General features: G+C 45.2%; 2 protein-coding genes across 2 annotated transcripts; both read right to left on the bottom strand.

Annotated features, from left to right (window-relative positions):
• Positions 1 to 31,953: 31,953 nt before the first annotated feature.
• DHRS13 (dehydrogenase/reductase 13) lies at positions 31,954 to 69,921 on the bottom strand. The gene is made up of 5 exons (XM_069761208.1): positions 69,732 to 69,921; positions 37,639 to 37,757; positions 33,117 to 33,240; positions 32,615 to 32,926; positions 31,954 to 32,233 (listed from the first exon to the last, which is right to left on the bottom strand). The coding sequence occupies exons 1-5, from the start codon at positions 69,859 to 69,861 to the stop codon at positions 31,971 to 31,973; spliced, it is 948 nt and encodes a 315-aa protein (XP_069617309.1). The 5' UTR covers positions 69,862 to 69,921; the 3' UTR covers positions 31,954 to 31,970.
• A 4,747-nt stretch (positions 69,922 to 74,668) lies between these two features.
• PHF12 (PHD finger protein 12) lies at positions 74,669 to 125,501 on the bottom strand. The gene is made up of 15 exons (XM_069761207.1): positions 125,089 to 125,501; positions 122,724 to 122,905; positions 100,047 to 100,119; positions 99,245 to 99,629; positions 98,985 to 99,105; positions 97,796 to 97,928; positions 97,369 to 97,533; positions 97,003 to 97,161; positions 95,903 to 96,647; positions 82,482 to 82,610; positions 82,238 to 82,381; positions 78,544 to 78,645; positions 78,102 to 78,184; positions 76,911 to 77,049; positions 74,669 to 75,898 (listed from the first exon to the last, which is right to left on the bottom strand). The coding sequence occupies exons 1-15, from the start codon at positions 125,140 to 125,142 to the stop codon at positions 75,558 to 75,560; spliced, it is 2,955 nt and encodes a 984-aa protein (XP_069617308.1). The 5' UTR covers positions 125,143 to 125,501; the 3' UTR covers positions 74,669 to 75,557.
• Between the last annotated feature and the right edge of the window lie 18,678 nt (positions 125,502 to 144,179).

The following is a 144,179-nucleotide window of genomic DNA, read 5'->3' as shown; positions in this document are numbered from 1 at the left end:
AACCATTTACCAGTGGTTTTGGCACTGTGAGCAGGTGCCAGGTCGTGCTGAAAAATGAAATCTTCATCTCCATAAAGCATTTCAGCCGATGGAAGCATGAAGTGCTCCAAAATCTCCTGATAGCTAGCTGCATTGACCCTGCCCTTGATGAAACACAGTGGACCAACACCAGCAGCTGACATGGCACCCCACACCATCACTGACTGTGGGTACTTGACACTGGACTTCAGGCATTTTGGCATTTCCTTCTCCCCAGTCTTCCTCCAGACTCTGGCACCTTGATTTCCGAATGACATGCAAAATTTGCTTTCATCAGAAAAAAGTACTTGGGACCACTTAGCAACAGTCCAGTGCTGCTTCTCTGTAGCTCAAAAGTGGCTTTACCTGGGGAATGCGGCACCTGTAGCCCATTTCCTGCACACGCCTGTGCACGGTGGCTCTGGATGTTTCCACACCAGACTCAGTCCACTGCTTCCTCAGGTTCCCCAAGGTCTGGAATCGGTCCTTCTCCACAATCTTCCTCAGGGTCCGGTCTCCTCTTCTCGTTGTACAGCGTTTTCTGCCACATTGTTTCATTTACCACAGACTTACTATTGAGGTGCCTTGATACAGCACTCTGGGAACAGCCTATTTGTTGAGAAATTTCTTTCTGGGTCTTACCCTCTTGCTTGAGGGTGTCAATGATGGCCTTCTTGACATCTGTCAGGTCGCTAGTCTTACCCATGATGGGGGTTTTGAGTAATGAACCAGGCAGGGAGTTTATAAAAGCCTCAGGTATCTTTTGCATGTGTTTAGAGTTAATTAGTTGATTCAGAAGATTAGGGTAATAGGTCGTTTAGAGAACCTTTTCTTGATATGCTAATTTATTGAGACAGGTTTTTTGGGTTATCAGGAGTTGTATGCCAAAATCATCAGTATTAAAACAATAAAAGACCTGACAAATTTCAGTTGGTGGATAATGAATCTATAATATATGAAAGTTTAATTGTAATCATTACATTATGGTAAATAATGAAATTTAACACTATATGCTAATTTTTTGAGAAGGACCTGTATATATATATATATATATATATATATATATGTCAGTGAGACACATATATGTATGCATATATATACATATATTAATATTTCATGCAGCGCTAGATAGGAGAAAATATTCTGAAAAGTTCCCACGCTCGAGTTCATATGAGGACATCCAGCAGAGGGCGCATCACCGCAACTCGAGGTAACTACAGGTCATTCACCTACATTCCATTCATTCACTGGGTTTTTACAGGCAGGGGCGGCTGCATTAGTTAAAATTATGTAAAATTAGTTAACCCTTTCAGATGGATTTACAGCGTGGGACGAGACTGATAGTCAGAAGGTATGGAATATTGTTATTTGTTTTGTTTACACTTGTTTCAGGTGACAAGGGTCTTCAGGTAGATTACCAGTATAATAAAATATTACAACAACCTGTGTATTTATTTCATTAAAATACTTTGTATTAATGTGTGTTTTTTTAACCATTTCATGCTATTGGATTAATAATGGATAGGTGTCATAATTGACGCCTCTCCATTATTAATCTGGCTTAATGTCACCTTACAATAGCGAGGTGACATTAACCCTTCATTACCCCATATCCCACCGCTACACGGGAATGGGAAGAGAGTGACAAAGTGCCAGAATAGGCGCATCTTCCAGATGTGCCTTTTCTGGGGTGGCTGGGGGCAGATGTTTTTAGCCGGGGGAAGGGGGGGGGGGGCAATAACCATGGACCCTCTCCAGGCTATTAATATCTGCCCTCAGTCACTGGCTTTACCATTCTGGCGGAGTAAATTGCGCGGGAGCCCACGCCAATTTTTTCCGCGATTTAACCCTTTCATTTAATAGCTAGCGCCCAAATTTTGCACATACACACTACTAACATTAGTAGTGTGGAATATGCAAAAAAAAAAAAGGGGATATGAGAGGTTTTACTGTATGTAAACCATGTCTCATATCATGTCGGGTTTGTGAAGGAGACAGGAAAAGCCGGCAATTATTACCGGCTTTTAAGCTATCTAGCGCTGTGTGATATATTAATAAATATATATATATATATATATATATATATATATATATATGTGTGTCTCACTGACATATATATTATATATATACACTGTATATATATATATATATATATATATATATAGACATTATATATGTTTTTACGATTATTTGAGCCCATGGATCCATTGTATGTCCGTATTGCAAGCCTGCGAGAAAATCTCGCAGTATGGATGCCATATGGATTACATACGGAGGATGCCATGCGCAAAATACGCTGCCACACCCTGCCTACGGATGACATACGGATCACTATTTTGGGGACTTTTCTGCGTATTACGGCCGTAAATAACGGACCGTATTTTTATACGCTGAGTGTGACGCCGGCCTTAGGCTGGGGTAATTAGAGGTGACCTCATTTCATTATGATTGGTATGAGCTATCCTAATATCTGTCTGGGGAAGACATCTCCTTATAATAATGTGGGTGTGGGATATTACCGCTTTTATAAGAGATTTCTGTAGTGCGCAGGCGCAAATCCGGACGCCATCCTTTATATGGTACTGACCGCTGTGGCAGTGCTTGTGTGCGGTCCTCTCTGTATGGCCGCACCCATGTGGCAACGCGCACGCGCGGTCTGGGATGCAGAACTGTGTACTACGCATGCGTGATTTGGTGAGCATTACCGCAAGGTAGTAAGCGCTACCAGTGCACCTGCACTTGGTGGAATACGGTGATGTTGACTGCGCATGCTCGAAAGTAAGCGCTATGAGAAGCTCCATCCTTTATATGGTAATGACCGTTGTGGCAGTGCGCATGCGCGTTTTGGGACGTTGTCTTCTCTGCATGACCGCCCCCATGTGGGAACACGCATGCGTGATTTGGGGAGCATCACCGCTAGGAAGCAGACGCTACCAGAGCGATTGCGCTTGGTGGAATACTGTGCTGGTGACTGCGCATGCTCCGAGGTAAGCGCTAGGAGGAGGGGCAACAAATGTACCTCTAGCGTTTCTGATTTTCTTTGACATGCGCCGTTTTGAATCTGGGACAAGGAGATAGGGTATGTTACATCTTCGTGCACTCCCTCTCACACATGTGGGTTGCAGTAATCCGCACCCTTTTTTAAACCCCAGCCTTTTGCTATACTGCACACCTGCAACCAGGATGTCATGACCGCCGTATGCTGCATCCTCTGGCACCGGCTTTTTCCATTAGCCTGCTGACGAACTGTCATCATGGAAGGGAAACGCGTTGAGGCGTCTATGTATCATGTGGACTCCAGATAAGATTTCATTTTTTGTTCAATGTGGCTTACTGCATTTGGTTGACATTTTGTACTTGTTGGGCATTGTGCAATAAGGGAGAGCTGCAATATTTAATCATCTGCTTTCTATGGGGGAACACCTCTTGGTTTGATAAGCCGCAATATTGTTCTATGGCATGACCTAAAGGGTTTTCTTTGGAGACCAATATGACATTTCACTAGTGTAATAATCCATATAGTGATTGATATCTGTCTATATCTTAAAGGGACACTGTCACCTGAATTTGGAGGGAACAATCTTCAGCCATGGAGGCGGGGTTTTTGGGTGTTTGATTCACCCTTTCCTTACCCGCTGGCTGCATGCTGGCTGCAATATTGGATTGAAGTTCATTCTCGGTCCCCCATAGTACATGCCTGCGCAATGCAAGATTATCTTGTGCAGGCATGTACTACGGAGGACAGAGAATGAACTTCAATCCAATATTGCAGCCAGCATAGAGCCAGCGGGTAAGGAAAGGGTGAATCAAAAACCCCAAAACCTCGCCTCCATGGCTGAAGATTGTTCCCTCCAAATTCAGGTGACAGTGTCCCTTTAATGAGGTCTTATTTTGTGTATCCCTATTGGTGTAGTATTCAGGCTTAAACTCCCTTTTGGTTTTCCCTAAGGTGTTTGTCTCCCACTTGGACCCCAGATAAGAGCACGCTGTGTTTTGGAGGTTGTGCAATAGTGGAGAGTTGCAGTATTTAATGATTTATCTTCTTTGGGGGAACATCTTCTGGTTTTGTCGGCCATAGTATTGTCTTTTGGCATGACTTAAAGAGTTGTTTTATTTTTTCCTCTGAAGATGGATATGACACTACATCAGTAGAGGAATTTACTGCTAGCTTTCTTAATATTGTTCTGTGTGAGATACCCCTACGGGATTTTTTGCATGTAACCTCTCTTGAACATTTCAATTTGAAATTATACTGTCCTTTGCACTCTTTCCCCCTTTTTCTCTACACACGTGGTTCCCTCACCACCTTTATTTTTGCGAGGTGAGAGGGTAAATGTGCAGGGTTTTTGAAGGGTCAGCCGATGGGAGCGGGGGCGCCACTGGCGTTTAGTTGTAGGGTGCCAACCTCCGCTGTCAGGCAGGGATAGTGTTATTAGGGTTGTGTAAGGGCCAGTTAGTTTAGGCCTTTTTAGGTATCATTTTTTCACCCTAGCCTGTGTTTGCTTATTGAATTTCCATTTTTAGTCATGTTTGTTAAAAGTGTATCGTATTTGGCTCCTTCTTATTAAGCAGGTTGTCTGCTTTTATAGGTCAAGGTATCACCCCCTTTAGTATACTCTCTACCTTCCTTTCCTTTTCCTTCACGGCACGCTTTATTTTTGAACCGGGTTATTTGTGTCTATTGACTGCATTGTTTCTAGGGTTCAATAGTGTGTATCTAGGGTGAGCCGTCGATGAGTGGGGGCGCCATTTTGCGTACAAGATAGGGTGCCAACCTCCGCTGACAGGAAGGGTTCATTAGGGAGTAATAGGGTGGATTAGGAGCCTGCGTTATTGTGTTTTTGGATGTGGGTTTGTGGTAAATTGTCAAAAGTTTTTATTAGTCAATAATAAAGTTATATTTTTAGGTATTAGGGTTTTTTTCTGTTACAGTATTTATGGGGGCACCCTGCTGTCATTTACAGGGACCCCCTGCTTTAATGTATAGAGGGCACCATGCTATCATTTATAGGAGTGCCCTGCTGTCATATACAGTGGGGCAAAAAAGTATTTAGTCAGTCAGCAATAGTGCAAGTTCCACCACTTAAAAAGATGAGAGGCGTCTGTAATTTACATCATAGGTAGACCTCAACTATGAGAGACAAACTGAGAAAAAAAATCCAGAAAATCACATTGTCTGTTTTTTTAACAATTTATTTGCATATTATGGTGGAAAATAAGTATTTGGTCAGAAACAAACAATCAAGATTTCTGGCTCTCACAGACCTGTAACTTCTTCTTTAAGAGTCTCCTCTTTCCTCCACTCATTACCTGTAGTAATGGCATCTGTTTAAACTTGTTATCAGTATAAAAAGACACCTGTGCACACCCTCAAACAGTCTGACTCCAAACTCCACTATGGTGAAGACCAAAGAGCTGTCAAAGGACACCAGAAACAAAATTGTAGCCCTGAACCAGGCTGGGAAGACTGAATCTGCAATAGCCAACCAGCTTGGAGTGAAGAAATCAACAGTGGGAGCAATAATTAGAAAATGGAAGACATACAAGACCACTGATAATCTCCCTCGATCTGGGGCTCCACGCAAAATCCCACCCCGTGGGGTCAGAATGATCACAAGAACGGTGAGCAAAAATCCCAGAACCACGCGGGGGGACCTAGTGAATGAACTGCAGAGAGCTGGGACCAATGTAACAAGGCCTACCATAAGTAACACACTACGCCACCATGGACTCAGATCCTGCAGTGCCAGACGTGTCCCACTGCTTAAGCCAGTACATGTCCGGGTCCGTCTGAAGTTTGCTAGAGGGCATTTGGATGATCCAGAGGAGTTTTGGGAGAATGTCCTATGGTCTGATGAAACCAAACTGGAACTGTTTGGTAGAAACACAACTTGTCGTGTTTGGAGGAAAAAGAATACTGAGTTGCATCCATCAAACACCATACCTACTGTAAAGCATGGTGATGGAAACATCATGCTTTGGGGCTGTTTCTCTGCAAAGGGGCCAGGACGACTGATCCGGGTACATGAAAGAATGAATGGAGCCATGTATCGTGAGATTTTGAGTGCAAACCTCCTTCCATCAGCAAGGGCATTGAAGATGAAACGTGGCTGGGTCTTTCAACATGACAATGATCCAAAGCACACTGCCAGGGCAACGAAGGAGTGGCTTCGTAAGAAGCATTTCAAGGTCCTGGAGTGGCCTAGCCAGTCTCCAGATCTCAACCCTATAGAAAACCTTTGGAGGGAGTTGAAAGTCCGTGTTGCCAAGCGAAAAGCCAAAAACATCACTGCTCTAGAGGAGATCTGCATGGATGAATGGGCCAACATACCAACAACAGTGTGTGGCAACCTTGTGAAGACTTACAGAAAACGTTTGACCTCTGTCATTGCCAACAAAGGATATATTACAAAGTATTGAGATGAAATTTTGTTTCTGACCAAATACTTATTTTCCACCACATTATGCAAATAAATTGTTAAAAAAACAGACAATGTGATTTTCTGGATTTTTTTTTCTCAGTTTGTCTCCCATAGTTGAGGTCTACCTATGATGTAAATTACAGACGCCTTTCATCTTTTTAAGTGGTGGAACTTGCACTATTGCTGACTGACTAAATACTTTTTTGCCCCACTGTATATCATTTATGGAGGCACCCTGCTGTCAATTATAGGGGTGATCTGCTGCCACTGTGTTATAGGGTTGCCCTGGTGTCATTTTTGGGAGCCCCCTGCTGTCAATTATAGGGTTGCCATGGTGTCATCTATGGTGGCACCATGCTACCGCTGTCAGTTATAGGAGTGCACTGCTGCTGCTGGCGGTTGTATGAGCGCCCTGCTTCTGCTGTCATTTAAAGGGGCGCCCTGCTGCCACTTTTGTTTATAGGGGCACTCTGTTTCCGTTGTCATTTATAAGAGTGCCGATGCACTGCTGCCAGTTATAAGGGCGTCATGCTGCCGCTGTCTGTAATAGGGGTGCCCAGCTACAGCTGTCAGTTATAGGGGTGCCCAGCTGCCGGAGTCATTTATAGGGCACCCTGTTGTCACTTTTGTTTATAGGGGTGCCCTGCTGCTGCTGTCATTTATAGGGGTGAAAAAAGTAGTTTCTGATAAGCCAGAATTAGTATCAAAATAGAAAAAAACAAAAACAACTAATCTAAACAATAACTTTATTTCAAAACTATTAGATTAAAACAAGCACGACATCCCAACTCCTTATGGTAGGAGTGGGTCTATAAAAAGCCCGGTTTTGGTGGGAGAAGGGCAAAGGTACAGGGAGCAAAAAATGGGATAAAAAATCCTATATATCCCTAATATCTGCTTCCTGCCTATCTGCGGAGGTTGGCACCCTCTTGGACGCAATATGGCGCCCCCGCTCCTCGTCGACTGGCCCTAAATACCCTACAAGTCCCTTAATGTGATGATATCTTGATAGAGCATACCGACAATCCACACACCAAATACCAGGTAGTAAATCACCAACGTAAAAGCCCAGCCGGGCTGGTCTGACCGTACAGAGCCCTACAGCCTATAATACTCCGCTGATAGCTATGGCTAGTATGCCCTAGAGAGTCCCTAACAAAGAGACCCTGCCTGTCAGCGGAGGTTGGCACCCTCTTGAACGCAAATGGCGCCCCCGCTCCTCGGCAGCTGACCCTCACTGTGTCCCTACACACGTAGGTAGATACTATACACGGGGGGTGCCTGAGGGACTAAAACGGTGACCCGTGACTCTGAACCCTTCTAGCTTCGGATAGACCATACAAAATACACACAACAACACACACAAGCTGATATAAGCAACACTATATTGAATATCTTGTTGCAAAGACAATATGTACATGAGTAAAGATATTATTTATTCTAATAATCTTGCAAAAGATGATATACCCAAATACCAATGGCTGAAAAACTACAGGGTATTTCTAAGGTGCTTCAAGCGGGGTGACTGATAAACATAACACCCCCACCATCTGAGGAAATACAGATAGACCAAGATACACTATCCTCAATGTTGAAGCCGAAACTTAGTATCCCAAAAAGCACTCATGTTCAATACATGTCAATAAAGCATCTATAATTGGTGAAATTTACAAAAAATAAAATTAGAAAACCCGATCCACTTATCTGCGGTCAGGTTTCGCCTCTACGCGTTTCCCCCCCATGATGTGGTTCCTCAGGAGGCATATGGGAAATTAGACTTCCGTGTGTTTAAGTCACATCAGAGATGAATGCTGTGCCCGGTTGTAGGTGCAGGGAGTACACCGGCCAAAAACACCCCCCTTAAATAGTCCCCGCCTTTAGAATGAAAAATGTAGGGGCTATAAATCATACATACATACCGCTGTTTATATCGACCCATCACTATAATAGCATAAGGAGCCCCATGTTAGCTGTGTACACTCTCTGCCGCCATTGCTGCGTGGCCCTTCAGCAATATCTCACAGCGCGTGCGCCGCTCCCAGGCACTAGAGGTAAAAATGCCCGGAATGTGACTGCGCATGCGCATGGCCGCCATTTTCCTATGTATCGTCTCACACAGAAGAGAGACCACGCAGGCACCCGGCTGCCATTTTACTGTGTACCACCTCGAAATTGGAGCCCCACATAAACTGTGAACACCCTCTGGCGCCATTGCTATGCGGCCCCTCCATTATCCAGCAGCCCGTGCGCCGTGCCCAGGCACTGAGTTAGAAGCGCCCGGGACGCGACTGCGCATGCGTACGGCCACCACTTTCCCATACGTCATCTCACACAGGGGAGGGACTGCGCAGGAGCTCGGCCGCCATTTTACTGTGTACCACCTCAAACCAAGGGGAGACTGCGCAGGAGCTATAAGCCTAAAACCCTGACATAAGTCAAGCGTCATACTTACAACGCTGAACTTTGCTCCTGCGCCACTAACATTAGTCGTAAACCCCATTAATCTCTCCAAAAAGTGGTATTCTATAATATACTACACATGGGCTCCTACATAGAATTAGTATCAAAAGGCATATTCATTATAATTGGGCAAACCTAATGCAGAATAGTTCTACACAGATTTATTATCGCAGAATTTAATCTCCAAAATCAGAGAAACACGTGATAGTACGTGATTCAGACAGCGTACGCTACACCCACAACAAACTAATCCTACATCACTGATATACCGATAAATTGGGGTGCACATAAATGACGGATAAGCAAAACACCCCCTAATGTTTAAATAAATTTTGCTGCACACCATCTAATAGGCCTGCAGTCCTGTAAAGTTAATACCAGGGAAGAAACGGGAGCAAAAAACAGAACTGACGTAAACAATTCACACAAAGCAACCATAGGTTAACCGCTCATTCAGTCCTCCAGGGACCACAGGACTGCAGGCCTTTTAGATAGTGTGCAGTAAAATTTATTTAAACATTAGGGGGTGTTTTGCTTATCCGTCATTTATGTGCACCCCAATTTATCGGTATATCAGTGATGTAGGATTAGTTTGTTGTGGGTGTAGCGTACGCTGTCTGAATCACGTACTATCACGTGTTTCTCTGATTTTGGAGATTAAATTCTGCGATAATAAATCGGTGTAGAACTATTCTGCATTAGGTTTGCCCAATTATAATGAACTAGCTATTGAACCTGTTCTACGCCCGGGTGGCGAGCATTTATATTGGTATATGGTCTCCATCCTGGTATGTGCTGCTCCATCCTGCGTCCCCATCCTGGTATGTGCTGCTCCATCCTGCGTCCCCATCCTGTCATGTGCTGCTCCATCCTGCGTCCCCATCCTGTCATGCGCTGCTCCATCCTGCGTCCCCATCCTGTCATGTGCTGCTCCATCCTGCGTCCCCATCCTGTCATGCGCTGCTCCATCCTGCGTCCCCATCCTGTCATGTGCTGCTCCATCCTGCGTCCCCATCCTGTCATGCGCTGCTCCCATCCTGCGTCCCCATCCTGTCATGCGCTGCTCCCATCCTGCGTCCCCATCCTGTGATGCGCTGCTCCCATCCTGTGATGCGCTGCTCCCATCCTGCGTCCCCATCCTGTCATGTGCTGCTCCATCCTGCGTCCCCATCCTGTCATACGCTGCTCCATCCTGCGTCCCCATCCTGTCATGTGCTGCTCCATCCTGCGTCCCCATCCTGTCATGTGCTGCTCCATCCTGTGTCCCCATCCTGTCATGTGCTGCTCCCATCCTGCGTCCCCATCCTGTCATGCGCTGCTCCATCCTGCGTACCCATCCGGTCATGCGCTGCTCCCATCCTGCATCCCCATCCTGTCATGTGCTGCTCCATCCTGCGCCTCCATTCTGTCATGTGCTGCTCCCATCCTGCGTCCCCATCCTGTCATGCGCTGCTCCATCCTGCGTCCCCATCCTGTGATGCGCTGCTCCCATCCTGTGATGCGCTGCTCCCATCCTGCGTCCCCATCCTGTCATGTGCTGCTCCATCCTGCGTCCCCATCCTGTCATGTGCTGCTCCCATCCTGCGTCCCCATCCTGTCATGTGCTGCTCCATCCTGCTCCCCATCCTGTCATGTGCTGCTCCATCCTGCGTCCCCATCGTCATGTGCTGCTCCATCCTGCGTCCCCATCCTGTCATGTGCTGCTCCATCCTGCGTCCCCATCCTGTCATGCGCTGCTCCCATCCTGCGTCCCCATCCTGTCATGCGCTGCTCCCATCCTGCGTCCCCATCCTGTGATGCGCTGCTCCCATCCTGTGATGCGCTGCTCCCATCCTGCGTCCCCATCCTGTCATGTGCTGCTCCATCCTGCGTCCCCATCCTGTCATATGCTGCTCCATCCTGCGTCCCCATTCTGTCATGTGCTGCTCCATCCTGCGTCCCCATCCTGTCATACGCTGCTCCATCCTGCGTCCCCATCCTGTCATGTGCTGCTCCATCCTGCGTCCCCATCCTGTCATGTGCTGCTCCATCCTGCGTCCCCATCCTGTCATGTGCTGCTCCCATCCTGCGTCCCCATCCTGTCATGCGCTGCTCCATCCTGCTTACCCATCCGGTCATGCGCTGCTCCCATCCTGCGTCCCCATCCTGTCATGTGCTGCTCCATCCTGCGCCTCCATTCTGTCATGTGCTGCTCCCATCCTGCGTCCCCATCCTATCATGCGCTGCTCCATCCTGCGTCCCCATCCTGTCATGCGCTGCTCCCATCCTGTGATGCGCTGCTCCCATCCTGTGTCCCCATCCTGTCATGTGCTGCTCCATCCTGCGTCCCCATCCTGTCATGTGCTTCTCCCATCCTGCGTCCCCATCCTGTCATGTGCTGCTCCATCCTGCGCCCCCATCCTGTCATGTGCTGCTCCATCCTGCGTCCCCATCCTGTCATGTGCTGCTCCATCCTGCGTCCCCATCCTGTCATGCGCTGCTCCATCCTGCGTCCCCATCCTGTCATGTGCTGCTCCATCCTGCGTCCCCATCCTGTCATGCGCTGCTCCCATCCTGCGTCCCCATCCTGTCATGCGCTGCTCCCATCCTGCGTCCCCATCCTGTGATGCGCTGCTCCCATCCTGTGATGCGCTGCTTCCATCCTGCGTCCCCATCCTGTCATGTGCTGCTCCATCCTGCGTCCCCATCCTGTCATGTGCTGCTCCATCCTGCGTCCCCATCCTGTCATACGCTGCTCCATCCTGCGTCCCCATCCTGTCATGTGCTGCTCCATCCTGCGTCCCCTGTCATGATCCCAATGGCAGGGGATCACAAAAGGACAAGCACAAAAACAAAACAAGCTCTAGGGTGATGGAACCTGAGCTGACCGCGATCCTGAACCTAAACACACAACTAGCAGTAGCCGGGGAACGTGCCTACGATGATTCCTAGACGTCTCGTGCCAGCCGAAGGATTAACTTCCCCTATAAGAAGAAACACAGACCTCACTTGCCTCCAGAGAAACACCCCACAGAAATAGCAGCCCCCCACATGTAATAACGGTGAAATGAGAGGAAAGCACATACGTAGTTATGAAAATAGAATCAGCAAAAATGAGGCCCGCTAACGCTAGATAGCAGAGGATACAAAAGTGAACTGCGCGGTCAGCGAAAAACCCTTCAAAAAACCATCCTGAAATTACTTGAACTCATGTGCCAACTCATGGAACATGAGGAGTAATTTCAGCCCACTAGAGCAACCAGCAGCAAGGAATCACATCTCTGCAAGCTGGACTAAGACAAAAATTAAGCAAAACGTGGAACAGGAAAATCAAAACTTAGCTTGTCCTGAAGATAACAGACGCAGGGAGCAGAGGTAAAAAGACACGCTGATTACATTGATAGCCGGCGAGGAAATGACAAAAAAGCCAGGTTAAATAGGAAACTCCCATAACCTGATGGAACAGGTGGACACCAGAGACCGCAGAGAACACAAGTCACCCAGTACCATCAGTAACCACCAGAGGGAGCCCAAAAACAGAACTCACAACAGTACCCCCCCTTGAGGAGGGGTCACCGAACCCTCACGAGAACCACCAGGGCGACCAGGATGAGCCCTATGAAAAGCACGGACCAAATCGGCAGCATGAACATCAGAGGCAATCACCCAAGAATTATCCTCCTGACCATAACCCTTCCACTTGACCAAATACTGGAGTTTCCGTCTGGAAACACGAGAATCCAAGATCTTCTCCACAACATACTCCAATTCACCCTCCACCAGCACCGGAGCAGGAGGCTCAAGCGAAGGAACGACAGGTACCTCATACTTCCGCAACAACGACCGATGGAACACATTATGAATAGCAAACGATGCCGGGAGATCCAAACGAAACGACACAGGGTTAAGAATTTCCAAGATCCTATAGGGACCGATGAACCGAGGCTTGAACTTAGGAGAAGAGACCTTCATAGGAACAAAACGAGAAGACAACCACACCAAGTCCCCAACAAGAAGTCGAGGACCCACGCGGCGACGGCGATTAGCAAACTGCTGAGCCCTCTCCTGGGACAACTTCAAATTGTCCACCACATGACTCCAAATCCGATGCAACCTATCCACCACCATGTCCACTCCAGGACAATCAGAAGGCTCCACCTGACCAGAGGAAAAACGAGGATGAAACTCCGAATTACAAAAGAAAGGAGACACCAAGGTAGCAGAACTAGCCCGATTATTAAGGGCAAACTCGGCAAGCGGCAAAAAGGAAACCCAGTCATCTTGATCAGCAGAAACAAAACACCTTAAATAAGTTTCTAAAGTCTGATTAGTTCGTTCCGTCTGGCCATTCGTCTGAGGATGGAATGCAGACGAAAAGGACAAATCAATGCCCATCTTAGCACAGAACGTCCGCCAAAATCTAGACACAAACTGGGATCCCCTGTCAGAAACGATGTTCTCCGGAATGCCATGCAGACGGACCACGTTTTGAAAAAACAGAGGGACCAAATCAGAGGAGGAAGGTAACTTAGGCAAGGGTACCAGATGAACCATCTTAGAAAAGCGGTCACACACAACCCATATGACGGACATTTTTTGAGAGACAGGGAGATCCGAAATAAAGTCCATGGAAATGTGCGTCCAAGGCCTCTTCAGGATAGGCAAAGGTAACAACAATCCACTGGCCCGAGAACAGCAAGGCTTAGCCCGAGCGCAAACTCCACAAGACTGCACGAAAGAACGCACATCCCTCGACAAGGAAGGCCACCAAAAAGACCTGGCCACCAAGTCTCTAGTACCAAATATTCCAGGATGACCTGCCAACACAGAAGAATGGACCTCGGAGATGACTCTACTGGTCCAATTATCCGGAACAAACAGTCTTTCCGGCGGACAACGATCAGGTTTATCCGCCTGAAACTCCTGCAAAGCACGTCGCAAGTCTGGGGAGACAGCCGACAAAATCACCCCATCCCTAAGGATACCAGTGGGCTCAGAATTTCCAGGGGAGTCAGGCACAAAACTCCTAGAAAGAGCATCCGCCTTCACATTCTTTGAACCTGGCAGGTATGAAACCACAAAATTGAAACGGGAGAAAAACAGTGACCAACGAGCCTGTCTAGGATTCAGACGCTTGGCAGACTCAAGGTACATCAGATTTTTGTGATCAGTCAAGACCACCACACGATGTCTAGCACCCTCAAGCCAATGATGCCACTCCTCAAATGCCCACTTCATGGCCAAAAGCTCCCGATTACCAACATCATAATTCCGTTCAGCGGGCGAAAATTTTCTAGAAAAGAACGCACATGGCTTCATCACTGAGCCATCGGAGCTTCTCTGTGACAAAACCGCCCCCGCTCCGATCTCGGAAGCATCGACCTCAACCTGAAAAGGAAGCGACGTATCTGGCTGACGCAACACAGGAGCAGAAGAAAACCGGCGCTTAAGTTCCTGAAAGGCCTCCACAGCCGCAGGAGACCAATCAGTAACATCAGCACCCTTCTTAGTCAAATCCGTCAAAGGCTTAACAACACTAGAAAAATTAGTTATGAAGCGACGATAAAAATTAGCAAAGCCCAAGAACTTCTGTAGACTCTTAAGAGATGTAGGCTGCGTCCAGTCACAAATAGCCTGAACCTTGACGGGATCCATCTCAATAGTAGAAGGAGAAAAAATATACCCCAAAAAAGAAATCTTCTGGACTCCAAAGAGACATTTAGAACCCTTTACAAACAAAGAATTGGCCCGCAGGACCTGAAACACCTTCCTGACCTGCTGAACATGAGACTCCCAGTCATCAGAAAAAAACAAAACATCATCCAAATACACGATAATAAATTTATCCAGACATTCACGGAAAATATCGTGCATAAAAGACTGGAAGACAGAAGGAGCATTAGAAAGTCCAAAAGGCATCACCAAATACTCGAAATGGCCCTCAGGCGTATTAAATGCGGTTTTCCACTCATCACCCTGCCTTATCCGCACAAGATTATACGCACCCCGAAGATCAATCTTAGTGAACCATTTAGCCCCCTTAATGCGAGCGAACAAATCAGTCAACAATGGCAAAGGATACTGATATTTGACTGTAATCTTATTCAAAAGACGATAATCTATGCAAGGCCTCAAGGAACCATCTTTTTTGGCCACAAAAAAAAACCTGCTCCCAAAGGGGACGAAGATGGACGGATATGTCCCTTTTCCAAGGACTCCTTAACATAATTCCGCATAGCAGTATGCTCTGGCACTGACAGATTGAACAAACGACCTTTGGGGAATTTACTGCCGGGAATCAAATCTATAGCACAATCGCAATCCCTGTGAGGAGGAAGCGAACTGAGCTTAGGCTCCTCAAAAACCTCCCGATAATCAGACAAAAATACCGGAACCTCAGAAGGAGTAGATGAAGCGATAGAAATCGGAGATGCATCATCATGAACCCCCTGACATCCCCAGCTTAACACAGACATTGTTTTCCAGTCCAGGACTGGGTTATGAGTTTGTAACCATGGCAGACCAAGCACTAAGACATCATGTAAATTATACAGTACCAGGAAGCGAATCACCTCCTGATGAACGGGAGTCATACGCATGGTCACTTGTGTCCAGTACTGAGGTTTATTCATAGCCAAAGGTGTAGAGTCAATTCCTTTCAAAGGAATAGGAACTTCCAGAGGCTCCAGACTAAACCCACAGCGATTGGCAAATGACCAATCCATAAGACTCAGGGCAGCGCCTGAATCTACATAGGCATCGACGGAAATGGATGATAATGAACAAATCAGCGTCACAGACAGAATGAACTTAGACTGTAAAGTACCAATGGCAACAGACTTATCAACTTTTTTGTGCGTTTAGAGCATGCTGATATAACATGAGCTGAATCACCACAATAAAAACACAATCCTTTTTTCCGCCTATAATTTTGCCGTTCACTTCTGGACAGAATTCTATCACATTGCATTATCTCAGGTGCCTGTTCAGAAGACACCGCCAAATGGTGCACAGGTTTGCGCTCCCGTAAACGCCGATCAATCTGAATAGCCATAGTCATGGACTCATTCAGACCTGTAGGCGCCGGGAACCCCACCATAACATCTTTAATGGCCTCAGAAAGGCCATCTCTGAATTTTGCAGCCAGAGCGCACTCATTCCACTGAGTAAGCACCGACCACTTCCGAAATTTCTGACAATATATTTCTGCTTCATCTTGCCCCTGAGAGAGAGCCAATAAAGCTTTTTCAGCCTGAATCTCTAGGTTAGGTTCCTCATAGAGCAAACCCAATGCCAGAAAAAACGCATCCACACTGAGCAACGCAGGATCCCCTGGTGCCAATGCGAATGCCCAATTCTGAGGGTCACCCCGCAGGAAAGATATAACAATCTTGACCTGCTGAGCAGGGTCTCCAGAGGAGCGAGATTTCAAGGAAAGAAACAACTTGCAATTGTTCCTAAAATTCAGAAAACTAGATCTATCTCCAGAAAAAAACTCTGGGACAGGAATTCTAGGTTCAGACATAGGCGTATGTACAACAAAATCTTGTACATTTTGAACCTTAGCAGCAAGATTATTCAGGCTGGAAGCCAAACTCTGGACGTCCATGATAAACAGCTGAGGTCAGAGCCATTCAAGGATTAAGAGGAGGAAAGAAGCAGTCAAGCTGCAATTAAGGCTAGGCAGCAAACACTGAGGAAAAAACTTCCTCAGACTACTTTTCCTCCTACTTCAGTCAAAACGATGGCCAATTTTTTCGGGCCGGCTATACTGTCATGATCCCAATGGCAGGGGATCACAAAAGGACAAGCACAAAAACAAAACAAGCTCTAGGGTGATGGAACCTGAGCTGACCGCGATCCTGAACCTAAACACACAACTAGCAGTAGCCGGGGAACGTGCCTACGATGATTCCTAGACGTCTCGCGCCAGCCGAAGGATTAACTTCCCCTATAAGAAGAAACACAGACCTCACTTGCCTCCAGAGAAACACCCCACAGAAATAGCAGCCCCCCACATGTAATAACGGTGAAATGAGAGGAAAGCACATACGTAGTTATGAAAATAGAATCAGCAAAAATGAGGCCCGCTAACGCTAGATAGCAGAGGATACAAAAGTGAACTGCGCGGTCAGCGAAAAACCCTTCAAAAAACCATCCTGAAATTACTTGAACTCATGTGCCAACTCATGGAACATGAGGAGTAATTTCAGCCCACTAGAGCAACCAGCAGCAAGGAATCACATCTCTGCAAGCTGGACTAAGACAAAAATTAAGCAAAACGTGGAACAGGAAAATCAAAACTTAGCTTGTCCTGAAGATAACAGACGCAGGGAGCAGAGGTAAAAAGACACGCTGATTACATTGATAGCCGGCGAGGAAATGGCAAAAAAGCCAGGTTAAATAGGAAACTCCCATAACCTGATGGAACAGGTGGACACCAGAGACCGCAGAGAACACAAGTCACCCAGTACCATCAGTAACCACCAGAGGGAGCCCAAAAACAGAACTCACAACAGTCCCCATCCTGTCATGTGCTGCTCCATCCTGCGTCCCCATCCTGTCATGTGCTGCTCCCATCCTGCGTCCCCATCCTGTCATGCGCTGCTCCATCCTGCGTCCCCATCCGGTCATGCGCTGCTCCCATCCTGCGTCCCCATCCTGTCATGTGCTGCTCCATCCTGCACCTCCATTCTGTCATGTGCTGCTCCCATCCTACGTCCCCATCCTGTCATGCGCTGCTCCATCCTGCGTCCCCATCCTGTCATGCGCTGCTCCCATCCTGTGATGCGCTGCTCCCATCCTGCGTCCCCATCCTGTCATGTGCTGCTCCATCCTGCGTCCCCATCCTGTCATGTGCTGCTCCCATCCTGCGTCCCCATCCTGTCATGTGCTGCTCCATCCTGCGCCCCCATCCTGTCATGTGCTGCTCCATCCTGCGTCCCCATCCTGTCATGTGCTGCTCCATCCTGCGTCCCCATCCTGTCATGTGCTGCTCCCATCCTGCATCCCCATCCTGTCATGCGCTGCTCCATCCTGCGTCCCCATCCTGTCATGCGCTGCTCCCATCCTGCGTCCCCATCCTGTCATGCGCTGCTCCCATCCTGCGTCCCCATCCGGTCATGCGCTGCACCCATCCTGCGTCCCCATCCTTATGTGCTGCTCCATCCTGCGTCCCCATCCTGTCATGTGCTGCTCCATCCTGCGTCCCCATCCTGTCATGTGCTGCTCCATCCTGCGTCCCCATCCTGTCATGTGCTGCTCCATCCTGCGTCCCCATCCTGTCATGTGCTGCTCCATCCTGCGTCCCCATCCTGTTATGTGCTGCTCCCATCCTGCGTCCCCATCCTTATGTGCTGCTCCATCCTGCGTCCCCATCCTGTCATGTGCTGCTCCATCCTGCGTCCCCATCCTTTCATGTGCTGCTCCATCCTGCGTCCCCATCCTGTTATGTGCTGCTCCCATCCTGCGTCCCCATCCTTATGTGCTGCTCCATCCTGCGTCCCCATCCTGTCATGTGCTGCTCCATCCTGCGTCCCCATCCTTTCATGTGCTGCTCCCATCCTGCGTCCCCATCCTTATGTGCTGCTCCAATCCTGCGTCCCCATCCTTATGTGCTGCTCCATCTTGCGTCCCCATCCTTATGTGCTGCTCCATCCTGCGTCCCCATCCTTATGTGCTGCTCCATCCTGCGTCCCCATCCTTATGTGCTGCTCCATCCAGCGTCCCCATCCTTATGTGCAGCTCCATCCTGCGTCCCCATCCTTATATGCTGCTCCATCCTGCGTCCCCATCCTTATGTGCTGCTCCATCCTGCGTCCCCATCCTTATGTGGTGCTCCATCCTGCGTCCCCATCCTTATGTGCTGCTCCATCCAGCGTCCCCATCCTTATGTGCTGCTCCATCCTGCGTCCCCATCCTTATGTGCTGCTCCATCCTGCGTCCCCATCCTTATGTGCTGCTGCATCCTGCATCCCCATACTGCCTCTGACCCGCTCGGCACCGAGTGCTGGGGGGCCTTAGCAGTCGGGGACACCGGCGCGCTGTGGGGGTCAGGTGCCGGTATAGCCGCCAGCTCAGGCCCCCCAGCACTTCCTATACTCACCTGTCTGTCCCGTTCCAGCGCTGGGCGCCGCCATCTTCCCGGTCTCCTGGCCGGGACTGTTCAGTCAGAGGGCGGCGCCGGCGCGCATTAAGCGCGTCACCACGCCCTCTGAACTGAAGGTCACAGACCGAAGACCGGGAAGATGGCGGCGCTCAGCGATGGAACGGGGACAGGTGAATATAGCCGATACTCACCCTCCTGGTGGTCCCTGCTTCTCTGTTGGAGATCGCGGTGTGTGTTCAGTGTGAACGCACACCGCGATCTCCCGGGAGCGTCACTCTGTGAGGCCCAGACTGCGCCGGCGCTTGCGCCAGTGCAGTCTATAAAGGCTTCGGACAGAGTGACGCTCCCAGCGTTATATTATAGATATGCCTTTTGATACTAATTCTATGTAGGAGCCCATGTGTAGTATATTATTGAATACCACTTTTTGGAGAGATTAATGGGGTTTACGACTAATGTTAGTGGTGCAGGAGCAAAGTTCAGCGTTGTAAGTATGACGCTTGACTTATGTCAGGGTTTTAGGCTTATAGCTCCTGCGCAGTCTCCCCTTGGTTTGAGGTGGTACACAGTAAAATGGCGGCCGGGCTCCTGCGCAGTCCCTCCCCTGTGTGAGATGACGTATGGGAAAGTGGCGGCCGTACGCATGCGCAGTCGCGTCCCGGGCGCTTCTAACTCAGTGCCTGGGCACAGCGCACGGGCTGCTGGATAATGGAGGGGCCGCATAGCAATGGCGCCAGAGGGTGTTCACAGTTTATGTGGGGCTCCAATTTCGAGGTGGTACACAGTAAAATGGCGGCCGGGTGCCTGCGTGGTCTCTCTTCTGTGTGAGACGATACATAGGAAAATGGCGGCCATGCGCATGCGCAGTCACATTCCGGCATTTTTACCAATAGTGCCTGGGAGCGGCGCACGCGCTGTGAGATAACGCTGAAGGGCCACGCAGCAATGGCGGCAGAGAGTGTACACAGCTAACATGGGGCTCCTTATGCTATTATAGTGATGGGTCGATATAAACAGCGGTATGTATGTATGTATGATTTATAGCCCCTACATTTTTCATTCTAAAGGCGGGGACTATTTAAGGGGGGTGTTTTTGGCCGGTGTACTCCCTGCACCTACAACCGGGCACAGCATTCATCTCTGATGTGACTTAAGCACACGGAAGTCTAATTTCCCATATGCCTCCTGAGGAACCACATCATGGGGGGGAAACGCGTAGAGGCGAAACCTGACCGCAGATAAGTGGATCGGGTTTTCTAATTTTATTTTTTGTAAATTTCACCAATTATAGATGCTTTATTGACATATATTGAACATGAGTGCTTTTTGGGATACTAAGTTTCGGCTTCAACACTGAGGATAGTGTATCTTGGTCTATCTGTATTTCCTCAGATGGTGGGGGTGTTATGTTTATCAGTCACCCCGCTTGAAGCACCTTAGAAATACCCTGTCGTTTTTCAGCCATTGGTATTTGGGTATATCATCTTTTGCAAGATTATTAGAATAAATAATATCTTTACTCATGTACATATTGTCTTTGCAACAAGATATTCAATATAGTGTTGCTTATATCAGCTTGTGTGTGTTGTTGTGTGTATTTTGTATGGTCTGTCCGAAGCTAGAAGGGTTCAGAGTCACGGGTCACCGTTTTAGTCCCTCAGGCACCCCCCGTGTATAGTATCTACCTACGTGTGTAGGGACACAGTGAGGGTCAGCAGGGTCAGCTGCCGAGGAGCGGGGGCGCCATTTGCGTTCAAGAGGGTGCCAACCTCCGCTGACAGGCAGGGTCTCTTTGTTAGGGACTCTCTAGGGCATACTAGCCATAGCTATCAGCGGAGTATTATAGGCTGTAGGGCTCTGTACGGTCAGACCAGCCCGGCTGGGCTTTTACGTTGGTGATTTACTACCTGGTATTTGGTGTGTGTGGATTGTCGGTATGCTCTATCAAGATATCATCACATTAAGGGACTTGTAGGGTATTTAGGGCCAGTCGACGAGGAGCGGGGGCGCCATATTGCGTCCAGGAGGGTGCCAACCTCCGCAGATAGGCAGGAAGCAGATATTAGGGATATATAGGATTTTTTATCCCATTTTTTGCTCCCTGTACCTTTGCCCTTCTCCCACCAAAACCGGGCTTTTTATAGACCCACTCCTACCATAAGGAGTTGGGATGTCGTGCTTGTTTTAATCTAATAGTTTTGAAATAAAGTTATTGTTTAGATTAGTTGTTTTTGGTTTCTTCCATTTATAAGGGTGCCCTGCTGTTAATTATAGGGGCACCCTGCTGCCACTTTCTGCTATAGGGGCGCTCTGCTGTCAGTTATAGAGGTGCTCTGCTGCCGCTGTTATAGGGGCGCTCTGCTGTCACTTTTGGTTATAGGGACGCATCGCTTCTGCCGTTTTTGAGGGACGTGCTGCTGTCATGGTTTTAGGGGCACCCTGCTGTCGATTATAGGGGCACCTTACTGCCGCTGTCTGTTATAGGGGCACCTTACTGCCGCTGTCTGTTATAGGGGCGCCTTACTGCCGCTGTCAGTTATAGGGGCGCCTTACTACCTCTGTCTTATGGGAGCGCCTTACTGCCGCTGTCGGTCATGGGGGCGCTCTGGAGTACAGAGATGGAAGTGCACAGCTCAGTATATTTTAGCAGCCGTTCTCGAATGCTGCAGCTCAGCTTTCATTGAAGTGCGTGTGATCGGCGCGGTTAACGGCAGCTGCACACCATGGAGCTGTGGAGTTGCAGCCATGTACACTGCACTCCCGATGGTCGGGTATCAGGTATCGGCTGACTGTGATCTGATGTTGATGACCTGCGCTCTTCCTTGTAGAGGGGCGCTCCGAGGCACCAAGCTATTTGCATTGTCTTTTCACCCATAGAAAGCAATGAGAAAGTGAAAAAACTATTTTCGCAGCATTTTTTGTGAATAAAAGTAACTTTTTTTTTTTAAATAAAGAGAACACCACTGGTAGTTTACCAATAATTTTTTGTTTTAATGGATAACAAATACCTTTTATACAAAATTTAGCTACTAAGAAATGCATGTAATTTATTTCTTACACCTGACATCCATTAGCATGATATGATCATGTAGTTAGTAGCCTCTACAGCTCTGCCTGTACATAATGGTTGCACAAAAAAAAAAAAACAGCTGTTTGTAGTTTCTACACACAAAATTTATCTAAAATATTACTAAATATTCTAAATAATTTATTTAATGACAACATTTCTGAAATCGGTATAACATTAGGACTCGGAGTAGATGGTAATAATTGGTGGAGCGAATCATTGGGAAATCCTATGGAAATAAACTTATGGAATTCTATTTGCGATGCCTTGGTGTGGATCCTGTCCTCACGTCTATGCCTGCCATCTTGGGTCACCTCTGCCATTGCGATGTTTTAGATGGAAGCCCCATCGGAGCCACCTTGTGCCGCCCAAACACAATGTGAACACAGCCTTTGATATATCGTGGCAATTTGTGCTATTGTTTTCTTGGCCTCAAATTAAAAGTAGAAAATCAATTTGGTTGAAATTTGGTGTCCTTTCTGCTCCTCTTGTTTGCTGGTTACGCTGGTCCTGACTGCAGATTACAATATATATGTATATGACAAGGTCACGTCTCTATGTGATCTGACTACGTGATTTAAGGCCCCGTCACACATAGCGAGATCGCTAGCGAGATCGCTGCTGAGTCACAAGTTTTGTGACGCAACGGCGATCTCAGTAGCGATCTCGCTATGTGTGACACGTAGCAGCGATCAGGCCCCTGCTGTGAGATCGCTGGTCATGTCGGAATGGCCTGGGCCATTTTTTGATCGTTGAGGTCCCGCTGACATCGCTGAATCGGCGTGCGTGACGCCGATTCAGCGATGTCTTCGCTGGTAACCAGGGTAAACATCGGGTTACTAAGCGCAGGGCCGCGCTTAGTAACCCGATGTTTACCCTGGTTACCATCGTTAAAGTAAAAAAAACAAACGCTACATACTTACCTACCGCTGTCTGTCCCCGGCGCTCTGCTTCTCTGGTCTGGCTGTGAGCGGCGGGCAGCCGGAAAGCAGAGCGGTGATGTCACTGCTCTGCTTTCCGGCCGCTGTGCTCACAGCCAGAGCAGAGAAGCCCAGCGCTGGGGACCGACAGCGGTAGGTAAGTATGTAGCGTTTGTTTTTTTTACTTTAACGATGGTAACCAGGGTAAACATCGGGTTACTAAGCGCGGCCCTGCGCTTAGTAACCCGATGTTTACCCTGGTTACCGGGGACCTCGGGATCGTTGGTCGCTGGAGAGCTGTCTGTGTGACAGCTCTCCAGCGACCAAACAGCGACGCTGCAGCGATCCGGATCGTTGTCGGTATCGCTGCAGCGTCACTAAAGTGTGACGGTACCTTAAAGGCCCCTTCACATTAAGCGACGCTGCAGCGATACCGACAACGATCCGGATCGCTGCAGCGTCGCTGTTTGGTCGCTGGAGAGCTGTCACACAGACCGCTCTCCAGCGACCAACGATGCCGGTAACCAGGGTAAACATCGGGTTACTAAGCACAGGGCCGCGCTTAGTAACCCGATGTTTACCCTGGTTACCATCCTAAAAGTAAAAAAAACAAACAGTACATACTTACCTAACGCTGTCTGTCCTCCAGCGCTGTGCTCTGCACTCCTCCTGTACTGGCTGTGAGCACAGTGGCCGGAAAGCAGAGCGGTGACGTCACCGCTCTGCTTTCCGGCTGACCGACGCTCACAGCCAGTACAGGAGGAGTGCAGAGCACAGCGCTGCAGGACAGACAGCGTTAGGTAAGTATGTAGTGTTTGTTTTTTTTACTTTTAGGATGGTAACCAGGGTAAACATCGGGTTACTAAGCGCGGCCCTGCGCTTAGTTACCCGATGTTTACCCTGGTTACCAGTGAAGACATCGCTGGATCGGTGTCACACACGCCGATCCAGCGATGTCAGCAGGAGTCCAGCGACGAAATAAAGTTCTGGACTTTCTTCAGCGACCAACGATCTCCCAGCAGGGGCCTGATCGTTGGTCGCTGTCACACATAACGATTTTATTAACGATATCGTTGCTATGTCACAAAAAGCAACGATATCGTTAACAATATCGTTATGTGTGAAAGTACCTTAAGTCTCAAGGGTCAGCCAGCCATTCATTTATCACTTTTACAAGGGGGAGATTTGTATTTGAAGTCTGGAGTGCAATCTTGGCTGGAAGAGATTGCGAGTACTATGACATTTTAGCAGAGCCCCTGAGGTACCAAAACAGCACAGATACCAATAAAGTAAACCCATTTTTTTTTAAACTATTCCCTGGGGAATTCACCGTTTCCAACAAACTGTTCCTTTAGTCCCAATTTTTTTTTTTTTTTCCAAAGCGGTAATAGGGGAAAACAGAAAGCAAATTTTGTTATTCAAATCTCTCCCAAACACGGCATTACCCCATATGTGGCTGGAAAACGACTGCTTGGGCACATTGTAAGGCTCAGAAGGGAAGAAGCGCCATTTTGGAGTGCAATTTTGTCTGGAATTTTTTTGCATTTGCAGAGCCCCTGCGATTCCAATATAGTGAAAATCTTCCAAAATTTACCCCATTTTGGATTTCGCACCCCTCCATTAATTAATATAGAAGTGAACATTTTAAGCCCACAAATGCTTCATGGTTTTTAGAACGTTGAAACTGAAAAAATTAGCCCAAATTTGTTAATTTGCACAAATGGTTAAAAAAACAAAACAAAACAAAAAAAACCTGTGAAAAGTGTAACAATTTCTTCTGCGTACACCAATAGGCCATATGTGCTCATAACCTACTCTTTGGGCTCACGGCAAAGATCAAAAGCGGAGGATAGTAATTTTGAGGTGCAGATTTTGCTGGATTGGGGTGTGGGTGTAATCTCACATGAGCAGAACTCTCCGTACATGGACCCATTTTACAAACTACACCCCTCCATAAATTCAGCTAGGAGTGCAGCGAGTGTGTTGACACGACCGGCGTTTCACAGTATTGATACCATCAGGCCGTGACAATCACAAATGATAATATTTTAGCAGAAAACCTATCTTAGCCTCTGAGTTTTCATTTTACGGACCCCACAATATGTTTCACAGTTTCTCCTGAATTTAGCAGAACCCATGTCATCTGAAACTACTATTTTGGCCCAGCTGCTTGGAAGGGAAGGAGCGCCATTTGACTTTGGAGCACAGATTTTGCTGGAATAGTTTGCAGGCGTCATTTGCAGAATTCCAAATATGCCCACACAGCAGAACTTCCCTCCCTACTCCCCAACCCACAAGTGTCCCCATTTTGGAAGTGATATCCTTCTGGGAATTCATCCAGTGACTATTTGACCCCACAAGTCTTCTCCAGAAATAAGCACGAGTTGTTATTGCAGAGTGTAATTTGCAAATCTGCCAGCTTAGTGCCCAATACATTGTGCCCGGCTTCTGCTTTTGGAGGCATATACCCATGAAATAGTGCTCTCCCCACAACAGTAATGCCATATATAACTATGGTTTAGGCACACTGTGGGGCTCAGGAAAGGGAACCAGTCACCAGGTTTGGCCGACTTAAGATACGGCCACCGCCTTCCTGGGCTTCTACTGTATACAGCATTCTATAATGCTGTAGATAAGCCCCCGATCCGACCTGAAAGATAGAAATATATGTTTTATTATACTCACCGGGGGCGGTCCGGTCCAGCGCTTCCCATCTTCCTGCGATGCCGCCCTCCTGTGGCTTCATGGCTCCCGACATCGCGCTCTGGTGCAGTCGTACTTATCTGCACTGTTGAGGGCAGAGCAAAGTACTGCAGTGTGCAGGTGTCGGGAAGGGTCAGAGGTCCAGCGCCTGCGCAGATAAGTACGCCTGCGCAGGAGTGCGGCGATCATAAGGTGGGAGGAGCCGGACCCGGACACCCATAGGATCTCCCCTGGGTGAGTATAATAAGACTTATATTTCTCATCTTTCAGGTTGGATCGGGGGCTTATATACAGCATTATAGAATGCTTTAGATAAGCCCTGAAAGGCAGTGGCTATATCATATATCGGCCAAATCTGGTGACAGGTTCCCTTTAAGGACCCGGGGTCATTGCATATTTTTTCTGGAGCCGTTATTCTTCCAGTAATGTCAATGTGGAAACGCCCTATTTTTTAATCAACAGACTATGGACCTGAGCAAGGGCTTGTTTTTTTGTGGAATGAGTTGGAGTTTAAGTTTTTATTGGTAACATTTTGGGATCAGTTAACTTTTTCTGTTATTTGATTAAATTAAAAAAAAAACTGCGTTTTGCAGTGTTTAGTTTTTTTATGGTGTTTATCAAATGGCTTAAATAATAAAATTTGACAGTTTTATAGATCAGCACGTTCCAGGGATAACAAATATGTGCATTTTTTTTCCTTTATTTTTACATCACAAAGCATTTCTAGTGGTAAAACATTTTTCCTTTATTTTATGTAACTTTTTTATTTTAATTTTTTTACTTGGTCCCTCTATGGAACTTCAGTTTTCATTGGTCTGATCGCTGGTGTAATACCCTCTGATTGCCAAGCTAACCGACTGCACCGCATGATTGACTATAGCATCTAAAGGGTTATACAGCCTGGAATGGTTGTGGCTGTGGCTGCAGTAGACCGGCTGTCAGTAAAGGGGTAATCCCATCTCCAAGATCTTGTCCCAATATGTAGTAGGTGTAATAATAATATAAGCAAATACCTCCAATTAAAAAAAGTAGTATAGTTCTTCTGATTCACTAGGTCGCTATGTGCAGGCATTGCAGTAGTTTAGGTATCCATGGTTATGACAACTACAAACTGTTTATATGAGTGGTCATAACCATGTATACCTAAACTACTGCAATGCCTGCACATGACATAAATAACATAGTGAATCAGAAGAACTATACTACATTTCTAATTGGAGATATTTGCTAATATTATTATTACACCTACTACATATTGAGATAGGATCTTGGAGATGGGAATAGCCCTTTAAACCAAACTCCCGTATTAATTTCACTTTGATGAGAAATGACATAACGGTGGCTGCGTGTATATAAGTGGAATTTTGACAATATGCTAGGTGTCTACTTTCAGAAAATATCTCTTATTATCTCTTATTTAGTAATTTAGGTGTTATTTACACACATCAAAATTGTCCTGACTACCAGAGGTGTAAAATGTTGAAAAACCCCTGGCAGGAAAAGAATTAGTGCAGATCGTAGGTCATTTTCTGACGATATATTCCTTGTAACTGACAAAAAGATCCAAAAGATGAATAAAGCTTGGGAAGGAATGGTCTGGCAGATGGGTAGGTTAAAGTAGGAATGGTCAAACAAATGGGTAGACAAAAGAAGGAGTGGTCTGGCAGATGGGCAGGTTAATGTAGGAGCGGTCAAGCAAATGGGTAGACAAAAGAAGGAGTGGTCTCGCAGATGGGTAGGTTAAAGAAGGAGTGGTCAAGCAAATGGGTAGGCTAAAGAAGGAGTGGTCTGGCAGATAGGCGCATCCTCAATACTTTCTTATTTGTCATCCTTATTAGACCTAACTAATCACCACGATGGTTAAAAGCAAAGACTCCAATCACCTTAAATGAGGTGGCCACTTTTATAACATGTGAATATGCAGTTTTTCTGTTGGAGGAGACTCACTGACAGGTCGGGTCACGTTCTCCTGTGGACAGGAGAGCTGTGAAGTGTGTAAGGATAGCCAAATGACAACCTGGAATAACATTATTATATATTTTAAGCATCACAATATCATGTCACCAACATTTGTTAAAATAAAAGTACAAACTTTTAAAAATCATTATAGCTTACTTAAAGTTCTGCTGTGTCATAAGAGCATCATTATGAATCCTTGTTGCGTCCATTTCATTTTTTCCTCTGTATTTAAAAACTGAAGGAGGGGACATGTCTAAACCTTTAGTACAAAAGTCTGCCTTCTGTGTGTCGTCTGTTTTAGGCCGGGATCACATTTGCGAGTGCAATGAGAGTCTATCGCCTCAATACCCGTCACTGCCGCCGGCACTCGGGACCGGAGCGTTCAGCTCCATGTATTTCTATGCAGCCGTATGCTGAGGTCCCGAGTGCCGGCGACAGTGTCGGGTATTGAGGTGACAGTTTCTAGCATTGAACTCGCAAGTGTGACCCCGGTAGTCTTTAATGGCGGAGTCTGATCTGCAAAACAGATGAGAATAGGAGCTGCTCAGAGCACCACGGCCTGGACTCACGAATCAATTTTTAAAAAGGATACGTTAATGGATGAACCTAGCACAGCTGAGGAAAACGATTCACAAGACCCCGGATCCAATGGCGAACACCCACTTTTCTCATTTTTTTAGGTTACTATGTGCATATATTCTACACGCCAGCCTTGATCCAGAGTCTGCTGGCGTAAGATGTGGAGAACATTGGCGCACCTTTCTGCTGCATCTGAAAACGTCCTCCACTCCTGGAGTACACAAGAGGATAAATAATAGGGAATCTTTAGGGCTTTGCTCCCTTCCTGCTAAGCTTCACCTGCTTTCCAAAAAGTTGCCCAACCACCTTGCGTAAAAACCACCCAAAGTCACCATGTTTGCGCAAAATGTGTTTTGAACACCAGCTACGTAAATCGTTCCCTTTCCAGCTCCTGGCTGAAGAATGACAGAAAATGCTACAGACTAACATTGAAAGCACAAGTATATCTAAGCTTTGTGCTGTTTTTAGTTTTCATTTTAATATTTAGCATTTTTTATAAGTTAAGTCAATAGAATACGATTCTGCGGTAACAGAGTAGTAGTCAACAACGTCACAGATTTCCCGATTATTTTCTCACTATTAATCATAACTTTTTTTTTCTATTTTTAGGTTTTATATAGGAAAGAAATAGAAATAAACAACATTGTCCTGGTAGAGATATAAAATGCTAGTTGGGTTAGATCATTTTAAGTTGGTTTCACAAGTCCGCCACTCATGGTCCGGATACAGACTGATGTACGGACAAGCCGTGAAAAAAAACAAAAAACAGCCTCATAGGCAAATATCAGGCTGCTGAGTTTGGGTCACGAGACCATGGGCCTGGTTAGTCGAGGCAAGTGCCACATATAAAATTACATAGGTCCCCACTCGCCAATTAATTGCATAGATTCAGTAATGGTGCCCATACACCTTAGATAGCCGTTGGCCAACAACTCTCTCTTCCAACCCCCCTCATATACACTGATACAGCCAGAGCACTGGAATTGTTCATTAATTGAAATAATAGAAGGAATACATAGCAAGCAGATAAAATATTACAGTATATAATGTATTTAGTCTAATAAAGAATTCAATGAACGAACAGAACCAGTTCCTGAAGATAAAGTGGCACTCGCGTCCATAAAAAAATAAAATCAATAATTCATTACTTTTCCATTAAAAAAAAGGCTCATTTGCTCCCTTTTTAATGGAAAAACAATGAACTATTAAGTTTTTATGGATGGCGAGTACCATTTTATCTTCACACTTGGATTTTCATTACATGTGCCTACATTAAGTAGAGCACCATGAGATCTGGATATATTCTGTGTCCTATTAATCACTGTATTCCCTTGATTCTGATTGGTCCAAGCAATTTTTTATTTGCTACACATAGCATTTTTATGTCTCTGGATCCTGTGGGTGCATGTTATCGACCTGTCTTGTATACCTATCCTGTCTGACCTCTCTGCTCCTTGGCTTTATACTCTGATCCTGTGCTGCCTGCCCTGACCCTGGATTCTCTGACCATGTATTTGGCTTTGTCCTCTTGTATCTTGTAACTGTATCCCTGACCTTCCGATAAGCTGCTGCATACCCGGGGACTGCCCTGGAGTGGCACCCGCTGACTACCTCCGGCCAAACCTATCCTTACTATCTGGGGCTGTAGTGAATATCAGGTAGTCACTTAGTTAACCCCTCCAGGGTAATCCTAGCCTGTGGCGCAGTGGGGCCACACCCATCCGCATTACATATTTTTTTTGGCATAAAAGATTTAACGGACTCTTAAAAGTTAAAAATTGTTACAAACCAGTTCAGTGGTCAGAGACTTGGTCGAGGTAAGGAGGCTGAGACACGACCACCAAAAAAAAAACCCACAGTTCTGGCATTTTTAATTTTTTTCTCATTACGCAATTCAGCGATCGGGTTAATTCTTTTATATTAAAAGATCGGGAGATTCTGAATGCGATACCAAATATGTGTATATTTGATTTATTTTTTTATTCTGAATGGGGCAATTTGAACTTTTTCTTTTAAATATTTTTGAAAACTTTTTTTTTTTTTTTTATTTTGGCATGCTTCAATATTCTCCATGGGAAACTAGAAGCTGTCATAACCTGATCGGCTCTGCTACATACAGGCGATAATCAGAGGCGCCTGTATGTAGCAGAATTGCTGACTTGCTATGAGTGCAGACCACCGGGCAGCACTCATAGCAATCCGACATTGACAATCAGAGGTCTGCAGGAGACCTTCCAACGCCATTGCTGGAAGCACACGTTAAATCCCGCTGTCAGAGTTTGACAGCGGAATTTAAAAGGGTTAATAGCCATGGGTGATCTCGATTCCACAAGCGGCTGTTCCGAGCACATGTCAGCTGTCAGCGCCGGAGCCCACATCAAAGCGGGAGATACAACATGCGCAGTACTAGTACGGCAATTGTTGTGAAGGGGTTAGTAATACCATCCCATAGCAGTACCCACCTCCACCTTGCTGGTGTCTGAGTAAAAGTGGAGGTCGGTGCCAGTTACTGATCCAGCCATAGGCTCATCCGTCTGGTCGGTTAGGGGCTTACTCTAGTCTCATCAGCCCATAAAACCTTTTAAAATCTGTCTTCAGATATTTCTTTTCCCAGTCTTGACGTTTCCACTTCTGTGTCTTGCTCAGTGGTGGTCGGGTCTTGGCCTTCCTTACCTCGGTCGTGTCTCGGAGCACTGAACACGTTGTACTTCTGGGCCTCCAGGGAGGTTACAGTTCTGGAATATGAAAGCACTGGAGGATAACGGCTTCCTGGTCGCTTCTCGTTTGATTCTTCTCATATCTTTGGCGTCGTTTTTTCTCAACACATTTTCTTCTCGATCCTGGTGACTATTTTGATGGTTCTGTGATCACTCCCCAATATCAATTTCAAGAGTGCTGCTCTCTATAACACTTAACAATTTAGGACTCTTCAGTATCCGTTAAATCTTTTTGGTCCATTGTGCCTGAGGAAAACAAGTTTCCTAATAATTCTGCACACCTTGATAAAGGGTGTTGTGTCCTTAGGCCTCACTCTCCTCATTACACAAATACATATCACATGATCTGCTTCATCCAATAAGCATTCAAGTTTATAGAGGACGGAGTTGGAAAATCTGCATAAAAATTACCATATGATCAAAATACTCACTGCCTAATAATTGTGCACTTGGTGTAGTTAACGACTCTTACAATCATTTTTATAAATCACTAACATTTTGCCGATGACCTGCAGCACGGACCGCCTGAACTCTGTGCTCTGGGCTGCAGCAAACCAGGCAGTCTCTCTTACTGCTAGGCTGCTGTCTTCACTATGGGACTGTCATAACATCTTATAGCGCTCGCCCTGAAAGTGGTAGCGACACGTCACAAGCAGCCTAGTCTAGTGCAGCCCACAGCTCAGGGTTTGGGTGGTCCGTGCTGCAGTTATCAACAAAAACATGTAATAGAATCCTGCACTATAATAGTTTTCTAGTGACAGGAGACATACGCTTTAACGAAAGACAATTGCAAAACTGATTTTTAGCCCCAATTTAAAAAAAAAAAAAAAAAAAAAGATCCGACCTCGAAAAGGGAGAGCTACAGGAACGGTCGAGCAGCCGTGCTACACGGTTTCCATACCTCCACATGAAAGGCTGGGAATAACCCTTTAAATCTAATGTGTAGCGACCTTACATCACGCCCCTAAATGGCAGGAACATGTATAGATTTAGGAGGAGATAAGTTGTGCCCTGAGATTAATGGAAGTGTGGGAACATTTATTTGAGTAACCCAAGGAGATCTTCGCTAACTTCCCACAGTTTCTTGGCCACTGCATCATCCCGAGCATGTGGTTTGACCTGTTGAACCTGGCAATTGGCAAAGTAGCGCCCACTGTACATTTCGATTCCCTCTTGGACAGCACAGTAAATAGAAGTTTGAGCTCCCTCCATAGGGTTCTTGAGCAGGAGCCAAGCAATGGGGTAAATTGGTAGCATAAGCCATTGTGGCAAGTTGCGTCCTAAATGAGTGCGCACCACACCTGCAAGAAGGAAAGAGATTAATGTCCAAGGCATAAAATAAGACTTCAGTAAAGTCATCACTATCTGAAACCCTGTGGCCATTGATTTTATTATGGAGTCATATGCTTCATTACTCCCATTATCATCCCATATTATGTTCTCCCCTAACACCATTGCTTGTAGGAAATAAAATCTCCAAAAGGTAACGTAGAGCAAAGAGTATGTAGCAGTGCCTACAGGATATATACTTTGGACATTCTATGCTAGACTTTGTAAGCGGTAAAGCAATGGATCATTCTTGGATTTTACATTTTAGAAGAGCATACCATAAAGCCACCATTGGCTTGTCGTGGACGGTCAGCCCTATTTCCGCTAAAGAACACCGCTCAGGCGGCACTTACCCGGGTGAACGGAGTAACAAGTGACATCAGTGCCCTGTAATCGGTTGGCCAACTCTCGAGCGAACAGAATATTGGCGAGTTTACTGTCACAATACGCCTGGATAATTTCCATCCATGATTCTCCAGATGGATTTAGGTTCTTGAAGTCAATTCTTCCCCTGCTATGAGCACTGGAGGCAAGAACCACGATACGGCTGGGGCTACACTGCTTGAGACGATCCAAAAGCAAATGAGTCAACAGAAAATGACCCAAGTGATTGACGCCAAAGACCAAATTGAAGCCGTCTTCAGTCTTGCCTTTACCTTCAATGCCTAAAGTGAAGAAAATGGTCATTGATGAAATCCATAAATATTGTCATATCTGGACCTTTGGGGCCATTTCTCAGCTTTTCAGGTAAATGAGCACATTACACCTATATATATTTACATGGGTGTTAGACACTACGACCAAGGCACCTAGTACAGGTCAAGATGGAGAGTTCCATGGATTCTGATGGCTCACCCGCATTGTTTATTAGTATGTCCAGACGAGGTTCACTGCTCAGGAACGTCTTGCAAAATGACCTAATTGATGCAATGGAGGCCAGATCCAGCTTCATGAACAGCACCTGATTGTTGCCAGATAGCTGGAGAAACAAATAAATACACAGGATATCAGAAAGGATCACATCTAAACCTTTAGGCCGGCGTCACACTTGCGAGTTTTACGGACGTAAAAGCGCAGAAACTACGTCCGTAAAACTCGCAAAAAATACGGCACAATTATTCTCTATGCCCCTGCTCCTATCAGCCGTATTTTACTGATCAGTATTATACGGCTTTCTACGGCCATAGAAAATCGCAGCATGCTGCGTTTGTCACCGTATTGCGCAAATAAAACGTCAATGAAAGTCTATGGAAGTCCCAAAAATACGGATTACACACGGACCAGCAGTGTGACTTGCGAGGAATACGCAGCGGTGTTAGAGAGAAAAGCCGGTAATTCAATTACCGGCTTTTGCTTTCTCCTTCCTAAACCCGACATGATATGAGACCTGGTTTACATACAGTAAACCATCTCATATCACCATTTTTTTTTTGCATATTCCACACTACTAATGTTAGTAGTGTGTATATGCAAAATTTGGCCGTTCTAGCTATTAAAATAAAGGGTTAAATGGCGGAAAAAATTGGCGTGGGCTCCCGCACAATTTTCTCCGCCAGAGTAGTAAAGCCAGTGACTGAGGGCAGATATTAATAGCCTGGAGAGGGTCCATGGTTATTGGCCCCCCCTGGCTAAAAACATCTGCCCCCAGCCACCCCAGAAAAGGCACATCTGGAAGATGCGCCTATTCTGGCACTTGGCCACTCTCTTCCCATTCCCGTGTAGCGGTGGGATATGGGGTAATGAAGGGTTAATGTCACCTTGCTATTGTAAGGTGACATTAAGCCAAATTAATAATGGAGAGGCTCACATTGCTTGCTTTCCCCACAAGAGCAGGTGATGTCGCTTCATGTGTTGACATCAATTTGTGCCAGGATATCCAAGACTTATTTTCTTACTGCAGAGCGTGCAGTCTGCAATAGATTGGTCCTCCGGCAACATGGAAGAGAGTTCCCACACCAGACATACCCGCACATACAAATTTTGCATATACACACTACTAACATTAGTAGTGTGGAATATGCAAAAAAAATGGTGATATGAGATGGTCTACTGTATGTAAACCATGTCTCATATCATGTCGGGTTTAGGAAGGAGAAAGCAAAAGCCGGTAATTGAATTACCGGCTTTCTGCTATCTCGCGCTGTATGAAGTAATAATATATATACATATATGTGTCTACTGATAGATTATATATATATATATATATATATATATATATATATATATATATATATATATATATATATATATATATATATATATATATATATATATATATATATACATACAGACAGTATATATGTTTTTTTTTTTTTTTTTAACACATGGATCCCTTGTATAGCCGTATGTCGGTTTTGCAAGCCTGCGATAAAAACACGCAGTACGGATGCCATACGGATTACATACGGAGGATGCCATGCGCAAAAAACGCTGAAACACCCTGCCTACGGAGGAGCTACGGACCACTATTTTCGGGACTTTTCAGCGTATTACGGCCATAATATACGGACCGTATTTTCATACGCTGAGTGTGAGGCCGGCCTAAGGCTGGGGCTACATGGAAATGTTGGCTGCAACACACGTCACATAGCCAAAGATCGCTGGGTGTTGCTGCTAAATCGCAGGAAAATCCAAGGGAATAGGGTAATTGCACGGTACCATGGCAAGCAATGCACAAAATACATTAAACCAATTGGATTTATTCAAACCTGCAGGTGATGGTTGCAGTACTGTTTGGCTCCCAGAGACCCTATTCACTTGCATTACGTTGCGTTGTAGCAGCTCCATATAGCAATCTGTGGTCGTATGATCTGTGTAGCAGCCAAAGTCGCTGCGCAGCTACAGTCTAATATATCACATATTCCCTAATATGCCAAATGTCCAAAATACGATCGGGGACCAAATGAAGTATGAATGCGGCTTATTTCGTCACCGCGTTTCAAGGCATTCAAACCTCTGCTGTGCAGGAGCCTCTGCACCCGGACCAGACAGCAGGAAGCATCTATTCTTGGGTCTCTGACATTTTCTGTCTTGACAAATTTTGTTTGTTTCTTTCTGTGCCAAACAGGGAGTCCAGACCACAGGAACCAGAGTCAGGGTTTGATTTCTGGTGTGATCACTCTCTAACCATGTGATTTAGTGATGGAAAAGAACATTACAACAGCCTTTTATGTTCCCAGTCCTTGGCCTGGGCCCAATTCTGTGCAAGTCTGGGGAAACTTTACCGGTCGAAACACAAAATATCATAATTTCCTCATTTAAAAAAAAAAAAAAAAAATAGAATTTGGTTAAAGAAAATTGCGGTCATGAAAGGCAAAGCATATTCGTTTGAAAAAATGTTCTCCTTATCTACCCAGCCCTGTGCACGAACCCAATCCTATGTAGGGTCCTTCCAACAATCCAACAACATAAGGAAGAGAGACGGGGAGCAGAACAGAAAGCAGCAAGTAGATGAGCATGATGGTTGGGATGATAACTATGACCAGGCGCTACTTGAAGAAGCAGCTTGGCTACCAGAAACACCATCAAGAGGAGGACATCTTGAGCCCCGCTCACATTGCTTGCTTTCCCCACAAGAGCAGGTGATGTCGCTTCATGTGTTGACATCAATTTGTGCCAGGATATCCAAGACTTATTTTCTTACTGCAGAGCGTGCAGTCTGCAATAGATTGGTCCTCCGGCAACATGGAAGAGAGTTCCCACACCAGACATACCCACACATAAGATTCGCGACCACCAATTTTTGAGCCTCTGCCACCAACAGCAGTCAAGGCATCAACGTGGCTTTCTGGATTTAGCTATTGTTAAGATATAGGGCTCCTTCCTCTGTAATTCTAGCGACATATTATTTATCAGGTCTGTCTGTTAGTTGGCACTGCTGGTCTGTTCCGTCTTTGATGCACCTTACATTCTTCTAGGACTTGTTATATATATTTATACAATAAAATATTATTTTTATCCTAGTTACTCCATATTCTCCTGTATTTAATGTATATTTGGAGTTGGTTATTTCCCTTTGGGATTCATTGCACATCTCTGTGCAATTTGTTCTGCAATTAGTATGAAACCTGTTTTTTTTTTGTTTCCAGATCTCATTATAAAATCAATAGGGTCTGCCATGCACGGCCGGAGTCCATTGTGTGATGGATTTGGTAATGTGTTGTGGCTTCCATTATACGATGCAGATGTGAACAAAGCCTTTTATGCGATTCCAGTCTGCTACTAATGGTCAAACATACTGTTATACTGAAAGGGGTTATCAGGACTTTCAATATGTATTAACTGTCCACAGGATAGGTCATCAATATCAGATTGATGTCGGTCGAACACCCGTTGCCTCCACAATCAGCTCTTATTTGCTCCGGCGGTGGCCGGACGAAAACATTTTGAATGGAGCTGCTTAGCACAGCTCTGGCCAAAGTGTAGCAGCCTCTGCTGGCTACTGCAGAACAGCTTCTATTAGAAAGAATCGGCAGCACAAGCCAGCAGAGGCCGCTCAACAGATCCGTTCAAAGTGTTTACATCCAGCTGCCAGTGTAACGACTACGGATCAGTGGTAGCGCAAAGTATCAGATTTACACAGATAATGATGACCTCTCCGTATGCCCAGACAACACCATTAAGGTCTCATTCATAAGTCCATCTTTTATTGTGTGTGCTTGATAATAATAATCTTTATTTTTATATAGCGCTAACATATTCCGCAGCGCTTTACAGTTTTGCACACATTATCATCACTGTCCCTGATGGGGCTCACAATCTAGAATCGGAGGAAACCCATGCAAACACAGGGAGAACATACAAACTCTTTGCAGATGTTGTCCTTGGTGGGATTTGAACCCAGGACTCCAGTGCTGAAAGGCTGCTGTGCTAACCACTGCACCACCGTGCTGGTTGATCCAATTTTCATCCATTTTTGGACTGTCTGTTCATTTTTACCATCCACATGGCACCTTTTCTCTTGTATGCAAGAATTTTTTTTTGCCCCCTCAAGCTACTCCTGCTCACTAAACTACCGAAAAATGGACAGCACGCAGATGTCATATGGATGCAATCTCAGTGCTATCCATTATTTTAACTGGTTCATTAACTTGTATGGAAGACCTTGATCTGCAAATTTAAAAAAACAAACAAACGGATACAGACTGTTTTGCTGCGTGCATAGACCTTTTTAATTACAGGGTAGGTAATAGTTTACTGCAGAACCAGGCAGCTGTATTTTTTTAGGGGTTTGGTAAAGTTGGGTGACAACCCCAGTTGATATCAATGCATTTTTAAATAAAAAAAAAAATAGATTAAGAAATTCTAACAATATAATGGCTCAACAGAAATAATAAACATCAAAAATGTCTACAAATCGGTGGCATTTATTGCTTACTGTCCGTATGTCGTACGCAGCGGCTTCTCCAGTCTCTTTCACACGACATGCCAAAATCACCCGAGCTCCGCGCTTGGCCATGTCTAGTGCTGTCATTTTGCCAATTCCAGTACTTGCCCCTGTACATACAAATGTAACATGGAGTCAGTAACTTTACATTTATGAATGTGTCACACACAATGACAGATGTCCAACAATGTATGCACTGATTCATCATCATTTCCATTTTTTTTAAGTCACTTTCCTTTTGTCCTTTGTATTAGTTCCTGGTTTTGGCACCAAATTTATCAAAATGGCGCACACAATTCAAGAATTTGAATGCCCCCCCCCCCCCCCCATCTTAAGCTTATTTTGCGACTTATCACCAAGATACTGACGTACTCAAAGATACACCGGCGGTGGTGATGGTGGGTCACTGGAGTGAAGATGGGCTGAATTCTGCTGCTAAAAAGACAATTGATGAATCAGGCGAAAACATTTGGAATCACTAAACTATGCCCACAAAGCAAAAAAATAAAATAAAACGATCAAGCAAAAAGTTCAAAACAGAGTAATGAATTGGGTGCAAACAACAAAAGGTGAACATGTAAGGGGGTGGACTAAAGTCATGAAATATTTTATGTATATTTAATGTTTATTTATGTTCATTGTAGGATTTTCTATATGCTTTTAAATTTTGTAATGTATGGCTTCTAGCGTGGTACCCTAGTTGGCCCACTAAATGGGGGTGGAGTGATACTTAGCCTGTAAATCGTTAAGTGGGAAGAGCTAACGGCCGTTAACCAGGGAAACATCTGGAATTTGAATCAGTTGAGCGGGAGCGCCCTGACAGGGCAGCTAGCTCCGTAACATTGAAGATAAGAGCCCAGTCATACAGTGTTCTGGGTCAGGGCCTCATCAGGGAGTAACACCAGGAGAAGAGCTGACAGTGCAGAAAGTGGGTCTGAATTTGCCATAAGATTAAGCAGTACTCAGGTCACTCAGAATTTGGCGGCTTGTTACGTGGGTGGATGTACTCGAGACCGGGGCGAAACGGCTTAGAGGTTCCCCTACTGAAGCAGGACTGAGCGGAGATGATGATGAGAGACCGGAGAACCCCGTCCGTCTCGGTAGAGAGCTTAGCGACAGAGAAGTTAAGACAGTGACAGAGGAGAAATTGCCTAATATCCACCCTGATGCGGATGATGGAAAGGATATGTATGCGCTGTGTACCAGAAGCAGTAAAGTTAACAGTTCAAGTGTTGAACTGGATTGTAACAGTTTATTCTTCATCGTCTGAGGAGTATGTGCAGCGCAGTGCAGAAGGTCCTGAGAGGAAGCTGGAGAACGTGACAGGTAGTAACGGAATGGAGACCTGTGACCTGCAAGAGACTTTTACCTCGGCCACGACTGCCACCCTGGTGATCCCACACAAACACACACAAAACTAGACAAAAAAAACAGGAGCAAAGGCGATAATGAATAGATGCTCATAATGGGCTCATATAACGTCTGAGTACATTACATAAATGGAGAACAACACAAATCTAAATTATTTTCTTAAAGGTTCTTTAAGGATCTCCGATGGCCAAATGCCACTGCAATCTAGCAATGTGATGACTATGATACCAATACATCAAGCTTGTCTGGCAGTCACAATCTCGTCTCTGTGTACGCAGGCTCACCTTCACCTAATAACCCTGGGCGGAGGGTTGACATTCCGCACACCCTTGACCCGCTAACTTTTAGGTCTAGTGTTACAAATTACAGCTCTGTTCAATATAAGAGATGAAACTGAAGCATAATACCAGGTAACCCGCAGATAACCAGTTGATTGGCCGGGCGGCTGAACGACAGACTTCCACCAATCTAAAATTGATAGTCTATCCTAAGAGTAGGCTTTCAATCTTAAAACCCTGACAAACCCTAAAGGTACCGTCACACTGAACGATATCGCTAGTGATCCGTGACGTTGCAGCGTCCTGGATAGTGATATCGTTCAGTTTGACAGGCAGCAGCGATCTGGATCCTGCTGTGCCATCGTTGGTCGGAGCAGAAAGTCCAGCACTTTATTTCGTCTCTGGATCTCCCACAGACATCGCTGAATCGGCGTGTGTGACGCCGATTCAGCGATATCTTCACTGGTAACCAGGGTAACCATCGGGTTACTAAGCGCAGGGCCGCGCTTAGTAACCCGATGTTTACCCTGGTTACCAGCGTAAACGTAAAAAAAACCAAACACTACATACTCACATTCCGGTGTCTGTCCCCCGGCGCTGTGCTTTCCTGCACTGGCTGTGAGCGCCGGCCAGCCGTAAAGCACAGCGGTGACGTCACCGCTCTGCTTTACGGCTGGCCGGCGCTGACAGTGCAGGAAAGCAGAACGCCGAGGGACGCGACAGACACCGGAATGTATTTTTTTTTTTTTTTTTTTTTACGTTTACGCTGGTAACCAGGGTAAACATCGGGTCACTAAGCGCAGCCCGATGTTTACCCTGGTTACCAGGGGACCGGCATCATTGGTCGCTGGAGAGCTGTCTGTGTGACAGCTCTCCAGCGACCAAACAGCGACGCTGCAGCGATCGGCATCGTTGTCTAGATCGCTGCAGCGTCGCTTAATGTGACGGTACCTTAAGACCTAACAGACAAAGTAAAAGGGGGCAGAGGAACTACTGAAATAAACAAATTAAACAAACAATGCTTCCTAATCTATTCCTAGGATGCTCAGAACGGCGCAACACCAGATAATTTATCGTATGAATTTGGTATTCAGACCTGATAAAGTTTGAAGAAGATCACTAGGTCTAAAGTGGCCAGTTTGTTTTTTTGGTGGTTGTATTCCCGCTGCTCGCCTGATCGCTCCATTTTTTTCCTTTTATAAAATTATCCCACTTGGCCATACTCTCAATCTCTGACAGCGGGCATTTAAAGGGAACCTGTCACCCCCCCAGGGCGTTTTTAAGTAAAAGAGCCACCTTCAGCAGCACTAAGGCTGAATTCTGTGAAGGTGGCTCTTAGGTTTAGCATCCCTAGGAATGCTGAAATATTCACTTTTTAAATTGCCCGCCATACCTCTATTGTGTCCAGGAGGTATGTTTTCTCCCCCGTGTCAACCGCCCCAGAGCCGTCAATCATCCCCGTGTTCTCCGTGCGTCGCCTCCTCGTGACGTCACCGGCGCCTTCGTGTAGCCAAGACTCTAGATCCCGCCCCGCAATGTGTTATGATGTATTCACAGTGCGGGGCTGGGAATCTGGCGCCTGCACAGTGGAGCGGGTCACCGTGCTCCATTGAAGATAGTGCCGAAGTCTTGCGAGATTTGTGAAGTCACTGCGCGGCAGGATCTGGGGCCTCCGCTGTGCGCAAGAGCGATATCCTGGAGTTCCTGGGCAGCGCGTACGGCGCATGCCCGAGAAATAATTGCAGAGGGCAGGCGTCGGGCACGTATTTTGTACGCAGGAGGCGGCTCCCGGGGGGCACAGGGGGATGATTGACGGCTCTGAGGCGGTTGACACGGGGGAGAAAACATCTCCGGGACACAATAGAGGTATGGTGGGCAATTTATAAAAGTGAATATTTCAGCATTCCTAGGGATGCTAAACATAAGAGCCACCTTCACAGAATGCAGCCTGAGTGCTGCTGAAGGTGGCCCTTTTACTTAAAAATGCCCTGGGGGGGTGACAGGTTGCCTTTAATATGCTCCGAAAGGGGGTGCGTCATTCCACGTGATCGCGGGGCACCGAGTTGCTATGACAGCCGAAGGCCTACTGAAGACCCCTGTGCCTGTCATTACAATACTCCTGCGAAAGCCAGCATTTAGCTGGTGTTCATAGGAGATGGTGATTTTCTCCATACATAGCAGTGCGGATTTCCTGCTATGCACAGTATAAGTGATCAGACAATCACATCTTGAAGTCCCCTAAGGGGACCAATAAATACAGTGTAAACAAAAAAACTATGATCGCCCACCTTTTACCTCATTAAGGGTATGTGTACACGTTGCAGATCCGCAGTATTTTTTGCAGTGCAGAAACGCTGCAGATCAACAAGTGATTTACAGTACAATGTAAATCAATGAGAAAAAAAAATGCTGTGCTGATGGTGTGGAAAATTCCGTGCAGAAACGCTGCGGATTAAAAGAAGTAGCATGTCACTTCTTTTTTGCGGATCTGCAGCGTTTTTGTACCCATTCCATTATAGAAATCCACAGAGGTAAAAAACGCAAGAAATCCGCAGCAAATCCACACAAAAAACACGACAAATCTGCACCTGCGTTTTCTGCCAAGAGATACAGAATCCGCACTAAAAATTCCTTAAGCTAATCCGCAACGTGGGCACATAAAAACATTAACATGACATAAAAACAACAATACTACTACTACTAATAATAATAATATTAATAAAGATAAAAATACATATTTAGCATTGGTATGTCCGTAAAAGTCAGAAAAAAAATAAGTAGTAAATTATTCCAATTGTTAAACGGCGTAATGAGAAAATACAATCAAAAGGCTGGAGTTACATTTTTTTTGGCTGCAGCAACATAAAAATAGCATGCAATAAGAGGCGATAAAAACATCATACCACATCATAGAGGGGTCCCCATGCTGTTTGTTTGTTTTTTTCTTATTTAAATAATTTAAAAATAATTGTGTGTGATCCCCCCTCATTTTTGACAACCAGCCTTGCTAAAGCTCACAGCTGGGGGCTGGCATCCTCAGCCTGGTGAGGGGCCATTGATATAGGGCCCCCCAGCTGACCAAAAAAGGCACATCTATTAGATGCGCCAATTCTTGCGCTTTGCCCGACTCTTCCCACTTGCCCTGTAGCGGTGGACAAGTGGGGTTCATATTTGTGGGGTTGTTGTCACCTTTGTATTGCCCCCAGCTGGTTATAGAAAATACAGGGGAACCCATGCATTTTTTTTTAACTGTATTTATTTATAGCGCAGGCGGCGGGTGATAAATACTTCCATCAGCGGCTCCTGCTGTCACTTATTAGCAGCAGCAGGTGTAGGCTGATGGGAGTAATAGTCCCATCAGCTGCCGCCTGCTCTCATTGTTAGGCCGGGATCACACATACGCAAGATACAGCCGAGTCCCGTAGGTGAAAACCAAGCTCTGGCGCCGGCACTCCGGAGTGGAGTGTGCAGCTCCATGTATTACTGTGCGGCCGCACGCTCCGCTCCGGAGTGCCGGCGCCAGAGCTGGGTTTTCACCTGCGAGACTCAGCCGTATCTCGCGTATGTGTGATCCCGGTCTTATCAACTTGAATTGAACTCAACATTCTCACCTGCTCGCCCTGATCACCACCAGATCAGGGGAGAATGATGGGAGCTGTTCGCAGCACCCGGTGTTGGGAAACCGCTTACTGTACTGCTGCTTCTCAGGGGCCGGGACGTGTCACACGGATGACATCCCAGTGTGTGGACGTTTTGCGACCCATACTGCTGGTAAAAAATGGACACTTCCACATATGGGTCACACAGTCCGTAGAAACACACGCACATGTGCACAGCTTCTAGGTTTCAATGTGTCAACGTGTTTCAGTGTCTGGGACAGGTGAAAACTGTCAAACACACTGGAGTCACATATTTTTGGTCATTGTACAGTGCCTTGCGAAAGTATTCGGCCCCCTGGAACTTGTCAACCTTTTCCCACATATCATGCTACAAACAAAGATACCAAATGTAAATTCTTGGTGAAGAATCAACAAGTGGAGCACAATTTTGAAGTTGAACTAAATTTATTGGTTATTTTAAATTTTTGCAGAAAATCAAAAACTGAAAAGTGGGGCGTGCAATATTATTCGGCCCCTGTACTTTCAGTGCAGCAAACTCACTCCAGAAGTTCATTGTGGATCTCTGAATGATCCAATGTTGTCCTAAATGCCTAATGATGATAAATATAATCCACCCGTGTGTAATCAAGTCTCCGTATAAATGCACCTGCTCTGTGATAGTCTCAGGGTTCTGTTTGAAGCACAGAGAGCATCATGAAGAACAAAGAACACAACAGGCAGGTCCGTTATACTGGTGTGGAGAAGTTTAAAGCCGGATTTGGATACAAAATGATTTCCAAAACTTTAAACATCCCAAGGAGCACTGTGCAAGCAATCACATTGAAATGGAAGGAGTATCATACCACTGCAAATCTACCAAGACCCAGCCGTCCCTCTAAACTCTCATCTCAAACGAGGAGAAGACTGATCAAAGATGCAGCCAAGAGGCCCATGATCACTCTAGATGAGCTGCAGAGATCTACAGCTGAGGTGGGACAGTCTGTCCATAGGACAACAATCAGTCGTACACTGCACAAATCTGGCCTTTATGGAAGAGTAGCAAGAAGAAAGCCATTTCTCAAAGATATCCATAAAAAGTGTTGTTTAAAGTCTGCAACAAGCCACCTGGGAGACACAAACATATGGAAGAGGTGATAATAACATACCAGAACTGATCATAAAGAACCATGTTAAACAGGAATTCTCCTAAACAACAATAGAGAGCATACGAAAAAAACCCATGGAGTTTGAAATTTCCCAATAATAAAGTAATGAATGCCTAAGCAATTAACTGCAAAAATATAACAATCTTTATTATTTATATAGCAAGGCACAAAAATGTATAAAAAAATTCCATAACGTATACAACATTGATACCACAACTATTGGACAGGTCTAATAGCGGATGATGCAAAGAATCTGGCGTGGCAGGCTATCCATAACATTAGAGCGTTCCCAGTACCCACGCATATATATAAATAAAGGGGGGAAAACCTCAAGGAATAAACCTATGAAGCTGGGTAGAGGCCATGCACGGCTCATCAGTGTATGAATAAGCCACAATGCTACAAATAAGGTGCAGAAAGTGCATGTAAACAGATCATAACACGCGTTTCGCCGCTGCTTCCTCAGGGGGCAGTGTGTTATTGTACCATATAGACCGGCTTAAATATCCCCCCAAGACTGAAAAGCACCAATACAAAAGGAAGGGGAGTGGTTAGCACTGGGCGCGTCTGTGAGCGCATGAGGGCGGGAGCGGCCTCCGCCCGACGTCACATACAGCGTCAACAAGCAGGAGGTACTGGGAAGGTTCCCATAGTAACCGCTATCAAGCCGCTTCATAGAGACGCCGGAGGAGATGCGGGCCGAGGCAAGCTCCCGCGCGCATGCGCTACCCGGGCAACCAGGCAACAGACAAGTGGAAAAATGAAGCAGGTGGGTGGAGCTAATGCAGCAAGTACAAATGCATATATAGAAGCCGCAGGAGTAATGACGATGTGTGAAAATCATAATAAAAAATTAAATATCAAAATAAACAATAATGCAAATTAAACAATAATATTCAAAAATACAGCAAAAAACATTAGTAAAGAAAGAAGCAAAATAATGAAAAACAAAACACAGGCACGTAAACCAACGTGTATACAGAGCCACCACCACAATAAACTGCCAAGTAGCCACATAAAATTAAAAAAATGTTTTTTTAAGTACATAAATAACTAATCCATGGGGCATGGATCATGACGTCCTGATAATCTGTCGTGATCCAACAGATCCTGTCGAAATTTCACCCATGGAGGAGATGTGGGCCAACATGCAGAACCTGATCCACAAGGCATCAGTCACACGAGGGATATGAAGTAGTATCCAAAAGCCAGAATATCAAATAGAGCGTCCACTAGCAATAAACATAAAAAACACAAAAACACACAGAATTAAAAGCAAATTAAAAACATACAGACTCCAAGGGCACGCCATCAGCGCTGACAAAAATGGAACCAATATTTTTGAAGAAGACACACACGGTTAAAGAAATGGCGAAAAGCTAACTTTTTCATTCAACCCGGATGGGGCAACTGTGTCGAGTGTAACAATCCAACGACACTCCACCTGCGCCAGCCTGCGTTTAAGATCACCTCCACGGATACCACCATGTATCCGATAAATACCTCGGATCAAAAGTAAGTCCGGGTCGCAGGCATGGCACAAGCGGAAATGCCGAGGGATCGTTTTGAGAGATTCCAAATCAATAGTGACAGCAGCAGCAGCCTTGATATCCCTAACATGTTCTCTAGTCCGCACACGCAACTCCCTAGATGTAAGCCCAATGTATATTAGGCCGTAGGGGCATGTGGCGTAATAGATAAAGCTGCTGCTGCATGAAATGTATTCCCTGATCTTGTAACTCCTTTTGCCATCGGATGAACAAAAATCAACCTTGTCTCGGTTTCCCTGTGTAGAATGGAAGAGAAGGGGTAGACACATGGTGACTTCTCACAAGGAGGTCCCTCAGGTTTTTGCTACGCCTTGCTGTCATCAACGGTCTCTCAGGAAGCAACCTACCCAACACAGGTTCAGTCTTAAGAATGGACCAATGTCTATGGAGAATATTTCGAATAGTATGCCATCTCTTGTTATAGGTCGAGATGAATCTAATTTGGTTGGATTCACCCCTATCGCCCTTGGAGCCTGACAGCAGATCACCACGAACGGACGCCTTGGCCCTCAAATAGCCCCTCTTAATGCACCGTTTGCTATATCCACGCTCATGGAAGCGATCACGAAGGTCCAGCGGCTGTGCCTCAAAACGCTTGTCCGAAGAACATAAGCGCCTGATTCGCAGGAACTGGCCTATCGGAATCGCCCTGACCGTGGAAGGGGTATGAGCTGACGAGGCATGTAGAAAGGCATTTACGGAAGTTTCCTTCCTAAATACATCAGTTTGAATAACAATCATGGTCAACAACAATCTGGATGTCCAAAAAATCAATTTGTTGAGCACTATATTTAAATGTCAGGTTAATATTGTACTCATTATTATTCAATATTGAGAAAAAATTAATCAGATCAGTCTCAGGACCTTGTCAAATGATCAGGTCATCAATGTAACAGTACCAACCGATGACCTAGGTGGTGGCGCATGCGCCATCCCCGAAAACCTCCCTCTCCCAAAACCCAAGAAAGAGGTTGGCGTAGGATGGCGCACACACCGCGCCCATTGCGGTACCGCGTTGCTGCAAAAAGAAATGATCCTTAAAAGTAAAGAAGTTCTTTGTCAAAATAAATTTTAGCAACTCCAAAATTAGTTGTTGCAGTGAGACACCCAGATTGCTTGTCCCCAGAAAAAACTCGACCGCTCTTACCCAGTGATGATGGGCGATGCAGGTGTAGAGGGACTCCACGTCCGCCGTGATTAACCTTTCTTCTCACGTGTTATCTGATATACAGCGTGAGGTCCTGTGCTTGGGTTTAACCTTTGTACCTCATAATAATTTTGATTTTTTTCACCACAGTAAAGGACCTATTTTTATTTACAAGCAAGTTGATTTTAAAAAAACTGCACTCTAAGAAGCCAACCCATCTGGACCTTGATGGATACAGCACAATACAGAGCCCTGTGTCATTCCCTTCAAGAAGAAATGGGATGAGAGACTTGAGGCAAATCCCACCAAGATGTATCATGGACAATTGAAGGAGTTAGTAATGGAGGCTTTCAACAAGAAACTGATAGATGCCAATGAGATGGAATTTTTGGTACCCGTACATCCTGTGGTGTCGACTTTTTACTGTCTACCAAAAATACATAAAGGCACCAATCCCCTAAAAGGAAGAGCTATAGTCTCGGGGATTGGTAGCCTTACACAAAATTTAGGATTGTACGTGGACCGTATTCTGAGACCCTTTGTAGTTTCCCTGAGTTCCTACACCCGTGACATGGCAGACCTTCTTTTGAAACTTGAAAGTGTGGTGCTTGATACAGATATGTTGTTATGTTCCATTGACGTGGAGGCGCTTTATTCCTCTATCCCACACAACAAAGGTATTATGGCTGTGGATTACTTCCTGAATACAAGAGAGCTGCAATTTTGCCAACATAACGAGTTTGTGTTAAAGGCTCTGGAATTTTGTCAGACAAAAAACTATTTTGTTTTTGATGGTACTTACTTCCACCATCTCAGGGGTACTGCGATGGGGAGCCCTTGTGCCCCCTTGTATGCAAATTTGCTCCTGGGCTGGTGGGAGGAGAACATCATCTTTGGTGAAACATCGTCGACTGAAGATAGCATCGTCATGTGGCTGGGGTACATAGACGATGTTTTTGTCATCTGGAGGGGCAGTGAAGAGAATTTTGTTTCCTTTGTAGCAGGTCTTAATCATAACGAATTGGGTTTACATTTTACCTACGAGATGGACCGAATCAGATTGCCATTTTTGGATGTCCTGCTTGAGAAAGGTAGTGATGGCCAATTGACTACCAGTACATACAGAAAGCCGACAGTCTAATTCCCTCCTGCGGTGGGAGTTGAATCATCCAGCTCCACTTAGGAGAGGCATCCCCAAAGGGCAGTACCTCCGAGTCCGAAGAAACTGCTCTGAGCCTTCTGCATATCGAAAACAGGCGGATGACCTTAGAGCACGTTTCCTAGAACGGAGGTATCCGGACAAGATTCTTAAAGAAGCTTATAGCATGTCCTTAACCAAACAGAGGAAAGGTCTTCTGATACCTACCCCAAAAGAGGAAGGTAATCAATGTGTGAGACTAATCACCAAATATACCAATAGGGCAACAGATTTAAGAGAAATTCTAAAAAAGCACTGGCCTATCCTTCAGATGAATAGTGATTTGAGGGAAGTCCTGACTCCGGCCCCACAAATTACTTTCAGAAAGGGCCGTTCTATAAAAGACAGAATGGTTCACAGCCATTTTACCTCCCCCCTCCCTTAAGCGAACTCCACTTAGTTGGGTGAAAGAGTGAAAGGTTGTTATAAATGTGGCAGTTGCAAATACTGTGGGGCATTATGCCAAGGAAAACCTTCCACATTAACCATTTCATAAACTGCAAGACAAAAGGTGTGATCTACAAAATGACATGTGAATGTGGAGTATATTGGAAAAACAAGTAGAGAGTTGAAAAGGAGGGTGGGAGAGCACCACAGAGACACAATCAGAGGTAGAGATACCCCGGTGGCAAACCATATCAACAGGGTACACCAAGGTAACCTTAAGGTTGTAAAATTCATGGGGATAGATAGGGTATACCAGCCACAAAGAGGTGGAGACTGGGATAGGAACATCTTGCAAAGGGAAAGCAAATGGATATTTCTACTACAAACTACAACACCACATGGTCTTAACGACCAACTGAGCTTTTCTTCCTTCCTATAGAAGTAGGGCGCACCAGGGCATATTTTTGCTAGGGACAGCTGCCGTCGAGTGGGGGCGCCACTGCGCAGGACTAGGGTGCCAACCTCCGCGTGAGGTAGGGATCAGGATAGGAAGGGCCTAATAGGGAACTTTGTAGTTTCACCCCATGTCTATCATTTTCTTAACAGAGGGTCTGCCGTGTCACTCTTTATAGTATATATCCTTTCTATTCTGGGTTTTGGTGAGGTTTGATATCCTCTGGTGGGTCCTATGTCTATGAGGGTATTAAGATTTTGGATATTTTGATTTACCTGTACATACCTATTTTGGGCTTTAGGGTAATTTTTACCCGTCCTATGGTAGAGGGAGGTAGTATTGTGGGAACGGTTCACCGTTACTGGTTTACCGTGAATGTGCGCATCATCTCTAAGTAATACGGTACGCACACTCCTCTGCAGAATGGTGATCTCGGAATGAGCACACAAGCCAGAAATGACGTTACGCCACAGGGTCAGAGCATCCCGGTTGCTAGGGGGAATGTGCGCGTCATCATTTGGTGCATGCGCTTTGACAGACCGAAAGTCTAATGCTGGTCTTCTGGTTACACAAAGCCGGTCACATGAATGCGCGCCACCGCCGAGTGTACGCGCTCTTACGGACTGGAAGTAAAAACCACAGCGTCCGGAAGTACGTGATTATGAATGCCGGCGGTTATCAGTTAAAAGGGCTGACATTAAGTACGCCAGCGATTGCTCACCATCATGAAATACATGCCGTAATCCCCTGAGGAGTCTGCTCAGGATGAAACGCGTTCGGAAGCATTCTATAAACAGGACACGCTAATGCGGATGTTTGTGAGAGCCGCAAGAAAGTCCGGTTAAACTCAACCCTGCATGAAGAAGACTGTGATAACTGTTGTGAATTCTGTGGCAGAGCTCCCTCCTGTGGTCACAAGTGGTACTTCGGCTGATTCTCTCTGTGAGCTTCCGTTGGTGGAGGAAAGTGGTACTGCGGCTTCTGAGTTTCCTTCCTCAGGTGATGTAGTGAAGTCGTTAGGTGCTGCTCTATTTAACTCCACCTAGTGCTTTGATCCTGGCCTCCAGTCAATGTTCTAGTATTGGACCTGTTTCCTTCTGGATCGTTCCTGTGGCCTGCTGCTCTGCATAGCTAAGTTCCTCTTTGCTATTTGTTTTCTGTTTTTTTCTGTCCAGCTTGTCAATTTGTTTTTTCCTGCTTGCTGGAAGCTCTGGGACACAGAGGGTGTACCTCCGTGCCGTTAGTTCGGTACGGAGGGTCTTTTTGCCCCCTTTGCGTGGTTTTTGTAGGGTTGTGTTGACCGCAAAGTTACCTTTCCTATCCTCGCTCTGTTCAGAAAGTTGGGCCTCACTTTGCTAAATCTATTTCATCCCTACGTTTGTCTTTTCATTTTAATTCACAGTCATTATATGTGGGGGCTGCCTTTTCCTTTGGGGTATTTCTCTGAGGCAAGGTAGGCTTATTTTCTATCTTCAGGCTAGCTAGTTTCTCAGGCCGTGCCGAGTTGCATAGGCAGCGTTAGGCGCAATCCACGGCTGCCTCTAGTGTTGTTGGAGAGGAATAGGGATTGCGGTCAACAGAGTTCCCACGTCTCAGAGCTCGTTCTCGTTTTTTGGGTTATTGCCAGGTCACTGTATGTGTGCTGACCTCTATGTCCATTGTGGTACTGAATTACCATTCACAACGGTACTGGAGGCCAGAAGTACTAATGATTCTTAATAGAGGGAAAAAAGTTCTGAGACCATTTTTTTTTTCTCTGCACTGTGTTTTGCCTTTTTTTTCCCCTAGACATTTGGGTGGTTCAGGACACAGGTGTGGACATGGATATTCAGGGTCTGTGCTCTTCAATGGATAATCTCATTATAAATGTACAAAAGATTCAAGATTTGGTGGTTCAGAAGCCTATGTTAGAACCAAGAATTCCTATTCCTGATTTGTTTTATGGTGATAGAGCCAAGTTTATGAATTTCAAAAATAATTGCAAACTGTTTCTGGCCTTGAAACCTCGCTCCTCTGGTGATCCAGTTCAACAAGTGAGAATTGTTATTTCTTTTTTGCGTGGCGATCCTCAGGACTGGGCATTTTCCCTTGCGCCAGGAGATCCTGCATTAAGTAATATTGATGCGTTTTTTCTGGCGCTCGGATTGCTGTACGATGAGCCTAATTCAGTGGATCAGGCAGAGAAGAATTTGCTGGCTCTGTGTCAGGGTCAGGATGAGATAGAGGTATATTGTCAGAAATTTAGAAAGTGGTCTGTATTCACTCAGTGGAATGAAGGTGCGCTCGCGGCTATTTTCAGAAGAGGTCTCTCTGAAGCCCTTAAGGATGTCATGGTGGGATTTCCTATGCCTGCTGGTCTGAATGAGTCTATGTCTTTGGCCATTCAGATCGGTTGACGCTTGCGCGAGCGTTAATCTTTGCACCATTTGGCGGTATTACCTGAGCTTAAACCTGAACCTATGCAGTGCGATAGGACTTTGACCAGAGTGGAACGGCAAGAACACAGATGTCTGAATGGGCTGTGTTTCTACTGTGGTGATTCCACTCATGCTATCTCTGATTGTCCTAAGCGCACTAAGCGGTTCGCTAAGTCTGCCACCATTGGTACGGTACAGTCAAAATTTCTTCTGTCCGTTACCTTGATCTGCTCTTTGTCATCGTATTCTGTCATGGCATTTGTGGACTCAGGCGCTGCTCTGAATTTGATGGACTTGGAGTATGCTAGGCGTTGTGGGTTTTTCTTGGAGCCCTTGCAGTGTCCTATTCCATTGAGAGGAATTGATGCTACGCCTTTGGCCAAGAATAAGCCTCAGTACTGGACCCAGCTGACCATGTGCATGGCTCCTGCACATCAGGAGGTTATTCGCTTTCTGGTGTTGCATAATCTGCATGATGTGGTCGTGTTGGGGTTGCCATGGCTACAAATCCATAATCCAGTATTAGATTGGAAATCCATGTCTGTGTCCAGCTGGGGTTGTCAGGGGGTACATGGTGATGTCCCATTTCTGACTATTTCGTCATCCACCCCTTCTGAGGTTCCTGAGTTCTTGTCTGATTACCGGGATTTATTTGATGAGCCCAAGTCCGATACCCTACCTCCGCATAGGGATTGTGATTGTGCTATCGATTTGATTCCTGGTAGTAAATTCCCAAAAGGTCGACTGTTTAATTTATCTGTGCCTGAGCACGCCGCTATGCGGAGTTATGTGAAGGAGTCTTTGGAGAAGGGGCATATTCGCCCGTCATCGTCGCCATTAGGAGCAGGGTTCTTTTTTGTAGCCAAGAAGGATGGTTCATTGAGACCTTGTATAGATTACCGCCTTCTAAATAAGATTACGGTTAAATTTCAGTACCCCTTGCCATTGTTATCTGATTTATTTGCTCGGATTAAGGGGGCTAGTTGGTTCACCAAGATAGATCTTCGTGGTGCGTATAATCTTGTGCGTATTAAGCGAGGCGATGAATGGAAAACTGCATTTAATACGCCCGAGGGCCATTTTGAGTATCTAGTAATGCCATTCGGACTTGCCAATGCTCCATCAGTGTTTCAGTCCTTTATGCATGACATCTTCCGAGAGTACCTGGATAAATTCCTGATTGTGTACTTGGATGACATTTTGATCTTCTCGGATGATTGGGAGTCTCATGTGAAGCAGGTCAGAATGGTGTTTCAGGTCCTGCGTGCTAATTCTTTGTTTGTGAAGGGATCAAAGTGTCTCTTTGGTGTTCAGAAGGTTTCATTTTTGGGGTTCATCTTTTCCCCTTCTACTATCGAGATGGACCATGTTAAGGTCCAAGCCATCGATAATTGGACTCAGCCGACATCTCTGAAAAGTCTGCAAAAGTTCCTGGGCTTTGCTAATTTTTATCGTCGCTTCATCTGCAATTTTTCTAGTATTGCTAAACCATTGACCGATTTGACCAAGAAAGGTGCTGATGTGGTCAATTGGTCTTCTGCTGCTGTGGAAGCTTTTTAAGAGTTGAAGCGTCGTTTTTCTTCTGCCCCTGTGTTGTGTCAACCAGATGTTTCGCTTCCGTTCCAGGTCGAGGTTGATGCTTCTGAGATTAGAGCAGGGGCTGTTTTGTCGCAGAGAAGTTCTGATTGCTCGGTGATGAAACCATGCGCCTTCTTTTCCAGGAAGTTTTCGCCTGCTGAGCGAAATTATGATGTGGGCAATCGGGAGTTGCTGGCCATGAAGTGGGCATTCAAGGAGTGGCGTCATTGGCTTGAAGGAGCTAAGCATCGCGTGGTGGTCTTGACTGATCATAAGAACTTGACTTATCTCGAGTCCGCCAAGCGGTTGAATCCTAGACAAGCTCGTTGGTCGTTGTTTTTTGCCCGTTTTGACTTTGTGATTTCATACCTTCCGGGCTCTAAAAATGTGAAGGCGGATGCTCTGTCTAGGAGTTTTGTGCCCGACTCTCCGGGTGTATCTGAGCTGGCGGGTATCCTCAAGGAAGGAGTAATTGTGTCTGCCATCTCCCCTGATTTGCGGCGGGTGCTGCAAAAATTTCAGGCTAATAAACCTGATCGTTGCCCAGCGGAGAAACTGTTTGTCCCTGATAGGTGGACCAATAAAGTTATCTCTGAGGTTCATTGTTCGGTGTTGGCTGGTCATCCTGGAATTTTTGGTACCAGAGAGTTAGTGGCTAGATCCTTTTGGTGGCCATCTCTGTCGCGGGATGTGCGTACTTTTGTGCAGTCCTGTGGGATTTGTGCTCGGGCTAAGCCCTGCTGTTCTCGTGCCAGTGGGTTGCTTTTGCCCTTGCCGGTCCCGAAGAGGCCTTGGACACATATCTCTATGGATTTTATTTCAGATCTTCCCGTCTCTCAAAAGATGTCGGTCATTTGGGTGGTCTGTGATCGCTTCTCTAAGATGGTCCATTTGGTACCCTTGTCTAAATTGCCTTCCTCCTCTGATTTGGTGCCATTGTTTTTCCAGCATGTGGTTCGTTTACATGGCATTCCAGAGAATATCGTTTCTGACAGAGGTTCCCAGTTTGTTTCGAGGTTTTGGCGAGCCTCTTGTGGTAGGATGGGCATTGACTTGTCTTTTTCCTCGGCTTTCCATCCTCAGACTAATGGCCAGACCGAACGAACCAATCGGACCTTGGAAACATATCTGAGATGCTTTGTTTCTGCTGATCAGGATGACTGGGTGTCCTTTTTGCCTTTGGCTGAGTTCGCCCTTAATAATCGGGCCAGCTCGGCTACCTTGGTTTCACCGTTTTTCTGCAACTCTGGGTTCCATCCTCGTTTCTCTTCAGGGCAGGTTGAGTCTTCGGACTGTCCTGGTGTGGATACTGTGGTGGACAGGTTGCAGCAGATTTTGACTCATGTAGTGGACAATTTGACTTTGTCCCAGGAGAAGGCTCAACGTTTCGCTAATCGCAGACGCTGTGTGGGTCCCCGACTTCGGGTTGGGGACTTGGTTTGGTTATCTTCTCGTCATATTCCTATGAAGGTTTCCTCTCCTAAGTTTAAACCTCGTTTTATTGGTCCTTATAGGATTTCTGAGGTTCTTAATCCTGTGTCTTTTCGTTTGACCCTTCCAGATTCTTTTTCCATCCATAACGTATTCCATAGGTCATTGTTGCGGAGATACGTGGCACCTATGGTTCCATCTGTTGATCCTCCTGCCCCGGTTTTGGTGGAGGGGGAGTTGGAGTATATTGTGGAGAAGATTTTGGATTCTCGTGTTTCAAGACGGAAACTCCAGTATCTGGTTAAGTGGAAGGGTTATGCTCAGGAAGATAATTCCTGGGTCTTTGCCTCTGATGTCCATGCTCCCGATCTTGTTCGTGCCTTTCATATGGCTCATCCTGGTCGTCCTGGGAGCTCTGGTGAGGGTTCGGTGACCCCTCCTCAAGGGGGGGGTACTGTTGTGAATTCTGTGGCAGAGCTCCCTCCTGTGGTCACAAGTGGTACTTCGGCTGATTCTCTCTGTGAGCTTCCGTTGGTGGAGGAAAGTGGTACTGCGGCTTCTGAGTTTCCTTCCTCAGGTGATGTAGTGAAGTCGTTAGGTGCTGCTCTATTTAACTCCACCTAGTGCTTTGATCCTGGCCTCCAGTCAATGTTCTAGTATTGGACCTGTTTCCTTCTGGATCGTTCCTGTGGCCTGCTGCTCTGCATAGCTAAGTTCCTCTTTGCTATTTATTTTCTGTTTTTTTTCTGTCCAGCTTGTCAATTTGTTTTTTCCTGCTTGCTGGAAGCTCTGGGACGCAGAGGGTGTACCTCCGTGCCGTTAGTTCGGTATGGAGGGTCTTTTTGCCCCCTTTGCGTGGTTTTTGTAGGGTTTTGTGTTGACCGCAAAGTTACCTTTCCTATCCTCGCTCTGTTCAGAAAGTTGAGCCTCACTTTGCTAAATCTATTTCATCCCTACGTTTGTCTTTTCATTTTAATTCACAGTCATTATATGTGGGGGCTGCCTTTTCCTTTGGGGTATTTCTCTGAGGCAAGGTAGGCTTATTTTCTATCTTCAGGCTAGCTAGTTTCTCAGGCCGTGCCGAGTTGCATAGGCAGCGTTAGGCGCAATCCACAGCTGCCTCTAGTGTTGTTGGAGAGGATTAGGGATTGCGGTCAACAGAGTTCCCACGTCTCAGAGCTCGTTCTCGTTTTTTGGGTTATTGCCAGGTCACTGTATGTGTGCTGACCTCTATGTCCATTGTGGTACTGAATTACCATTCACAACAGAGAACTATCAGTATAAGCAGATGAGTATATAAAATGGTTGGATTTAATATTAAACCCCACTAAGTGGCCGCTGTGGACATATACCATGAGATGTTTCCCGTAGTGGAAAACGGTATAGTTGTTTAGCCACTTGTTGGGAGGTTTCCAGTCTTTCCAGGACATATGTTTTTAAGGTCCTGTGTCTTTATGTATATTCAGCATATCGCATTAAAATAGTGCCGTACAAAAGGTCTACCATTGGTGTAAACTACACCCAATACAGAGGGGTTCTGTGAGAGATATCCCCCAATAAACCTATTACTGTAGAGTGTGTGGCAGGTTATCACTGCTAATCAATTGACTATATCCTTAGGGGGAGACCCCCTCTGTTTTGGCAGGGTGGATTCCACCTGAGCCGGGTTTCTCTATATCTGTCTGAATAGAGACCATTATTGGTTCTTTATGGTAATCTGAGGCAGTAAGGCATTTTATGGTTTGCTTATCTTTGTGTTTTTGTTATTGTCTGCACTAGCACCTTGTTGGCACTGTATGTCCACACTTTTTTTTTAATAAGAAATATAGTAAAAGCTACGTTTTAATGTTTCTTTGTTCTTCAAAAACCTGCTGATGCGGGTACTTTAGTCTATCGGTTTTTGACGTATGCGTCTAACTGTAGGGCACAAGTCTTAAAAATGCCATTTTTGTTGAATCAGCCTTTATGTGGACATTTTTTGGTGAAATTTGTATCAGAATTCTGCTGCAAAACGCGTTTTCCCCCAACGTTTAGTAAATCTTTAGTAGAACTTAGAGTTGAGCGAATATGTTCGGGTTCGGTCGCCGACTTTGATTTTGCCATATTCGGGCCCTATTGGTTCCCTATTCGTGATGAATTTCTGTTTGAAGATCGGCAACGAATATATTCGTTCATTTCTACTCCCATTGACTCCAATGCCGTTTTGGTGTGTTCGCTTAACATTGCAAAAGCAATATTCGCCAGCGATTGTAATCAGAACCGAATATCGAAAAATTTGCTCAACTCTATAGAACTCCCCCAATGTTTCCTTACCATATACAGAAGTTTGTTCTGTTATTATCATTAATAATACCACCATGAACTGTTACTTGCATGATACAGCTTGATTTGATAGCACAACATACTATTGTAGTCCCCATGAATAGATAAAAGGATGTCAAGCCATTGTGTGGTGCCATTTATTGAGAAGATAGCTTGTTGCAATGAGATACTGTATGGGCAATATGGCAAGGTGGAGTAGGCTTGCACAACACAAGTAGGTGCCTTTGTGACTCTGGCAGGAGATCACAGCTCTCTGGCAAGGGTCTGTTTGATTTCTGTGTTCCACAGATAACACGGTCAAGGAGCATTTTGTAAATCAATTGGTGTTGGTGAATATTTAACCCCCCGGCCAACTCCCGCTTTTCCTCATCCTCAAGCCAGGCTTGTTCAATATGTGGCTACTTGGCAGTTTATTGTGGTGGTGGCTCTGTATACACGTTGGTTTATGTGCTTGTGTTTTTTGTTTTTCATTATTTTGCTTCTTTCTTTACTAATGTTTTTGCTGTATTTTTGAATATTATTGTTTATTTAATTTGCATTATTGTTTATTTTGATATTTAGTTTTTTATTATGATTTTCACGCATCGTCATTACTCCTGCGGCTTCTATATATGCATTTGTACTTGCCGCATTAGCTCCACCCACCTGCTCCATTTTTTCACTTGTCTGTTGCCTGGTTGCCCTGGCCGCGGGTAGCGCATGCGCGCGGGAGCTTGCCTCGGCCCGCGTCTCCCCTGGCGTCTCTATGAAGCGGCTTGATAGCGGTTACTATGGGAACCTTCCCAGTACCTCCTGCTTCTTGACGCTGGATGTGACGTTGGGCGGCGGCCGTTCCCGCCCTCATATGGATAGCCTGCCACGCCAGATTCTTTGCATCATCCGCTATTAGACCTGTCCAATAGTTGTGGTATCAATGTTGTATACGTTATGGAATTTTTTTATACATTTTTGTGCCTTGCTATATAAATAATAAAGATTGTTATATTTTTGCAGCTAATTGCTTAGGCATTCATTACTTTATTCTTACTAATTATTATTGGGGAATTTTAAACTCCATGGTTTTTTTTTTCGTATGCTCTCTATTGTTGTTTAGGAGTATTCCGGTTTAACATGGTCCTTTATGATCAGTTCTGGTATGTTATTATAAGTATGTACTGTGTATTTTCACAGCAACCCCTCTGGGACAGATGGACTTTCAGGCACGGGACGTGGCTGACTAAATTGGATCAGGTCTTTTGTGATGATGCATCTCCAACTTTTAATTCAGACTCTGGGGACATTGGCGGTCTCATTGTCAGACTCAGGGACCTTTTGAATAAGCGCACACGGTGGTGGTGGAACAAGTCATTTTTGGAACGATATGTTGAAAAGGGCCTTATTCCCAGGGGCCTGAGGGTCCAAGTTTTTCCCTCGTTTAATATGGATAATGAGGAATTCAAACATAAATGGGAGCAGACTGCTAATATCTGTTCCAAGAGTTTTATGCAGTTGCTCATTCAATCTAATGAGAGAGTATGATTAAGGAGATGGAGGAGGAGATTTGTGGGATTCAGGAGACATTGGCTAAACAGATGACAGCAGAAGCCATGACTAAACTCAATGCTGATCTTGATGTGGATTTTCTTAAATGGGAAAAGGATATTTTTCAGGCTAAAAGCAACAAGAATCAGAAGGACCTTGGTGACTATAAGAATCATCGGGTCTACAAATGACGCAGATCTGGGCAAGGTAATCGGAGGGTGTTACCCTCCCAAACCCGATCCAATTCATTCTCTTCGGCCTCATCTGTGGATGAAGATTTAATGTTGGGTGCAGGTGCTGGTTCACAGTGGAATGAAAGACTCAGACCTGTGAGGGCTACCAATATGATGTACAACAGATCTAAAACTAAGCACAGGACTACTCCCCCACAACCAATGGATAAGAAAAATAATAAAAATAATCTGGAGGTAATTAACCTTTCTTCTCACGTGTTATCTGATATACAGCGTGAGGTCCTGTGCTTGGGTTTAACCTTTGTGCCTAATAATAATTTTGATTTTTTTCACCACAGTAAAGGACCTATTTTTATTTACAAGGAAGTTGATTTTTAAAAAAACTGCACTCTAAGAATCCAACCCATCTGGACCTTGATACTAGGGCTGAACAGGAGGCTTTACGTATTCTTGAGGAGTTGGCAGGAGAGACCTCTGATATATCCACAGGTAATTTCCCAAGATCTATCCTTCCTAGATCCACCATGTTCCCCCCACTGTCTCTGTGTCCCCAAGTGGAAATTTTTTGCAGGCTTGTCATGCAGGAGCTCAGGACAATTCCCACTGGGAGAGTAAATGATAACCTGGCGCACAATCAGAGACAAGCATTGGCAGAGTTACGGGCACTACGTGATGTGGTTTTCAAGCCCGCTGACAAGAGGGGGAATGTGGTGGTGTCGCTTATTAAAATGTATGAACGAGAGGCCTTTAGACAGCTTAGGGATAAGGAGGCCTACTCCACACTCACTTATAATCCGATGTCACGATTTCAGAGTGAATTGCTTTGCGTCTTGGAATCAGCGCTCTCTCAGGGAGTTATTACTAAGAAAATCTTTGATGGTCCTTTTGTTCAGTCTCCGGTGACCCCGACGCTGTATCTTCTACCAAAGATACATAAGGATCCGTTGGTTCCTCTTGGTCGTCAGATTGTCTCTGGGGTGTGAGGGCTTTGTGATCCTGTTTGTAGATTTATAGATCCTTATTTGCATCCTTTGGTAGAAACACTCCCCTCCCACGTCAGGGACACTATTGACGTCCTACGTAGATTGGATGGCCTTACCCTGGAGCCTGGCATGCTGTTGGTCATGGCGGACGTGGAGTCCCTCTACACCTGCATCGCCCATCATCACGGGGTAAGAGCGGTCGAGTTTTTTCTGGGGACAAGCAATCTGGATGTCTCACTGCAACAACTAATTTTGGAGTTGCTAAAATGTATTTTGACAAAGAACTTTACTTTTAAGGATCGTTTCTTTTTGCAGCAACGCGGTACCGCAATGGGTGCGGCGTGTGCGCCATCCTACGCTAACCTCTTTCTTAGGTTTTGGGAGAGGGAGGTTTTCGGGGATGGTGCATGCGCCACCACCCAGGTCATCGGTTGGTACTGTTACATTGATGACCTTCTGATCATTTGGCAAGGTCCTGACACTGATCTGATTAATTTTTTCTCAATATTGAATAATAATGAGTACAATATTAACCTGACATTTAAATATAGTGCTCAACAAATTGATTTTTTGGACATCCAGATTGTTGTTGACCATGATTATGTTCAAACTGATGTATTTAGGAAGGAAACTTCCGTAAATGCCTTTCTACACGCCTCGTCAGCTCATACCCCTTCCACAGTCAGGGCGATTCCGATAGGCCAGTTGCTGCGAATCAGGCGCTTATGTTCTTTGGACAAGCGTTTTGAGGCACAGGCGCTGGACCTTCGTGATTGCTTCCATGAGCGTGGATATAGCAAACGGTGCATTAAGAGGGGCTATTTGAGGGCCAAGGCGTCCGTTCGTGGTCATCTGCTGTCAGGCTCCAGGGGCGATAGGGGTGAATCCAACCAAATTAGATTCATCTCGACCTATAACAAGAGATGGCATACTATTCGAAATATTCTCAATAGACATTGGTCCATTCTTAAGACTGAACCTGTGTTGGGTAGGTTGCTTTCTGAGAGACCGTTGATGACAGCAAGGCGTAGCAAAAACCTGAGGGACCTACTTGTGAGAAGTCACCATGTGTCTACTCTTTCTCTTCCATTCTACACAGGGAAACCGAGACAAGGTTGTTTTCCGTGTGGGTCATGTTTAGCCTGCCGCAACATTATTCGTGCCACGGATTTTTGTTCATCCGATGGCAAAAGGAGTTACAAGATCAGGGAATACATTTCATGCAGCAGCAGCTTTGTTATCTATTACGCCACATGCCCGTGTGGCCTAATATACATTGGGCTTACATCTAGGGAGTTGCATGTGCGGACTAGAGAACATGTTAGGGATATCAAGGCTGCTGCTGCTGTCACTACTGATTTGGAATCTCTCAAAACGATCCCTCGGCATTTCCGCTTGTGCCATGCCTGCGACCCGGACTTACTTTTGATCCGAGGTATTGATCGGATACATGGTGGTATCCGTGGAGGTGATCTTAAACGCAGGCTGGCGCAGGTGGAGTGTCGTTGGATTGTTACTCTCGACACAGTTGCCCCATCCGGGTTGAATGAAAAAGTTAGCTTTTCGCCATTTCTTTAACCGTGTGTGTCTTCTTCAAAAATATTGGTTCCATTTTTGTCAGCGCTGATGGCGTGCCCTTGGAGTCTGTATGTTTTTAATTTGCTTTTAATTCTGTGTGTTTTTGTGTTTTTTATGTTTATTGCTAGTGGACGCTCTATTTGATATTCCGGCTTTTGGATACTACTTCATATCCCTCGTGTGACTGATGCCTTGTGGATCAGGTTCTGCATGTTGGCCCACATCTCCTCCATGGGTGAAATTTCGACAGGATCTGTTGGATCACGACAGATTATCAGGACGTCATGATCCATGCCCCATGGATTAGTTATTTATGTACTTTAAAAAAATGTTTTTTATTTTATGTGGCTACTTGGCAGTTTATTGTGGTGGTGGCTCTGTATACACGTTGGTTTACGTGCTTGTGTTTTTTGTTTTTCATTATTTTGCTTCTTTCTTTACTAATGTTTTTTTGCTGTATTTTTTAATATGATTGTTTATTTAATTTGCATTATTGTTTATTTTGATATTTCATTTTTTATTATGATTTTCACGCATTGTTATTACTTCTGCGGCTTTTATGTATGCATTTGTACTTGCCGCATTAGCTCCACCCACCTGCTCCATTTTTCCACTTGTTTGTTGCCTGGTTGCCCTGGCCGCGGGTAGCGCATGCGCGCAGGAGCTTGCCTCGGCCTGCGTCTCCTCCGGCGTCTCTATGAAGCGGCTTGATAGCGGTTACTATGGGAACTTTCCCAGTACCTCCTGCTTCTTGACGCTGGATGTGACGTCGGGCGGTGGCCGCTCCCGCCCTCATGCGCCCACAGACGCGCCCAGTGCTAACCACTCCCCTTCCTTTTGTATTGGTGCTTTTCAGTCTTGGGGGGATATTTAAGCCGGTCTATATGGTACAATAACACACTGCCCCCTGAGGAAGCAGCGGCGAAACGCGCGTTATGATCTGTTTACATGCACTTTCTGCACTTTATTTGTAGCTTTGTGGCTTATTCATACACTGATGAGCCGTGCATGGCCTCTACCCAGCTTCATAGGTTTATTCCTTGAGGTTTCCCCCCCTTTATTTATATATATGCGTGGGTACTGGGAACGCTCTAATGTTATGGATAGCCTGCCACGCCAAATTCTTTGCATCATCCGCTATTAGACCTGTCCAATAGTTGTGGTATCAATGTAATGTTGTATACGTTATGGAATTTTTTTATACATTTTTGTGCCTTGCTATATAAATAATAAAGATTGTTATATTTTTGCAGCTAATTGCTTAGGCATTCATTACTTTATTCTTACTAATTATTATTGGGGAATTTCAAACTCCATGGTTTTTTTTCCATATGCTCTCTATGTGGAAGAAGGTGCTCTGGTCAGATGAAACCAAAATCGATCTTTTTGGCAACAATGCCAAACGATATGTTTGGCGTAAAGGCAACACAGCTCATCAACCTGAACACACCATCCCCACTGTCAAACATGGTGGTGGCAGCATCATGGTTTGGGCCTGCTTTTCTTCAGCAGGGACAGGGAAGATAGCTAAAATTGATGGGAAGATGGATGGAGCCAAATACAAGACCATTCTTGAAGTAAACCTGTTGGAGTCTGCAAAAGACCTGAGACTGGAATGGAGATTTGTCTTCCAACAAGACAATGATCCCAAACAAAGCAAAATCTACAATGGAATGGTTCACAAATCAACGTATCCAGGTGTTAGAATGGCCAAGTCAAAGTCCAGACCTCAATCCAATCGAGAATCTGTGGAAAGAGCTGAAGACTGCTGTTCACAAACGATCTCCATCAAACCTCACTGAGCTCGAGCTGTTTGCCAAGGAAGAATAAGCAAGAATTTCAGTCTCTCGATGTACAAAACCGATAGAGACATACCCCAAGCGACTTGCAGCTGTAATCGCAGCAAAAGGTGGTGCAACAAAGTATTAAGCCAAAGGGGCTGAATAATATTGCATGCCCCACTTTTCAGTTTTTAAATTTCCACAAAAATGAAAAATACCCAATAAATTTCGTTCAACTTCACAATTGTATTCCACTTCTTGTTGATTCTTCACCAAAAATTTACATTTGGTATCTTTATGTTTGAAGCATGATATGTGGGAAAAGGTTGAAAAGTTCAAGGGGGCCGAATACTTTTGCCAGGCACTGTAGGCATACGTTTTCTGATGATTCATAAATTTCAACTTTTTAAAAAGTTGTACTATTGTGCTCGTGTTATTTTTTCTTGTGTTATTTTTGCATAGCATACATCTTTTTGGGCTATAAAAAATTAAAAACAAGTTAACATACTAAAATAAAGAGCATCGCTGATTTTTTGCAAAATTCATGAACTAGGTGCATCATTTTGAAGAATTTGGTGCAAAAAAAAAAAAAAAGTGTCAATGAAAACCACAAGAACGCGAGTTAAAAACAAACAAACAAAAAAAAAAAAAAAACCAGAAGTCCCACGAAGCAGAAAATGTAAGGATGTTGTTCCAGGAGTTGCCTTTTTTGCCACATTTTGGAAAAACAACAAAAATGAAAAAAAAAAATGTCTAATGAAAATGGTCAACTTTATGAATATGTCCCTGTCTCATAGAATATAAATAAACCAGCCAAGAACTGGGTGTTTTACCGGATATTTTGAGCCAATCACCTGCAATGCTCAGCAATAGGTATAGTATAAGGCCACGTTCACACGCTCAGTATTTGGTCAGTATTGTTCCACTCCTGGTTTTGGCTTTCAAATACGGATGTAAAAAATTCAAGCACCCAACATGTGCACGTGGCCTAAAGGTACCTTCACACTGAGCGATTTTAGAACGATAACGATAGTGATCCGTGACGTTGCAGCGTCCTGGATAGCGATATCGTTGTGTTTGACACGCAGCAGCGATCAGGATCCTGCTGTGAGATCACTGGTCAGAGCTAGAAGGCCAGAACTTTATTTCGTCGCTGGATCACCCGCTGACATCGCTGAATTGGCGCGTGTGACGCCGATTCAGCGATGTCTTCACTTGTAACCAGGGTAAACATCGGACGGCACCGCTGTGCTTTACGGCCGGCGCTCACAGTCAGTGCGGCAAGCTGAAGGCGGGGGACGCGACAGACACCGGAATGTAAGTAAGTATGTAGTGTTTGTTTTTTTTAGGTAACCAGGGTAAATATCGGGTTACTAAGCGCGGCCCTGCGCTTAGTAACCCGATGTTTACCCTGGTTACCCGGGGACCTCGGCATCGTTGGTCGCTGGAGAGCTGTCTGTGTGACAGCTCTCCAGCGACCACACAGCGACGCTGCAGCAATCGGCATCGTTGTCTATATCGCTGCAGCGTCGCTTAATGTGATGGTACCCTAAAAAGGCCAGAGAGTCCACAAGAGTATGGCTTTCTCTCTGCTCCTGGGTGGGTAAAGCATTTTTTTGTTTGGGGAATCTGTGCACTAGGCCCAGCTCTCGTGAGTCACGATTTGTGCTACCAGTTAGCGGCCAGCTGGCCTAGAAATATTTTTTGTATACTTTTGTATTTTTTCTTTTGTCAATTTTCTATGTGGAATCAATAAAACTGGTTGCTGCCAGTGCATCAATCTTTCCTGGTGTGAACTGTGCCTTGGGGAGTGCCAGAAGAAAGTTGTGGAATTCTGGTAATCACAGGATGAATAGACATGTTACTGACATGCAAAAAGTTTCAAAACATCTCAATATATTCAGTATAGAGTATTAGCGCCACATGCTAAAATCACAGCACTTACACGGCTTGGCTGCCATCGTTGAGGTTACTAACAGTTGAGTGAAGGATGTTCGGCAACACTGAATGCACGTGGGCAAATCCTCAAGATCCACTGCTGGCAGCGCCTTTGCAATTGCCAACCAACGACGTCCAATATGTGCTCGATGGGAGACAAGTCTTGAGATAAATACCGAAATAGGAGCACATGACTTGGTGTTGTCTTGTTGAAAAATGTCTCCAGGGACACTGTCACATTACCTCGTGAAGTATTCTTCATGGCACTACCCATGTGGTCTACAAACCAATCTCCAGATATAATATCATCCAAGACAAAAGTTGGACTCATTGCTGAAGAGGACAGACCTCCATTCCAGCTTCCATTGCTGTCTTCTCTGCTCCATAGCATTTAAGACCAGTGACAAAGTCGGTGGAATACCTGAGGCTGGACATCTGGCTCGTAACCCAATGTCATGCAGATGTCTTCTGATGGTTTGTGTAGACACTGAGGTCTTACATTTTTTATGTGATGTCGAATTTCACTTGCAGTACAGAATGGATCACTATGCACCATTCTTTGAATCTGAAAATACAAGGAAGCCTTACGGAGAGAACGTCACACTGGTCCTGCTCCTGAAAGGAAGGGTGGGACGATGTGCTTTACAGACCCCTCTAATCTTCTTTACCCATACACCAACAGCTCAGCGTTCATATTGATATGGTCAGGAGAAATGGTTGTACCAATGGGTCCAGAAGTGTTGCAAGAGCTATTTTTTTTCTACCTGACCATGACAGAGCTCACGATTCTTGTGTTATTATAAGCTTCCTGCATGGTTTAGGCGTCCTATCATGGCGTGCAGGGTCTCTGGACGTCATTGGTAGGCAATTTCAAAAGGCGCTGCCAGCAACGAATCTTGATAATTTGCAAAAGAGCATTCAGCGTGACGGAACATTCTTTAGACAACCATTAATAACCTCACCGATAGCACACAAGGTGCGTGCGAGTGTATATTTCTGTGAAAGGCACTCAAACTCGATACTAAATAAATTGAAAAATTTGGAAAACATGGTTTCCAAATTTTTCATCATTTCCATATCAGTAGCAGGTCTATCCATCCTGTGATTCCATAATGCCACAAATTTTTCTTCTTGATGTTACAATTTCAGTGTTGAAACATGTATGATAAATACAGTGCCTTGTAAAATATGCAAATTTTGGGTGTATCCAGCACAGCTTTTATCCCTGCACCGCCCCAGGACAACAACATCAATGAACTGTATTTCAAGGCTTTTCTACAAACTGCAAATGCCTTGAAAAAGTAGTCATACCCTGTAAAAAAATGTTCACGTTACACCCACAAATTTAAAAATATTATACTGGGAAAAAAAATATAAATCTGAAAATAGTGACTATTCAGCCCCCTATAGTCTGATACCGCTAAATAAAATCCTGAGTGACCAATTACCTCTAGAAGACACACAATTAGTGAATTGAGTCCACCTGTGCGTAATTTATTCTCAGTATAACTGCAGCTGTTCTGTGAAGGACTCACAAGTTTGTTTGGGAAGATTAAAGATCAAACAGAATTATGAAAACCATAGAGCACACCAGACAGGTCAGGGATAAAGGTGTGGAGAAGAATAAAGTGGAGTTAAAGTTTTTGTTTTTTCTTTTACAGCCCAAGCTCTGAACATCTCACAGAGCACTGTTCAATGCATCATCCAAAAATAGGAGTATGGCACAACCGAAAACCTACCAAGACATGGCCGTCCACCTAAACTGACATCCCATTGGACAGTGCGCAATACCTTTTCTTTTTATTGCATCGCACTTGTCCAATTTGATATGCTAGTGTGAGCGAACTCTTAGTTGTAAACGCCACAAATCTGGCCTTTCTAGAAGAGTGGCAAGAAGAAAGCCAGTTTTGAAAGCAAGCCATAAGAAATCCTGTTTGGACTGGCCACATGCATGCTGGCCACAATATTGGGTTGAAGTTCATGCTGCGTCCTCCGTAGTACACGCCTGCGCAAGGCAATATTGCCTTGCGCAGGCGTGTACTACGGAGGACACAGCATGGACTTCAACCCAATATTGCGGCCAGCATGCAGCCAGCGGGTAAGGAAAGGGTGAATCGAACAACCGAAAACCCCGCCCACATGACTGCAAACCTGTCCCGCCAAATTCAGGTGACAGGTTCCCTTTAAAGAGGTTGTTCTTCAAGAATGGAAAAATATAGATGTGCTATTAATCTTCAACTTCTACATTCCATGCCTAGAAGACTTTGTGCCGTCCTTAAAAATCATGGAGGTCTTAAAAAATACCAGATATAGTACTTTTTGATGTGGGGTGTACTCATTTTAGCACCAAATAACTTGAGTAAAACTGAAGATTGTAATAAAAGTTATATTAGTAACCTTGTTCTCATGTTTATGGGTTCCATGAAACTCAATCTTGTAAAAAATGTAGGAACCCGTTCTTGTGATCAGTGAGATATTAATGAAAATCAAACTTTTCAAAGCGAGTGTAAATAAAGATCTATAATATTTCAGATTATGGGCCATCGATGTGATCGCACACTTATAATATACTGGCCTCTGACCACGAGGTAACGGTCTGCCTTAAGCACGGAGTCTTCAGTGCTTTCTGTGGTCCACAGTGTGACCGGCTGTAAACATTGGGGGCATTGAACGGTTATCAGCACCTGCAATCCATATTGTTTGTTGGAAAAATCCAATATTCCACAGACTGAGAAGCTGCAGGGTTCACACTATGGTTTATTGGCATACAAAGGTCATCGATAACAGGATCAGAAAATGCTGACACCGTCACCAGGTGCACATGGCTGTGTGCTCTGTGGAAAGGTGACCGCACTATAACCAATGTTATTCACTGTGGCAGCGCAGATGAGACATTTTCAATTTTATTGTTTAATGGATCTACCCCCACTATTACAGGGGCTCTCCCAGCGAGTCATGCCACCCGCAAACCACAACAGTACACTCTGCACTATAATCTGGCGCTCCTTCCCTTCTGAGCTTTACATTGTGCCTGAAAAGTATTACATGTAGGGTATCAGTGTACTCCGGAGAAATTGCACAACAAATTTTGGAGTTCATTTTCTCCAATTATCCTTATGAAAATAAAAAATGTGTTTTTTTTTTTTTTTATCTTCACGGCTCTACATCATAAACTTAAGTGAAGCACCTGGGGGCTCAAGGTGTTCACCACATATAGGTAAATTCCTTGAGGGGTCTGGTTTCCACTGTTTAGGGTACATCATGGGCTCTTCAAACGCATCATGGTGTTCACTCTCAATTCCATTAATTTTCACGTTCAAAAAGTCAAATGGAGGCCTGCCATGCACCAAAACAGTAGTTTCCCCCCCCCACATGGTATCAGCATACTCAAATGTCTCTGCATCTGACCCCCTGATGTCTCTACATCGGATTCCCCTACCTCTCTGCATCTGACTCCACTACGTCTCTGCATCCAATTCCTCTATGTCTCTACATTTGACCCCCCTACCTCTCTGCATCTGATCCCCAAATATCTCTACATCGGACTCCCCTACTCTGCATCTGATCCCTCTACATCTCTGAATCTGACCCCCGATGTCTCTGCATCTGATCCCCCCGACCTCTCTGCATCTGATTCCTCTACATCTCTGAATCTGACCCCCGATGTCTCTGCATCTGATGCCCCCGACCTCTCTGCATCTGATTCCTCTACATCTCTGAATCTGACCCCGATGTCTCTGCATCTGATCCCCCCGACCTCTCTGCATCTGATTCCTCTACATCTCTGAATCTGACCCCCGATGTCTCTGCATCTGATCCCCCCGACCTCTCTGCATCTGATTCCTCTACATCTCTGAATCTGACCCCGATGTCTCTGCATCTGATCCCCCCGACCTCTCTGCATCTGATTCCTCTACATCTCTGAATCTGACCCCCGATATCTCTGCATCTGATCCCCCCGACCTCTCTGCATCTGATTCCTCTACATCTCTGAATCTGACCCCGATGTCTCTGCATCTGATTCCTCTACATCTCTGCATCTGATCCCTCTACATCTCTGAATCTGACCCCGATGTCTCTGCATCTGATTCCTCTACATCTCTGCATCTGATCCCTCTACATCTCTGAATCTGACCCCCGATATCTCTGCATCTGATCCCCCCGACCTCTCTGCATCTGATTCCTCTACATCTCTGAATCTGACCCCGATGTCTCTGCATCTGATTCCTCTACATCTCTGCATCTGATCCCTCTACATCTCTGAATCTGACCCCGATATCTCTGCATCTGACCCCCCTCCCTCTCTGAATCTGCCCCCTAATATCTCTACATCGGACCCCCCTCCCTCTCTGCATCTGATTCCTCTACATCTCTGAATCTGACCCCCGATGTCTCTGCATCTGATCCCCCCGACCTCTCTGCATCTGATCACTCTACATCTCTGAATCTGACCCCCGATGTCTCTACATCTGATCCCCCCGACCTCTCTGCATCCGATCCCTCTACATCTCTGAATCTGACCCCCGATGTCTCTGCATCTGATCCCCCCGACCTCTCTGCATCTGATCACTCTACATCTCTGAATCTGACCCCCGATGTCTCTACATCGGACCCCCCTCCCTCTCTGCATCTGATCCCTCTACATCTCTGCATCTGACCCCCGATGTCTCTGCATCTGATCCCCCCGACCTCTCTGCATCTGATCCCTCTACATCTCTGCATCTGACCCCCGATGTCTCTACATCTGATCCCCCTACGTCTCTGCATCTGATCCCCCAATATCTCTACATCGGACCCCCCTCCCTCTCTGAATCTGACCCCCGATGTCTCTACATCGGACCCCCCTCCCTCTCTGAATCTGACCCCCGATGTCTCTACATCGGACCCCCCTCCCTCTCTGAATCTGACCCCCGATGTCTCTACATCGGACCCCCCTCCCTCTCTGAATCTGACCCCCGATGTCTCTACATCGGACCCCCCTCCCTCTCTGAATCTGACCCCCAATGTCTCTACATCGGACCCCCCTCCCTCTCTGAATCTGACCCCCAATATCTCTACATCGGACCCCCCTCCCTCTCTGAATCTGACCCCCGATGTCTCTACATCGGACCCCCCCACCTCTCTGCATCTGCCAGATAGAAGCCCAGACGCGCCGATGTGGAGGAGGGCGATGTGCGCAGGGGCCGCTCACCTGTCACTATGACGGTCTTCCCCGCCAGGCTGCTGTCACTCCCGCACTGCCGGCCTTTGATGAAGTTGTAGTAGATGAGGACATAGAGCGCGATCCCGAAGAGGAGCAGCAGCAGCAGCGCCGCGGCCATGTCTGTGCTCTGCGTCCTGTCACTGACTGACTGCCCAGCACAAGGCGCGACTATCCTATTCCTCCGCCCGCCCCGCTGTCATTATGTAACTGCGCTCCCCTGCACGACCCATTATCAGCGGCTGCTTCCTGCGGACGGCGGCCTGAGCGGGACACACTTCTGCCGCCTGCGGCTTTCATGGGCTTCGCCCCCGTGTGTTCTGATCCCGTCTCAGGGTGCGAGATTCCCAGAACGATCATCTGATCCGTCATTTATAGTCACTCTGCTCCATCTAGGAGTGTAAGCTGCAGATAATGATACCCACACCGGTGCATTTATTATAGAATTTTATATATAATCATTTTTTTTCTACTTATTGATATGTGTATAGATATATACTGTAGAGGATTTCCTTAGAATGGACAGAAATGAGAGATCAGCCCAGACATCGCTGCCATCTGTAGAATGGAAACCTGGAATCATTCCCAGCAATCACGATCAGTTTTATTTTTTGTTAGATGATATCAGCTGCTGTACTCGCCACACAAAAAAATAAAATAAATAATAATAAAATACTTAATTCTTTCCGATGGAATTCATTTCAGACTATCCGCCGTGTAATCAAGGGGCCTTTAAAATGAATCTTTCCCACTAATCCACGGATTCTACTCAGCTCCTGCTCAATGACATGCGGACCACAAACATGAATCTTTCATGTTACAAGTTCCTTTAAATATTACATTTATCTACCAGATAAAAAAAAAAATTAAACCAATGTTTAATTAGTTACGTTACAGCGCCCTCTGGTGGTGCTTGTGTGAAGTGCAAGTCAGATGACATGGTACTGAGAAGGGACATAATGTGGCACCATAAGGACATTCACACCACTGTAAATCCACACATTTGATGGAACCGGTCTCACAAGCTTTCTTTTGGTTTTTTTTTATTTAAAGAAACAATTAGCCATTAAAGTCTACTAGGCTGTTAGGAGCGAAAGTCACAAGGATGCAATCTGCTTCTAATGTACGTTTTTTTTCTTTGTGGGTGCAAAAATGGAGCCATTGAACAGATATCCAGACACAGGAGGAATTTAGGAAATTAGTTCAATTAAAACCAGAGAGTGGCCAATCATGTAAAACAAAAAAAACCACTAGAAATTCCTAAAAACCAAATTCAAAAGTTGGAAAAGATTATTGCTCTCTGAAAAGTATGGTGATCTGGGAAACTTACGTCCCAGCAGCGGCGCCAAAATTATCTGTTCCTCAGTGATTTCTTTTTATAAGATTTAAATATAACTTTTTTTTTTTAAATAAAAGTTAAAATACAATGGCCGCTCAATAAGCCATAAAATGATGGTCCTAATGTTTCTCTTTTAAGCAGATCTGACCTAGAGAATATATAGGGTTACTATGATTATGCTGATTTTATTATATCCCTCAGTAGGTGGCGCTAGAGCTCTTAGTCCTCTTCCTCTCTGAAAAGACAATTTGCATATTTAATTTCCCAGAGGATCATGCATGGCTCAGGCTATGTGCACACGTTGCGGATTTTGCTGCGGATTGGCCGCTGCGGATTCACAGCAGTTTTCCATGTGTTGTACAGTACCATGTAAACCTATGGAAAACAAAATCCGCAGTGCAGATGCTGCGGAAAATACCGCACGGATACGTAGCATTGTTTATTCCGCAGCATGTCAATTCTTTGTGCGGATTCCGCAGCGGTTTACACCTGCTCCATAATAGGAATCCGCAGGTGTAAAACCGCAGGTGGAGTCCGCACAAAAAACTGCATAAAATCCACAGGTAAAACGCAGTGCTTTTTACCTGTGGATTTCTCAAAACAGGAGCGGAAAAATCGGCAGTGGTTCCATCTACGTGTGCACATACCCTTATAAGTCTCCTCACTCATGCCAGGCCTGGCTTGTCTCTCTGCACAAGGAGAAGCGTTACCCCTTAGACCACATTCTATCCCGCTACATGTGGGTGGTGACATTCAGAAAGCGCTTTTGATTACCGCCTTTTTTTACACGGCTGCTATTCCGCCTGTAATAAGTGCTGACCAACAATATAGGGAGCGGATTCCCTTACTATATACAAAGAGCGTTGGTTTCAGTCTCTTTATATCGCAATGACGGGGCCCATATGGGTGTGTGTGATCATCAGGACCGCCCTGATTATTATAGATATACATTTTATGACCATAAAACATGAATTAAAAAAAAAAAAACTATTTGGTTTAATGTTTACAGGGTTTGCACTGGTCAATCGGGTAGTAATGTTTATAAAAAGAGGGTGATGGGGGTAATCCAGCCACATAAGGGGTTAATGATGGTCATACACAGATCGTCCTGCAGGTTTTGTGGAGATTGTATAAAATATGGACAGTGGGAATGAGAGTGCTGGGTGTTATCTGAGCATGCTCGTTTTTCTTCACGTTGCCGAAGCTGCATGTCCCGCGGAAGTTCGACAGCCACAACACATGCGGGGATTGCCTAACAAACAGGGAATCCCTGCATGTGTTGCAGCGGTCATCAGCAGCGGCGACTCAAACATTGTTGTTTTTTTTTAAGCACGCCGAAAATACTCGATTAGGACATGAACGCTCCTCACTAGTCAGCGCCTGTCTCCTCCTCTGAATGCTTATCAGAACAAATCTCCTGCAGCCGCTTATTCTCAGAGAACAGGCTCGTTCACATGATCGGATTTTTGGTCTGAAAAAAAAAAAAAAAACATCCAGAACTCAAAGCAATGTTATTCAATGAATGAGCCAGCCAGTCAAGACTGATCATTTTCGCTGACCAATTTTTTTTTTTAAATAAAATTGCAGCCTGCATGAGTTTCTTACGTAAATCAGATGAAATTTTGCAACATGGAGACTAAGTGGTCTTCTAAATGATTAATAATTACCATAAAACAATAGACGTCATCTGTGTACAAAGTGGAAAAAATAAATAAAGTAGTCCCTTTGTTTTTTTTTTTAATAAGAACCTCCCCCTAATGAGACATAGGTGTGGAGCTGACCATCACTGCCATCATCTGTACTCCTAATTCGTAGGTTCTGATATTAAGGCATGTGAAGGAAAAGAGATTGAAAAAAAAAAAAGCAGGGGTTAGTTAGGGAGCCATTCACATGGAAAGGTTTTTATCTGCGCTGTCTGGGTTTTTGGGTTTGTTACATAAATATATAGTCTAACTTTAGGAAGTACAACATCTTTTGTAAGCTTCCCCTGTCCTTTGTAATGTTATTAAACGGACCACACATAGAGGCCATCCATCAACATGGACGTGATCAGAAAGCATACCGGCAGCACGGATGTCTGAATAAGGGTACGTTCACATTTGCGGTTTGCGCCGCAGCGTCGCCGCCGCAACAAAACGCATGCGTCGTGCGGCCCTATCTTTAACATTGGGGCCGCATGTGCATGCGTTGTGTTGCGTTTTGTTGCGTTTTACGCCGCATGCGGCGTTAGGGCGCACCTGCCTGGGCGCGTCAAACGCAACATGTTGCATTTTTCGGGCGGCGCCGACCTTTTCAAAAACGCATGCGTCGTGCGGCCCTATCTTTTAACATTGGCGCCGCATGGGCCGCATGTGCATGCGTTTTGCTGCGTTTTTGTTTGCGTTGTGCGTTGCGGCGACGACGCTGCGGCGCACAACGCAAATGTGAACTTAGACTAAGGCCTTACTGCAAATGTGAAAATCGTACCGCAGGTCTGTGTCCGCAGTGCAGCTAGTAGGCAGGAGACGTCTACAAATCTCACACATTACAACATCTTACAGTTTTTGCAATATGACAAACATTTGGAGGGAAAATACCGCAATAAAAGGGGTTGTCTACTTCTCCAACACCCCCTTCTGAACCCCTGCTTCCTCCAATAAAATAACATCCAGGGATCACGTGACATTATTAGTGATGAGCGAGTGTACTCGGGTTTTCCAGAGCACGCTCGGGTGGTCTCTGAGTATTTGTGACTGCTCAGAGATTTAGTTTTTGTTGACGCAGCTGCATGATTTACAGCTACTAGCCAGCCTGAGCACATGTGGGGGTTGTCTGGTTGCTAGGGAATCCCCACATGTATTCAGGCTGTCTAGCAGCCGCATAAGAACGATATCTCCTAGCAGTCACAAATACTTGGAGACCACCCGAGCGTGCTCTGGAAAACCCGAGCAACGAGTATATTCGCTCATCACTAATTGTTATGTCAAGCGATTCTCGCTGGCTTCACTCTCCTCTGCTTCAGAAAAAGTAAGTGAGAGAACAGCAGAACTCACTTCCTCCAAATTACATCCATAAGAGTGAAGGCAGCGCTGATTGGCCATAAGTGTTATTATTTTACCGGGGAATACATAGGGATTCAGAAGGGGTGGTCCGACTACTAGACAATCCTTATAATTGTGGGAGCTAAGCCAAAAGGTGGTCTTCCCGTTAAAGCAATTCTTAAAACAGGCTGACACTGGTTAAAAATCTAACTAATGATACTCCCCTGCACAGATCATCCAAAACTTCAATGGTCCCTGCTTGTCTGCACTTCCTCGTCCTTTCCTAGCCACACTGAAATGGACAGCAATGCCCCCTGTGCCAATCGCCGGTGCCCACCGCAGTGACCTGCCTGAGCCCCTGATTGACTAATTGGTCATTTCCAGCCATTTCAGTGTGTTTAGGAAGGAAGCAGTACATGACTTGTGGTGAATTGCTCAGAGTAGTAATATCTTTTTTTTTTTTTTTTATCGCAGCCATTGGCGGCGGGTTTCTGCCTAGTGAAGATAAGCCTCTGCCCCAGTTATCACTCCCAACGATCGGAACTTATGAAAAGATTTTACACTCAAGCTCAGAAAGAATCAACTTTTTATATATACAGAATACAGGAAAAAAGGTTTGTAAAATCTAAAACGATACAATTATATTTACATTGAATCTAGCTCATCCAATCTCCTCAAAGAGAAGTGGCAGTATTACATTAAAAATAAAAAATAAAAATAAAAAAAAAGGGGGACAAACAAGTATACAACAAAAACGTTTGTTACAACAGACAGGAGCCGAAAGGCATTATCACACGCAGCACTGTATACATTAAAAAAAAATATATATAAAAAAAAAAAAATCCAGGGCAAAAAGGGCAGCCATCTGTTGTATATGTACAAAACGCCGAATGCTGTACTCGCTGTCGCAATGAGGAGGCTTTATTAGAGCGGTGGTCAGACCGAGGGCGGACGCTTGTACGCAGTTACATGTAACAAAATTAATCCTGTATTAATGGAAAATCTGAAATGCTCTATAAAAGTGTCACTGGCACAAAAACAGGGATGAGCTTGTGGTGTCATTTATTCATTTACAATGGCATGAAAAGAAAAATAAAATAAATCCTAAATTCAGTTTTTCGGGTCTCCAAATGTTGCAATCTTGTCCTGGGGTAAACTCGCTACAGGGAGAAGGGCTTTCTGAGTCTTAGAATAAAAAAAAATAGATATTTATATATATTTATAATATATGAAATGTATGATAGAAATATATGTGCAAATGCCCCTAAAATGAGCAGAGGAAAAAAGAAAAAAAAAAAGAAAAAAAAAAAAAAGGTGAAGCTTCTTCATATCATGCAAATGTGCAAACTCGTTCTGGCCAAAAGAGTTTCCGAGAGGCCGCTGGACATGTTTGCTCTGCCGAATAGGTTGAATTTCAGGAAGAGTTCGTTGTCTTGTAAGAGTTCTAGTGTTTGGCTCCTAAGGAACAGAGTTGGATCGTAAAACGGGCACCTGGTGGGGCGACTTCAGAGAGATCTTGTCTTCCAAGTCCAGGTCTTGTGCTAGGGCTTCACTCTCGCCCTTGGGCTGCCTTGTTGCAAACTCTGTTATGGAGAACAGAAACTGAATGCAGCCCAGCTTAATGTAGCTTCCATGGTGTAAGAGCGCGGTGCCTTCCCAGCCGGCGCCGCTTCCTCCGATGAGACTAGAGCTGCTGGCTTTGCAGTTACACGGCTGGACGTGGGGACCTTGTGCATGCGAGTTCATGACCGCCTCTTCCTTAACAGGCTCTGGCTCGGGGTTTTGGCTCTTGCGGCACTCTAGGAGGAAAAATAAACAACTGCATTAATGAAAAACTTTAATTAGTCTTCTTCTCAGAGTGCGACATCATGTGAACAAGTAGAAGGACGAGGTAAAATGTGTCCGATACACAGAGGATTTTACCACTGCATTTGTGGATGGAAAATCCACAGCAAATAATTGCACCAAAGTGGATAAGATTTTACCAAATCCCATTCACACGCTGTAGAAAGAAGCCCCTGACTATGCAGATTTTCCATAAGTTCTCCCATCCATGTAAAATATACACAAACCATGGCAAATTTCACCTACATGAGTGACACTTCAAAGTGCTTATAACCAGCTCTTTGTGCTGCTAAAAAAAAAAACTTAAAAGGGCCAGGGTAGTGCAGGAAAGAACCTATACCCCCCTCCCGACAGTATGGGGTCCCCACCAGTCTCCTGGCATCATCAAGCAGGGGTGACCACTGATCAACTGCAACCTTTACATTTCGAGAGGGGGTTTCTCACAAATATCATCTAATACTGCTGGGATCCGCACCGCTGGGCCCCACACTGATAACTAACATAGTGGGGTCTCCCAAGTCCCCTCATGCAGAGGAGTAGCCTTCAGAAGGGGACAATGCTCAGACACGCGGAAACCCCGAGACTTTAGTCTCCTTTTCCTGAGATTGATGGTCCACAGCAATCTTAGGTTTATGACCTGTTATAGACAGATAAATTCTATTGGTGGGGAAAGTCCACGTAATAGGTAGGTTTTGGGGTGTCCATTTTTCTGAGTACAAGAACCTTTAATAAGTGACTAGGGAAGTCTACAAATCGGAGGTATAATGGGAATCCTACAGAAAATGGGGTCATCCTATCATACAAGATAAACCTTCCAAGAAGACACTTGATTTTCACCAGGTTATATATATCATTCAGCGATGGAGGACAGCTATGTGTGCACAAATTTTACTGAAATATGAACACGTTTTCCACCACCTTCTTGAAATTGGGAGAGGGGAACACCACTAACCCCCACCCACTTACTTATAACGTTCTGCACTTTGGCAACAATACTGCTAGGAGGGGTCGGGAGGATCTTCTCGGAAAAGTCGCACGAATACAAGACATTATCCACAGTCGTCCCGTGTTCGCTGTAGTTCAGCAGCTCGTAATGCTTGGTGTTCTGTATGGGGGAGAAGAGGAGACATTTCAGTTTCTTCATTATCAGGAGCAGTAATATTAGTAGAGTAAGGTTCAAGGCCAAAGCCAAGTATGTGGAGTGTGGGAGGAAACAAGAATCCCACATAAATATGGGGAGAACATACAAACGTCAGATGTTCTCCTTGGATGATTAGAAGCAGAGAACCTCAGAGAATCACTGAACGATAATAAGCTGTACAAAGCAGATCCGCCATTGCAGGAGGCTTCGGCCATTTTCTAGTATTCGGCCTGTGCTATGGTCGGGGTGAATGGGATTCTTCACAAGCAAACGACTATTAAACTTGTGATTTCCTGGTGCAGTGACTAGAACGACTTGTCTGCACACAGTGTATGAATAGATGGAACTAATGACTATACGAATTAAAGAGATGATAACCACTTTTTTTTTTTTTTTGCTGCAAAATGGATATTTCCTGGTGACTGGGGTAAATATACACAGATGATCTAGGGGAGCCAAGACTGGGTTCCATCAAAGGTAAAAGGTACAGGCACTAATGAATATTTGGCAACTAATGATGCAAGTGTATACACATTAAAGGGGTTATCTGGGAGTTGTTTTTGGCTAAGGGACTAAGCAACTAGTGGCAGGTAGCTGCTAATTACCTGCCTGTGCGGTGATGATGTGTTCTAGCTTATACAGTGATTCTGCTGCTTTATTTGACCTTTGATCAACTCTTTCTCTTCTACTCTGTTCTGTTGCTGGGGTGTCACTAAGGTCATGCTGACTGACAGCCAGCTGACTGACAGCCAGCTCTCCGCAGATAAGCAGTGAGGAGCCGCCTGACAATCAGCAGAACATGGGCAGTGACACCCCATTGACAGAGCCCAGAGGATGAGGATTGATGTGACATCATAGGACGCAGACTTACCAGCAGGAGAGGTATGTCACTGATTTGAGCCGGGAGAGATCGGCACCAGGCAGCACAAGCAGATGGGTTAGGATCGGCCTGCCACTAATTGTGCAGCCTCATGGCCAACCCCTCCCAAATCCTGGATAATCATACACATACTCACCTCATCGTAAAATATGCAGGCATGCTTCCCAGAAACATAGTTGCAATGCCCATAATTTGTAAGGCACACGTCCATGTCTGCTCCTGCAATGACAGTGGTGACATATGAGGAACATGCTGACGGCCCTGGAGCTAAGTAATAGCACAGATCACAAGTTTACTTATGCAAGCTCAACTATAATGTAAGATCAGCTTTTGCAGTAAAAAAAAAACAAAAAGGGAGGAAACAAAAAAAACGCTTTATCAACTTAATTGAAGTCAATGAAAAAGCAAAGAAAGATAATAAAAGCATTTTGTAGCAGGCATGTGACACTGTGGTATAACCATCTCCACGGTCTGACCTGTCACATATATTGGTTACCCAAGAAAACGTCCGAGAAGATTACAAGGGTTCAGTTATTTCCAAAAATAGTTTGGAGACTGAAGCAATGTTGTAAACTGACCTGTGCCAATATAAAGAGTCCGGTAGCACATATTGACGGGAGCCCCTGTACCCATCATCAGGGGGTAAAACACGGCCCGGGCCTGCACATCTCTTCTCTGGGCTGTGTAAAGGCAAAACCATAAGACACAGTTATCACATCTGCAGAAAACAAAAGGTCTATTCACAGTATTACCCATTAGTGTAAGATAAAGATATTACATTGGAAAGATTTGTATCTCCGGTCTCCTATCTCCTCGTCCCTGTAGGCCCGGATCGAAAATGGCCGCAGGGCTCCTTCCGGGTCCTGCAGGGAGGTGGCTTCCAAGCGCCTGCTCAGAGCAGGCGCCGGGAAGCCTCCCTGCAGTGCCTGTGTGATCGCTAGTGTTGAGCATTCCGATACCGCAAGTATCGGGTATCGGCCGATACTTGCGGTATCGGAATTCCGATACCGAGATCCGATATTTTTGTGATATCGGGTATCGGTATCGAATCAATAGGGATGTGTAAAATAAAGAATTAAAATAAAAAATATTGATATGCTCACCTCTCCGGCGGCCCCTGGACTTCACGCTGCTAACCGGGAGGCTTCTTTGTTTAAAAAGCGCGCCTTTCGGACCTGTGAATGACGTCCCGGCTTCTGATTGGTCGCGTGCCGCCCATGTGACCGGCACGCGACCAATCAGAGGCCGCGACGTCATTCGCAGGTCCTCAATTCCTAGAATTAGCAGTTTTGTGAATGAGAATGACGTCGCGGCTTCTGATTGGCCGCGTGCCGGTCACATGGGCGGCACGCGGCCAATCAGAAGCCGCGACGTCATTCTCATTCACAAAACTGCTAATTCTAGGAATTGAGGACCTGCGAATGACGTCGCGGCCTCTGATTGGTCGCGTGCCGGTCACATGGGCGGCACGCGACCAATCAGAAGCCGGGACGTCATTCACAGGTCCGAAAGGCGCGCTTTTTAAACAAAGAAGCCTCCCGGTTAGCAGCATGAAGTCCAGGGGCCGCCGGAGAGGTGAGCATATCAATATTTTTTATTTTAATTCTTTATTTTACACATCCCTATGGATCCCAGGGCCTGAAGGAGAGTTTCCTCTCCTTCAGACCCTGGGAACCATGAGAATACCTTCCGATACTTGATGTCCCATTGACTTGTATTGGTATCGGATATCGGTATCGGCGATATCCGATATTTTTCGGGTATCGGCAGATACTATCCGATACCGATACTTTCAAGTATCGGACGGTATCGCTCAACACTAGTGATCGCTGATCTGACACAGCGTACAGCAAAGTGTCAGATCAGTGATCTGTCACTGTAATGTGATGTCTCCCCCTGGGGCAAAGTAAAAAAAAAAAAAATATTCACGTGTCAAAAAAATAAAATTCCTAAATAAAAAATATATTGCTCCAATAAATACATTTCTTTATCTAAATAAAAAAAACACAATAGAAGTACACACTTAGTATCGCCGCGTTCATAACGACCCGACCTATAAAACTGCCCCACTAGTTGACCCCTTCAGTGAATACCGTAAAAAAAAAAAAAAAAAGGCAAAACACAACGCTTTATTATCATACCGCCAAACAAGAATTGGAATAACACGCGATCAAAAAGACTGATATAAATAACCATGGTACCGCTGAAAATGTCATCTTGTCCCGCAAAAAACGAGCCACCAAACAGAGTCATCAAAGAAAAAATAAAAAAGTTATAGTCCTCAGAATAAAGCGATGCAAAAATAATTTTTTTTTTAATATAAAATAGTTTTTATCGTATAAAAGTGAGGTATCGCTGTAATCGTACTGACCCGAAGAATGCTTTATCAATTTTAGCAAACGCGGAATGGTATAAACACAAAAAAAGAAATTCTTGAATAGCTAGGTTTTGTTCATTCTACCTCACAAAAATCGGAATAAAAAGCGATCAAAAAATGTCACGTGCCCGAAAATGGTACGAATAAAAACTTCAACTTGTCCCACAAAAAACAAGACTTGACATGACTCTGTGGACCAAAATATGGAAAAATTATAGCTCTCAAAATGTGGGGACACAAAAACTATTTTTTGCAATAAAAACGTCTTTTAGTGTGTGACGGCTGCCGATCATAAAAATCTGCTAAAAAACCCGCTATAAAAGTAAATCAAACCCCACTTCATCACCCCCTTAGTTAGGGAAAAATAATAAAATTTTAAAAAATGCATTTATTTCCATTTTTCCATCAGGGTTAGGATTGGGGCTAAAGTTAGGGTTAGGATTACATTTACGGTTGGGATTAGGGTTAGGGGTGTGTTTGGATTAGGGTTTCAGTTATAATTGGGGGGTTTCCACTGTTTAGGCACATCAGGGCTCTCCAAACGCGACATGGCGTCCGATCTCAACTCCAGCCAATTCTGCGTTTAAAAAGTAAAACAGTGCTTCTTCCCTTTCCCTCTCCCGTGCGCCTAAACAGGGGTTTACCCCAACATATGGGTATCAGCGTACTCAGGACAAATTGGTCAACAACTTTTGGGGTCCAATTTCTCTTGTTACCCTTGGGAAAATAAAAATTTGGGGGGCTAAAAAAAAACATTTTTGTGGGGAAAAAAATTAATTTTTATTTTCATGACTCTGCGTTATAAACTGTAGTGAAACACTTGGGGGTTCAAAGTGCTCACCACACATCTAGATAAGTTCCTTAGGGTGTCTACTTTCCAAAATGGTGTCACTTGTAGAGGGTTTCAATGTTTAGGCACATCAGTGGCTCTCCAAACGCAACATGGCGTCCCATCTCAATTCCAGTCAATTTTGCATTGAAAAGTCAAATGGCGCTCCTTCCCTTCCGAGCTCTGCCATGCGCCCAAACAGTGGTTTACCCCTACATATGGGGTATCAGCGTACTCAGGACAAATTGCACAACAACTTTTGAGGTCCAATTTCTCCTGTTACCCTTGGTAAAATAAAATAAATTGGAGCTGAAGTACATTTTTTGTGAAAAAAAGTTAAATGGTCATTTTTTTTTTAAACATTCCAAAAATTCCTGTGAAACACCTGAAGGGTTAATAAACTTCTTGAATGTGGTTTTGAGCACCTTGAGGGGTGCAGTTTTTAGAATGGTGTCACACTTGGGCATTTTCTATCATATAGACCCCTCAGTGACTTCATTTTTTTTTTAGGGACCACATCACATTTGGTGTTGTAAAAATGAGAAATTGCTGGTCAACTTTTAACCCTTATAACTCCCTAACAAAAAAAAAAAATGTTGGTTCCAAAATTGTGCTGATGTAAAGTAGACATGTGGGAAATGTTACTTATTAAGTATTTTGTGTGACATATCTCTGATTTAAGGGCATAAAAATTCAAAGTTGGAAAATTGTGAAATTTTCAAAATTTTCGCCAAATTTCCGTTTTATTCACAAATAAACGCAGGTACTATCAAAGAAATTACCACTAACATGAAGTACAATATGTCATGAGAAAATGTCAAAATCACTGGGATACGTTGAAGCGTTCTAGAGTTATAACCTCATAAATGGACAGTGGTCAAAATTGTAAAACTTGGCCTGGTCATTAACGTGCAAACCACGTAAAGAATATAAGCAGTCTGTATTGTAAAGTCTGGCGATCGTTCCCCTTTAACTCTCTTAATGGTTTCTGCTTGTTTTGTACAAGTCATCATGAATGGACAAGACAAGCAAATCGAAAACAATCGTCAGACAGAACACAACCCACCTTCCACATGATGTCCAAGCGAAGGCGTTGGCGGAGGACGGGTGGCACTTGCTACAGGATGGTCTTTGGAAGAGAAGATCTCTTGGATTCTTTGCATGGCCAAAAACTTTACCAGCTTCTCATCCAGCAAGTTTATCTGGATCTCTGCAATATTACAAAAGTATAAATCCATAATAATGAGTTATAAGAGGAGAATTTAAAACCACAAATAGGAATGAAAAAAACCCTAAGTCCTGTCATTTACCTCCGTCTCCATCCATCAACGATTTTAGAGAGTTTGTAAGCTCTGTCATCGCCGACGAGTTCACTGAATACGGGGCAGAACCAGTTGAGGCCCCATCGATGATTAGCGTACTGGGTTGGACTTTTCCATCTGTAACAAAACAAAGGTCACTATAATAGATAATGTACGAATGTGTATGGTCCTCTCTCTCGTGTCCCAACTTCTGCAATGGAAAGATTGGGGCGACGCATTTGTCAAACTACTGCACACATTGCGTCCGTTTTAACACTATGTACTAAACGTCCGTCGGTACGTCTCTTCGACGCATTACGACGGGACACTGCTGACGGAAGTGTGAAACAAGCATAACCTCTGCACACAAAGTAGGTTTGTGTTGTACAAGTTAAAACCACAAATAAAATGAGAAACAGTGCGCCCGTACGGTATATACCCCCGCCCCTAACGTAATTGCACTATTGCACTAAGTTCTGCCTCGTTTAGACAAAGGTCCGGACAATCTATATTCTAGTATATTTCAGAACCAGGGATACAATGCTTTTAGGAGTTGTCCCCTTTTCAGAAAATCACAGTCCCTCGCCCTCCCCAGGTCCATCGTTGAGTCTCCACTGCTGCTCCTGTCCTGCAAACAATGGGCGGTCAGTCACTTTGCTCACCAGCCCTGTAGATGGATCGCCCCCGCTCAGATATTGGCCGCCTCGCTGTGGGACATTAGAGTGGGTGACTGATTTCGTACTGTACCCAGGGAGGGTGCAGTTTTTTTTTTTTGTTTTTTTTTAAGTGACAGACTGCTTTGGAGAAATCAAGATTCTATAAAAGGATACAACACCTTTTACATTCAATTTAGCACTCAGCCATCATTTAACAATGTGCGATGGCTAAATTGTTCCAAACCACAAGAACTGGTCATCAGCCTGTGCGACGTGCCCCCAATGGGCTGGCAGTCTCATCTTTAGGGGGTATCCTTTATGTCCTAATGCTGGACCATCAGTTGTGCTGCACCACGTATGAGTGATGGCCTTAGCACTTCATCAGGGGTAACCTGCATTTACTATACATACTAAAACTTGTTACTCTCTCCTGATATTTTCAACGTGTTCACGCCACATTGGCGCGGCATAAATGTTACCTACTTGCAGGGGGTGTCTTTATTTAAATGGGCACACCACTAAATGTCTTATAGATGTGGGTCTCTTCTCTGGGACCTGATCTATCTCCAAATGAGGTCCCACGACCATAGCGGGGAGTTAGTCACTGGCACCACATCCAGCCGGAGAAGAGAGTGACCTGCACAAGTCTGCAGCTCTCGCCGTTCACTTCTATAGGAATCACAGAAAGTGTCTTCCCTCGGTACGCTGACTATACGTCCCCATTAGCGGCACATATGTTGGAAACATTTTCTTAATACTGGTGATCGTTTTTATCATTAATTTTTTTGTCAGTTAAAATGGGGCCAAATTAGGACACTGTATAAAGTGGGCCAAAAAAAAGTCTTCATGCAGCAAATCACATACCCCACTGACCAAAGTTAATCAATAGGGGCGTTCAAAGGACAGTTTTTTCACTTGGACCAAACATCTGTGTGGGAAGGGAAAAATTTCAGTCTGCACTAACCTTCCGTATTTTAGATGAGACTCGTCAATTACACATTCTATGGATGCTCAAGAAAAATCAGATCCCATACGCATATGGCTCATCATCACACGAGCATGGAATCACATGGAATAAATAGCGCTATAATAATAATTAGCCCAATCAGCGCTGGCCCCGCCTCTGAATGTATTAGTAATCAAGAGGAAGCGAGCGGCCAACACACGCATGCGCCCGGAGGAGTGACGCCCGCGCTGATTGGGTGCAGGGCTCAGTTGTCACGACCGCACTGCGAGAGTCGACACTGCTGGAACAGAGCCGGCACAGGAGGCGAGAATAAGGATGTTATATAGATTTAAAAAAAAAAAAAAAAATGGACACTGCTATTGTCTCTTACTTCTGGAGGAATATCAAATGACATCTCCATATACTCGTCTGAACCTGGCTCATAATGTCCCTAAGGCCGGAGACACACTAGAGAGGAATACGGACGAGTGCTATGCGAGGAAAAAAATAAAATAAAATCGCACAGCACTCGGACCAATGTTAATCTATGGGGCAGCTCACATCATCCGCTTTTTATCTCGGCCATATTATGCGTGAAAGTAAAATCGCAGCATCCTGCGATTTCCACCATATATCGGCCGAGAATCGTCAATGCAAGTCTATGGGTGTGAGAACAACTCGTACACCACACGGACCATCCGTATACAATGCGACTTTAACATGAGCTTTTATATAGAGAGAACTGCTGCATGTAAAAGCTCGTTAAAATCGCATTGCATAAGGAGGCCACACGCATCACTGTTCGGGAACATTTGTGTCAGGGCTGTGGAGTCGGAGTCAGAGTCGGTAGAAATGTACAGACTCCAGCTTTAAAAAAAAAAAAATGTATTAATATTTCATAATTGAACTTTCATATGAATTTTATAAATGTTACTCAAATATATATGTTCTATCAAACTATGAACAACAGTGATAAGCAGTTCTGCTGGAGATAGAGACATTTCTTAAGGTACTGTGTCACTGAACGATATCGCTAGCGATCCGTGACGTTGCAGCGTCCTGGCTAGCGATATCGTTCAGTTTGACACGCAGCAGCGATCAGGATCCTGCTGTGCCATCGTTGGTCGGGGAAGAAAGTCCAGCACTTTATTTCGTCGCTGGACTCCCTGCAGACATCACTGAATCGGCGTGTGTGACGCCGATTCAGCGATGTCTTCACTGGTAACCAGGGTAAACATCGGGTTACTAAGCGCAGGGCCGCGCTTAGTAACCCGATGTTTACCCTGGTTACCATCGTAAAAGTAAAAAAAACAAACAGTACATACTTACCTTCCGCTGTCTGTCCCCGGCGCTCTGCTTCTCTGCACTGGCTGTCAGCGTCGGCCAGCCGGAAAGCAGAGCGGTGACGTCTCCGCTCTGCTTTCCGGCCGCTGTGCTCACAGTCAGTGCAGGAAAGCACAGCGCCGGGGACAGACAGCGGTAGGTAAGTATATAGTGTTTGTTTTTTTTACTTTTACAATGGTAACCAGGGTAAACATCGGGTTACTAAGCGCGGCCCTGCGCTTAGTAACCCGATGTTTACCCTGGTTACCGGCATCGTTGGTCGCTGAAGATCTGTCTGTGTGACAGCTCTCCAGCGACCAAACAGCGACGCTGCAGCGATCCGGATCGTTGTCTGGATCGCTGCAGCGTCGTTTAGTGTGAAGGTACCTTAAGTGTAATTATCAGCTCAGTGGGGACCCTATTGATAGGCCATAAATATCAAAGTAGTGGACAACCTCTTTTAGAGTAACCTATGAAAAGCGGATTTCAGAACAACTGTAAGGCTATGTGCACACTGTGCCGCAGGTAAAACATGTGGAATTGGCATGCATTTTCCCACTAAACACTAGCGTTTTACAAGCGTAATTAGCTTGCATAATGCAAGAGTTTGACAAGTGTGATCAATAGTAAAAAGATCTAATGTTAAAAATAATAAAAAATATAATAAATTGTGATATTCTCTCCTTACGGCGTCCCCTGCAGTGTTCTTGATGCTCACGTTCCCAGTAATGCATTGCAAGAATGACCTGTGATGACGTAGCGGTCTCACAAGACCGCTACATCATCACTGGTCATTGCCACAAGGCATTATTGGGAACGGGAGCATCCCGAGGAGTGAGAAGGCTGCCGGGGACGCCGGAAGGTGAGAATATCACAATTTATTTTATTTATATATTTTTTTTTAACAATTATATGGTTCCCAGGGCCTGGAATAGAGTTGCCTCTCCTCCACCCTGGGTACCAACCGCACATGATCCGCTTACTTCTCGCATGGTGGGCATAGCCACATGCGGAAAGTAAGCGGATCAATGCATTCCTATGTGTGCGGAATCCCCGCGATTCCGCACAAAGAATGAACATGCTGCTTTTTTTTTCCGGAATGTGATTCCACCGTGGAAAAAAACACATGTGCACAAAAAATGCGGAATGCATTCTAATAGGATGTTTAATGTATGCGTTTTTTCCACGGTTTTATCGTGTTTTTATAGCGAAAAACCGCAAAAAGGAGATTTTTGTGTACTCACCGTAAAATCTTTTTCTCCGAGCCAATCATTGGGGGACACAGGACCATGGGTGCTATGCTGCTTGCCACTAGGAGGACACTCAGTAAACAGAGTTAAGATTGTGAGCCCTCGCGGGCATGGTCCTCTCTCCTCCTGTACCAGTTGTGACTTGTATTGTTCAAGATTATTGTACTTTTATTATGTATACCCCTCACATGTAAAGCGCCATGGAATAAATGGCGCTATAATAATAATAAATAATAATAATAATAATAATAATAACACCTCCTCTGCAGTATACACCCCTTGACTGGCCAGTAACAACTCAGTTCGGTAGTAAAGCAGGAGGAGTAAAACCAAGACAAGGAAACTATGTCCAAAACTGAGGAACAAAATACAACAACAAACAGCCAATAGGCTAACAGGGTGGGTGCTGTGTCCCCCAATGATTGGCTCGGAGAAAAAGATTTTACGGTGAGTACACAAAAATCTCCTTTTCTCCCACGCCTCATTGGGGGACACAGGACCATGGGACGTCCTAAAGCAGTCCCTCGGTGGGGAGCAATTGCACTGCTAAAACTCCATGTACCACTGACTTACCGAGTTACCGCTGTCTGCAGAATGCGCCTGCCAAGGGCAGCGTCTGCCGAAGCCTGGGTATGAATATGATAGTGCTTCGTGAAGGTATGCACACTGGACCAAGTCGCAGCTTTACAAAGCTGTTGTGCGGAAGCCTGGTGCCGAATGGCCCAAGAAGCACCAAACCGACCGACCGAGTCGAATGCGCCTTAATCCCTGCTGGGACAGGGATGCTCCTGACGCGGTAGGATTCCTGAATAGTGGAGCGAATCCACTTGGCTAGAGTGGCCTTTGAGGCAGGTAGACTTTTCCTATGTCCCTCTGGAAGCACGAACAAGACATCCGACTTACGGAAGGGAGCCGTGCGAGATATGTACCGCCGAAGAGCTCTAACCACATCCAGAGTGTGGAGAGCTTTCTCGATATGATGGGTTGGTGCCGGACAGAATGACGGCAAGACAATGTCCTCATTTAGATGAAAGGAGACGACTTTAGGTAGAAAAGAGGGAGAGGTTCTCAAAACTACCTTGTCTGGGTGAAAAATCAGGAAGGGGGGTCGGCAAGAGAGCCGCCAACTCAAACTCTCCTGATTGACGTAATTGCCACGAGAAAGACCACCTTCCATGAAAGGAGGGTGAGAGATGTCCTGCAATGGTTCGAAAGGGGCCTCCTGAAGAACTCCGAGAACCAAGTTGAGATCCCATAACGCCAAAGGCATTCTATAGGGAGGGACCACCTGGGAGACTCCTTGGATGAACTTCTTAACCGGCAGTCTGGAAGCGATCTTTCGTTGGAATAGAACAGACAATGCGGACACTTGTCCCTTTAGCGAGCTTAGGGCAAGGCCTGACTCTAAACCTGATTGGAGAAACTCCAGAATGGACGGAATGGAAAAAAAAACAAAAAGGAGAACGTCCATGGGCATTGCACCATGAAAAGAAGATGCGCCAGGTGCGATGATAAATACGCATGGATACGGGTTTCATGGTAGAAGAAACCCCTGGAGAGAATCCAGCTTGGGCTAAAATCCAGGATTCAACAGCCACGCCGTCAAAGACAGGGCCCCAGAGTTCTGGTGGCAAATCGGGCCCTGTGAGAGAAGATCCGTGCGATCTGGAAGGCGCCAGGGGATGTCAGCGACCATTTGGACGAGTTCCGCGTACCATGCTCGGCGCGGCCAGTCTGGCACGACGAGAACCATCGGTCTCCCTTCTGCTTTGATCTTTTTGATGACTCTCGGGAGCAGAGGAAGAGGCAGAAATATGTATGGCAGCTGGAACCGATGCCAAGACAGGACCAGAGCATCTGCCCCGATAGCGCAAGGATCGCAGGACCACGCAATGAACTGGGGAACCTGGTTGTTGAACCTCGAGGCCATAAGATCCACATCCGGCGTCCCCCAGCAAAGGCAAATCTACTGGAAGACTTCCGGATAGAGGGACCACTCGCCCGAGGCAAGACCTTGGCGACCGAGGAAGTCCGCTTCCCAATTCTCCACGCCCAGTATGTGGATCGCCAAGATGAGCGAGTGATTGGTCTCGGCCAAGCGCAGGATGTGGTAGACTTCGAGCATGGCTGCCCTGCTGTGGGTTCCCCCTTGTCAGTTGAAATACGCCACAGCTGTGGCGTTGTCGGATTGGATTCTGATGGGATGGCCTGCGAGAAGGTAGTGAAAGTTGCGTAAGGCAAGAGTGATCGCTCGAATGTCCAAGATGTTGATTGAGAGATGCGACTCTGTTGTGGACCAACGACCGTGTGGTGATTGAAAACTGCGCCCCAGCCCAAAAGGCTGGCATCGGTGGTCACCACTAACCAGCGCACTGGAAGAAAGGACTTCCCTTGGTTCAGGGAGGACTGCAGCGTCCACCACCTGAGGGTCTGCCTAACCTGTGGGGACAGGCGAAAACGACGGTCGAGGAAAACCGGGCTCCTGTCCCAGGCTAACAGAAGTGCCTGTTGCAAGGGACAAAGATGGAACTGCGCAAACGGAACAGCTTCCATCGACGCAACCATTTTCCCGAGGATGCGCATTGCGAAGCGAATGGAGTGAGAGACTAGGCGGGAGAGCTTGCGTGCTCCCTGTTGCAAGGACAAGACCTTCTTTGGAGGGAGAATGACTAACCCGCGGGAAGAGTCCAAAATCATGCCCAGGAAGCAGATTTGCTGAGCCGGCACTGGAGATGATTTCTCGAAGTTGATCTTCCAACGCAGACGAGAAAGAATCCACGGTGATACTTACAGACTCCTTGCAGGCAGACTGGGACGGACCCTTGATTAATAGGTCGTCCAGATAGGGCAGAACTACCACTCCCCGGGCGTGAAGAATGGCCATGACAGCCGCCATGACCTTCGTGAAGACTCTGGAGGCGGTGGCAAGTCCGAAAGGCAAGGCCACAATCTGGAAGTGTTCTTCTTGGACTGCGAAGCACAGGAACTGCTGATGAGAGGGAAAAATTGGAATATGTAGATAAGCATCCTTGATGTCTATGGATGCAAGGAACTCTCCTTTTTCCAGGGACGCGACAACGGAACGGAGCGAGTCCATCCTGAAGTGTCGGACCCGTACGAACTTGTTCAGCAGTTTGAGGTCCAGTATGGGCCGTAGAGTCCCGTCCTTCTTTGGGACCACGAAGAGATTCGAGTAAAACCCCTCGAACCTTTGGTCTCGAGGGACCAGAGCGATGACACCGTCCCTTTGAAGCACCTGTATGGCCTGAAGAAGATGTGACACCCTTGATTTGGGGGGAGAAGACTGGAAGAAGCGCGGAAGGGGAATGGAAGAAAACTCGATTTTGTATCCGGAAGTCACGAGCTCTCTGACCCACTCGTCGTGAACGACCGAGAGCCAATTTTAACAGAACGAAAGAAGGCGTCCGCCTACTTTGACGGTGTCCGCCGGACAAACCGATGAGTCATTGTGTAGAAGGTTTAAGGGATGCGGATGGCTTAGGGGCAGAAGGTCTTGGTCTGGGTTTCCAGGAACGGTTTGGTCTGTATGAGACCTGGGGATTTCTGTTTTCTCGTCGTCCCGAACCAGGGGAAGAGGAGGACCAACTGGAGTTGTTACGAAAGGACCCGAATCGAAACTGCTGTTGATTCTAAAAAGGCCGGGCAGGTTTTTGCTGGGGAAGAAATTTACTCTTCCCTCCGGTAGCGTCAGAAATGATTTGGTCTAGCTTCTCCCCAAATAAACGGCCCGCTTGGTAAGGCAGAGAAGTCAGCGACTTTTTGGAAGCAGAATCTGCTCCCAATCGCGGAGCCATAAGGCCCTCCTGATGGAAATTGCGTTTGCAGCCACTTGCGCTGCGCAATTAGCCGAATCTATGGAAGCGTTGACTACGAAATATCCGGCTTGAGCTATCTGGTTAGCTAGTCTGGCCGCCTCTGGGGGAAGATTACTGCCATGGACGGTAGAGGTTAATACCTCTGCCCAGGCCACCATTGCCTTAGCCACCCAGGTAGCTGCAAAAGATGGAAGGAGAGCTGCTCCTGAGGCCCCAAAGACTGAGCGAGCTAATCAATTTGACGGTCAGAAGGATTTTTGACTGATGAATCGTCGGACAGGGATAAGACTGTTTTGGATGCAAGTCACGATACAGCAGGATCCACAGAAGGAGAGAGAAGCCACTCCTTCACCAGATCCTTGGAGAAAGGATATTTAACCTCCGTGGCTTTTTGAGCCGTAAAACGCTTCTCCGGGTGTTCCCTGTGTTTTTGGATAATGTCCTGAAACTCAGGGCGATTAGAAAATATCTTTTGGACGCGTTTAGTCTTTTTAAAAGATATGACGTGTTCCTGAGAGGAAACGGATTTGTCGTCCACCACTAGTGTTTTGTTGACTGCCTCAATAAGGGAGTCAAGTGTCTCCTGACCGATAGAGGAGTCTTGGGTTAAAGATTCCTCCGACTCGTATACCAAGTCATGTACGCTGCGACCCTCAGGGGAGCGAGAAGATGAGCTGACAGATGCTGAAGCTCGAGCATAGACAGGAGATGAGGGAAGGGTTCTTTTTCTGGCACCCCGAGAGTCCCGTAGAACAGTATGCCCCATGTGGTCGGACGGCCCCACACCGTCGCCAGATTCCGTCGCAGCCGACAGAGGTGAGTTCTGGCTTAAGGAGGACCCACGGAAAGAGTCCAATGCCTTGACCAAGGACTCCATTGAGCGTGACAAGGACGCGGCCCACTCAGGAGGGTTAGACTCGGCGGGGTCGGTGGAGACATTGGAAGTGGCAGCAGAAGGCGGCTGCGCACAGGCCGGGTCACAGTTGTGGCACAAAGGGGTATTGTGGTCACGTGGCAACGCAGAATTGCAAGTGGCACATGATGTAAAAAACAGTGTGCGTTTTATTGCCCCTTTTTGCGTCCTTAGATTGAGACATATATCCCAATTAAACTGCGATAGCAGGGCTATGGGAGCAGAGAAGGGGTTAAGCTTTTCCCTATGGAGTGAAGCAGCTTACCCACGGTCCTGTGCTGGTGTCCCCGGGGAGGCAGAGAGGGAAGGCAGCGTTTTCGGCTGAATGTTCCCTGCAGAAGTGGAGTCCCAAGATTGCGCCCGAGATTTGCAGGGCACGTCTCGTTCAGAGCGAGAAGCGCCTGAGTAGTGGGCGGGGCTACAACGGTGGGCGGGAATTTTAAGTTGCGGCCTAGTCCGACAATAGAAGCCGGGGACTAAATTTGTGGAGCCGGCCGGCGGAACGTACCGGCGGCTGTGACGCCACGCCTGATGACCGCCGCTAGCATCTAGCCAACGGTATCTCTCCCCAGGGACCAGGACCGCACCTTCCCACGCAGGCAGCGTGAGGAAGGGTATTACTCACCGAGGAGGGGTGCCTGTAGCTCAATCGATCCTCCCTATGTCGGGGGATGGAGAGCGTCTACCGCAATGGACTTACGGTTGTGCCTGCCGCGGGTGACTTGCGGAAATGCCGGCCGCAGGGGACTTACGGCTGCTGTGGGGTCTACGTGACGCCGAGGTGAGGGCATAATTTCGGATGAGCCCGGGGATGCACATAAGAGATACTCTCTATGTGCTCTCCCCCTTACAGGGGGGAGATCGGGACCGTATAGGAACCGTCGCCCTGGTGTAGCTTAGGCGTGCCCCAGTCGTCGCAGGAGAGGAACGGGGAGGTATACTATAACAATAATTTCCACAATTGGATGTATTCAAATAAAATGTTCCTGTGCTGAGATAATCTTATAAATGTGCCCCTGCTGTGTCCTATGTGCTGGCCATGTCTGACCGTGCGGGAACATCTCCTGCCTGTTTTCAAACAATGTTTTACTTCAAATAATCAGCTGTGACCCCGTGCTGTAATGTCTATATACTCTTATGTCCTCCCCTGCCCAGAAGCTGTGCTATGATCAGACCATGTTCCTGTACAGTCAGACACGGCCATTACACAGTACACAGCAGGGACACATAAAATTATCTTAGCAGAGGAACTTTTTTTTTTTCTAAACACATTCAATTGTGGAAATTATTATTACTCCAAGATCTGTTGATGAAACTGAACTTACTTTGTGGGAAAACCCATTTAAGTGATGAGTTTTTGACAGCAGAATTGTTAGACTCTGAATCTGCCGTCAATCTGCCACAATGTATTTGAGTCAGCAAACAATGACAGACAATGAGGGTGGAAGGCATCAACAAGACAACGGACGCTTTGCTGCGCCCACAGCCGATAACTCGTTACTGTGGCCCTCCGGTCTCCTCAGTGCAGTACAGACGCTGGCCATAGACATCAGCAGGAGAAGTCGACGTTCAATCAGAAGTAGAAATGTGCCTCTTTTTATTACAGATAAAGATATAATCTCTGGCTATACACCTTAATGGGTTGTCCTCAAGTGTGAAAGTAATCTTCTATCCCAAGGATAAGAGGTAACTTTCCGATAGCTGGGGGTCCAACCAATGTGGCGCCACCGATCCCGAGAACCGGGGCTTTGAAAAGCTCTGGCTGAAATGAGCGGAGGATGGTCATGCGCACTGCCTCTCCATTCATTCTCAATGGGAGCACTGGATATTGCAGCGCTCCTACTGGAATGAAAAAAGCGGCAGTGGGTGTGACTAACCTCTGCTCCATTCAGACGGGATTCTTCAGAGCCTGACTTATCAGGATCATGGGAGGTCTTAGCTGTCAGACCCTTGCGATTGGAAAGTTTTCCCCACTCTCTTGGATAGATGGATGACTTTTATACTTGAGAACACCCCTTTAATTGACCTTTATCGAAAAAGACAATTATTCCTTCTAGACCCACCTCACTGAACACATGCATGCTCAGCTCCACTGGAGGCTCTCGCAGGGGAGAACTAATTCCACCCCACATCGGACGTTGAGGGAGACCCGGGACAGCCCTATAGAGATTACAGTCGCTGCTCCGGACCTTTATGGCATGCTCAGTTGGCAGAATGATCGTCATCCCTGCACTCTCCTGCCCCCATAGAACACATAGGAGCCTGCCTGTGGTTTGGTTTTTCTCCCAGGACACAATACGATACTGACCCAAGCTGCAGGAAGCATTAACCAGTTCAGGTTAGGGCCATTTTCCACCAATCCTCACCAGGCAAACTTTTGGGTATTATCATACATCATTCCAATAGTCAAATTATTTTTTCAGGATACATGGGCTTCATTTTCATGTCATTTTAGATTTTATTTACTATTTTTTCTGACCCGAAAGGCCCTCTAAACACATTTTAAAAATGGAGCTCTCTTTTTTTGTAGAAATTATATATTGGACTTTTTTTGGTGGAGTGGGGCTAGAAATAGTAATTCAGACTGGCAGTGTCTTTTCAATTTTCTTTTTGTTTTTTACGCTTTCATTTATTTCACACACGGTGCCCCACAAAAAGACCTTTAGGAACATGTTAGCATATAAATAAATTTACTTTATTGATGACTTCCCATATAACTGGGGCTGGTATATTAGCCCCAGAAATTTCAGGCTCCATGGCTAGATGACTGGGGATTCCCAGTATCTGCTGCTCACTCCCTACACACATGACCGCTGGTATACACATAGCTGTATGTGAGCACGATGGAGAAGGCAAACATGTTTATCTACTCTGGGAGAAGTCTGGCTGTGTCTGACAGAAGCCATTCCCTTCCCCTACAATCTTGTGCAAGCTGCTTACATTGCACTGACGTTTTACATCATCAGTGCAGAGTAAAGAGTGGACTAGCCACACGTTTATAGCCTAAGGGTGGGTCTGGAAGTAGTTAATACAAGCTATAATGAGATTGAAAGTCATAAGAGTCAGCCTTCTAAAGAGTACAGAAGAAAACTAAAAACCACATAGAAATAAAAATACATAATGAGGGTGTTCTACAAAGCAATTGGAGTTCATATTTGCCAACTATATAAGTAAAGGCTCAAAGGGAGAGCTTCCAATTCAAGTCCACTTTTTCCCACTGCAGAATCACAACTCAGGAAACCTTTGACACGCTGCACACAAGAGACCTGACCCGGGTCTTCATGCTGCAGTTCCCACAGCGCAGCAGTTCCCACAGCGCAGCAGTTCCCACAGCGCAGCAGTTCCCACAGCGCAGCAGTTCCCACAGCGCAGCAGTTCCCACAGCGCAGCAGTTCCCACAGCGCAGCAGTTCCCACAGCGCAGCAGTTCCCACAGCGCAGCAGATCCCTGAAGATTATTTCCAAAGTATGACTGAGTGCTGTGGACTGTAATTTTTACACAGATCAGCAATGCTTCTGTTAAAATGGGTTTTGAGCAAAATTATTTGCATCACTCAGTGGCCGTGTCAGTGGCTGCTGGAAGAGCTGTGCGAACTTGTCACTACACCTCGGCCATGCTTCATTAGTAAGTCCCAGGACACCATAGGGCCTATGAATAAGAAAGGCGCTCAGGAGGCTGGCAGATAAAGTTCATAGCACTCTGATCCACTGCCACGTTTTGCTCAACTCTAGTTAAAGGGATTGTAAACCTGACTGCATTTTCCGCAAGCCCTGCAGCTCGCCAAAATTCTATCAGCATGAAATGTACACGCCATTAGGAATCAAGGACCGCCGCTGGAACTGACAAGCAGATTTGTGGCCGCACGTAATTTTCCCAGCTAAGCTGCAGCGCTTGCTTACAATTCACTCGGGTAGACAAGCCATTTTAAACCGTATCTGAGTGTTTGGGAATTTCAAGAAGACCTCTTATCACAAACGTTGCCCTTTATAGCAGAAACTATTCTGGTAATATCAAGTCAACTGAATACTCAGAATGGAGTTGGCAGAGAGCTTTGCACTAGTGCCAATGACAATATGGCAGGCCTTCTGCTTGTCTCACTCACACACACAAAAAAGTGCTAACTGTTCAAGAAAAGTAGTCCTGGAGAATCCTTTCCAGAAACGCTGATCATGTAGGAAAATTATGCTTGGCAAGTCTTCAGCTTACGCGGTTTGGCAGCGCACATGTACAGCAGTGCCAGATGCGGATGGCTCTGGCGCAGGAGCCTATGTCCGCTGTAATATACATTCAACATCCATCTAAGAAGACCACAATTAAAGATTACCTAGAAGCCTCCATGTGGTCTGACAGCCCAATGGCCCCTAAGGTGTGCCATGCTTATGTGACCAAGACCTTGCTGTAATCCTACCACCATTTTGAAATTTTCCAACTATGTTCAAAACCTTGTAAATCATTACAAGCATATAAGAGACCCCCAAATGTGGGTGCCGCAACAAGATCACCTACCTGTGGGAGGAGCTGCTACACAAAGCCTGGACGCACTGGAGGCCGCAGAAGCGAGGTCACCGCCAGCTGCCTGTGGAGGTGTAAGTGCCCGGGTGCCAGAGAGTGGTGACCCAACAGGTCTGGAATCGTGCTGACTGAGTGGAGGAGCAGGTTGTGTTTGGGTAGGTTTCCATGACAAAGTGCTAGTAAGCTCAGGACTGGTGCAAGAATTAGGAGGGGTAAGGGCAGGACCTGGAAGCCTCTGGGTGCAGTGCGCAGGTCCCGTCGTTCCTTCACTCTTCGTTACGTGATTTGGGAGAGCAACTGTTGTGGGAGGAGTGCCTGACCGAGGCCTTGCTTGTCTCTGAGAAAGTACAGAAATGCCAGGGCTAGTTGCAGACAGCCTTTGATGGTCATGTAACTGTTCCGTGGGGCTTGGGCTAATATAAGCATGAGGCCCATTAGATTTGGACTCCGATACAGCAGGTCCATTGGAAGTTCCACTGCCGGCTGAGGGATGTGGTTTCGCCACAAAAGCAGCATCATCTTCCAACGCTGTAGACTGACTGCTCGGACACAGTCCTAAAGATGGAGAAAACTGAGGCTTGCCATCAGCGTGCTGGTGAGAGTTGGCCAAGGAACCATCAGGCGATAGGGCTGGTTTCACATCCAACGAGTCGCCGTCCTCTGATCCCCAGCTTGGCATCTGCTTAGCAGACAAGTATTTCAATATGCTGCACTGAAGTGCAACCACACTACGGAGCCACTGAGGAGTCAAAACAAAACCCAAAGAGATGAGGATTAAAACTAGGAAGACATCTCCCACCCGACACCTCGGGGTACAACATTACATGCAGAATGGAAAATGAAGCCATTTGTGGCTTTAAGTGTTCTGGCAATGAAAATTTAGGGCATCATAAAGAGTGTTAGCATCTACCTATATGTGGACAATTACCCCATAGTGACAATTAAAAATAAAACAAGTCCAGAAAGAATAATTATAAAAGAAAATGCTCCCAATATGCAATCCATACTCCAGATTACCAAAGTAACATGAAACATCCTTTTTGCCATTTTTGACCTCGTGATGGGTAGGGAAGTGCAGGGTGGAGGCTACTAACCTCTTGTTGCTCTGCTTGGTTCGCTAAGTGCTCAGAGTGCAGGAGGTGCTTTTGGGACTCATCCGGTACACCATTGCAGATTAGCTCCCCATCACGTATCCCTGCAGGGGGCAGTAACTCTGGAGGGGATTGATACTGGGCCTTGATCGCTTCAGGAACCTGATGAGAAGCATTTAAGAAAATCAGAACCAGAAATTACATTGTAAACCATTTTAAAACCAGCGATCGCCTAGAACACTCAGAAGTGTTGAATCATGTAGAAATCCTTTATCTGTTATGCCACAATATTCCGCCCAATAATCCATAGAAAATAATATTTCCCCTTTAAAATCTTAATCTTTGGGAAATGCTTTTCGTTGTTCGCACCTTGACTGTGTTTTTCTTGGCGGCTGGCAGCAGCCTCCGGGTTGGGGGATATATTTTATGGATGCGGCTCAGAAAGTCCAGCTTTACCGCGTGCTGTGAAATGCCATCCTGGAAGCGGTCAAACACCTGGCATCGATTACTCAGGGTCATACTCTTCTGGTTTAGCTGGAAGACACACAATGGCATTATACTACAGACTAAAATGCTGCATTAAAAAGAAAATATATATAAAAAAAATGAAAATCAGGAAACAATTTTGAAGGCAATTTGAATAAAGAATTGGAAGGGCAAAGACCATGAACCATTTACCTAACAAACCTTAGTTTCGTAGTTATCCAGCATGAAAGGCGCTATTGGGGGCACATACTTTATACAATCTTTCTAAATGGAATACATGGTCACCTGTGTCCAGCAGACAATCACTCACCACGATGTGCTCAATGTGGTTGGGACACATCCAGCGGCCGGTCGGCATGGCAGTAAGAGGGGGGTCTAAGCAGTCCATATGGAACAAGAGCGGGCAGTAGTCACACTGAATAAGTGGTGCCACCCGACAGCTCCTAGCAGGGAAATGACAGAAGGGAATCAGACATGGGAAGCAGCAGCTGGTGTACATATAATTACATAGGACCACATAGTTCCATAATATTGCAGAAAAGCAGCTGTTGGATCAGGGTAGATCCCACTAATCCACAGAACGGTGGAGATTAAGATTACGGTATGTCTGTGCTTGAACCATACAGATGCATAGACCTTAAAAGGGGTGGTCCCAAGTCTAAAGTAATTTTCAATCAAAATCCCTATCCATTTAATGCCATAATCTAAATTATTTTCTAATACACTAATGTGAATTAAACATTCCTTATCCTTCCCTAACTGCTTTTCTATTTTTTTCCACTTTTTGATCATGCGGTTTGAGAATCCCAGTGCATGCTTGGATACTCAAATGAAGCATCATCAGAGGGGCAGAGGCTGTTTTCACTGAAGAAGACCTGCCCCCTTCCGGAAACTAAGTGTCATGACGCAAATGACGTATTCTGACAAGGCGCTCTCCTGCCGGCTCGTTACTGTCAATCTGATCCCACAACAGAGCGTGCACTGTCATTGTGCACATCACACAGCATGCATGGTCTAGCCCAGGCCCTGAAACGAAGCATCACGACGCAGATGGCTTCACTAGTTTTTGCACGGCAGGTATTCTTACAATGCGCTCTCTTGCCAGCTCGTCACTGCTGATCTGATCCCACAACAGAGTGCACGGTCATTGTGCACATTGCATAGCATGCAGGGACTAGACCAGCCACTGAAAGGGAAAAGGCTGTGGCACTGATTGCAGCCTACGCCCCTTGAAGACACTTCGTTGGAGTATCCCAGCACTTGCTGGGATTCTCAATCTAATATTATAAAAAAGGAAGTGAAAAAAAAGCAGTTAGATAGTGTAGTTAGGGAATTTTGCACTCAAGCATATTAGAAAAGAGTTTAGATTATGGCACTATATAGATAGGGATTCAGGATGAAAATGACTTTGGACACTGGACCTTTAAAGGAAGAGACTGTGTGCGGTCTGTCCTCTTAAGCACATCATAAGATCCCAGACCTTTAGTTACGATTCATACCTGCTACAAGTGAAGCAGACTTTAACTGGTAAAGGCACCAAGCCATTGTGATCCAATTCATGCTGTGCTTTCTTCACATTTTTCCCTGTCATTTCTTCTTTCCTACGACGCTTGCTGGTGCCTGCAGAACAATTGGTAGCACACTGTGTAACCAAAAACTGTGCAAGCAACTTCATAGCAAGAAGACATACAAGAAGTGAACAAACAAAGACTGGATATTATGGCACATGCGGCACTTGTGAATGCCCATGGGCGCTGACCTGGAAGTGCGGTGGTGCAGGTAAGTTCATTAGGCAGCTGAAACTGGGTCGGGTTTCGTTCCATGGCTGCAGCAATAAGCAACTGAAATGGTCTCTTGAGTTGAGAATGACTGTACTCAGAATCGACAGGAGGCTCCTCGTCCACATCGATCATGTCCTCATCCATGTCATTTTGTTCAGAGTTGGGCGTATCGGTGCTGACACTAGATGTTGGCGTGCCCGGGCGGCTTACTCTTCTCTCTAACATCCGCGCTTGGGCAAGGGCTCGAAAGCTGCCAGCAGCTCTTTCAGAAAAGTCCATGTCACTGGTCGGTGACACTGTCCTTCTCCCATATCTGTCAAATAAGCCGTTCACTTGCCCAAGCTCCTTCTTACGCTCACGTTTCTGCAAAGACAGAAATCCCGTTACTGAGGTTTGCATGTTGCAGTAAGAATATAACATGGAGATCGCTTTGAGGACTGGAACGTCTATATGCAGAAATCAGTGACATTTAAGAGCCAGTAGATCATCGGGCACTCCAGTCCTATATGGACAAGTATGATTTCTTTCCAGGGAACACTAGGATTTGCAGCCAGATTATACATTGTGCAGGAAGAGGGGTTTTATCTGAAGACGTGGAAGGAAAACAGTCTGGCATTTGTTAGACTAAGTTTGGGCATGCAGCCAATGGCCGCCACTGCACAACACAGCCACTCTCTGAAACCCCTCTGTCCATGCCCGATCCAAACGAGGAAGGAAATCTCAATGCACAAGACCCACCTGCTGCATGCCCAGAAATACAGAAAGCCTATAACACAATACCTTCCTACGTATGGTGCAGCGATGACACATCCACTCTCCAGGGGGCAGCATCTCCTCGCTCAGGGGAGGGTTGCTAAAAGAGAAAAAAAGGGGGGAAAAAAAAACAACAATTAACATCTAAAAGAGTGCACCGTGTATTCCTACACATCACTGATTATTTGCATCATCCATGTGAACTGAAAAAATAATTATGTGACCATTAAGAATATCGGCCAATAATAACATATTAAACAAAAACATATTTCGGATCTGATCTTTCGAAATGCAAATTAAGCCGATCTTTAAAAAGCGTAAAAAGAAAATAAGTGATTGAAATGGCAAAAATCACTATTCCCCCTCACCCCCAGTTGCCAAAAAAATAATACAACTGCAATAGAAAAATACCAAAACAAATCTATCCCAAAATGGTATGAACATCAGCTTGCGTCACAAAAAAAAAAAGAAAGAAATCCCAGCATTTGCACAGCTGCACTGAAGATGAAAACGCGACAATTTTTTTTGTTCATGCACAATTTTTTTTTTTAAATAACTGCAAATTTGTTATTGCCATAATTGTACTGACCTGCAGAAACAATGTCATTTTATACTGTATAACGAAAAATAAACTACCCACCCCAAAATAAAAACAATAGCAGAACTGTGTATTTCTCCCCCCCCACCCCCCACACAATTTTAGGCTGTGTGCACGTTCAGGATTTTTTGCACTTTTTCGCTATAAAAATGCGAAAAAACCCCACATTATGCATCCCATCATTTATAATGCATTATGCAATTTTCGTGCATATGTTGAGTTTTTTTTCCACGAAAAAAAACGCATTGCGGTAAAAAACACAGCATGTTCATTAATTTTGTGGATTTTTTGCGGATTTCCCACTATAGTATTGCATTGGGAACCTCCGGGGAAAAAGAAGCAAAAAAAAAAAAAAAAAAAAGAGAGCAAAAAAACGCATGCGGATTTCTTGCAGAAAATGTCCGCTTTTGTTCAGGAAATTTCTGCAAGAAATCCTGACGTGTGCACATAGCCTTACAGTTCTTGTAATTTTTTTTTCTCTCGTTTTTCTGTACATAGCATGTTAAAATGGATGGTGTTATTCAAAAGTACAACTTGCCCTGCAAAAACATGCCCTCATATGGCTATATTGAATGGAAAAGCAGAAAAGAAAAAAAAAAGTTGTGGCGCTTGGAAGAAAGCGAGGAAAAAACTAAAGTGCAAAAACGAAAAATCGTCGGGTTCTTAAGAGGTTAAAGATTAATTTCAGCTGCAATTCTAATCACCGGCACTCCCTTCTCTGCGCACCAGCGGCTGGACCTCCACATATAAATACACGTATATCTGCGCTCTACAGACAGAAGCTGCACATGTCGGAGGCCGCCACATGACACAATGATTCTTCAGACATTTTTTATCTTACTATGCCAAGAACAATCTTTGGGGTACGTTCACACAGAAACTGTGTGTCGATGAGTTGGAAGTGGATTGTGCTTCCAAAAATCAAAACACCCTGTGAATAAGTGTCCCGTTGCTTCCAATAGTAACACTCAAATTTTGAAGCATGTTCCGGCTTTTTTTTTTTTTCCTTCAAAATTCTCATCCAAATTCTGTGTGTGAACATATCCTGAGAGCTCGGCCAAATGCTGCAGTTGTGACGTCGTTATCAAAGTTGTAGTCACAGATGTGAGGCTTTTTTAACGACAGAATTGCCCAAATTTAGTCAGTCATTCTCAAACAGCAGTTCCCGGCCAGATTACTGCGAGGTAATATCACAGACCACCATACTTCAGGCGAGAGGACGGATTGAGGCCATGTTCACGTCCACATCAGGAGCCACCATCACAGGTCCTGGCATTCTGCACGGCTTTGTTCAGTAATATGCCAGGCCCCATGATGGTCAACATGCATCAATCTCAATTAGAAGAATATGATGATTTTGGTATTTGGGATCTTTTACGCCTACAACGTGAGGTTTTGCAGGGGAGATATTTAGCAATAATGGGAACATCCTACACCTACATCACATTGAATTACTTTTGAACTTACTTTTGATCGCCCGTTATTGCATTTTAATACAATGTCGCGGCGACAAAAAAAACAAAACAACAATTTTGGTGTTTCGCATTTTTTTTTCTCGCTACGCCGTTTAGCGATCAGGTTAATCCTTTTTTTTATTGATAGATCGGGCGATTCTGAACGCAGCGATGCCAAATATGTGTATATTTTATTTTATTTTTATTGTTTTATTTTGAATGGGGCGAAAGGGGGGTGATTTAAACATTTATTTATTTTTTTTAAACTTTTCGGCTCTGCTAAATAGGAGCGATTCATAGATCGCTCCTATGTAGCTGAATTACAGGCTTGCTATGAGCACCGACCACAGGGTGGCGCTCACAGCAAGCCAGCATCAGCAACCATAGAGGTCTCAAGGAGATCTATGGTTACTATGTCGACGCATTGCTGACCCCCGATCATGTGACGCATTTCCGGCCAGAAGCGGTAGTTAAATGCCGCTGTCAGCGTTTGACAGCGGCATTTAACTCGTTAATAGCGGCGGGTGGATCGCGATTCCACTCGCCGCTATTGCGCGCACATGTCAGCTGCTCAAAACAGCTGACATGTCGCGGCTTTGATGTGGGCTCACCGCCGGAGCCCTGCATCAAAGCAGGGGATCTGACCTTGGACGTACTATCCCGTCCGAGGTCAGAAAGGGGTTAATGACCGGGCCAATTTTTACAATTCTGACCACTGTCCCTTTATGAGGTTATAATTCTGGAACGCTTCAGTGTTTCCCACTGATTCTGAGACAGCTTTTTCGTGACATATTGTACTTCATTTGTTAGTAGTAAAATTTCTTCTATATAACCTGCGTTTATTTATGAAAAAAGCGGAAATTTGGCAAACATTAAGAAAATGTAGTAATTTTTGAAACTTTTGATTTGTGTACACTAAAATCAGAGAGTTGTATCACACAAAATAGTTAATAAATAACATTTCCAACATGTCTACTTTACATCAGCACAATTTTGGAAACAATTTTTTTGTTAGGACGTTATAAGGGTTAAAAGTTGACCAGCGATCTCATTTTTCCAACAAAATTTACAAAACCTTTTTTTTTTTTATCAGTAGCTGCTGCATTTCCCACCCTAGGCTTATACTCGAGTGAATACGTTTTCCCAATTTTTTAGTGGTAAAATTAGGGTGGGGTCGGCTTATGCTCGAGTTTATACAGTATACAGTGTGTCCGTAACGTCATGGTACACTTTTGACCAGTCACAGGATCTATTTGTAGTTTACATTTTGGCGCCCTTTCTCTGGCCCAATCATATCAGACCTGTTCATGAAGAGAGATAACAAGAACCAATCAAACAACACAAACTCATTTAAGCTGTTGCTGAGCCCCCAGTCAGATTAACCCCTGATAAACTTAACTCCAATTAATACACTGCCAGGTCTGTGACATCATGCAACCACAAGCTTATGCCAGCTGTGTGGTTTTCCATGACAGTTCAGATGTGGACGGTACAGAGGAAAGTTCAGTGTGTTCTGTGGCTCACTAAATTCGAATCCGTGACCAAAGTGCTACGTGAATATCGGCGCATTGATAACAAAGCTCCACCACATAGGAATAACATTACTTGGTGGGATAAGCAGTTGAAGGAAACCGGCAGTTTGGTGGAGAAACCCCGTTCTGGTAGGCCATCAGTCAGTGACGAGTCTGTAGAGGCTATACGGGATAGCTACCTAAGGAGCCCTAATTAATCTGTGCATGCGTATGCGCGACAATTACACCTAAGCAAGACTACAGTTCATAAGGTGTAAAGAAACGTCTCTGTGTTACAGGGTACAAATTGCAGATGTTGCAACCTATCAAACTGGTGGATAGACCCAAACGTTTAGCGATGAGGTGACCTTCCATATCTGTGGACATGTTCATCGCCATAACATCTGAATATGGGATGCTGAACATCCTCATGCCTAAGTGGAGTACGAACGCAACACCCCTAAAGTGAACATGTGGCCTGATGCATGATAAAGTGATTGCTCCGCAAAAAAAACGGGCTTGTCTGTGACGGCAAACCCGTATCCTGAAATGTTGGAATTGTATGCAGTACCACAATTTCCAGAAGGTGTCATCTGTCAACAGGATGGCGCTCCTCCACCATTGTTTGTGAATTTCTGGATAGAACATTCCCCCAGCTGTGGATAGGCAGGGGTTCTGTCAAGCCATGGCCACCACGATCCTCGGGTCTGACGCCCTTAGACTTTTAGTTTTGGGGTTATGTGAAGCAACGTGTACATTGAACATATCAAAGACATTGATCACTTAAAACAGAGAATCACAGACGTTACTCTTTCTGTTACACCAGACGTCCTTACCCGTGTGTGGCAAGAACTTCACTATCGTTTGGATATGTGTAGGGCAACAAATGGAGCCCACATTGAACTGCACTGAATAGATATGAAACTAGGAGAGATTTTCTTTTATTTGGAGCAGATCTCGCTTTTCTATCGCTTTTTGGTTGCTTTCCAGTGACTGGTCAAAAGTGCACCATGACTTTACGGACACACTGTATATTAATTTCCCACCTATAAGAACATGTAACATATATTCACACTGATAAGAACCTGAACCTTCAGTTCACACGTGACATGTTTTCTGCAGAAGTACATAGTAAAGTGTAAAATCCTGAGTTATTATTCATTTAAGGACGAGAGAATACACACACGCACGTGTGTGCTCTTAAAGCGTGTATTTTGTAACCATGACTACACAGTAAGATTACATAAGGCTAGTAAGACCAAGCAACTATGCGGTTTACTGGTTATTGAAAATCACGTACAGCCCGAAAAATGGAGTTTTGTTTTTTTAAGTTGTAGTTACGGTTAACTAAGGTGGCTGGCCACCTCTGCAGTCAATCAGCTGTTGCTCGTCTCAAACAATTAGAACAGCACTTACAAGCTTTTTGCTATAGTACTGGTAAGCGCTGCCCTGAAGCTGGCATTACTGCTGGATCTGGCCAGCCTCAGTGCATAGAGAAGAGCAAAGTCTGAACCAGGAGTGCCGCCATGCTGTTGGTCCAAACTGTCAATTTTCACGAGTTTACGGACCCCTGGCAAGCAAGAAGATGGCAATTGCTTCTGAAAAGTTAACTTCAGACAAAACTCAAGTTTGCCATGAACCTTAAATGGCTGTTGAGTATTCTTTCAACCCTCCCATAGACAAGCACCCCCAGCTTGACCAGGCGTGCATGTGTTCTCATTGAACAAAGGATTAGGTCTCAGCCAGACGTGGCTTGTGGAAGCTTATCTATAGTGGGGAAAAAATTTGTATGTTGGAATCCAAGTTTTGTGTGCCATCGGGGACGTGTCTGGACACCCCTATACACATGAGTAGGTGGGCCGAAGTCAGACACTCCCACACATACTACATTGTCAGCAGCGTTAATCTAATACCAATGGGTGCGCCAAACACTAGTGTAAAGATCTGAAAGAAGATGCCTGAGGGAGTCTCATAGCCAGAAACGTTAGAGGGATCAGCCACAAGTAATGTAGTAGAAGAGACGTTCCTTTTATTTTCTCCAGAAACAAGTAATAGCTTTCCTAAACATTTATACAGAATCTCTCTAGAAAGGAGGAGCATTACCCAGTCTAGAGGGCTGGATGACGAAGAACTGGAGACAAAGAAAGGAGAAGTCTGGAACATGTCTGTAGACAGGAGAACAAAGCCCGCATACCTCACTTCATTCCAAGAGATCGAGACCAAAGAACAACGTAACCATCATCTCAGGAGTCCGAGCACATACCATCCCCTCAATACTTGCCCATACAAACGCCCTGCACCCTCTTAGCCTGACTGCATAGATGCTGAAGTCCCAAGTTTTATGTAATGAAGGGCAATCGTAAGTACATCCCCCAAACCCATCGGAAATTTGTGTTATGAGAAAAGCTATGTCCAACTCGGCAGTGAAAAATGGTGATAAGGAAAGATCCCAAAGTTTACACAACGGGTGGGATCTGCAGATCGTCACATGAACACGACGTGTGTATCTCCCGGGATGCAATGCCTGCACACCAAACGGCACGTAGGCGGGCGTAATGGGCTGTGCAATATTCTGCAGAAAATCACCAGGAGCATCCGGAGACTTGACAAAGGTTTCCTGTCGCTCGCTGCCATTATGCCCAAAGACTGGAGATGAATGGCAACACCCCAAAAGGTGCTCTCCCTGTAATTCCAAAGCGATTACAAGATCAGCTTCACAACCGTATGAAGATTAACATTTTTTCCTGGTTTAATCTTCTGCAGGTTTCTTAGAAACCGCAATATGGAAAATATTACCAGCTTGTAAACATTTCTCATGGTTATGGTGCAAGCATACAAACAGGCAGACATTCTTCCTAGAGCTCCCGGGAAGACATTACATGCTACCCATGAAGCTGCTCTTTATTTGCCCCAGCTCTATGGAGGGAATACCCATTTATAAGGCATATGGACCTTGCACGTCCGAGACAAGCCCACCACAGCACAGCTCCATTTATAACCTTTTTATCTGGGGTCTTACTGGTGACAGCAAAATGTCCTGGAGGTGGCAATGTCACGAGTAAAGGGCATATAAATCTGATGGTCTTGTGACTGGAGGACGTCCCTGCCCACTAGTAACCAGGGCTGTGGAGTCGGAGCCCATTTTGGTGAAGTCAAAGTCGGTGTCATGAAATTGAGGAGTCAGAGTCCGAGGTTTGGCTTACCAACTCCACAGCCCTGCTAGTAACTATGGACTACATTGCACTTTGCTGTACCTGCTTGTTATATGAACCAATCAGATTCAGGCACATACATCAAATGTATAAATTGGCCCATATTCATCCAACGGTGGGTCTATATCAGACTGGGATACTTTTTTTCTCTGGTACTATTCCAAGTAGAGGCATCCTACATAATATTCCCACAATATAGAGGTTCCGAACAACAGGAGCACATGCCGATACAGTATCATCCATTGAAGATGTACGTCAGGAAAACATCCTCATGTACAGTCTGAAAGACACTGAAAAATATAAAAACAACATGGCCCGACAGTCTACAGGAGAAATCTATCAGAAGATCACATTGATGGAGTCCATCTCAGAACAAAGGGCCCTACACAGTCTGAAGTCTTTGTTTTAAATATAGCTTTCTGTGAATTGAAATCTGACAACAAAGAGCTATTGATCTGAATGACAGGTTGTCTACCATGTTGTCAGACGTCCAAAGCCGAAATCCAAGGAGTCTGAGCTCTATGGAGTCTTCATTCTAGAAATCAGTGCGGGTCCACAGCCCCAGCCTTCACCAACCAGATAGCATCACATGTACCCAAAGACTGTTAATATTGATGGCCTATTCTTCAGGGCGAGAAAACAATGCTGGCCATCCTCACCGATGAGCTGTGATGTGCCCTTTTCATCTACTGTCAGTTTACGATATTATGGCTTTCTACAGCTCAGTCCTATTCAAGCAACTAGAGCCGAACTGTAATACTGAACACAACGACCACAAACTAAACAGCGGTACCTAAAATAAAAGAGCGCAGTGGTGGAAGGTTAGAAAGACCCCCAACATTTTCAGACAGATTACCTATCCTAAGAGAGCACTTACACTGCCTGATCATAGTGAATGAGCTACTTTAGGAATAGTAATTTCCTATTGGTAAGTGTAAGCAGGCAACCGATCACCTGAAGAACAAGCAAAATGCTCATTCATTGGGCAAAATTCATTTTAAAGAATTCCTGAGGGCTGCCCCAGACTGGTGATTTTTCTAGATGCCACCTATTAAAGAGTAATCCTAATGCCCCCTTTAAAGGGTTCAACTTTCTAGCAAAAGTCAAAGCTAAACTTGCAAAAAGTGGGATCCCACAACCTTCCACAATTGCTTTGAAAGAGCAAAATCTCGCTCTCTGCACTAACCCAGCAGTGCCACATGCTTTACTAAGGCCTCTTTCACACATCAGTTTTTTGCCATCAGTTGCAAAACGTCAAATTTTGAAAAAAAAAAAAAAAAAAGAAAAACGGATCCGTCGCTGTCCTTTGTTTGCTCGAATGGAAGCCTATGGGCGCCGGATCCGTCAAATTACAGAATCCTGCGATGGATACCTTTTTTTTTTTTTTTCTTTTAAACTGAGCATGCTCCGGTTTATTTAGCCAGATCCGCTAGTCGGATCCGTCGAAAAAACAAATCCGTCGCATCAGTTTTTCACAATCTGCGACGGATTGTGACTGATGGCAAAAAACTGATGTGTGAAAGGGGCCGAAGCGCTTACTGAATGGCAACTAATGAGGTTACCACTGGGTTAGAGCAGAGAGCGAGATCTTGGCTCTCTCACTGTGAAAGCAATTGTGCAAGGCTATGGGATTCCCCGCTATGCATGCTAGATACCATAAACCAGAATCTTGGCCTAGAAAACTGGGCCTCTTTGGCAAGGTGGGGAACTAATTACTTACAATCACTTTTGCTAATAGGTGATGTTTAGAAAAATCATGTGTATGGGGCTACCCACTTTTTGTAAAGGGCATCTCCAGACAAGTGATTTTTTTTTTTAAAAATAAGTTTGCGTAAAAATCATCGTTCTCAGCAGCACATTGTCCAGTGTAAACAGGCTAAAGGTACCTTCACACTAAACGATATCGCTAGCGATCCGTGACGTTGCAGCGTCCTGGCTAGCGATATCGTTCAGTTTGACACACAGCAGCGATCAGAATCCTGCTGTGATGTCGTTGGTCGGGGCTAGAAGGCCAGAACTTATTTGGTCGCTGGCTCTCCCGCTGACATCGCTGAATCGGCGTGTGTGTGACGCCGATTCAGCGATGTCTTCGCTGGTAACCAGGGTAAACATCGAGTTACTAAGCGCAGGGCTGCGCTTAGTAACCCGATGTTTACCCTGGTTACCATCCTAAAAGTAAAAAAAACAAACGCTCCATACTTACCTTCCGCTGTCTGTCCTCCGGCGCTGTGCTTTCCTGCACTCACTGTGAGCACAGCGGCCGGAAAGCAGAGCGGTGACGTCACCGCTCTGCTTTCCGGCCACTGTGCTCAAAGCCAGTACAGAGAAGCAGAGCGCCGAGGACAGACAGCGGAAGGTAAGTATGAAGCGTTTGTTTTTTTTACTTTTAGGATGGTAACCAGGGTAAACATCGGGTTACTAAGCGCGGCCCTGCGCTTAGTAACCCCATGTTTACCCTGGTTACCGGCATCGTTGGTCGCTGGAGAGCGGTCTGTGTGACAGCTCTCCAGCGACCAAACAGCGACGCTGCAGCGATCCGGATCGTTGTCTGGATCGCTGCAGCGTCGTTTAGTGTGAAGGTACCTTAAGCAAAAGAGAACGATCTATTATGGATTGCTTTGTGCACATATGAAGTGCGGTCCGCCTGTCTAGTATATGACTGCCGATCGGTTTGCAAGCACCAGACTGGTAGTCATCTATCTACTGCCTACACAATGGGGCGTTCTAGAAAGGAGTGAGAAATCACCTGTAACCCTAATTCAGCACGATATCACTGATGGTCACCAGGCTCTCTCACCTGTGGTTAATAAAGTTGCCCTGAGGACAGGAAGTATCTGGTCTCCTATAAACCTTCATTATATAAGCATTGTATCCCCAAGGAATGCGTTTGTCTGCAGAGTCCACTCCCTGTGGTTTGTAGACAAGGAAACTGCATTAACACTTTACATACAAATGCTTCAAGCTCTGCTGAGCGCAGGGGAACATAGGCTCCACTCTCTCAATGTGGCCTTTCAGAAATTCCTACCCAAAAAAGAAGAGCCAGTGTTTGCCATGTGCCCTTTCAAGACTCGGGTGGACAGAATAATGAATAATTAATCCGGCATCCACAGTCCATTGAGTCAGAAAGATTTCTCACATGGGTAAAACCATTACTATAAAGCCCAAAGCAGGGCTGGATGGTTCCTACCAAGGATGTGCCTAGATATTTGTTATTGGTAACTATATTTTATGCGTGGTTTTCAATTAACTTGTTCTGTCAAGGATGGGGTTAAGTTGTTTTGTTGCTTCTCTTGGAATCATCACTTTCTTTAAAAAAATGTTTTCCATCGACATAGCTGTATGAAAGCTTGCTTTAGTTTGTGGGAAAGTTGTTGTTGTTGTTGAGAACACATCCTTCATTTTACCATATACAATGGCTTGCAAAAGTATTCACCCCCTTGGCATTTTAGGTGCACAGTGCCGGGGGACAGACACCGGAATGTAAGTATGAAGTGTTTGGTTTTTTTTACGTTTACGCTGGTAACCAGGGTAAACATCGGGTTACTAAGCGCGACCCTGCGCTTAGTAACCCCATGTTTACCCTGGTTACCAGGGGACTTCGCATCGTTGGTCGCTGGAGAGCTGTCTGTGTGACAGCTCTCCAGCGACCACACAGCGACGCTGCAGCGATCGGGATCGTTGTCTAGATCGCTGCAGCGTCGCTAAATGTGACGGTACCTTTAGAGTGTATCCTCTGGTGAACAATAATCTTCAAGCCTGACCACAATTGGATTAAGGTCTGGGCTGTGATTAGGGCACTCCAAAACATTTACATGTTTCCCCTTAAACCACTCAAGTGTTGCTTTAGCAGTATGCGCTGGGGAATGGTCTTGTTGGAAGGTGAACCTCTGTCCTAAGTCTCAAATCACTGACAAACAGGCTTTTTTTTAAATCAAGAATGTTACTGTATTTCACACTATCTTCCCCTCAACTTGGACCATGTTCCCTGTCCCTGCTGCCTAAAAACATCCCCATAGCATGATGCTGCCACCACCATGTTTCACTGTGGGGATGGTGCTCTTGGGATGATGAGCAGTGTTGGATTGGGGCCAGAAAGAGTTTATATGTTGGTGGCGAAAAAGTTCAATTTTGGTCTCATCTGACCACAGCACTTTCCTCTATACTTTTGGAGGGTCTCCCACGTCTTTCAGAAACTCAAAATGAGCCTTACAATTTGTGTGTGCAAGTAAAAGGTTTTTCTTTCTTACCACTGTTCCACAAAGGCCATCTCTATTGTGGTTGTATGAACAGATACTCCAGTCTCCGCTTGTGAACTCAGCAGCTCTTTTGTCTCTGTGCTGCCTCCCTGATTAATGCCCTCCTTGCCCAGGCTGTCAGTTTAGTTGGGCGGCCCTCTCTCGACAGGTTTGGTGTGGTACCATGTTCTTTCCATTTGATGATAATGGACTCGATGGTGCTCAGTGGGACATCGTGAAGAGATTGGAATATTTTAATAACCCATCCCTGAACATGTAACTTATGAAGGTTATTGCTTGCACCAGAAATTTTTATGGGCTTCATAGCAAAAGGGGTGAATACATATGCACATATCAAGGTTTAATTATTTGATCCCATAAATTAAATTTATGCCTATATTTTTCTCACTTCCCCAACTTAGACTATTTAGTGCTGATCTATCAAGCACAAATTGGATTAGGAAATTATTTAAATGCTGGCTGTAATGTAACAAAATGGGTAAAAACGCCAAGGGAGAGGGTGAATACTTTAGCAAGCCATTGTATTTATTATTTTTTAGAAAGATAAAAAAAAAAAAAAAAAAAAAAGGTCTCTATTGTTTATTGGGTTTGTTTTTTCACAGCGCTGGTAAATTGATTAAAACGTTCACAAATTTGTATAAAACAAAAAAATCAATTTGGTTTGTGTTACCTTTTTAATTTTTCCTCCCCATCGATGGAACTGTATAGGGTCTTGTTTTTTGAGGGGTGAGAATTTGAGCGCTTTTCTTTCCCTGCTCTTGAAGAGGGTGACCATAAAATGCAATTGTTGCGTTTTTAATTTGTTGCTGTATGGGTTAAATATTTTTCTTATTTTGACAGATCTGATTTTTATAGGGACGATGCAGCATGACTCGATGCAGCATGAGTACACTTCCCCTGACAAAGCTGTCTTGAACAGCGATACGCGTTGGGCTCTCCCTCCATTGCCCTTCACTTACTAGCTGCCCAGTTCTTGCTATATTTTGATTCTGTGAGCCTTCTGTCTGGATCACCCTCTAAGCTGCCGCAGCATGTTCCCCTCTTATGCTCAGGACGGGTGACAGCCGTGCTCCTTCTTCCTATTTGGGGTAATTATTTGGCCATATTTGCATGTGCCCTACCCATTACATACCAGGAGGACTATTTGCTGTGGGTAAGCTGCAGCCTGACAGGGTTTTGCCATCGACAGATATATCTTTTGCTGATCAGGACAGGGCGGCTGTTGCCAGTAATTATCTATATGTGCATACTATTTGACTATCTGCCATATTTGATGCATGTTCTCCACTACTATATGGAAATATTGTGTGTTGGGCACACGTATATGGAGGGAGTTTTGCATGTATGGTTTTAACTGTTTTTATATGTTACCAATAAAGCTTGTTTGATTTATTATAACTTCTGGTGGTGTGCATACAGTATAGTGGCTCTCCTTTTCTTGTTTATTAGATGCAGCATGAGTAAGCGCCGGGCTGTAGGACTACAGCCACGATGATTTTACTCAAACTTTCAGAGAAAATTTAGAAAGCCGGGGAAGGGAAGGGAAGGAAAGGAAAAGGAAAGGAAGGAAGAGAAAGAAAGAACTTGCCTGCAATCACACAGCCAGTGTGATCCATACAACACGCAGTTTGGTCAGCAGGAATTGAGAGACAGGTTCCTCTAAATGCCACCATTAGTGATTGACGACAACAACTAGCTTGTTAAACAGATGTGATTGGCGCTAGCACCAATAACACATTGATATGGATAAGAGATGGATGTGCAGTGCCCTGCCACCACCAGAAGACGGGGCAGCTCCGCAATTGAGCATTTCCGGCTGGCAACCGACACCGAGAACAGCTGATCGGCAGGGGTTGCCAGGTGTCGGAACTTGTCCGATCAGACATTGATGACCTATCTCAAAGATAGGTCATCAATGATAAGGTAGCGAATAACCTCTATAATAGGGAGATTATGACACATTCTCTTTGCACCTCTGTGCCATGTAGTCCCATCTCTGGTCAGACACTGTGCTGTATCCATTACCAGATCTAAGTTTTACATACAGGAAGTAGTTGCATTTTGTTTGGCTTAGAATGGTAAAAAAAAGCCCACCTGGTCTCTACACTTCCTGCTCTAGCAATGATGTCTTGGCACACACGTGTGACCACTGCAGGCAATCATGGCTGGGAAGCAGCAGCAGAATGATAGTGGGGGTTGGGCAACTAATGGATGATAAAATTTGCCATTTTTCTTAGGCTTCTTTCACAGTGAAGTGACGTATTGACGGATGTTGTGAAAATAGAGAAAAACGTGTGTAACGCATCCAGTGTAATGATGGGTGCGTCGCACGAGTTCCAGCCTGAATTTAAGGAGGGAGAGGGAGATTTTTTTTCTTCCCTGATTTGGAAAATGGTTCCAGGCATGCTCAGAATGAAAAAACGGCATACTGCGCTGGATTCCAGTGTTTGACGGTCAGCGACGGATCCTGCGCCCATAGGCTTCCATTATAGCCAACAACGGGCAGCGCAGGACCCGTTACTGAGTGATTTTCCGACGTGCAGGAAAAAAAAAATGTTCCTCTGAAAGCTTTCTCCGCACGACGGACCGCTATTTTCCGACAGGGCCATCCGTCACAATCCGTCGCTAATACAAGTCTATAGCGAAAAAACAGAAACATTTGCAGGATCCGGTTTTTTCAAAACTCGACGGATTTCAACGGGAGGAAAAAGACAGAAGTGTGAAAGAGGCCTTAGATGTAAATATTTTCACTTAGCTGAACAACCCCTGTAATTGCATAGTGTGGGTATGTTGTAAAGTGTGTGTATACACAAGTGCTTCTCACAAAATTAGAATATCAAAAAGTTAATTTATTTCAGTTCTTCAATACAAAAAGTGAAATTCATTATATACAGTCATTACAAACAAAGTGATGTTTTTCAAGTGTTTGGTTCTGTTAATGTTGATGATTATGGCTTACAGCCAATGAAAACCCAAAAGTCATTATCTCAGTAAATTAGAATACTTTATAACACCAGCTTTAAAATGATTTTAAAATCAGAAATGTTGGCCTACTGAAATGTATGTTCAGTAAATGCACTCAATACTTGGTCGGGGCTCCTTTTGCATCAATTACTGCATCAATGTGGCACGGAGGCGATCAGCCTGTGGCACTGCTGAGGTGTTATGGAAGCCCAGGTTGCTTTGATAGCAGCCCTCGGCTCATCTGCATTGTTGGGTCTGGTGTCCCATCTTCCTCTGGACAATACCCCATAATGTTAAGGTCAGACAAGTTTGCTGGCCAATCAAGCACCGTGATACTGTTTGTAAACCAGGTTTAGGTACTTTTGGCAGTGTGGACAGGTGCCAAGTTCTGCTGGAGAATTAAATTTCCATCTCCAAAAAGCTTGTCGGCAGAGGGAAGCATGAAGTGCTCTAAAATTCCTGGTAGACGGCTGCGCTGACTTTGGCATTGACAAAACACAGTGGACCTACACCAGCAGATGACATGGCTCCCCAAACCATCACTGATTGTGGAAACACTAGACCTCCAGCAGCTTGGATTGTGACGTCACCGCTGTGCTGTACTTTACGGCCGGCCGGCGCTCACCAGTCAGTGCGGGAAGCTGACGGCGAGGGACATGACCAGACACCGGGAATGTAAGTATATAGTGTTGTTTTTTTTTGTTTGTTTTTTTACATTTACAACGGTAACCAGGGTAAACATCGGGTTACTAAGGGCGGCCCTGCGCTTAGTAACCCGATATTTACCCTGGTTACCAGTGAAGACATTGCTGAATCGGCGTCACACACGCCGATTCAGCGATGTCAGCAGGAGATTCAGCGACAAAATTAAGTGCTGGACTTTCCCCAGCGACCAACGATCTCCCAGCAGGGGCCTGATCGTTGGTCGCTGTCACACATAACGATTTTGTTAACGATATCGTTGCTACGTCACAAAAAGCAACGATATCGTTAACGATATCGTTATGTGTGACGGTACCATAAGGAACTTTTTTAAACGCTTAGGAAGCCTTTGCGGATGTTGTTTGTTAACTATTCTAACTTACTGAGATAATGGCTTTTGGGTTTTCATTGGCTGTAAGCCATAATCATCAACATTAACAGAAATAAACACTTGAAATAAATAGATCACTGTTTGTGATGACTATATAATATACTAGATGGTGGCCCGATTCTAACGCATCGGGTATTCTAATAATAATCTTTATTTTTATATAGCGCTAACATATTCCGCAGCGCTTTACAGGTTGCACACATTATCGTCGCTGTCCCGGTTGGGGCTCACAATCTAAATTCCCAATTCGTATGTCTTTGGAATGTGGGAGGAAACCAGAGAACCCGGAGGAAACCCACGCAAACACGGAGAGAACATACAGACTCTTTGCAGATATTGTCCTTAGTGGGGCTTGAACCCAGGACTCCAGCAAGGCTGCTGTGCTATCCAGTGCGCCACCGTATTCTAGAATATATATATATATGTGTATGTATGTATGTATGTATGTATGTATGTATGTATGTATGTATGTAGCAGCCACATAGCATATAACACAGGCCACGTAGTATAAATAGGAGCCATGTAGTATATAGCAGTCAAATACTACGTGGCCTGTGCTATATACTATGTGGCTGCTATATACATACATATTGTAGAATACCTGATGAGTTAATACAGGCCACGCAATATATAACACACAGCCCATATAGTATCTAAGACTGGCCACGTAGTATATAACACTGGCAACGTAATATATAGCACAGCCCACATAGTATGTAACACTGGCCACGTAGTATTTAACAGTGGCCACGTGGTATATAACACAGCCCACTTAGTATGTAACAGCCCACATAGTATGTAACACTGGCCACATAGTATGTGACACTGGCCACATAGTATATAACACATCCCACATAGTATGTGACACTGGCCACATAGTATATAGCAGTGGCCACGTAGTATATAGCAGCCATGCGGTATCTAACACGGCCCACGTAGTATTTAGCAGTGTGGGCACCATATCCCTGTTAAAAAAAAAAATATTTAAAATAAAAAATAGTTATATACTCACCCTCTGGGATCCAGCGAAGCTGTGGCGATCCGCGCGCGGCTGCCGCCATCTTCCATTCCCAGGATGCATTACGAAATTACCCTGATGACTTAGCGGTTTCGCGAGACCGCGAAGTCTTATGGGTAATTTCGCAATGCATCTCTGGGAACGGAAGCTGGCGGCAGGCTCGAGCGCATCGTCGGATGAATAGCAGGTTTTTTTGCTTTATTATTATTATTATTATTAACATTAGATCTTTTTACTATTGATGCTGCATAGGCAGCATCAATAGTAAAAAGTTGGTCAGACAGGGTTAATAGCGGCGATAACGGAGTGTGTTACCCACGGCATAACGCGGTCCGTTAACGCTGGCATTAACCCTGTGTGAGCGGTGACTGGACAGGAGTATGGAGCGGGCACTGACGGCAGGAGAGTATGGAGCGGGCGCCGGGCACTGACTGGACTGAAGTAGGGAGGGACTAATTCTCGGCCTGACTGTGCCAGTCGCTGATTGGTCGCGGCAGCCAGGACAGGCAGCTGGCGAGACCAATCAGCGACGTGGGATTTCCGAGACAGACAGACAGAAGTACCCCTTAGACAATTATATATATATACTAGATGGCAGCCCGATTCTAAAGAATCGGGAGTCTAGAATCCATATATACTTTATTTATTCAAATGTAAAAATAATACAATTAATAAATAATAGTAAGAAAGAACAAAAAATGGCTGCACTCACCAGCTCTTGACAATTCTTGTTATTTAAGGTACAGTTACACAGGATCCATGCATGCTTATGAGGGGAGGGATGAAAGACATCAGACGACAACTTTGCGTGTTGTGGCAAATGCCACAACAACGGTTCTTTGCTTAAGAACAATGTCAGGTAGTAGGAAAATACCCAGTTAATAATAGGCAATAGTTCTTTGCAGGAATGCAGATATTAATAAATAGGCAGTTTATATTGCAGAGAAATTGCTGGGCAATAATGGACAATGTCCTTATGTGGCAAATAATAGAGCAATATACCCAATGTGGCAAAGAAGAGGTTAATAAACGGCAGTCTCTCAGTATAACAGTCAGTGAATAATAGGCAGTATATGGAGAAAACACCAAACAAAAGTTCAAAATTGGTGTGAAAATGTCACTGAACCACTTCACAACTAAATATATATAGTTTTGGTAAATGGTATTATCATTTTTTTGACGAAATTCGGCAGGAGCTTGAAGAGCAACGTCACTGGGCCCGCCTCCACGCAGTAGAAACTTGCTGTGAGGTAAAAATTCAAAAATCACACCAAAATGGCGGGCGGAGTGTGTCACAGTACGGCACGTTTCTGATTGGTCGCTCGCAGCAGGCGGCAACCAATCAGACACTGGACACTGTTGACGTCACTTAGCTCCGGACATTAGCTCCGGACATTAGCTCCGGACATTAGCTCCGGACATTAGCTCCGGACATTAGCTCCGGACAGGAAGTTGGCACAAATTGCAGGAAGTAGTATTCTAGGCAATTATATATTAGATATATATATAGACAAGTTTCGCTTTCTGTATTGAAGAACCTAAATAAACTACCGTAACTTTTTGCTGATATTCTAATACACATCTACATACATTCTCCGATGCAAGTCAAAATATTGCGGTGTTTTTCTTTTTTAAGTTTGATGTAATAAGCTACTGCTCCCTTCTACTTATTAAAAACATATATAACCATTATAATCTTTGTGGGCAACAGATCTCCATATCAGTGACCCTTGTAGATTGGTACTCACGAGACCTTCAGTATGAGGCCTCATTCACATGTCTGTTTTTTTCACAAATAGAACATGTAGTTAATGTCGGGGTTGTGGAGCCAGTAAGAAAAACCTCCGACTCCCCGGCACGACCTCACTACTGAGCATGTGCATAAAGTTCAGCACAGATTAATCGCAACTAAAAGTTTACTTCATTACTTTCCCATATAAATTGGGTACAGTAATACAGTGCAGGAGGTGCTGTTAATGTTTTAATAATTTGGGAAAGTTCTGAAATGTCCTATAAACGTCTGTTCTGTTCCTGATCTAAGGTTCTCTGCTTTTAGTGGAGATGAATCTGTGCTGCACTTACATGCATGTACATGCTCAGCAGAGAGGCAGTGCTGTGCTGTACGAGTTGTTGGAGTTTTGGCTTAGGCTACGTTCACATTAGCGTTCCGCTAATGTGCGTCGCTGACGCAGCGGCGACGCGCCCCTATGTTTAACATAGGGGACGCGTGCGTTTTTTTGGTAGCGTTTTTCGACACGTGCGCCGTTTCCGACGCTAGCGTCGGACGCAAGAAAATGCAACAAGTTGCATTTTTTGTGCGTCCGATTTTCGTCAAAAAACGACGCACACGTCGCAAAACGCAGCGTTTTTGCGCGCGTTTTTTGTGCGTCGTGCGTTGCGTCGCCGACGCACCGGCGCGCAACGCTAATGTGTACGTAGCCTTACCGACTCCACAGGCCTGGTGCACAACAAATCGCACATTGACCAATATTAGCCTGTGTGCCAGTGCATGGAGCCAGCCACGTCCACAGCTGGCACTCGTCTGAACTTAGCTTCAATGTCTGCCACATTAAAGCGAAGTTCATGCTGGCATTTGTGGTTTCACAGGAGTTGGGGTGCTGCAGGTTGCCGACTCCAGTTCTTATGAATTCCTACAACTGAAAACTCAGATTTTTACCATACTCTCTACAATGAACGATGTGGCATTCATATCAATGTGCCACATTCTGTCTCTGCCATGGCTGGACAATTCTCAGGTGACAGACAGTCAACTAACAGAAATTTGATATAAAGGTCTAATTTTCCATCTATTACTGGTTGAAAAGGGGAATGGTCTTCCTGGCTAATATTACTAATGCCTAACTAATGTAGTATAAATGTCATAAACAAGCTGACGTAGTAGTAATAGTGCAGGTGGCCAACAGAAGCCACGTTATCAGTGTTATATGAAGAGTGTCGTTGCCGATCCTCTGCGTTCTAATCTCCCAACTATACTGACAGCTGCCGAGTGACATTTATGGGGCATCTAACACCTGGCACACAAAGAACATGAAATACATGCAAGGCAAACAGCGCACTGCAGAGGACAAGGCCTTCCCCAGCTAGTCCCAGGGCTCGTAAGGCAGGTAACAATATCCTCCTAGCCCAAATGGTTGGATAATCCGTAGCAAGATATATGTATATGGAAAATTACACCTATGCAAAGTATATGCCAAATTACACACAGGGGTTCTCAGAGAGCAGATGACTACCTTCTATTGATGGAGACATGTAAGTATAAGCACGATGCTATACACTTTGCTTCCCATGGGCATGACATACGGAGCTCCCATGAGCCCAAATAGGACCTATACTAATTCTGAATGTAGTCGCCTCTTGGTAATACATCAGACTCCTGACTCAGCGCTGGCAGGACGGAGCAATGATTAAACTGTAACTCCTATAGAACCACCATATCCTCAGATAACAGGCCGCTGAAATCAGCGCATCGGTGGCACTACTTCATGTTGCGCGCTGATAAGGCCGCGTAAACGTGCCAATAGCAATCAAATAATGGCTGCCTGTGTACACCGTATATGCTGCAATCACACACGTCTGGCTGATTCTTTATTCGGCGATCACCAAGTAATCATTATGCAGTGACTGGAGTGGATCAGTTAGTAATATAGGTATTAGTATAGGGGTTAGATCTGCTCCTCATTGCACAAAAGTAAGCTCAGAGACGTTCTAATAAGCAGGGTGTTACCACTTCTCATTGTTGTTTGCATTAAGTCTATGAACACATCTGTGCTCACAGTGACAGGCTGGAAACCTGTACAGGCCTTGTCCTGCTGGTAGCAATGGCGGTGCACACAGCACAGCGATACATACTGCCTCCCCTGAAGCAGTGTAGCGACCACAGGCTGCAGACAGATGTAGCAAGCCCTTAGCTGGGACCAGCATGAGCTCTGTACAGACTCACGGCCAAAAGAGCTCCTTTACCTTTGCTGTATCTACTTTAAAGAAACCATCTTAGAAAATTATCCTTTGAGGTCCTGCATGTGCAAGTAAAAAAAATTGTATTCATCCAACATATAAAAGCATGCAATAGGAAATTAAAAGAAAAATAAATTGCAACACGCACACTTTCTTCCCTGAAAACTGTACATTCATGCTCAGGGGTTAGCAACTGAAAATTAGGCTGATGAATTCTGGTGGGTCTGGTCAACGGACTAATGAATACAGCGGCCTCCCAGGTTTGCTCAAAAAGAGGACGTTGGATGAGAGGATTGGGCAGCAGCATTTGTACATGTCTGATCCATTGGTTCTCAGGGAACAATGAACCCCAGAAGTGACCGTTTTCCTGAAACCCACCGGGAGAGTTAGGCTACTTTCACATTTCCGTCGGTAGTTGCCGGTCACAAAGCGTCGGCGCGACGTACCGACAGAAGTGTGTCCTTTCACGTTTCCGTCTGCAGTCCCGGGGAGGAAAGAGACAGAGAGAGACATTTCCTGCCGCGCATGCGCAGATGGAAAAACAGGATACAACGCACAGAAAAACATTCTCTTGAACGTTTTTTCCAGACGACGGGCCGCCGAAATCCGACGCAACCAGTGCACGACGGACGAAACGTGTGGCCATACGTCGCGATCCGTCGGTAATACAAGTCTATGGGGAAAAAAAACGTATACTGCGGGCAAATTTGCAGGATGTGTTTTTTTTCCAAAAACGACGCATTGTGACGGATTCTAAACAACGTAAGAGTGAAAGTAGCCTAATGTGTAGAGTGAGTGGCTGCCCGCACCGCTGACATACTCATGAAGCCTGACAACCCCTCTTCCCAACCCAGGATCCGCAGCATCACCCCACTCCAGCTGGTGGCGGCAGGAGTGTGACCCGGATTCCCGTGACCCAGCTCCACTGGTAAGCTAAAATAACAATAACACGGACCCTCATTTGTTTCCCAATTTTCCTCCTCAAAATTTGGGGCGCGTCTTATGGTCTGGTGCGTCTTATAAATACACTGTACTTTGCAGTCTATATGTATTCACACACGCAAACCTACGTGCAAAGAAAAAACAAAATATGGTAAGCAGCGTATGAGCAGGTATCTTTTTTTCAACAGTATTAAATATGTAACTATATTAAAAAAGTTGTATAGGAACCACAAAAAATGGGCACGGGTCACCGTAGGAAAAGAGAAGCATTACTTACCTGTTAAATCTCGCGCCTGCATTAGTTTACTGTACTGCAGTGACGTCATAGCGTCAAGTGACGACTGCAGCAAATGACAGATATCGGCAGAATGCCAATCATGTAGCACATTTACCCCATCATACAGCTGGCAAACACTGACAAATACACAGCTTAGGCACACAGTGACACGGGGGCCATTGTAAGAAAGCATCATGCAGTATACTGCCTCACTGTAGCTTGTCTACTGCACCATGCCACAGCTTTCTGCCTAATATGCCAACTCATACTGGTCCTAAGGAGACTAAATGGACACGATTACTCCTGCCGAGCTACTGAAGCCCTATGGACAGGCTTTTCCCAGCATACATGATTTGTACATAACCTTAAAAAGAAGTGCTGCCATGGGCTTGCATGGAGCCAAGTAAACCATAGTAGAGACTCCCACAGTCCAATAACATACTGATATAATGTGGCATAAACAGGACGTGAAGATAGGCATGTCGCAGAATACATACCGCTCTAAAGTGAACAGGGCCTTATAAAGTTACAGAACATTACACTCTGCTCCGTTTTCAGGGATTTTACACAATTGCACAACACTCATCCATCTACCATGCAGGAAGGCAAAACACAGACGCTTCCCATACGACACTGTGCACAGCGTCATGTAAACCCGTGCAAGTTCCTTCCTGTCTGAGACCAGGCTATAACATGGCGGTCTTATAACATACAGAGCTAAAAAAAAAAAAAAAGGGGTCCGGGCAGCATTTCCCTATGAACGAGTGGCCGTCCATATACAATAGAGGTCGTCCTTGAACGACAAAGCTGGCATCCTTCCCGGCACTACTACACTCGTTTTACCAGGAGATTTATACAGGCCTAATTATATGTTCTCCCAGGGCAACGAGAACAGTGATGTGTCACCAGCTAATAACATTGTAAACTCTGGCCTGGGAAACTTCCACTGATGATAAAGGCTCAAAACATCATCCTCCAGGCAGCAACGTAACAAGAGAAGCAGCTGCCACCGGTGCCCTGGCACTAAACCATACCAATGCCACGACACCGGGCTCATCAGCAATTCGCTGCAATGGGCCCAGACCCAGGACAGCCTCACAGTACTGGGACTGGAGATCAGCAACAGCGCCACCTGTGGGTGACTGCAGGAAGAGCACCGTGTATTGTTTCTACAGAAGCAGTCAAGGAAATACAACTCCCAATATCCATCATCTACAGCACAGACCGTAAGTTCAATGGTAACATTAAAGCAACCAAACAGAATAACCTAAGCAACCCTAGCAGGAAGGCCAAATAATGACAATCCACACTGACACTATCAGGAAGCAATGTTACATGCAATCAGGATCCCTCTCCAAAACCAGGCACATGATGGAAGGACAGGGGTAGCCCATTGCCTCTTACCAGCACTGCAGGTGGAAGGCGGCCGGACAGTGGTCGCAGCACAGCAGGTCCCCTCCTTCCTTGCAGCTATCGCAGCTGTCGTGGTTCGTAGCCCTGCCACTTCTTCTGGGCTCTTTTTCTGGTCTCTTGCTTTTCTTCTCCCCTTCTTCACTCTTGGGTGGTGCCAGCAGAGCTTGGATTTGCTGGTGTAGGCACAGGAGAAGGTGGAAAGCATTAATAACACAGCACATATTTACTGACCTATCATACATTGTGTACAAGGAGGATCATTGTGGTATGAGGCATCTGATGAGCTGGACGCGTCCATTCACTAGGAGGTCCATTATGTGACAGTTCTTATAGCGTGCAGATTTTATATTCTAAACCAGACACACCCCATAATTTTTTATTTTTTTATTTTTTATATAGCGCTAACATATTCCGCAGCGCTTTACAGTTTTGCACACATTATCATCACTGTCCCCGATGGGGCTCACAATCTAGAATTCCTATCAGCATGTCTTTGGAATGTGGGAGGAAACCGGAGTGCCCGGAGGAAACCCACGCAAACACGGAGAGAACATACAAACTCTTTGCAGATGTTGTCCTGGGTGGGATTAGAACCCAGGACCCCAGCGCTGCAAGGCTGCAGAACTAACCACTGCGCCACCGTGCTGCCCATAATAATCAGTGGGACCCCTCCACTTCCATTTATAGCATTAATCCTACTGCTCCGTTTAGGGCAACAATTCCGTGGGTTCATTCTTAAAAATGTAATTCCCAAATGCAGGTGTGAACACAGCCTTAGCCATGTCAGATGCTGCATTTTCTTAGGATACATCCACACGTGGCTGATTTGTTAGAGAAGTCTCCACAACTATTTCATCTGAATGGAGTTTGTAGAAACCCAGATTCTCTCTGCTGAAACACAATTCAGATGTGTGGAAAGGATCCAGTCTGCATAACGGGACAATACCCTAACTGCTCCATTCACCTCCATGGCTGGTGTCTGATATTAAAGCCTAGTCCCGTAGCTGTAATCTCAGAGCCCATGGCTTTCTGTGCACAATAGTGTGACCTGACCGACGTTGTTAGATTATTAGTCCTTTATTTCAATCATTTCCAAACACCCATAGGAAGCAGAAGACTTGATGCAGATGTGAACAGCGCCATAGGCGGGCCGTACACATTAGCTGTCAGCCAAACTATCGAGTCCCCCCCATACAGAGGAGCGCTGGGCTTGGCTCCATGAGAGCCACTGCCAGGATCATTGTACAGCAGCTCCTCTCCAGGGAGAAGGAAAGGATCGGACGACTGAATCCCCACCGCCTGATCCTCGCACCCCCCCAGACAATCTGTCAGGAGATGTGTATGGCCATATCCCCTAGACAGCTGTCAGATGAACGCCAGCTATTCCTGACACCTCCCTACATACACACGCAGGCTTGGCCTTTAATGTATTCTCAATGGGGAAAAATAAGCCACTTGCAGACAAGTCTGGCAGCGGCTGATCACCATGCTCCAGAACAAAGAGATTGGACATATTGAAACCGAGCAGACTGATCTGCTACACCTGCTCCAAGTAAAAGTAAGACCTGGTATGTTCTGCTGACATTCAGGTGATGGATATGGCATCTTAAAGGGGTTGTCCCCTACTAGCCAAACCTTTTCTTAAATGCTATATTACGACATGGAAGATAAAAGTTAAATGACCCTATGGTAACATCCCATAGATGGTCTATTGAGGCTTACAAGGCATTGTTATGCCACAGGAGCCCTGCAGCCAATCAGCAGTCCCTGATGAGCTGCGGTGCTCTCACTTCCTTTGGACAAGCCTGGGATGTCCGGGAGGTGTGAACACTGCAGCCCATTATGACTGCTGATTGTTATGCCATGCAGCCAGTGTCTGTTTATATTTCACCAATGAGGCATATAGCACTTAAGAAGGGGTAGTCTGCGAGGTGGGAAAAGCCTTCTAAAGGCCAGGGCTGCCCACAAGGGATAGACCCATAAGAACTACTGCAACAAGAAAAGGGGGCAGAGTGCCTAATCTCACCAATCAGATTGAAGCTTTCATTTATCAGAAGCTCCAGAGAGAATAAGAAGCAGCAATCTGATTGGTTGTTGTGTGTCTGCCCACTCACACTGCTGGGATAAGTCACCTTCAGGGAGGTAAAGCCTGGAGAAGGCAGCGGTGCCCGCACAGCACACTGCAGGCTGACAACAGCGAGCACTAGCCTGCACCACCGCCAGACACGGCAGTAATGGAGCGGGCCCAGCACTGCGCATGTCCGCCCGATCATGGCGGAGGCCGAGCTGCTGCTGCCGTGTCTGCACCGGGCGCCCGCCCCTCCCTCCACCATGTACCGGCGATGGCGCCGCTTACCTCCATCAGCCCCCCGGACGTGTCCAGGTCGTACACAATGGTTTTGGCCTCCATGGCCGGAGACGGCACAGCCTGGCGCCTGCAGAACGGGCGCTCCGGGAGGAGAGGACACCGAGGCCTCCCCCGGGATCAGATCCTGAAGTAACGGAGCTCCTGGAGGCGGCGGCAGCTCGGGAGGAACAGTCCTGCTCCGGGGATGTGACGAGGCCTACCCAGGGCCTAGCCGACTGCTCGCCGGTCCCTCCTCCTGCGCTGGCTGCGGTCTGCAGGAAGCATCAGGGCTCCGGCCATGTTGGCCCCGTCTTTTCACAGGGGAGAAGGGCAGGCGGCGGGGCTTGTCTGCGGCACACTGTTCCGTGACGGGCTAGCTGTTGCGCTCCACTCCTTCCGCGGTCGCTTACGTGCGTCTCCCCTCCCCCAGCAGCGGCCGCGCACTTGGCGCAAAGTGACTGCGCGGGAGACAATGCTATGCGCATGCGTGGAACAGAGAAAAGAAGGGGGGAGCGTAGAGTCGCTACAGAGCGAGGATAGGAGCAACGGACGTCACGGTGTTCACGCATGCGCAGTGTGCCAGACAGGTTGTGAAGACGGCAGACAACGTCTACGTCACCAACCTCGCGCATGCGCCCAGAGAAAAAGAGCAAGGCGCTTGGAACAACCGCGAGAGGGGCGGGATACCCTGTGACATCAGTGAGTAGCGCATGCGTCCTGCGTTACAAGGTGCACATACACAACCGGGACACAGCAGGGGGCGCGGCGTCAATACTTCTGCGCATGCGCAGAGATAGCGAAGTGGCGTGTACAGCTGCTGTATACACTGTGAAGGGGAGTGCGCGGACGTCACACGCCGTGCGCACTGCTTCACCTTCCCGCAGACATGGAGTCTTTTTGTTTATGTTTTGGCTTTTGTGCGCATGCGCACATGTATGTGACGGGAGGGCGGCCATGTTGGTGCTGGCATGTACGGAACGATGACGTCCTGTGTCCGGGACAATCAGCTCTTTGTAGCGTCTCCTCCCAAATAGAGTGCATCAAATATGGCAGCAATGAGAGAGCGCTGTGGGCTGTGACTTGGCAGCCGGTAATCTTACACAATGCACCACAAGCTCCAGGGCTGCTATTGTGTGCAGGACAGTGTAACACAGCAATGGCGGAGAATTAGCCAGTCATAGGCCGCCAGGTAATATCCAGCCTGACACTGTGGAGGAAGCAGCTGAGAGGAGATTGCTGACTGGCTACAAAGCATCACGTGATGAGTATTGGAGCTTGCTGATTGGCTACAAAGCATCACGTGATGAGTATTGGAGCTTGCTGATTGGCTACAAAGCATCACGTGAGGAGTACTGGCACTTCTTTCTGCCATAGACATTTATGGCTGTGTTCACACTGTGTTATTGGAGACTGGAGGGAGTTGATTATATGTCATAGCTTACAGTTGGCTGTCTGAGCATGCCCAGTGCGTACAAGCTCTTCCCCAGGAAGACGCTAACATGAAACGTGGCTCCAGGTTACCTCTTTTTGCACTTGCCTGACTATATATATGACTATGATATATTTTGTTGCATTTCTTCTGACTTATCCTGCATGTTAGCCAGGCCCAACTCCGGTATAATTAGATTCTGACGTCAGTCTGCATTCATGCCATAATTAAATGCCATTACGCTTTCCACAGCACTGTTCCTTTATAGTATAGCTAGGACTGTCTGCTATTAACTATTTCATCGTATGGTGCCCTGGAGTTCTGTGTCTGCGAAACGCACGTCAGGATTCACTCTCCTTTTTATTTTAATATGTATAGTCAGAGCCAAAAGTATTGGCACCCTTGAAGTTGTTCCAGAAAATAAAGTCTGTCAAATTCTTGCAGCCACACGTTTTGTTACACACATTTTTTTTAGACAAAAAGGCAAATTGGACATAATATCACACAAAGTCCCAAAATGAGTTAGACAAAATGGTGGGTAAACCACTTGGTTTCTATCATATGATGCTCATTCAAACTCACATGTGGCAAGTAACAGATGTGGGCAATGTGAAAATCACACCTAAAACCAGATAAAAATTGGAGAAGTTGACTCAAGCTTTGCATTTGTGTCTGTGTGGGCCAAATTAAAGGGAACCTGTCAGCAGGGTTGTGCACAGTAACCTACACACAGTGTACAAAATTGTGCCATGTTGGCGCCGTTATATTGATTACAATGATACCTTGGTTGATGAAATCCGTTGTGTTGTTTAATCTTTATTTTCATTTTTTAGTTAATTATATGCTCGTGCCCCGGGCGGCCATTGGGGGGGGGGGGTCTCTGTATGTGGTGCTCTGATTAGGTATTCATAATGCAGACTGCTGACAGGTCGCTGATCCCTCACTGACTGCCCCCTAGTTTGCATAATGAATATCTGTAAATACTTTAAAGGGAACCTGTCACCCCCAAAATTGAAGATGAGCTAAGCCCACCGGCATCAGGGGCTTATCTACAGCATTCTGTAATGCTGTAGATAAGCCCCTGATGTATCCTGAAAGGTGAGAAAAAGAGGTTAGATTATACTCACCCAGGGGCGGCCCCGCTGCGGTCCGATGGGCGTCGCGGTCTGGTCTGGGGCCTCCCATATTCTTACGATGACGTCCCCTTGTCTACATCTCCGGCGCAGGCGTACTTTGCCCTGTTGAGGGCAGAGCAAAGTACTGGAAAGAGAAGGAGATCCAGCTCAACGAAATAGTGAAAAATTAAAAAAAAATTAAAACCAAGGTCAACGCGTTTCCGGTGACTAAGCACCCTTAATCATGATTAAGGGTGCTTAGTCACCGGAAACGCGTTGACCTTGGTTTTAATTTTTTTGTATGCTCATGTTTTGTCCTTTCACTATATTTTAAGTGAAATAAATTATGGATTTTTCACTATTTCGTTGAGCTGGATCTCCTTCTCTTTCCTGTTCGTCCACGCCCTGACACAGCGGTTCCGTGCTCCGAGCTCTTGGGAATGTCGGTATGGTGAGCTGGATTTTGTTTTTTCCTGTAGAGCAAAGTACTGCAGTGCGCAGGAGCCGGGAAAGGTCAGAGAGGCCCAGCGCCTGCGCACTGCAGTACTTTGCTCTGCCATCAACAGGGCAGACAACGTACGCCTGCGCCAGAGCCGCAGCGTAAAGACAAGAAGAGGACGTCATCGTAAGAAGTTAGGAGGCCCCGGACCGCGACACCCAACATACCAGGACCGCCCCGGGTGAGTATAATCTAACATCTTTTTCTCATCTTTCAGGATACATTGGGTCTTATCTACAGCATTCCAGAATGCTGTAGATAAGCCCCTGATGCTGGTGGGCTTAGCTGACCTTCCATTTTGGGGGTGACAGGTTCCCTTTAACAAAAAAGAAAAGAACCTTCTGCAGGCAGGTGACAGCCATGGTTCCTGCCCTGCAGCATAATCGCTTGTTTGATGTCCCAACAATACATGTTCTTGATGTTATTCAGCTAGAGTAAATAATCAATTTGAAAATGGCGCCTGCGCAGTAGCAGCTATCGGTGTACATATCGTGTATACACCAATATAGGTATCGTATATACACCGGTAGCTGCTACTGCACAGGCGTGGCGGGCGCCATTTTCAAAGATGTAAGAAGCTTGTTGACCGTTATAGGAAGCGATTGATTGCAGTTATTCATTCGAAAAGGGTGGGCAACCAAATATTAAGTTGACAGTGCCAACAATTTTGTCCGGTCAATTTTTGGGATTTTGTGTGAAATAATGTTCAATTTGCCTTTTTTTCTGCTGTTCCAGTGCACACAAAGGAAGAAAATATGTGTATAATAAATGAATGTTTACTTGGAATAGTTTTCTGGGAGAAATACTTCATTTACTGGAACAATTTCAAGAGTGCCAACACTTTCGGCCATGACTTTATGTCTCATCAATATTAATTAAGTTTACTCTCATTTTATGTGGGCGATTTTGCTTCAACTCTTTCCTATAAAGCTTGTAAGCGCTGCTTGTTCCCCTATTTCTACACTTCTTTACCGTCTAATTTTGACACCAGGCGCTTCCTCTTTAGTGAAAGGTGAGCGGCGCCACTATCCAACGCCAGGGAGATCCTGGCCACACTTGTGTGTTACTGTGCAGTCACCAGTAAAATGGCAATGGCATGCTCTGTGATTCCAAGCAATTTCCTCCCCTCCTTTTTCACGCAGGCACAAAGGGAGGAGAGGCGAGAGTCACACTGGAGGGAGCAGGTCCTGCCCATCTTCTCAGCAATACTAATGCAAGTTTGCATTGCAATTGTTTTTCTAGGCAAATGTGAGCACCTGCTCCCTCAAGTGGCAAAAAGTGGTAAATGAGGGGGAAAATATTAATTGTATAATTTTTCATATTTTCTAAATTGTGGAAAATGAAAAAAAAAAAAAATAGTACTTTAAAATGTCGTTAATTTTATGTATATTTAGATTGTGAGCCCCAATGAGGACAGTGATGATGATGTCTGAAAAGTGCTGTGAAATTAAGGGATATATATATATATACACACACACACACACACACACACACACACACACACACACACACACACACACACACACACACACACACACACACTACATAGTGGCCCGATTCTAACACATTGGGTATTCTAGAATATGTATTTATGTATATATAGCAGCGACATAGTATATAGCACAGGCCACGTAGTATATAGGAGCCATGTAGTATATAGCAGACAAATACTACGTGGCCTGTGCTATATACTATGTGGCTGCTATATACATACATATTGTAGAATACCTGATGCGTTAATACAGGCCACGCAATATATAACAGTGGCCACGCAGTATATAACACAGCCGCATACTATATAACACAGCCCACGCAGTATATAACACAGGCGACGTAGTATATAACAGTGGCCACGTAATATATAGCACAGCCCACGCAGTACATAACACTACCCACGTAGTATATAACACAGCCCACATAGTATATAACACTGCCTATGTAGTATACAGAGCCACACGGTATATAACACAGCCCACGTAGTATACAGCAGTGTGGGCACCATATCCCTGTTAAAAAAAAAAAAAAAATACCGCTAAGTCTTCTGGGTAATTTCGCAATGCATCGCCGGGAACAGAAGATGGTGGAGGCGCAAGCGGCTCGGCGGACTACAGAGGGTGAGTATAGTTTTTTGTTTTTTTATTATTTTTAACATTACATTTTTTTTACCATTGATGCCACATAGGCAGCATCAATAGTAAAAAGTTGGACACGGGGTTAATAACAGCGGTTATGGAGTGCGTTACCCGCAGCATAACGTGGTCCGTTACCGCCGGCATTAACCCTGTGTGAGCGGTAACTGGAGGGGAGTATGCTGGCGCTGGGCACTGACTGCGGGGAGTAAGGAGCGGCCATTTTCTTCCAGACTGTGCCCGTCGCTGATTGGTCGTGGCTGTTTTGCCGCGACCAATCAGCGACTTGGATTTCCGTGACAGACAGAGGCCGCAACCAATGAATATCCGTGACAGAAAGACAGACAGAAGTGACCCTTAGACAATTATATAGTGTATATATACAGTGGGGCAAAAAAGTATTTAGTCAGTCAGCAATAGTGCAAGTTCCACCACTTAAAAAGATGAGGCGTCTGTAATTTACATCATAGGTAGACCTCAACTATGGGAGAAAAACTGAGAAAAAAAAATCCAGAAAATCACATTGTCTGTTTTTTTAACATTTTATTTGCATATTATGGTGGAAAATAAGTATTTGGTCAGAAACAAAATTTCATCTCAATACTTTGTAATATATCCTTTGTTGGCAATGACAGAGGTCAAACGTTTTCTGTAAGTCTTCACAAGGTTGCCACACACTGTTGTTGGTATGTTGGCCCATTCCTCCATGCAGATCTCCTCTAGAGCAGTGATGTTTTTGGCTTTTCGCTTGGCAACACGGACTTTCAACTCCCTCCAAAGGTTTTCTATAGGGTTGAGATCTGGAGACTGGCTAGGCCACTCCAGGACCTTGAAATGCTTCTTACGAAGCCACTGCTTCGTTGCCCTGGCGGTGTGCTTTGGATCATTGTCATGTTGAAAGACCCAGCCACGTTTCATCTTCAATGCCCTTGCTGATGGAAGGAGGTTTGCACTCAAAATCTCACGATACATGGCCCCATTCATTCTTTCATGTACCCGGATCAGTCGTCCTGGCCCCTTTGCAGAGAAACAGCCCCAAAGCATGATGTTTCCACCACCATTCTTTACAGTAGGTATGGTGTTTGATGGATGCAACTCAGTATTCTTTTTCCTCCAAACACGACAAGTTGTGTTTCTACCAAACAGTTCCAGTTTGGTTTCATCAGACCATAGGACATTCTCCCAAAACTCTTCTGGATCATCCAAATGCTCTCTAGCAAACTTCAGACGGGCCCGGACATGTACTGGCTTAAGCAGTGGGACACGTCTGGCACTGCAGGATCTGAGTCCATGGTGGCGTAGTGTGTTACTTATGGTAGGCCTTGTTACATTGGTCCCAGCTCTCTGCAGTTCATTCACTAGGTCCCCCCGCATGGTTCTGGGATTTTTGCTCACCGTTCTTGTGATCATTCTGACCCCACGGGGTGGGATTTTGCGTGGAGCCCCAGATCGAGGGAGATTATCAGTGGTCTTGTATGTCTTCCATTTTCTAATTATTGCTCCCACTGTTGATTTCTTCACTCCAAGCTGGTTGGCTATTGCAGATTCAGTCTTCCCAGCCTGGTGCAGGGCTACAATTTTGTTTCTGGTGTCCTTTGACAGCTCTTTGGTCTTCACCATAGTGGAGTTTGGAGTCAGACTGTTTGAGGGTGTGCACAGGTGTCTTTTTATACTGATAACAAGTTTAAACAGGTGCCATTACTACAGGTAATGAGTGGAGGAAAGAGAAGACTCTTAAAGAAGAAGTTACAGGTCTGTGAGAGCCAGAAATCTTGATTGTTTGTTTCTGACCAAATACTTATTTTCCACCATAATATGCAAAAAAAATGATAAAAAAACAGACAATGTGATTTTCTGGATTTTTTTTTCTCAGTTTGTCTCCCATAGTTGAGGTCTACCTATGATGTAAATTACAGACGCCTCTCATCTTTTTAAGTGGTGGAACTTGCACTATTGCTGACTGACTAAATACTTTTTTGCCCCACTGTATATGTATATATGTATGTATATATAAAAAAAATATATATATTATATATAGTAAGCACATCTCCTTTGTGAGGGATTCGGCATACATGCCACTATTGCAATAACCCAAATCATGCCAGTGAGTTGCCTCTCCACACCATGCACAAATATCCACTTTTGGGAGATATTTGCATAGACTCTGTACCATTGGGTTCAGGTTGCTGGAATTGTTTTCAAGTATTTGATTTAGCAATCTATGATTTTTGGTTTCCTGCACCTCTGAAGTTAGAAATCTAGGAATATTGATCGGTATGTGGACACAGTCTGATCTAGGGGATCAGACCTTTATCATACAAGACTTAATATTCTATAATGTGTAAGCACTTGTGCACGCCTGTAACTGCTGTTCTGCCACAATAGATGTGTATGGAGCTATACTACTGTATATCTCTGCGTTTTTCTGATGTCATGTGGGTGCATGGGAGAAAACAATTGTGGCACCATTGCATGCTGTATTCTTTCCTGGGGCTTTGTAAGTCATTATAAAGTCTTATGATACCTAATATTAAAAGAGGTTCCCAGGAAACAAATAGAAAATTAAAAGAAATATAATAAATACATTCTTAGATTTTTTTTTTTTAAAGAGAATCTGTCAGAGGATCACCCCTCCCTAAGCCATTTAAATGGACATGTAGGTATTAGAAAATTGGCTAAAATGATACCTTGTTATTTGCGATCCAATGTCTTTTTCCAGAGCAACCCATGTCTTTCTTAATATATAAATGAGATTTTAAGATCTATGAGCCGGACATAGATCTCATTGAGAATCTGCCTCCAGAGCTTACTGTAAATGAAAGGGAGAGTTAGGCCATGTGCACACGCTGCGGATTCCGTCGCGGAATTTTCCGCAGCGGATTTGATTAAATCCGCAGTGCAAAAAGTACTGCGGATCTATCGCGTTTTTTTGTGCGGTTTCCACTGCGGTTTTAGACACCTGCGGATTTTTAATATGGAGCAGGTGCCAAACCGCTGCGGATTCCGCACAAAGAATTGACATGCTGCGGAAAATAATCCGCCGCGTTTCCGCACGTTTTTTTCCGCAGCATGTGCACAGCGGTTTTTGTTTTCCATAGGTTAACATTGTACTGTACACCGCATGGAAAACTGCTGCGGATCTGCAGCGTCAAAACCGCAACGTGTGCACATACCCTTACAAGTGTGAGACATGTAACGACTGACAGTCTGCTCTCCTGATCTACACTGGTAATGTCTCCTTATAAGCTCTAGAGACAGATTCTTCAGATCTGTTTCCGGCCCATAGATCTTAATAGCTCTTTACATACGAAGATATAGACATTTGCACCTGTATGTCTTTAGACGCTGATCAAAAATAGCGAGTGCGTTTTCTTTTTCTTGCATTCTTAGTATATGCCTGGCTATAGAAATCCTACTTGCATATAAAAATGTGGGCTATTTGGTGCTGAACGTTCAACCCAAACGTAGTCACCCCTAGCATTGAGGTGCTATGGGCAGATAAATTACCCGTACTGAGTCTTTATATTTTAGTTTTGCCAATGAATGAGAAGAGACAGATGCATCAATAAAATCTAATTTGCACAGTTTGTCATTGGGACCTGTATAATGTGGATTAATAATCTGCAGAAGTGGAAATAAAGGTAACATACAAGGCATGATGCAAGATGTTGCTACATCTAGTAAGATAAAAATAGGAAAATGTCCAATTCTTCACGTGTATTGGTAACTAATGGGAGGACATGAAAGTAGCAAAGCAAATAAAAATACAATGAAGACAAAAGAGCATAAGACTGTAACACTCCATGTGACATGATTGCGGTAATTTTCCAGTGCGATCTCGTCCTGTCTGCATCTGTCAATCAATTGACATCAGTTCTTATCTCAGTGACCAGGCGATGTGCTCACAGACAATAATTTATATAAAGGCCTAGGCGAGAACAAAGCAGGGAGGCATCGCCCCTGAAGCCAGAAGCTATCACAGTCAGAATTCAGAGAGACTATAGGCACATAATCCAGATCAGACCTGTAACGTTCCACATAGTGTGAGCGATTTTATTTTTCTTACACTCCGTTGAGGTATGCTGGGCAATATTCTCTTACTGATTACACATGGAAAAGCCCCAGTTGGGCCAATCCTTGTGCGGATCCTCCGCCACATCCGTAATTTGGATTTTTGTTGTGGATTATTTGTAAAATACACATCAAGATTTGCTATCCTCAGTAGTTCTACATATCCTCCGATGTGCTCAAGATCTGCAGCTGATGTGGTTTAGATAATCTAATCCGCATGTAGCAGAAAAAAAATCCACATGGGAAATCAAGCGTGCTGTGGATTTTCCAATGTTAAAGGGCACCTGTGAGTAAGAATTTCCTAGGAAACAGATATTGCAGGATGGGGTGACATATTTCCGCTTGCAGTCCTCAGCTGCAGCAGCCTCTGTCTCCATTGTCAGTCGAGATGAGAAATCCAGGAACAAGGGCACCAGGCGTCCTCCTTTCAGTAGCTTTAGTTGTACAGAAAAACCTCAATGTTTCGGCTGCCCTGGGCCTTTATCAAGCCACAGAAAAAGAGAGATATGCATTTCTCTTTTTATTTATAGCTTGATAAAGATCCTGCGTTGACTCAAATATTGTGATTTTTCTGGACTAAAGTTACGAAAAGGAGGACGTCTGGATTTCTCTGCATTGCTACAGCTTTGTGGAGGGTGGCACTAAGTGTGCACAGACAGCAGACTGGTGCACAGGGCTCATCTATTGCATGTACGTCAAGAAGAAGTGGAAGGCGGTGCAGAAGCAAAGAACAGTAAATTTGCTCATGAATAGTGGTGTACTCCGTGCTCGGGTGGTCTCCGAGTATTTGTGACTGCTCGGAAATTTAGTTTTCCTTGCTACAGCTGCATGATTTGCGGCTACTAGACAGCTTGATTACATGTGGGGATTCCCTGGCAACCCCCACATGTACTCATGCTGGCTGGCAGCCGTAAATCATGCAGCGGAGTCAACAAAAATTAAATCTCCGAGCACTCACAAATACTCGGAGATCAGCCGAGCGTGCTCTGGAAAACCCAAACAACAAGTATACTCGCTCATCACTACTCATGAATAAAATGCAAATTTTGGAGCACCAGGTGACAAGAGAATAGATATCGATAGAAATGTTACCATGCCCTAAGCTGTAGTATTTACCCGGTATTTTCTTACTGATAGGTTTGCTTTAATTATGATACAGATTTTAACTCTAAATAGTAACTCGCTCTGAAATCTGCTGCACAATCCACATGTAACACATGGATTTCGCTGTAGAGAGCCATGTTCTAGGATGCATAAAAGCAGATCAGTCACTAGATTTCACAATAAAGACTGAATACAATATTAAACAGATTTTTTTTAGACCTGATGAGTCTGGTGTATCTACTTTAAAAATATATTTCAAAATGCTAGTATAATCCATATATTACTTCCTTCACCAGCTTGGGTTTTTCCTTTTTTGAGTTTCCATTTTTTGCTCCCCTTATTCCCAGAACCATAACTTTTTTATTTTTCTGTCAATTTGGCCATGTGAAGGCTTATTTTTTTGGGGGGAAGAGTTGTACCTTTGAACGACATCATTCATTTTGCCATATAGTAAAACAAAATTCAAAAGTGCAGTGAAATTGCAAAAAAAGTGCAATTCCAAAATAGTTTTTTGTTTTGCTTTTTTCCCATGTTCACTAAATGCTAAAACTGACCTGCCATTATGAGTCTCCAGGTCTTTATGAATTCGTTGATACCAAACATGTCTAGGTTCTTTATCATTTAAGTGGTGAAATAAAAATCAAAGTTTGTAAACAAAAAAAATAATTGAGCAATTTTCCAATGTAGCGTCTCCAATTTTCGTGATCTGGGGTTGGGTGAGAGCTTATTTTCTGCGCAACGAGCTGACATTTGTAATGATACCATTTTGGTGCAGATACGTTCTTTTGATCGCCCGTTATTGCATTTTAATACAGTGTTGTGGCGACCAAAAAAACATAATTCTGGCATTTAGATTTTGTTTCTCGTTATGCCGTTTACCGATCAAATTAATTATTTTTATACATTGATAGATCGGGTGATTCTGAACACGGTAGTACCAAATATATGTATTTGTGTTATTGTTTTACTTTGAATGGGACGTGATTTGAACTTTTATACCTTTTTTCTTTTTTTAGATACCGTATTTTGAAAAACTTTTTTTTTACTTTTTACTTGTTTCAATAGTCTCCATGGGAGACTAGAAGCTGCAATCACCCCTTTGCTTGTACTACACAGAGCAGGGCTGCAGCTCCACTCTGTGTAGCAGAAATGCTCATTTGCTATGAGCGCCAACCGTTCGGCGATGTTCACAGCATTCCGGCAATGACAACCACAGGGGTCTGCTGCAGACCCGGGGTTGTCATGCCAACTCATCGGCAACCCGCGGTCATGTGACACGGGCACCAATGAGCAGGATTAGTGATGCGCTTCCGGCGCAATCATGTAAAATGCCGCTGTCAGAGATTGACAGCGGCATTTAACATGTTAACAGCCACAGGTGGATCGTGATTTCACCCACTGCTGTTAGGGGCACATGTCAGCTGATGAAATCAGCTGACATGTGCTGGAAAAGATCTTTTGATGTTATGAGGAAGTGGTTTCAGAAAGGATTATACATCCATTATTAACTGGCCTTTCAGAGTAAAGCTTTAGTCACACTAAACGACTTACCAACGATCACGATCAGCGATACGACCTGGCCGTGATCGTTGGTAAGTCATTGTGTGGTCGCTGGGGAGCTGTCACACAGACAGCTCTCTCCATCGACCAACGATCAGGGGAACGACTTCGGCATCGTTGAAACTGTCTTCAACGATGCCGAAGTCCCCCTGCAGCACCCAGGTAACCAGGGTAAACATCGGGTTACTAAGTGCAGGGCTGCGCTTAGTAACCCGATATTTACCCTGGTTACCATTGTAAAAGTAAAAAAAAAATCACTACATACTCACATTCTGATGTCTGTCACGTCCCCCGCAGGCGTCCACAGGGGTTAAAACTGCTTTCGGCAGGAGCGCTGCTAATGCACGCGCTGCTGCCGAGAGTTTCCCTGCTGTGACTGTGTCAGCGCCGGCAGTAACAGCGTGTGCTCTGCTTTACGGCCGGCGCTGACAGTCAGTGCAGGGAAGCTCTCGGTAGGAGCGCGTGCATTAGCAGCGCTCTTGCCGAAAGCAGTTTTAACCCTGTGGATGCCGGGGGACGTGACAGAAATCAGAATGTGAGTATGTACTGTTTTTTTTTTTTTTTAACTTTTACAGTGGTAACCAGGGTAAATATTTACCCTGGTTACAAGTGAACACATCGCTGGATCGGCGTCACACACGCCGATCCAGCGATGACAGCGGGTGATCAGCGACCAAAAAATGGTCCTGATCATTCCCCAACGACCAACGATCTCCCAGGAGGGGCCTGATCGTTGGTCGCTGTCACACATAAGGAGATCGTTAGCGGGATCGTTGCTACGTCACCAAAAGCGTGACGTTGCAACAATATCATTAACGATATCGTTGTGTGACTCCAGCTTAAGTACACCAGCCTTATCAGGTCTAAAAGATCTATATGATAATGTATGTACTTTGTATTGAAAAATAAAAGCAACAAATAAAAAAGAGACATCACTTCCAAGAAAATACATCTTTATTCACCTATCTCTGACATTTCAGCTGCGCTCAATGGAGCCTTTCTCCAGCAGTGACTGATGACAGATATGTGGTGGGGGGAGAATTGGCATGTTAAATGTCATCACTCTTATTGTTGCAGGAGATAAGACACTGGCAGGAGCGTCTGTCAGTAGCTCACTCCTCTCTCCCCATTAAAAACACATTAATGTGTATATGGTGAGGGTGTGGATAGGTAGAATAATAGAATAAAAGTAAAATCTATATATTTTTTCTTGCTTGGAAAGCGCAGTGTTTATAGTTGAATTTAGACTGCGATATGACAAAGACTTCATCTCGGATCATCAAGTGGAAGCTCCAATGTGTCAGGACCCAAAGCTACTGATCATAAGGAGAATATTTGAGAACATTATAAGAGATGGTGTAAGGGAGGCCGTATTGTGTTGTCTGTGTCGCGCCCCCTAATAAACCAACAAAAGAGAGCAGAGTTTTGTCCATTTCAAAAACTATTCATAAAATGTGCTTATAATAGTTACACAACATTATTGAAGATTTATATTATCATAGGTGTCCTGACGTTGAGATGGACATCTGGTTTATGCTCCACTCAGGACAGTAGTTACCGTGTTATAAGGTCATAAGTAATGGTTATTTTCAACAGTTAAAGGGAATCTGTCAGTAGGATCCACCCTAAGTCGTCTATACGGGCATGCAGGTCATAATAAGCCAATTATACTGATACCTTGATATCTGATGTCTTATTCCAGAGAAATCCAAATTTTTCTTAATATGCAAATGAGCTGTTAAGATCTATGGGACGGACACTGATTTGCATGAGAATCTGCCTCCAGAGATTATTTTAAATGGTGTGATACCAGTGTGAGACATATAGATCAGGGGAGCAGACTGTCAGTCATTACATGTCTCACACTGGTAATGCTCTCTTCCATTTAATATAAGCTCTGGAGGCAGACTGTGGACACCATGTCACATTGGAGGGATCACAGACAGGCTTGGACTGGCCCACAGGAGAACAGGAAAATCCTCTGGTGGGCCCCTGTGCAAACTTGTACCACCACCCACATATATGAGCAGTACTTGGCACTATATACTTGAATCGCTATGTAGAGACAAAGGCAGCATCTTATTTATCGATCTACCCAGTCCATGTGAGTCGCCTGCTTGGGCCATGGGGGTTACTCGGTACCGGGTCCGGTCTTAAAGGGGATGTCACGGTGGCTGTGACCCGGTCCGTGGCCCTGGGCGCCCAATTTAAGGGGAATGTCTTTTAGGGGTTTTATGAATAATGTGTAGGGCACCGATGGTGTGGTGGATTGTATGGCAAAGAACGAAGACACAGGTTTGCAGTCGTTACCTGGTTTACTGATGATCGCAGTCCTCAGTCCAGGGTACCAAGTGCAGGGTAGCTGTGGTCCGGCCGCTTGGAGGCAATAGGGGATCCCTCTCCCAGGTGAGGTCCGTAAGCCTTTCCTACTTGCGCTACTTTAGTTGGCGAGGTCCCTGCCGCTTGAAGCTTGGTTGCAAGTCCCCTCTCTCCTGTCCTAAGACAGATGTCTGTACGATAGGCAGTCTAGCCATTTTATAGGGTCTCTATCATGACCCGGGCTCTCAGTTTACTGCTTCACCTCAGACTTGATGCAGGCAATTGACATACAGTCCTATGCCCTCCGGTTCTGTTGCGCGTCCTGGAGAACAACACGACTTCGGGCTCCCGGTACCTGGCTTCTGCGCTCTGGCTCTTAGGGTGTCCTTCCGCTGTTCCCCTGCTGAGCCTCTTCCTCCACTGTGCTCCTTTCCTCTAAGCTCCTCCACTATTCAACTCCTTCAAATTCTCACTCTTTCCAGGGGTTGCAGCTCCCACGTGGCTGCTCGGCCCCTCTGTCTATTCCAGACGTTTTTCTTCTCTCCCTCTCTCCTCTAGACTGCCTAACTCCTCCTCCAGACCAGGAAGACTATAGCTAAGGGAAGCTCCCCTGAATCCGGGTCCTGAGCTCCCCCTTCTGGCCTGGATTCAGATTGTGTTGAATGTGAGTGCCTTGGGCTACTTTCACACTTGCGTCGGTACGGGGCCGTTGCAAACCGTTGGCTCGACGTACCAACGGACGATGTGCTAAAATACATCTATATATATAACTAGATTGTGGCCCGATTCTAACGCATAGGGTATTCTAGAATATGCATGTCCCCGTAGTATATGGACAATGATGATTCCAGAATTCGCGGCACACTGTGCCCGTCGCTGATCGGTCGAGGCAACCTTTATGACATCATCGTCGCCATGGCAACCATTATGACATCTACGTCGATACTGTGCCCGTCGCTGAATCAGAAACGTGAGATGTCTACGTCCTTTATGACATCATCGTCGCTGTGCCCGTTGCTGATTGGTCGAGGCCTGGCGGCCTCGACCAATCAGACGCGGGATTTCTACGTCCTTTATGACATCATCGTTGCTGTGCCCGTCGCTGATTGGTCGAGGCCTGGCGGCCTCGACCAATCAGAGACGCGGGATTTCTACATCGATGCTGTGCCGGTCTCTGATTGGTCGAGGCCGCCAGAGAGCCGGGATTTCCAGGACAGACAGACAGACAGATGGAAAAACCCTTAGACAATTATATATATAGATTGTCTAAGGGTTTTTCTGTCTGTTTGTCTGTCCTGGAAATCCCGCGTCTCTGATTGGTCAAGGCCGCCAGACCTCGACCAATCAGCGACGGGCACAGCATGGCGACTATGATGTCATAAAGGTTGCCTCGACCAATCAGCGACGGGCACAGTCTGCCGCGAATTCGCCTCGACCAATCAGCGACGGGCACAGTATCAACGTAGATGTCATAATGGTTGCCATGGCGACGATGATGTCATAAAGGTTGCCTCGACCAATCAGCGACGGGCACAGTCTGCCGCGAATTCTGGAATCATCATTGTCCATATACTACGGGGAAATGCATATTCTAGAATACCCGATGCGTTAGAATCGGGCCACAGTCTAGCGAGAACAAAAGTAGTTAGCACTCACCAAGCCCACTGCTGCAAACAAGTCTTTATTAGGACATGGATAGGGAGAACATGTCTGAAGGATGACAGCTGTTTCGTGCTACATGCGCTTCCACAGTTTTACAACGCATACGCTGCCCATTGTGACGAGCGGGGAGGAGGGGGCGGAGTTCCGGCCGCGCATGCGCGGTCGGAAATGGCGGATCTGATGGACAAAAAACGTTACATTAAACTTTTTTTTGTCACGACGGTCCGCCAAAACACGACCCATACGTCATGCATCCGTCGCATGACGTATGGAACGTGTGGCAATACGTCGCAATGCGTCGCTAATGCAAGTCTATGGAGAAAAAACGCATCCTGTTTTCTCCAAAACAACGCATTGCGACGGACGTCACACGATGCAAGTGTGAAAGTAGCCTTACCTGGTAAAGAGAATCCTCCTTGCCTCCAAGCGTGATATCACCCTCCCCGAAAGGAAGGCAACATCACTGTAACAACCGGTTACCTGGGGTGTTACACATGGTTATATAAATTTGTGATTGAGGATAATGTCACATTTGCATGTAGCTGAAAAGTGGGGCCTGGAGTTGGTTACTGGTGGACCCTTGGTACCCCAATCTGACACTGGTCACAGGGTTGCCGTAACAACAGAAAACCCCCACAACTGACCCCATTTTGGAAACTACATTCCTGAGCAGTTTTTGAGCCTAGCTTATCATCGGGCTGCTGTGCTGTGCAAATTCAACTTAATGTACAGAGTGCAGTGGCCAGTTACAAAGTCAGCATGTCGGCTGTGCTCTGCAGAGGCAGAAACTAAACTGACAAACATGAGCTCCATAAGTAAGTGTTCAGAGTGCAGAGCGCAGCAGCCGGGGATGATTTGACTGCTCTCCTTTTCATAGTTGTTGGTTTAGGTGACATGAGAGTGAACTCAATAACGTTGTCTTCACACATTGTGGGCTTATGGCGTTGTTTTGCCCTGTAGGTGGCAAAAACTGCATCGTTTTTCTGCAATTTTCCAAAGTTGTGGTTGTACTGCAAACATGGCAAGAAACAAAATGCAGTGTGCTAACACAATTCAGAGCTTGTTCACAAGATGGACTTCCTAAGCATTTTTTTGCCAACATTTTTACAAAAATGTACAATTGCTGCATTTTTTACCTCTTTTTTGTGAAAATCACAGCAGAACACGCATCTGGTTAAGACGGCTGTGGCCTAAGTTCACACACAGTTTTTAAACATAGATAGGAAATGGGTGCGCATCAAAATTTGCATCTAAGACTGCTTTCCCACATAGTGGAAATGCAGTAAATGTTTTGCTGTGTACGGTATTTGCTTATGGAAAATCCACAATGTCACTGGTCCAACATGTCAATGAAGCAAGAGCCAAGACGGCTCCCCCGGCAAGCCTGAAGACAGAAGGCAAGGCTCTTGGTGAAGAAGATGAAAACCCCATTCGGTGATTTAGTGATACAATAGCAGCACATAGTGTTACTCATTTGGGGATGCACAGTTATCTGCTGGAGGTGCTCACTATAATGAAAGTGCGCCACCAAAATACTGTTACCCTGATAGGCGATTACTCAGAGGTGTTTAACCCGTATCCCGGGCTGGACTCACAGCTACGCCTCTGAATATACCAGATAATTAACAGGATGATCCCTATGGATAATGTGTGCTGGGAACGTCCATTGTGTCGTGTGCGACCAGCTACAGTTGTGATAGTTGTGTACACTGATCTGCATAGATATTAGCTTTGCATGTTCAATACATTGAGTAAAGAGCCACCTAATGGTAAGCACTGGTATTGCAGGTGATAGTGCAGACGTGGTTAATCTGCTGCATATTTTCAGACTAATATTATAATTATTCCATTGTGAACCATATGATCATTAATTTCCTTTAATACAAAATAACATCCTTTAGGTCTACGGCAGAGGATATGCCTTTGCAGCCTCTTGCTATGTTAAACCCGCAGTTACTGTATTATCTCTGTACATTGCATGATATATTGTGATTCTGCCTGGTTAGTTGAGTATCTACAAGGATTAGTCAGTAGCACATTGTTAATTATAATAGAGAAAAAGGACAGGTATATGGAAGTGCCCTGTAAGACATCCACGATCCGATGGATATTGAATGAAGTATGTGTCGCTCATCAATGTGTAAAGCCATAGGTGTAGGGGGCGCACAGGTGGCAGAAGCACCCAGACCCTGGAGACCCAGAGGCCATTGTGCCACATAAAAGGACCCCAATTTTAGAAATTGGACACAGTAAGTGGAGACTTACAATGAAAATCCTTGCGGGCCATATTAAGATGAACAATGGCGAAGCTTGTGGACCCCAATGCAAAATCCCCAACACGAGCTCCAACTACCACAGATCTTTAATAATATTGCTTTTTATCATCCAGTTGCAAAATAGATCTTTTTCCCCCTGTAGAGTATGGGTATGACTGCAATCCCTGCACCCACTATAGTTACACCCCAGAAGATGGAGGAAAGCCTAGTGAAATGCTTTTGTGACAAAGGACCATCAATAGCATCGACTCTGGGGGCCACTGCTCAGCTACGTACAAATATTAATTTACCCTCATTCACAATTTACTTATGCTTCTGTATAATAGTACACTGGGTAGTTTGGTAAGTGAATGATGAGAAGTCTGTAGTTAGTGCCAACTACCGTACTTCTAATATAGGGGGGTAAGAAACCCACTGCTTCACAGCAGCCCACCTGGTAATTCACCGGTTCTCCTGATGGCCAGTCCAGGTCTACATATGGGAGGAATATTGATGTCCTTACTAGACATATGTTGGGATTAGGGGTAAAGGCTGGAGAGCCCACCTGTGACATGATGCCCAGAGAATTACACTAATTTCCTTTCTGGCAGGAGCCGCCTAAGAACATTTGCGGCTCAGTGACATTTCTTGCCTGAATAATCCAGTGAGTTGTCCTCGTGTTTGATTCTAAATGTCACTTTGCTTCAACATGATTTGGTAAGATATATCCGACAATGGTACAGCCTGGATTCCTAACATTGCACCTCTACAGATATCTATGTGTCTAGCAGTAAAGGAAATGGGGTCTACTATCAAACCTTACCATCACATCAGGGTATAAATTCTGGCAGCTCCTTTACAATCATGATCATATTGAATTAAAATCCAAAATGATGTTGGCTTCCTACTATTACAGCGATACTTTCTCAATTCAGTAACTTTAAAAGCATGCAATCA

This window comes from Ranitomeya imitator, chromosome 3, assembly GCF_032444005.1.
Source record: "Ranitomeya imitator isolate aRanImi1 chromosome 3, aRanImi1.pri, whole genome shotgun sequence".
Classification (NCBI taxonomy): Eukaryota; Metazoa; Chordata; class Amphibia; order Anura; family Dendrobatidae; genus Ranitomeya; species Ranitomeya imitator.
This window is presented reverse-complemented; position numbering and strand designations above follow the sequence as displayed.

Bases quoted from the DNA above. Each gene is read 5' to 3' on its own strand.
- DHRS13 (XM_069761208.1), bottom strand. From the start codon at position 69,861: ATGGCCGCGGCGCTGCTGCTGCTGCTCCTCTTCGGGATCGCGCTCTAT. The intron at 33,241-37,638 runs GTAAGCAATAAA...TTGTTTCTCCAG, and splicing joins CTGCGTACGACATACGGACA to CTATCTGGCAACAATCAGGT. The intron at 32,927-33,116 runs GTGAGCCATCAG...TCTTCACTTTAG, and splicing joins CATACTAATAAACAATGCGG to GCATTGAAGGTAAAGGCAAG.
- PHF12 (XM_069761207.1), bottom strand. From the start codon at position 125,142: ATGGAGGCCAAAACCATTGTGTACGACCTGGACACGTCCGGGGGGCTG. The intron at 122,906-125,088 runs GTAAGCGGCGCC...TGCCTACACCAG, and splicing joins CGTCCGGGGGGCTGATGGAG to CAAATCCAAGCTCTGCTGGC. The intron at 82,611-95,902 runs GTAGGTGATCTT...GTTTTGTTACAG, and splicing joins TGTAGCAGCTCCTCCCACAG to ATGGAAAAGTCCAACCCAGT.